Source organism: Hibiscus syriacus, unplaced genomic scaffold (assembly GCF_006381635.1).
Source record: "Hibiscus syriacus cultivar Baekdansim isolate YM2019G1 unplaced genomic scaffold, ASM638163v2 tig00111206_pilon, whole genome shotgun sequence".
NCBI classification, from domain to species: Eukaryota; Viridiplantae; Streptophyta; class Magnoliopsida; order Malvales; family Malvaceae; genus Hibiscus; species Hibiscus syriacus.
This window is the reverse complement of record NW_024063018.1, coordinates 1456535-1600713: the sequence shown is the minus strand read 5'-3', so window position 1 is coordinate 1600713 and position 144179 is coordinate 1456535. Positions and strand designations below refer to the sequence as shown.

Sequence of the window (144179 nt, the reverse complement as noted above, 5' to 3'; positions counted from 1 at the left end):
ACCTCAATGACTTATGATTAAATAGGTGATTGGATGAGTTTGGGAACATTGTTGAACTTACATGATGAATTATCCTTATGGGTCATAAAACATGAATCAAGTACGTATGTATTTCCTGATATCGTTGAAATATAGAAATCAAATAAAGACTATTAGAAGATCTATTCAGCGATGATTACGAAGATGATTTATGGACAAGAATTGTTGGTATTAAAGAGTAAATACTCTGAAAAGGCAGTAAATTTACGGGTTGACATGCATTAGTTCTGAGAGATTGTTCAGTTTGAATTATTTAATAAACCGATCGATTAACATGGATTGTAAATGTCTTCAAGCTTCGTTTCTCCTTTATTAGCTCAAATCACTCTGTGAATTCTGGAACACTTTCCTGATGCACCCAAAAATATAGTGGGATTCTAAAGTATCAACCTTAAATGTCTGACTAGATCGGTTAGTAATCGATTCTCCTCAATAGAACCTTGTTCCTAGAATCTGATCAAATTGCTCGAGTTTCATGTGTGTCCTTATTGATAACGATAAATGCCTCTGAAAAATATACGTGGATACTCTAGTGTGTTCCAAATGAATTACATGACGATTTTATATGTTTTGAAATGAGTTTAGTACAAGTATTGATTTATTGGTTTATGAACCATGGCAACATGGTAAGTGATTTATGATTATGGTTTTATCGAAAATATAAATTGTTTCTGATTTATGGAATCATGGAAACTAATGGTTTATGAATTATAGTTTTATGTTTCACTGGTTATACTCGAACTATTTTACTGGGATATTATATGGGTAGACTGGAGGTACAACTCTGATCAAGCTGGAAATTTCTTACGGACCTAAGGGGATCTTTGGGTAAGCTTTCAGGCCCAAGGTACTCCCTTGGGTTAATCATTTGACTACTTACGGTGTACAGGTGAAAATTTGATATACGATTTATTTCATAACACGGATATGAAATATTACTAGATCACGATCCAAGTATTACGACTTACGGATAAAACTGATTTCTACTGGATTTTTATATGGATAGGAATCTGGAGTATGGAGGCACAGCCCTGATCCGACTGTAAGTCATTACGGACCTAAGGATATCTTAGGGAGGCCCCAAGGCATATCCTTAGGTTGGTTCCGTTTGCTGTGTGCATAAGGTAACCTTACGGACCTAAGGATATCTTGGGTAGGTACCAAGGTATATCCTTAGGTTGGTTCCCTTTGCTGTGTGCATAAGGTAACCCTACGGACCTAAGGATATCTTGGGTAGGCCCCAAGGTATATCCTTAGGTTGGTTCCCTTAGCTGTGTGCTTAAGGTTACCCTACGGATCTAAGGATGTCCTTGGGTAGATCCAAGGTATATCCTTAGGTTGGCTCCCCTTTTTATTGTGTGCTGAGGGCAAGCCCTATGGATGCAGTTCTGGGGAACTGCATAATGGAGTTTGGTTGGGGGTTCAACTATGGTTTTAAAAGATTTATATCTTTTCACTGGTTTTGATTGGAACACACTAGACATCCTATTCAATCTCCTAAAAACGTGATACTATGAAATGTTTCCTATGAACTGAGATATTCATGGCTTCTATTCGATGAACTACCAGTGGAACCTCTGATTATCCCGAAAATTTGAATACGTCTGATTCAATATGGAAATTATGGCTTTCCATTTATCTGCATATTCTATAGCATCATCTGGTAGTTCTGTATTACTGAGCTTTCCGAAGATCACTCTATTACTCGCCATTGCAGGTTAAAAGAATTGTACCAGTACAGTTATCAACATCAATAAGGGAGTTATTCTGGCGTTGCTTTCGGAGGATGCTACATGTGATTAGGGGGCATGCAATTGTATTCTATTTTATATATGAGTCTGAAAAGTTGTTTTATTTCTGCATACTGATAAATGATTTTATAAGTTTACATGTTCTAATAAAAAGTTTTAAATTTTCCGCTATTTTTACAATGGGTCGCTCCGGTGGCCCTAATATGACACTCCAGATCGGATCGGGTTATCCGCATCAGTCTAAGGTGTTACAAATAAGGATGTAAAATTGCGTAATCGTTCAGGTTTCAGTTGGATGCTGTCAAGTCAGGTAAAATCGGATACATGTCAAGTCAGGTAAATTTGATGCTTCGACTCAGATCAGGTTAGGTCTAAGTCAAATCAGGCTAGATCATTTTCAAGTTGATTTAACACCAGATACAGTTCGAGTTCAGGTCGGGTTACTTTCAGTTCGGATCGATGTCAGTTCAGGTCAAAACAGTTCTGGTCCGGAGCATATAAAGACCAAGTTAATTCATGTTCGGATGGACTTCAGGCAGATCTCGATCAGATCGGGTGGCATGATTTGCAGATAAAATTCAGGTCGGATCTTTATCATATACGGATTGAGTTTAAATCGGGTCAATTTTTATTTTTTGATTAATTATTTTCGACTTTCGCGAACGTTGAATTGTAATTTGTAATTGTATATGATTTAGAGTAAATTACTAAGAATATAAATAATCATGGATCAATTTTATGAAAAATATAAAATTAAGGACTAAATTGAACAAATATGAAATTACAAGTAAAAGTTTAAATAAATTAAACAACACACATTGATGAGGGATCAAATCAAAATAATTTTAAAATGTGAGGTTGAAATTAATATAAAAAGTACTAAATTATGCCCATTTAAAAAGTTATGGGCCAATTAAAAAAATAAATAAGTAATAAGTATGGGTCAATTTCAGATGCAAATATAATTTAAGGACTAAATTGAACAAATATGAAATTACAAATAAAAATTTTAAATAAATTAAACAACATAAAGGGATCAAATCGAAATAATTGTAAAATTTTAAGAAAAATTTGTATAATGAACTAAATTGCATTCATTTCAAAAGTTGAGAAATTTTTTTAAACAATTATAATATATATACTATATATAAACTACATATAAATTATATAAAGTATATATAAAGTATATATTATATTATATTATATTATATAAATAAACTATATAGTTTATATTTATATTATTATAAACTATATATATATATATATATATATATTATGTATAAACTATATATACCATGAACTATAGACTTTATATATGAACTATTAAACTATATATAAATTATATAGTTTATTAATATGAATTATATATGAATTATATTTAAATATATACAACTTATATTTATATATTATGTATAATTATAAATTATATAGTTTAAATATAAAGTATATGAGTATATATATAAACTATAAATTATATATATATATACATACTTTTACTTTATAGTTTACATACATACACACGCATATATAATTATAGAGACAAAAGTATATAAGTATATAATATAAAATATATATGTATACAATATATATGTGTGTGTGTAAACTATAAAGTAAAAGTATGTATATATATATGTATATAAAGTTTTAGTATAAAGTATATATACATATATAATAATATAAAGTATAAATATATATATATATAGTATAATTATAAAGATAAAGTATATAATCATATAATATAAAGTATCTAAGTATATAATATAAAATATATAAGTATTAAATATACAAGTATATAAGAATATAAAGTATATATATATACTATAAAGTATATATATATATATACTATAAAGTATATATACATATATAATAATATATAATATAAGTATATTATACATATAAATAGAGTATAATTATAAAGAATAAAGTATATATATAAAGAATAGAGTATATATATATATATATATAATATACTTATAGTTTATATTATTATATATGTATATATAATTTATACTAGAACTATATATATATATATATATATATATATAGTATATATTTATGTTATACTTTTACTTTATATGTATATATACTTATATACTTTATATATATACTTATATATTTTTGTCTTTATAATTATACTTTATATATATAAGTTTATAATATATATAAAGTTTTAGTAAAAAGTATATATACTTTATAATTTATATATATACTTATAATATACTTATACTTTATACTTTATAGTTTATATATATATATATATATACACTTTATACTTTAAAGTATATATACTTTATAGTTTACACTTTATATATATACTTATATTTTACATTATATATACATGCATCATATTATTATAACATTCATTATATATATATATATATATATATATATATATATATATTATAATTGTTTTAATTTTCCCCAATTTTTGAAATTAATGCAATTCAATCCATTTTATAATTTTCCCTCACATTTTACATTTTTTTATTTGATCCTTTTATGTTATTTATTTTATTTAAATTTAAATTTGTAATTTCAGATTTGTTCAATTTAGTTCTTCAAATTATATTCATATCTGAAATTGACCCATCCTTATTTATATTTTAGTAATTTACTTAAAACAAACCCTATAAAATATAAATCACACAATAAATTTCTTTTCAAATTATGTTCACCAACTTTTTAAATATATCCAATTTATTCCATTTTTATATTAATATTAGTTTCACATTTTATAATTAATTCAATTTCATCCCTCATCAATGTGTGTTGCTTAATTTATTCAATTTTTTATTTCCAATTTCATGTTTGTTCAATTTGGTACTTTATATACATATATAAACTATAAACTATAAAGTATAAGTATATATGTATATGTATATGTATATATATATACATAAAGTATAATGTACATTATATATACATGCATCATATTATCATAACATTCATTATACATATTATACATACATACATATATATATATATATTATAATTGTTTCAATTTTTTCTTAACTTTTGAAATTAATGCAATTTAGTTAATTTTACACATTTTCTTAACATTTTACAATTATTTCGATTTAATCCATTTGTGTTCTTTAATTTATTTAAAATTTTATTTTTAATTTCATATTTGTTCAATTTATTCCTTCAAATTATATTTGTATCCGAAATTGACCCATACTTATTTATATTTTTGTAATTTACTTAAAACAAACCCTATAAAATGTGAATCACATAATAAATTTCTTTTCAAATTATGTTCATCAACTTTTTAAGTGTATGCAATTTAGTCCATTTTTATATTAATATATGGTTCACATTTTATAATTAATTCAATTTCATCCCTCATCAATGTGTGTTGCTTAATTTATTCAATTTTTTATTTCCAATTTCATGTTTGCTCAATTTGGTACTTTATATACATATATGAACTATAAAGTATAAGTATATATGCATATGTGTATATCTATATATATAAAGTATAATGTACATTAGATATACATGCATCATATTATCATAACATTCATTAAACATAAATATATATTATAATTTTTTTAATTTTCTCCAACTTTTGAAATTAATGCAATTCAGTTCTTTTACAATTTTCCTCACATTTTACACTTTTTTTTATTTGATCCTTTTATGTTGTTTATTGTATTTAAATTTTAATTTGTAATTTCATATTTGTTCAATTTAGTCCTTCAAAGTATATTTGTATATGAAATTGACCCATACTTATTTATATTTTTGTAATTTACTTAAAACCCTATAAAATGTAAATCACATAATAAATTTATTTTCAAATTATGTTCACCAACTTTTTAAATGTATGCAATTTCGTCCATTTTTATATTAATATCAACTTCAAATTTTATAATTAATTCAATTTCATCCCTCATCAATGTGTTTTGTGTAATTTATTCAATTTTTTATTTTCAATTTCATGTTTGTTCAATTTGTATACATATATAATCTATATATATATATATAAAGTATATAATGTAAAGTAATAAAGTGTTTGGATATAAGTATTCAAGTATATAAATATAAGTATTAAATATAAAGTATATTAATTATCATGATTAATAATTATGTATATTTATTAATTTAATTATCATAATTAATTTTTTATTATAACATTTAAAAATTAATCATATTAATTAGTATGATTTATCATAAACTCAAAATATCATAATTTTGTTAAAATCTTATATTTCAATGGTAATATATAAGTTAGGTAAATGTCAAGTAAGGTAAAAATCAAATCAAGTCAATAACAAGTCGGATCATTTATAGGTCAGGTTGAAAACAGGTCGGGTAATACCAATTATTTCCCATGTCAATCTCGGGTTCGAGTTCAAAAGTCGAATGCAGGTCAGGTTCGGGTATCATATTTTCGATTCAATTCGGGTTCATATCCACAATTTTCAGATCAAACTCAGGTTCAGGTTAACACCAGTTCCAACTCGAGTCGGCTTCGATTCGCCACAACGCAGGTAAAAACAGTTTTGACTTGAGTCAGTTTCAGTCAGCTTTACAGGTCGAGTCAACTTTTTACACCCCTATATACATACAAAGATGGGGAAGCTTTCACTGACTTTCATTATTTGTGTTGTCATCATCTTCTTTGTATCTAGTTAGTTCTTTTTCATATTCAACTCTTTTTTTATATATAATCTTACCACGTTTTTTTAATCTAATACAGTAAAATTTTGGTTGTAGATACAAAGATGGTGGTAGAGAGAAGGGGACCTATCGGTCATTGGCCTTGCGATAGTGATGTGCCTTGTCAAAATAATTGTGCAACTTATTTTGGCTGCCCCAAGTGTGGTAGTGGTCCTGATCACTATTTTCAATGCCTTTCTTCCCCAAAATTTCCATTATCTTAAAATCTAAATATTTTCAACTAATAAATCACTATCATATCCTTTGTAAGTGCAATAAATATTCTCGCAATGTAGTGAATAATAATAAATAATAATAATAATAATAATAATAATAATAATAATAATTGCCATTAATTAGTATTTTCTTCTTTTCCTTATGATTTTCATGTAGCTTTGCCAATCTCTTTCTCTTTTCTATCGAGGTTTTTTTTTAAGGATGAGATTTTTGAAGACGTAGGGATTATTTTAGATAATGTGTCTCCCTTGCGTGATCGAAATGCGATCACTCAAATTCATTAGTGTTAGTCAGATTCAGCTTGTGTTTTGTCCGAGTAAAGCAAATATTCTTTGCGTGATCAAATGCTAAATTTCATAGTCCATTTGAAATCTTTTAATGTTATATATATAATTTAATTTATATTATATTAAATTAAGTTAAAAGAATTCATTTTTATTTTTTACTTTTAGGATAAATTTTGAATATAAAACATCTTACTTACGTGGTGTCACACATTAATTAGACATTTGAAAAAATTACTTAAATAGGATAAATAATGAAAAATAATTAAAATTATCGTTTTTTGTAATTTCAAAATACAATTTAGTAAAAAAAAAGGATAATTATTTGTTATATTATATCACCATGAATATTATGTACAACTCAATCTTGATTCCTACGAACTTGAAATCTTCTTTGTTTCTCCATACCTTTACGCCAATGTTGACCTTGTTCAACACGAAACCTTATTTTTGCTTCATTCAATCAAGACGTTTTCATCAATAGCATCGTTATTTGACACGAAGGTAAAAGAATACGCTTTTATTTTTATTTTGTACTCTTGGGTTAAGTTGAGTGCAAACGTCTTACTTACGTGGCGTCGCACATTAATTAGACATTTGGAAAAATTATTAAAATAACAATAATTAATAAAAAAATATTAAGTACGATATATTTAAGTAAAAAGGGATTATTTTTTGGTATATTGTATCATCATTAGTAATACATGCACAATTCAATCTTAATTTCAATGGTAATTATATCTTTTTAGTCATTTATCCTTGTGGTGAATCATACTCTCTTTTTATTTTCAAATTCGTTATGCTCGTGAACTTAAACTCTTCATTGTTTGTCCCGTAGACTCGACCTATGCGTTACGACCAGATCTAGTGGTTTATGATAATTTTTTCCAAAAACATTATTCGATAACTTAAAATCTGAATTAAATTAAACATATTTAAAAATATAATTAATAGCATCAAAGTTTAAATTCAGTAAATTAAAGTCATAAAAACTAAATAAAATATTTCAAAATTAGTATCGAAGAAAATCTAACATCAGTAACAAAAGAAGTATTTTCAAAATATAGGGACATGTCATCCAAAATAAAGGCAAATCGGAAGATAAAACATTGCAACAAAAGGTACAGTACGAAAGTGGCGATCCTCCAAGTGTCAGGTATGGGTCGCCTATCAAAAAGTATCCGAAAGAGAGAAATTTAGGGTAGTGAGCTAAGGAGCTCAGTGTGTTCCAGCAAGACATAAATAAAACATACAATTTAGATTTCAAAACCAGTTCATCAATAAAGTCATGAAATGTCGGTAGGGGTTTCAAAATTAGTTCAATTCCAAATTATGAAAATTTCAGTAGTGCTTTTAGTTTAAAATTTTAGAATTGCCCTCCAACCGAACACCATATGTAGTTCCCCAGAACTGCATCCATAAGGACTTACCCTAGGCCTGAAGAGCATAGGTGCCAACCAAAGGGAGCACATTGGGTCCATAAGGTCTTACCCTAGTTGAAACGTAGGTGCCAACCTGAGGGAAGTGCCCTCAGGCCCATAAGGACTTACCCAATGCACATAACAGAGGTGCCACCCTATGAAAGTACCTTAGGGTCCATAATGTCTTACAAATAGGTCCATAAGGTCTTACAACTAGGCCCATTAGGGCCATGAGTCCACCCAAGAGTTGCTGATGTGATCCAATTCAGCATCATATTTAACCTTGCATCTCCAACCTTTCATAATAATCAAAGGGGATTTTCTCTAACTTATTCTTTCTTTATACAATATTTGTGATAATAGTTTACATACATTACATTTATAGTTATGATGATAATAGTTGTGATAATATTATGTGATGTATGAAAATATTATTATGAACCACATATTTATATGTTTATTTATTATAATACTTAGCTTATATTATGCTTTCTCTTGTAGGTACATAGGCGGTCACATGATGGGAGCTAACTTAAGCTAGCATTGGAGTCCAAGAGCTATGGAAACATGACTAGGACAACTCTTGGGCAGCTAAAGAACATTTTGGGACAAAGTTATCAGCTACCCTTTGAGCTCATAACTGACTTGAGTTGAACTTTTGAGCTAGCTAGACATCTCATTTCAGCTGGAGAGTTGCTCCATCAACACCACCACACAGAGTACTTCAAATATGGCATAGGTCAATTTTTATGGAATCATACCTTTTCGTGAATAGTTGCCATTCCAAGAGGTGCTTTTTCACAAGGAGCTGTTCAATGACTCATCTTCATATAATTCATCTATGGCCAGCTAATCTTCATCACATATACTTGGGAAGTAGCTCAATTGATGAAAGGTTACCTTACACACAATGTGACCTTTCATGACAAGTTGCTACCCATTGGATGCTATGTCACATAGGTACATGATAGTGAGCTTGTTGTAGCCAAATGAAGCTTAATTTGCAAGAAGACATGAGGTAGCCCTCACCACCATTTGACCACACCCTTAGTACACGCCTAACACATACCCAAGTCTTGGCGCCAAAGTGAAGAAGCACCTAATCATTTGTCCAAGGCAGTTGTCTTTAACTAAATGGTCATGCTCCTACATAAATAGTTAGCAGAACCAACAACGAACATCTACATTCATCCAAGCAATATTTATTTTCATTAAAGTTATGTACTTAGCTAAATAAACATGTAGTTATTCGGTCAGCCCTTCCAAATCCTATAAATAGGAAGGCTTATTCATTTGTAAACTCAACCCTTTGAATATATTAAACTCTTTGTGATAATTCTCTCTTGCAAGTTTTTTAAGAACGTTATCAATTAAGCAAACTTTCTAAGCTTGTGGCGTCAATCCCTTTCCTTGATACTTCGAGTTCCTAGTTTTTATAACTAGAGGGTTCAAGTCTTATCCTACCATCCCTTATTTAAGTTTATAAAGAACGGGGTTAAACTTTCTATAGTTTTTTCTTCCTTTTTAACTTATTTAAGATACGACCTCCATATTCCATCATCTTCACGCCTACACCATCTCCATTTCCATTACCATTTCAACACTATTGAAACATCCTTCATTATTCATCAAGGTCAATATCCATCATCATCATTGGAGGCCGAATCAACTTCCATTTGAAGGATCTTTCTATATAACTTCTGCAGCCTACCTTTGATAACAACTCTACCCCTTTCATTTATTATCATTTCATTTATTTCTTAATTTCTTATTCCATTTTAATCATTTCTTTTGTTTATTTGTGTAGATTACTTATTAATTCAAGTGTGGCATTTGGTGTCTCTCCTAGATCGGGAAACAACAAGGCTACCAACTTCTCCATCATTGAAAAAACTTGGATAGCCTTACATCAAGTGGTATTTAGAGCTTAGTTGGATGTACATTCAAAGTGCTACAACAAAGTAAAAAGAAATAAGAAAAAAACAAAAAGAAAAGAAAAGAAAAGAAAAGAAATCCTACATCACTTTTGGAGTACAAAAAAAAAAGAAATTCAAAAGCAAAGAAAAATTGAAGAAAAATTGCAATTACACTAAAAATGAAACACATTACAATTTGCCCAACATCAAACTTGAAGGAGGTATCATTGTTGTTTCTTGTGAAGGAAGATAGTAAGTGTTACATCTTGGGTTGTAAGTTATCCTCATTACCTTTTTCTTTCATCATTTCTATTCATTACCTTATCTCTTTTTACCAATTATGTCTTACCTTTACCATATCCATTTCTATACCAAAACCATTTCTTTTAGCCGACGCACAAACAAATAAACTTGCTCAATCTTGAGTTAGTTCTATAAAGGACCCAACAAGAGAGAATTGAGAGGAAAAAGCCAATAGAGAGGGTGAGATCAGAAGGGGGATCAGAAAAAGCTAAGAACATATCCCCGAGAGCAAACACGAGTGTGAGTGGAGTGACATCTAAATTTTCTTTGGAGTGACCAAGTGAGGCTTTGTGAGCATGCTGGTAAGGTTTTCAATTTATTTTTATTTCACTAACCATGTCTCAAAGTCCCAGAGAAAATGCATGACAACCAAACTTGCAAATGCAAACACTCATTGGCGAAATGATGCGAATGTTTCGTGAAGAGTTCGATGCTCTTCATGAAAAGATAGATCAATGTCAGGATCTACCACCAGCCTGGAAAAATGGTGTTCCTAGGAGACAACAACAACCACTCCCAGAAAAAATGTTCAAGATAATATTGAAGACGGAGAACAAGCAGCGTTCCAAGGATCCAGACGTGCTATTGTTGATGACAACCTGAGTAATATCAAGATTAAAATTCCTCAATTCCAACGAAAAATTGATCCTGAAGCCTATCTCGAATGGGAAAGCAAGGTGGAACATGTTTTGGTTGCCACAACTACTCTGAGATAAAGAAAGTGAGATTGACAGCCATGGAGTTCATAGATTATGCCTTAATATGGTGGGATCAACTTACCCTTAGCAGAAGGAGGAATAGAGAAAAACCGGTTTCAACTTGGCATGAAATGAAAGGTATAATGCGGAAACGTTTTATTCCTGTCCATTATCACCGAGACTTGTTTCAGAAATTAAAGAATCTCAAACAAGGCCAAATGAGTGTGGAGGACTATTATAAAGAGATGGAAGTGGCAATGATCCGAGTCAACATTGAGGAGGATCATGAAGCAACCATGGCTAGATTCCTTGCTAGACTTAATCCATAAATTTCCAACACCTTGGAGTTGTATCATTACATTGAAATAGATGAGCTGGTGCAAATGAAAATGAAGATAGAAAGACAACTGGGGAGAAGGCATACATCTCACAATGTTACGCTCACACCCTCAAAATGGAGTCTAAACAACATAAAGAAGTCTAATCCATCTCCTATCAAAGAAAATGTTGAATCTTCAAAGGCCCAGTAAGTAAACAAAGACCCTAACAGAGGAAAACAAACCATTGAATGTTCGAGAGACATTAGGTGCTTTAAATGTCTTGGGAAGTACATGTATCTACACAATGTCCCAACTGGAACACAATGCTTTTACTTGGAAATGGTGATATTGAATCTGAGTCTGAAGAAGAAGAAGAAGCACCAACAGAAGTCAATAAAGAAATGACAATTGTGGATCCCGTTGAAGGAGAAGCTCTGGTGGTAAAAAGAAGCCTAAGTACACAAGTGACGGAAGACAATGCATAGCGAGAAAACATCTTTCATACTCGATGTCATGTGAATGAAAAGGTATGTTTTGTTATCATAGATGGTGGGAGTTATACTAACGTGGCCAGAACAATCATGGTGGAAAAACGTGGCTTGAAAACAATGAAGCACTTGAGTCCCTATAAGCTACAATGGCTTAATGAACGAGGGGAACACAATGTTATCAAATAGGTTATAGTTCATTTCTCAATTGGAAAATATAAGGACGAGGTTATGCGTGATGTTGTTCCTATGCATGCTAGCCATCTACTTCTTGGAAGGCCATGGTAATATGACAAAAGAACTATCCATGATTGTTTCACCAATCAATACTCGTTTAACCATAGAGGGAAGAAGATTATCCTTACTCATTTAACGCCGAAACAAGTTCAGAATGATCAAGTCAAAATGAAACAAAGTGTTGAGGCTATGAGGAAAGGAAAAGCATCAACAAGCATGGAGGAAACTGATCTGAAAACAAGTGTTTATTCTTGAAAGTGCTTGATACAAGAATAACTATTGACACAACGCAAGGTTGAAGATGATTATTCTAACTTTGATAATGTAGAAATTTTCTTTGACTTACAGGATATACCAAGCAACACCATTCATCAAATCAAAAGATTAGGAGACGTGAACTTTGAAAATCCAAAATATGTGTCTAATGATCAGTAAAAGGACTCAATTATTCATTCAAAGGATATGATCTTAGGAGGAGAAATGGACGTGACTCATGAGGATTCAATGAACATGTCAATTGGAAAGTTATGAGACATTACTTTTGGGATGTCAAGGAACCTAACCATTCAAAACAAAATGTCATGGACATATTTTGAACAAGTGCCTATTGAAGATATCCCCATTGCTGACAAAACAACAACTATTGGATGGAGGGCGTTGGAGAAAAACCACCATTTGATTTGAGGAAAAATCACTTTAAAGAAGGGGATGATGTGATCCAATTCAACATCATATTTAACCTTGCATCTTCAACCTTTCATAATAATCAAAGGGGGATTTTCTCTAACTTATTCTTTCTTTATACAATAGTTGTGATAATAGTTTATATACATTACATTTATAGTCCAAGAGCTATGGAAACATGACTAGGACAACCCCAGGATAACTAAAGAACATTTTGGGACAAAGTTGTCAGCTACCCTTTGAGCTCATAACTGATTTGAGCTGAACTTTTGAGCTAGCTATGCATCTCATTTTAGCTGGAGAGTTGCACCATCATCACCACCACACAGAGTACTTCAAATATGGCCTAGGCCAATTTTTGTGGAATAGTACCTTTTCGCGAATAGTTACCATTACAAGATGTGTCTTTTCACAAGGAGCTGCTCAATGACACATCTTCATGTAATTTATCTATGACCAGCTCATCTTCAGCTCATACATATGGGAAATAGCTCAATTGATGAAAGGTTAACTTACACACAATGTGACCTTTCATGACAAGTTGCTACCCATTGGATGCTATGTCACATTGGTGCACGTTGGTTAGCTTGTTGTAGCGAAATGAAGCTTAATTTGCAAGGAGACATGAGGCAACCCTCACCACCATTCGGCCACACCCTAGCACATGCCCAACACATGCCCAAGGCTTGGCTCTTAAGTGAAGAAGCACCTAATCATTCAACCAAGGGAGATATAACCGAATGGTCATGCTCCTACATGAAGAGTTAGTCGAACCAACACCAAGGCCAAGGGACATCTATATTCATCGAAGCATCATACATTTTTATTAAAGTTATTTACTTAGCCGAATAAGCATGTAGTTATTCGGCCAGCCCTTCCAAATCCTATAAATAGGAAGGCTTATTCATTTGTAAACTCAACCATTTGAATATATTAAACTTTTTGTTTGCAAGTTCTTTAAGAACTTTATCGATTAAGAAAACTTTCTAAGTTTGTGTAGATTACTTATCATTTTATTTCTTTCTTAATTTCTTATTCCATTTTAATCATTTTTTTCTTTAATTTGTGCATATTACTTATTAATTCAAGTGTGGCATTTGGTGTCTCTCCTAGATCGGGAAACAACAAGGCTGCCAACTTCTCCATCATTGAAGAAGCTTGGATAGACTTACATTAGTCGCCTTAGGTCAATCAAGAATTACCAATTCGATCAGTATGAAACTATATAAGGAATTACCAGTTTGACTGAGCTGAACCTGTAGAGACTTCATACTAAATCCTAGAGTACATCGGAGAAAAATATGTTTTAGACAAGAATAAGTGGTAGCTGGAAATCAGAGTTAACATATTTATTTCTCAGTAAAAAAATAACCATAGAATAGGAATCAGACAATCATGCTTACTTTAGTAAATAAGAAATCAAACTTTAAATCAAATAAATCATATAGAATCATGTCGAATAGATAAACACATTGCAAATTAGATAAAACAATCATGTGCACATGCCATTTCAAACATATATTTAAAACATGTATATGGCACAGAAGGAACACACCTCGAAAAAAGAATTAGTCCGATAGATCTATCGAGCACCAGCTTCACTACGCTTTTTGGCTGTATGTGAACCTAGGTTATATCAAAATAGGGTTATATTCGGATTAATGTTCTAAATAAATTATTTATAAGGGTTACAAAATCATACGACTTATCACGGCTTACGCATACGGATGGATCAGGAGGTATTTGGTTGAGCTTCCAATTTTTCTCTCATGTATCCGCACCATCAAATATGCGAACTTGATTCCCAACATAATTTCCATTGTCATCAAATTAACTCTAAATAATAATTCGAGGACCCAATTGATAAAACTAGAAACTGATGGTGTTGCTATAACATTTAATTGCTAAAATCAGGTCTAAAACAAACTAATCTAAACTATCAAAGCTTGGGAATAACTATACTAAAGCATGATGACAAAATCAGAATCTTACCTAAAATGGAGGACTGAAACTGTGATTTGACCATCTCCTTTTCCAAAACCACAAGACCTACGAAATAAATTTTGAAACAATTATGACAAAATCATAATAATTTGGAAGTTATAAAAATTGTTTAAGCTTTTACCAAACTTGGATGACATACTTTGCAATTTTCCCATTCTTACTTTATTAACAATCTCCAAAGCCGCGTGCGCCTATCATTCTTTTATTTTCTTTTCATTTCTTCTACATTCTCTATCGTGGTGCTCTGGAGAACCAAGAAAGTTGCTTCATCGGTCGGTTATGAACGTTAATAAGTGTCGTATTGACCGCCGGTCAGAACCCTAATTACACTGTTCCATTCATTTTATTTTTCTTTGTCACAAATCTAGTGATAGATTCCACAAAAACTCTCTCTGTTATAATTACATTGATACTTTAAACCCATATTTAACTTTAAAAAAAAATCTAACCCCCAAATATGAGTGTGACATAGTTTCTCTAAACCTTTGTGAGAATATGTGCCTTATTTAACATGAAATCTTCTTTTTCTTGATTTAATAAAGATGTTTTCATCAATAGCATCGTAATTTTCCAAGAAGGTGGAGATACCAACGATATCGCTTAAAATTGTTAAACTTGTAGAACATAAAATTAGCAGCCTTTCTCTGTCCTTTCATCAAAATGTTAGCGTTCTTGAAAATGTTCATACCTTCACTTTCACTACATTATTTGTACCCTTTTTAATCCTAAGTACCTATATAAATCAGATTTCTTCTCAAATTTGAAACATGTCTCACATCACCAAATTTTTTAACAATCTCATCTAATATATTAACATTTAAGATTATGTGATCTTTTTTATTCAAAATAAACTTAATTTCTTATTCAAAATTATCGTTCTTATTTTTTAAGTTAAATCTAAAAAATAGCCCTGGGTATGCGTGTGAACTATAAATGTCGAGAATCCCTCCAATATACCCAACTAATTCTAGTCATACCCTTTCAACATGGGATGCTCTAGATATGTACCCAAGTTGAACACGTCACGTACCCATCTCGGGATGTAATAGGTACTTGAAACAGCATTGGATTGCCATACTCGTGCAACATAAGTTTGAACAATTCCATCTAATGTTTTGTTTGATCATTCCCAAAGAACAATCATGAGATGATTGTAATGACATACTTATCAAAATGTTAGTGTTCTTGCAAATTTTCATACCTTAACTTTCACCAGATTATTTTTCCCTTTTTTAATCCAAATTGCCTATTGAAATTAGATTTTTTTCTCAAATTTGAAACATATCTCACATCTCCTAACTTTTTAACAATATCATCTAATATATTAATTGTAGACACTCATTTCTGTCCCGGTATTAATTGTTTATTATTAATTATTATTGTTGTTTATTATTGTTATTGTTTTATTAATAATATCCTAATTACATTTTGTAGGGTTCAGAGCAAAAAAGAGAGAAAGAAAGAAACCAATTTCAGGTAGAAAAACAACAAAAAACAAAGAGGAAACAAAGGGAAAACTAAACAAAAGAAAAGAAAAGAAAAGAAAAGAGAGAAACCCCTTACCTTTGATCAAAAAAACGTTGGAAAACTTGAGGGTCACCGGATCTTTGAATCTTCGAAAGGTAAACCCTAGATCTAGGTCTCTAGGGAGAGTTGAAGGTTAAATAGGCTAGAGATTCAGGATAAGGAGGATGAGATGGTTGTTTGGGGGGTTTGTTTTCTCCAGCCACTATGAGCGGCCGTGAAATGGTGTCGGCGAACGACGACCTCCTCTTTTCGACGAAGGGAAGTTATGAGAGTTTGGGAAACTCTCTCTCTCCCTTTCTGAGACAAAAGTGAGAAATGGGGAGAGGATGAGGGAAAAGCCTTAAATCGGGATTATATATGTATATTGAAATGACGTAGTTTCAACCCCCATTCCCGTGTTTTCATAAGTTTTTGGAAAAATTATGATTTTAGGCCCCTAAGTTTTGTAATCTAGTATCCATGTTTGAAATGAAATGGGATATTTATGTATTCGAGCCTTTCATGTTTCCATTTTTATGTTTTAGTCATCGTACATATTCTTTAATGTTTTGGTTAAATACTTTGCTTGATCTAGTAATTTGTTTTTTTATTTCATGTTAATCCTTTTGTCTAATATTTCTCTCATTTTGGTTTATTTGTGTTATCAGTCCCTATATATTGTAGTATTTGTAAATTAATCACCGTTCTAGCCTAAAAATGTACGGATTATTACATGTTTAGCCCCATGTTCTTGTTTTATTTTGTTGATTTGATCTCTATTTTATTTATTTACTACAAATTAATACTTTAGAATTAGTGTTTGTATCTTTGTTGTAAATATCACTATGCACGGGTTGTCATATTAAATATTTTTATGTCTGAGTGTTTATATATGTTCATTTGTTTTATGTATGTATGTATTTATATTTTCGTTAGATGTTTTATTAAGTAATAATTTTTTAAATGTCACTTGTTCGAACATGTTCGAGAACACTGGTCGTAGAATGGGCGTAGAAAGCATCGCTTGATCGAAGAAGTGTGATCTATTAGGACATTCAAACGAAGGGTGAACTTGAATTAAATCGTTTTTTTAAGAAATGATCATGTAAATTTCGATATTTTTTCTAAATAATTTAAATTTTTTGGAGAGAATATTCTTTTACAAATAAGAAATAGGCGATACATCTTTCCCGATGGAGGATTACAAATCTCGAGATTTATTTTCAAGTTAAATAATTTTCTCTAATAATTAATTCGGAATAAATTATTTATTGTCCAATGAATGGATCATACTTTAATTATTGATACGAATTCACGATGTCCACTATTTACGACAACATGTAGACGATTAAGTACCAATTTTGGGTGCTATGGGGGTGCTTATCATTCCCCACGCGTAATCGACTTTCGAACCCTTAAAAAAGAATTTTTTGGAAAACGAAGACCAATTTTTGTCTTAAAAGTGATTTTTTAAAATTATTTTAAAATACGTTTTTAGGCATTCGACCTACCTGACCCACAGGTTGATGGCTACTCCTAATCAATTTAATTCAAATTAATTCAAAATCTCCAAATTTTCAAATAAAGTCACAATTATTTTTAAACTTAATTGTTTAAAAAAATGATTATTACATTAATCTTTATTAATCCACTACAAAATCGTTAACCTATTATTTTTAAACCTATTATTGGAAAAGATTATCCAATGGTATTTTTAATTACCATAAAAAATAACACCCGAAAAATGTCCATTGCAAAGTACAACAAAAAAGAAGCAGGAAAAACAAAGAAATCCTACAAAAAGCCTTGAGACAGGCAACACCATGCACAAAACCAGCAAAGATGTCACTTGGATGATGCAATTGAGAGCACCCGATTAGAACAAAAGGAATACTCGACACCTGTAACCAGAGAAGCTCCAACACTATATACAAAAAACGGTTGACGAGAAACAAACAGAGCAATCCATTAAAAATGAGCAGATTTACGAGAGGGAGTTTTAAGAATTTGAACATCTTGAGGGTTTCGAGTGAAATCTAACACAGAAAGGCATGAATGGGGCCATTTACTTTTTACCCAAAAATCGATCCGCACAAGAGCAAGGTCGAAAACCTGATCATCTATGAACTTTTTATCATTAAAAATTGTTTCCTTCCTGCACAGCTAAATTGTCTAGAGGAAACCAAAAAGAGCTAGAGACCAAACCGGTTTCGAAGAAGGGTTGACAGGAAAATTCATCCAAACATATATGAAGGAATTGAAATTCTTTGGCATCACTAAAAAGAAATCCCATACCTGCACCACTTAGACCAAATGTTCCATGAAAAAAGGCAGTGCAAGGGAAGTTGACTTATTGATTCGGCCTCTTTGGAGCAGAAAACGCAAAGGGAGTTTACATGCAACACCACGCTTTGCGAGTTCAACAGAGGTAGGGATTCGGCCATGGACCGATTTCCATATGAAGGATTTGACTTTGGGTGGGGCAAGGTTAACCAAAATAAGCTTCCATCTTGGGTCTTCCTGTATACCAAACGATGGGTGTTGGAAGTCAAAAGTTGGGGCTATAAATCAAGTCAAATTTGGTGGCTGGAAATCAAAGCTGGAAATTAAACAAAGAGGGGCACCGCACAACCTAATGTTTTTCATAATAAGGGGGTTGAAAATAAGAAAAAAGGGGATCATATTTTTAACAAAGGGGGTACTGTTTAGTGCCCCAATTTTTTAATTAAATTGTAATAGGGTTAATTACACATTTAGCCACTGCACACTTTTGGGTATTTATAAGATTAGTCCTTAAGCTTCAACTATAAATACCCTAGCCCATTTAGCTTCAATATCATACCAAAATCATTTCTTTCTCCCAATACTAGAGAGCTTTCTTGTGAGTAGTGAGTGTTTTGTAAACACCTGTAAATTTTTTCTTTTAGTAAAAGATCTGCAGTAGTCCTGAGACGTAGGCACAATTGGCTTAACTCCGTTACCAATTTCGGGTATTATTTTTCCGCTTTTATTTCGCATTCTCACTAATTTGGTTATAGGTAAATTACTCGTTCTCGGTTTATTTCCCAACAACTGGTAATCAGAGCTTTTGGTGGTGAATTTTGTCAATTTTTGCGAGGATGCTATTCACATGAATAGTGAATGTTGTGAATAGTGAAATTTTGTCGGCGATACGAATTTGTCGACAGAGGTGTTCCTATACATAGTGGTTCGCAAGAATTATCAGAAACGATCCAAACGAATCCAGATTCGAGTGGGAGCGATGGCTGCAGACGAAGGGAAGGTGAAAATTGAAAAGTTCGATGGTGCGGACTTTGGCTTTTGGAAGTTTCAGATCGAAGATTTTCTGTACCAGAAAAATCTATATCAACCTCTCTTAGGAAAACAACCAGAGGGCATGAAGAATGAAGAGTGGGCTCTTCTCGAAAGACAAGCCCTCAGAGTTATCCAACTGACGTTATCCCACAATGTTGCTTTCGACACAGCAAAGGAAAAGACCACGGCGGCTCTTCCAGTATGTACGAGAAACCATCGGCCTCAAACAAAGTTCATTTGATGAGGCGATTATTCAATTTGCAGATAGCGGAAGGGGCATCAATGGCTCAACACCTAAATGAACTCAACACAATCATAACCCAGTTGAGTTCAGTGGAAATTGAATTCGATGATGAAGTTCGAGCTTTAATTCTCTTATCATCTCTACCAGACAGTTGGAATTCTACTATTATAGCAGTCAGCAGCTCATCGGGAAACAACGAATTAAAATTCGACGATGTTCAGGATCTGGTATTGAGTGAAGAAATTCGACAGAGAGAATCAGGTGAAGCATCAACCTTTTCAGCCTTGCACACGGAGTCCATAGGGAGAACTTCAGAAAGAAATTCAAATCGTGGCAGATCAAAATCCAGAAGGGGCAAATCAAGAACTGTTATAATTATGGCAAGAAGGGTCACTTTTAAAGAGATTGTCGAGCACTGAAGAAAGATACTGGCGCACAGAAATCTGCCAACATGACAGAGGAGACAGGTGATGCCATGATTCTAAGCGTCAACAGTCCGATTGAATCATGGATCTTAGATTCAGGGGCATCTTTCCACTCCACCCCATGTCGAGAAATCATGGAGAACTATATCAGTGGTAATTTTAGGAAGGTTCATCTAGCTGATGATGAAAGCTTGAAGATCGTCGAAAAAGGAGACATCTGATTAAAGTTGCCAAACCAGACCACTTGGACGCTGAAAGGAGTGAGACATATTCCTGGCCTCAAAATAAATTTGATTTATGTAGGACAGCTTGATAGAGAAGGATATATCACAACCTTTTCAGGCTGTGAATGGAAGATTACCAAAGGAGTACTCGTCATAGCTCGTGGTAAGAAGATTGGTACTCTCTATTTAACCTCAAATTTAGAGAATATCATTGCAGTAGCAGATGATGATGGAAAATCAAACGTATGGTACCAAAGGCTTGGCCATATGAGCGAGAAAGGGATGAAGCCACTTTTATCAAAAGGGAAATTGCCGGATCTAAAGAGTGTAGATGTCGGACTATGCGAGGATTGCATCTTTGGCAAAAAAAAGAAAGTCAGCTTTGTAAAGATTGGTAAGACACCCAAGGCTGAAAAGTTAGAGTTGATTCATACTTATGTATGGGGACCATCTCCAGTTACATCTCTTGTAGCCTTATTATATTATGTCACCTTCATCAATGATTCAACAAGGAAGGTTTGGGTTTATTTTCTTAAGAAGAAATCAGAAGTCTTTGATACCTTCAGAAAATGGAAGGCCATGGTGGAAAACGAGACTTGTTTGAAAGTCAAGCGGTTGAGGTCTGATAATGGAGGAGATTATAGAAAAAGTAGATTCAGAGAATTTTGCACAAACAATGGGATCCAGATGGAGAGAACAGTTCCCATGACACCACAACAGAATGGCGTAGCAGAGTGCATGAACAGAACTTTGAATGAACGTGCCAGAAGTATGAGGATACACGCCGGCTTGCCCAAATTGCTATGGGTTGAAGCTATCAACACTGCAGCTTACCTAATCAACCGTGGGCCCTAAGTTCCCTTAGATGGCGGAATACCAGAGGAAGTTTGGAGCAAGAAAGAAATAAACCTTTCACACTTAAGAGTGTTTGGTTGTATTTCTTATGTACACATAGACTCTACTGAAAGAAGTAAATTTGATGCTATGTCCAACAAATGTTCCTTTGTTGGTTATGGCTGTTATGAGTTCGGTTACCAATTTTGGAACTATGAAAATCGGAAGATCATCAGAAGCAGAGATGTTATTTTCAATTAGAATGTGATGTACAAAGACAGGGAAACCATAGAATCAAGTAGCTCCAATACCGAAGCTGAAACAAAGGAATTTGTTGAGTTCGAGGAGATTCTGGAAATGATGTTCAAATCAGTCTTGAAGCAATTCAAGAAGAACCATGAACACTGGAACTAAGACGTTCCTCCAGAATTCCTAAACCAACCCATCGTTATTCGCCTTCTTTGCACTACTTGTTGTTGACTGACAATGGTGAACCAGAGTGCTATGAAGCAATGCAAGTAGAGTATTTAGTCAAGTGGGAGTCTTCCATGAATGATGAGATGGACTCTCTTATGTCAAATCAGACGTAGGAATTAGCTGAATTATCACTAGGCAAGAAAGCACTCCATAACAAGTGGATTTACAGGATCAAAGAAGAGCACGATGGGAGCAAACGCTACAAAGCAAGATTGGTTGTCAAAGGCTTTTAGCAAAAAGAAGGTATTGACTATAATGAAATTTTCTCTCCAGTCGTGAAGTTATCTACAATTAGACTAGTGTTGAAAATTGTAGCTGCAGAGAATTTACATCTTGAGCAGTTAGATGTAAAGACAACTTTCCTTCATGGTGATTTGGAGGAAGAAATCTATATGAGGCAACCAGAAGGCTTCATAGAGGCAGGCAAGAAAAACCTGGTATGCAGGTTGAAGAAGAGGTTGTATGGTTTAAAACAAGCTCCTAGACAATGGTACAAGAAGTTCGATAGCTTCATGGGTAGCAGTGGTTTTACCAGATGCCAAGCAGATCATTGTTGCTACATCAATAGGTTCGATAATAGCTTCATTATTTTATTGTTGTACGTTGATGACATGCTCGTTGCAGGCTCAAACATGCAAGAGATTATACACTTGAAGCAAAAATTGTCGAAGCAGTTTGCTATGAAGGGTATGGGTGCTGTAAAGCAGATTTTTGGGATGAGGATCAAGAGAGACATAAAGTTGGGGACTTTGATGTTATCACATCTGTGTACATCAACAAAGTACTCTACAGGTTCAAAATGTAAGATGCTAAACCAGTAAGTACACCTTTAGGTGTTCATTTTAGACTCTCCAAAGAACAGTCACCAAAGACGGAGGAAGAACGTGCACACATGGTGAAGGTGTCGTATGCCTCATCAATTGGAAGTCTAATGTATGTCATGGTTTGTACCAGACCAGATATTTCTCAAGCAGTGGGAGCTATTAGCAGGTACATGAATAATCCATGCAAGGTACACTGGGAAGTAGTCAAATGGATCCTCAGATATCTGTGGGGTACCACAAACAAAGCACTTTGTTTCAAAGGTGGAGATACGATACTGACAGACTATGTAGATGCTGACTTAGCCGGACAGGGTATGTCTATACTCTAGGAGGAACCGCAACGAGTTGGGTTTCTCAACTACAGAAGATAGTTGCTCTCTCCACAACTGAAGCAGAATATGTCAATGTTACGGAAGCCAGCAAGGAGATGGTTTGGCTCCAAAGTTTCTTGGAAGAGTTAGGCAAGAAACAAGAAAATAATTTCTTGTATTACAACAATCAAAATGCTATCCATCTAGCAAAGAATTCGTCTTTTCATTCCAGAATGAAGCATATACAACTACGATATCATTTTTTTTTGTCTCTTCTGGAAGATGGGGTTTTGAAACTTAAAAATATTAGTGAAGCTCAAAATCCGGCAGACATGTTAACAAAGATGGTGACCACGGACAAACTGAATTTGTGTTCAGCTTCAGTTGGAATGCTATAGTAACAAGACCAGAAATGTTGTTGCATTGATCAAGGTGTGAAGACAGATTAAAATCAGTCTTCAAGTGGGAGATTGTTAAAAGTTAAAAGTTGGGGCTGTAAATCAAGTCAAATTTGGAGGCTGGAGGCTGGAAATCAAAGCTAGAAATTAAACAAAGGGGAGCAACGCACATCCTAATGTTTTTCAACATAAGGGGGTTAAAAATAAAAAAAAGGATCATATTTTCAACAAAGGGGGGCACCGTTCGCTGCCCTAATTTTTTAATTAAATTATAATAGGGTTAATTACATATTTAGCCACTACACGTTTTAGGGTATTTACAAGATTAGTCCTCAAGCTTCAACTATAAATACCCTAGCCCATTTAGCTTCAATATCATCCCAAAATCATTTCTTTCTCCCAATACTAGAGAGCTTTCTTGTGAGTAGTGAGTGTTTTGTAAACACCTATAAATTTTCTCTCTTAGTAAAAGATCTGCAACAGTCCGGAGACGTAGGCATAATTGGCTGAACTCCGTTATCAATTTCGGGTATTATTTTTCCACTTTTATTTCGCATTCTCACTAAGTTGGTTATAGGGAAATTACTCGTTCTTGGTTTATTTCCCAACAATGGGGATAGATCACAAAAGAGCTTTGGATAGTACAACCCTACAGACGAGGCTTTCCACACGGTTTTATCGATTTGTTTGCCAAAAAGAGGCCAAGTTTAAAGTTCCAAAAAAGTTCTTCCATAAAGAAAATTCCCACTGAAAGAGCGGCCTTCAAATCTCTATATTCAATTGCCAAAACCCGTTTGACTTGATCCCAAATTCATGGACATTACCAGATTTTTTTAGAGCTAAACAAAAAAAGTGGGGAAACGAAACTCTGAGGGAATCAACATCAGTCGAGGACGTGATCGATGTTTTTCACAGAGATATCCTCCGGATTGGAAAGAGGGCGGGTTATGTTTCGCCAAATCCACGAGTACTTCCTGCCAAGAGGGGCATAGGGAAGTAAAGCGTGATGATTGTACCCATATTCTCATCGATTACCTTTCTCCAAAGACAATTCGATTCTCTGCCGAATCTCCACACTCATTTGTTTAGTAGGGACCTATTTATTACCTTAAGATCAAAGAATATTAACCCACACTACTTCTTTCATTTACATAGTTGTTCACACTTTATCCAATGAATACCTCTTCCATTACATGAACCCCAACTGAATTTGGAGATGATATTGTTAAGGGCGTTAGCCACCCCTTTAAGCAATTAGAAGAGAGAAATGAAGCAAACCGACAAGTTTTGCAGAACAAACTTGAAATGATCCCATCTAATATATTAATCTTATTCAAAATTATAGTTATTGTTTTATAAGTTAAATCTTCAAAATAATATGGCTACGTGTGTGAACTTTACTCCTTGTCCCTGGAAATCCCTCAGATGTACCCAACTAATTATAGTCATATCCTTTCAACATGGGACATTCCAGATACGTACCTATAATGCTGAAAATATCAGTGGATTAATTAGTTTGTACAGAATGAAAATTTTGAAAGAAATATTTTATGATATTTTTTAATAAAAAAATGTAGTTTACGATAATTAAAGAAGAATGTGGATGAACCCAAGGTCTGGGTAAGTGGGGGTAGTCATCCTCTTGAAAATTTCAAGTTCTCATATATTTTAGATATTTTCTTTGTATTTTTAATGATAATTTATTTTCTCCCTCTAAATTCTTATAAGTCAGCTCTGTTGGTGAAACCAAGTTATTTCCCACATGAATGTAGTTTCAAAATTGACCTAAAATGTCAAGATCAAAACCACCAAAGGTTGCACAGCGGATAAACCTGGCAACCTATTGAATTATGAAACACAATGGAAAAATTGAATAAAGAACAATAAAGGAGAGAACACACCAAATTTATGAGGTTCGACGAGAATATCGTCTACTCCTCGGGCACCACACCGGATGATAACTTCACTATAAAAAATATTACAACAAATGGAATTCTTTAGAATTCCTAAAGTAAGAGAATTAAGAAAACAAGAGGAAGACAGAAATTGTTTTTGGGATGATTTCAATGAAATACTTAGGCCTATTTATAGTTGAGTTTTAAGGACTAAACTTATAAATAACCTAATATTTTAGGGACCAAATATGAAATTACCATGTGCAAAGTTGGCCACCTACCAAAGATGAATTTTTATATAAGTTGGCCACCAACCAAGATGACATTTCAAATAAGTTGGCCACCAACCAAGATGAATTTTCCAACTTGTCAAATTTGACAATTTGCAAGCCAAATCTAACAAATCTCCACCTTGGCTTGAAATTACCAAGCCTACTCAACTTCTTCAACTCCCCAAATTTGCTGTTGTGCCTCTAATTACGCTCATAAGAGCCATATACCCGAAGGTGCTCAAACTTTCAGGATGTTAATCAAGTTCAAACAATTATTGAACTTGATTACTGTTATTACCTTGGTCGTCATATCTACAGAATTTTTTGCTGTCGTAATTTTCTGAAGTAGAATAATTCTTCTTCAAAGATCTCCCATACAAAGTGATACCTCACATCGATATGCTTAGTCCTTGAATGGTAGACTTGATTTTTTTCTAAGTGAATAGCACTCTGACTGTCACAATAGAGACTAATGTAACTTTGAACAACTTCCAAGTCTTTCACCAACCCGTTAACCCAAATTGCTTCTTTCACAGCCTCAGAAACTGCCATGTATTCCGCCTCTGTAGTAGACAAAGCCACCGTAGATTGCAAAGTAGACTTCCAACTTACTAGGGCTTTAGCAAGAGTAAATAAATACCAGTAGTTGATTGATGCTTATCCAAATCACCATCATAGTTAGAATCAACATATCCAACCACACACTGACCAAGTGATTCATCATGTTCAAAAACTAAACCACCATCCAAAGTTTGTTAGAGATACCGTAGAATCCATTTCACAGCTTGCCAATGTCCTTTTCTAGGATTATACATGTACCTGCTCACAACTCCAATTGCTTGTGACATATCAGGACTCATACGCACCATTGCATACATCAAGCTCCCAACTGCATTAACATATGGAACTTTTCCATATACTCTCGTTCTTCGTTAGTTTTAGGAGATAACTAAGAACTAAGTTTCAAATGAGAAGCTAGCGGGATACTTACATGTTTGGCATTTTCATTCATGCGAAAACATTGTAATACCTTTCTCAGATACTGCTTCTGAGTTAAACAAAGCTTCCCTCTCTGTCTATCTCTATTTATCTCCATACTAAGAATCTTCTTGGCCTCACCTAGATCTTTCATCTCAAAATCATGATTCAACTGAGCCTTTAATTTGTCTATCTCCTTTTGACTCTTCAAAGTGATCAACATATCGTCAACGTACAAGAGAAGATAAATGAAAGATCTATCTTTGAGATTTTGCAAATACACACAATGTTCATATTTGCTTCTAGTGTACTTTTGTCTCCTCATAAAGCTATCAAATTGCTTGTACCACTTCCTCGGAGATTGCTTCAATCCATATAGCGATTTGTTCAGCTTACAAACCCATTTCTCATAATCTCCATCTTTGTATCCTTCTGGCTGAGTCATATAGATCTCCTTTTTTAAATCACCGTGCAAGAAAGCCGTCTTTACATCAAGTTGAGCTAGCTCCAAATTCAATTGTGCTACAAAGGCCAACAATATTCTAATGGAGGAATTCTTCACAACAGGGGAAAATACTTCATTGTAGTCGATTCCCTCCTTTTGAGCGTAGCTTTTAGCTACAAACCTTTTCTTGCAGCGAACATCTTTCTTGCTATGAGATCTATCTTTCTTTGAAAATACCCACTTGCATCCAATTCCTCTTTTACCTTTCGGTAATTGTGTCAGTTTCGAAGTGTTGTTCTTTTGTAGAGATTGCATTTCTTCATCTATGACACTTTTCCACTTATCACTTTCCAAGCTTTGTATTGCTTCTTGGTAAGTGATAGGGATATCATCACCAACAACTGGAAGAGCATAGGCCACCATATCAACAAATCGAGCAGGTCTACAAATTTATCTCATTGGCCTTATAACTGTAAGTGGTTCTAGTGTCTCCAATGGTTCTTGGGTTTGAACCTCTTCATCTTCTGATTCTTCTATTGGATTTGAAGAATCAGTTGCATCAACTTCTGGATCATCGTATGCTGAAACTCCACCTGTTTTGGAGTATGCTCCACCTGTTGCGGATTACTACTTGTCTGGACCACTTCATTTGTTACCTTCTTTACTAGGGAAGATTTATCAATGGTAACATCTCTACTACAAATTATCTTCTAGGTGTCTAAACACCAAAGGAAAAATCCCTTCACTCCAAGGGTGATTCCTATATAGAGAGCAATCTTTTCTCTCGGATCAAGATTGGATTCCTTCACATGATAATAAGCAGTGGATCCAAATACATGTAAGAAATCATAATCAGTAGCAGGTTTTCCAGACCATACCTCTAATAGTGTTTTTCCTCCTATCACTGATTATGGCAGACGATTGATGAGATGGCCAACATATGTCATAACCTCAGTCCAAAATGCCTTGTCTAACCCAACATTAGACAACATACATCGAACTTTCTCCAATAGTGTTCGATTCATACGCTCTGCCACCCCATTCTGTTGTGGTGTATTTCTAACAGTGAAGTGTCAAACAATACCATACTCATGACAAACGTCAAAGAATGGGTCACTTTTATATTATTCTCCATTGTCCGTCCTAAGACGTTTGATCTTTTTATCAGTCTAGTTCTCGATCATAGTTTTCCATTTAAGGAAAATTCGAAGCACTTCATCTTTAGACTTTATCGGATACACCCAAACTCTTCTGGAAAAAGCATCTACAAAAGTTACAAAATAATGGTTTCCTCCCAAAGATGATGTCTTTGAAGGACCCCATACATATGAGTGAATATAATCCACAATACCTTTTATATTATGATAGTGGTGCCAAACTTCACTCTCTTCTTCTTTCCCATAACACAATGCTCGCAAAAGTTCAATTTGCAAGCCTTTGCACCTTTCAACAATCTTTTCTTTGCCAGAATTTGTAAGGATTTCTCTCCAGCATGTCCCAACCGCATATGCCACAACTGGGTTGTGTCCAAATCATTTCCTCCGGAAGCTGCTGCAACTTCTCCAATAATTGGTCTACCTTGTTATTAACACAAATTATTTTTCCTGATGCCCTTCATCATCACAAGTGCGCCAGATGTGACTTTTAAAACTCCATCTCTCATAGTAACTACTGGGCCTTTGGATTCCAAGGCTCCCAACGAGATGAGATTTTTCTTCAAATTGGGCACGTACCAGACATCAGTTAGAACTCTGGTTGATACATCTTGATTCTTCAATCGAATTGAATCTATCCCAACAGTTTTACAAGCATTCTCGTTGCCCATATAAACAACTCCTGCATTTAGTTCTACTAAATCAAAGAACCACTCCCGATTAGGGGACATATGATAGGTGCAACCCGAATCTAATATCCATTCATCTGAATGGAGTGTTGTTGATGAAATAACCAATGATATGTCAGAATCATTTGCATTATGCTCTACAACACATGCATTTGAAGCAGCTTTTCCTTTATTCTTCATCTTTGGATAATCTTTCTTCCAATGGCCTTTCTCATGAGAAAAGGCACATTTATCTTTTCTCAGTCTGGACTTCGACTTTGATCTCCCTCTCCACTTTGGCATTTGACTTTTAGAGCAACCTCTTGCCAACATGGCCTCCACTGCTTCGTACTTACTCTCCTTCTTGGTTTTCTTCCTAAGCTCATAACTATACAAAGCAGCAGTTACATCTTTAAGGTTAATATTATCCTTACCATGAAGTAACGTTGTTTCAAGGTGCTCAAATTCATCTGGAAGATATGACAACAACATCAAAGTCAAATCATCATCTTTGAAGGTTTCATCCATGCCCAATAAGTCTACCACTAGCTCATTGAACGCAATGATGTGTTCATTCATACTGGTGTCTGGTTGATAATCAAATCTGAACAATCTTTTCTTCATGTGTAGACAATTCTGAGATCTTTTCTTTATGAATTTTTCCTCCAATGCTTTTCACATCTTATTTGCAGAAGTCTCATTCTTGTAGCCATACTTCTGCTCCCTGGAAAGTCAAGATTGAATCGTGTTGTGCGTCAAACGATTGATTGTTCTACATTCTTTCTCCTCCATATCTACGGGTTTTTCTTCCTCAATGGAGATGTCTAGACCTTGTTTGAATAAAGCATCTAACACCTCGCCTTGACATATACCAAAATAACCGGATCCATCAAACAACTCCACCAGAAATTTGCATTTGACATCATCCTCCTCACCAGTCCAGATGAAGAGCTTGATGTCTCAACTGATCCGTATTTTGGCATTTTAATTCTAACGAACAATATTCAATGGCACGAACTGTATCTTTCCAGCAACAAGACCACGAGGATAACCTCAACCGAAGCTCTGATGCCAATTATTGGGGAAACCGGGTTATTTTCCACACGAACGTAGTTTCAAAATTAACCTAAAATGTCAATATCAAAACCACGAAAGGTTGCACAGCGGATAAACCCGTCAAACTGTTGAATATTGAAACACAATGGAAAAACTGAATAAAGAACAATAAAGGAGATAACACACCAAATTTATGAGGCTCAACGAGAATATCGTCTACTCCTCGGGAACCACGCCCGATAATAACTTCACTATCAACAAATATTACAACAAATGGAATTCTTTAGAATTCCCAAATTGAGAGAATGAAGAAAATAAGAGGAAGAGTGAACTTGTTTTTGGGATGATTTCTAATGAAATACTTAGGCCTATTTATAATTGAGTTTTAAGGACTAAACTTATAAATAACCTAATATTTTAGGGACCAAATATGAAATTCCCATATACAAAGTTGGCCACCTACCAAAGATGAATTTTCCAATAAGTTGGCCACCAACCAAGATGAAATTTCAAATAAGTTGGCCACCAACCAAGATGAATTTTCCAACTTTCCAATTTTGACAATTTGCAAGCCAAATCTAACACGCTCACTCGCATAAAATCTTGCATTCGTCCCTAGATGAACTATTGCATTTGGTTTAGTGGTTGGCACATTCTGAGGTACCTGGAATTCCGATTGAGTGTCGAATATGAAGTATGTTATGCCCCAAATATTTCTTTCAAGTTTTTACAGATTTTTGGATGATCATGATCCCATATTCAGGTCCAAATATGTTTCTGATGAAAGTGTCCAACTCGAATATGATAATCAACAAGAACGTTTGCTAACCTTGAAGAATATAGCTCGATTCATTAGTGAACACACCATCATCTCAACACAATTTCAAAGCATTAGATAATCGTCGATTGTAAAACTCACATTAATATACATATCTTCTTGATATTTGAATCAATCTCAATTACCACAACAACACTCCAACTTCAACGCTACAATCAAAATCGCTAAAGACTCCCCACAGCCTGGTGTACCATTATTGAGCTTGTTTATATTCTCATAGAATGCTTTTAGCACAAATCTTCATGATATAGATTAGACCCTCTATGCACATCATTTTCCCTCCAAAAATTTCTAATTTTCGAGCAGGTCATAAAAATCATATTGTTTCTTCAATAAAGATTATCCATAGACTTTTAACTAACTTGTCAAAGGTACTACAAAATTGTTACCAAAAGCCTATCACATTAGATACCAAACCTATTATTGGAGCCATGAAAGAAAATTTTCCTATGAAAACAGCTCACATAACCGTAAGATACAAAAGAATGATTCAAGTTTTCAGAGCAACAAGAACATTAGATTAGAGGCATACCATCATTTTCGTGTTTAAAAGAGCAAAGTTCAAACTCGGTTTAACAAATCAAGCAAAAAATCAAAAAGGAAAGTGGAGTGTAGATCTGTTTAGTTTGCTATTTCTGTCGTTATTGTCTGGAATGGTAATTAGATGAAAATTTGGATTTATACTGTATTTGGGATTCTGTATAGGGAGCATACAAAGGTGTTTGTTCACAACAGAACGTGCCTAGTTACACGAAGAACATTGATAAGTTCAAGGCTAAAGGAATCGACTCTGTCATTTGTGTTTTCGTTAATGATCCTTATGCTATGAATTCTTGGGCAAGGAAATTGAGAGCTAAAGATGTGGTAAGTCATTCCAAGTTAACAATGTATTGTATTATTTCTTCCTTATTTTGTTCAGTTTATCATTGAAAGGTCTATATTAATCTTGGGATTTATCAAAAAAAAATCGTACTACAGATTATTAGATATCTTTCAGTGGTGATGTAGTGATTCTCTCTGTGCACTAAAAGGATACTCAGTTTTAGAATCACAAACTTTGTCAATTCTTTAACATTATGGAGCCATATAATTGTGTAATTCATACGTACATGCATACATAAATCAAATATGAATATGAAATTTTGAATTGAAGAATAAAAATAAGTTATAGTTCTTCTGTTTTGTAACTAGCAAGAATTGAAAGAAAGACTGTGACAAAGCAGTGGTTTTGGGCCTTTGGCAGGCAAAATAACAAGTAGCGAACCCAATAAGAAGCAATTCAACATTTTCCATGAAATTGTTACTGTAATCTTGTACATTACACCGAGATTAACACGATTTGAACTGGATGCTATGTTGCTAAGATTTCAGCATCTCCCCTTATCTTTTTCTGTTGAAATGCATTATTGTGTTTGTAAGCTAAACTTTAAACTCTTTATTATTCATGTTAAATTAAATATAATATAATATAATACAAACTCCAATAGAAAATGGTTTACACCCTCAATTTATAGGTAAAAAAATCAATTAAGACGATATTTTTTGTACTAAATTAAGCCGTTAAATCATGTTTTATAAAACCAATTTCCAACATTTATTAGCATCTTGCATTATATCTTTGTAGTACATGCTTTCCATATATATAGAAAACAAAATAAGAGAAAATCAATATAAATCTTATCATTCTTCTTCAGCCAAAGTCACTTTCCTTTTTTGCAATACTCCTTTTTAGCACTAAGGTTGTATATCAAAAGAGATAAGGTAAACAAAGCTCCACGGAGGGAGATGGTAGTATCGATTACGGAAGATGGTACGGTGCTTGGACGGAGTCAAGCTGAATGTAACCATGTTGAACGGAGACTAAAGATGGTAGTAGCTGATGGAGAGAATGAGGGGGACAAGGATGCTAAGGATAAGGTAGTAACCTTTTTCATAGATAACTTACCAATGGAATTGCATTGGAAGGGCTTGTGGCAGGTTTTTGGAAGACAGGGCAGAGTTCTAAATGTTTACATTGCAAGTAAGAAAAGCAGAAGGGGAACCAGGTTTGCTTTTGTAAGAATAGATAGCATGCCTGAAGCAGGAAGAATGATTGGGAATCTAGATGAGAAAATTATTAACAATTGTAGAATATCGATGTCTTTAGCGAAAAATAGAAGATTAGCATCGGAAGGGAAGAAAGCCTCATCAAAAAAGAATAGGCCACAAGTATTTGTAAGTAGCGAGGTGATGTCTGATCAACTACTAAATAGCAAGAAAATGATGACTAGCCATGTTGAAGAGGAGATATAGAATTTGAGAATGTGTCTGGTTGGGGATATGATGTCGGTATATTGAATCTGAATTACAAAAGTGGGGTTTAGGAGAGATAAAGGTCCAGAGGTTGGGAGGAAAATCATTTCTATTAACTTTTGAGGATGAAGACATTTATCTGCTGCCGGAGGATCTACAATGGTCATATTTGAGAGAAATTTTCTCAGAGATCAAACCCTGGTCGGAGTCACTAAACCAAGTGGGAAGGGCGATATGGTTGGAGGTGTTTGGACTTCCCCTCCATTGTTGGAATGAAAAAAGTTCAAGAATCTGGAAACTTTATGGGGAACGTTTGAATCATTGGGGGATAACTGGGACCATAGTGAGGATTGTGAAAAGACTATAATTTTAATCCCAACAAAACAACGTAACATAATTTTTTAGTAGTAGAGGTGATGGCTGGTGAGTTTAAGTATGAAGTGGGGGTGGTAGAGTTTGGTTTCAAGGATGAGTCAAACATTAAACCCAAGTTTGATGCAAAGACAAAGAAGACGGATTAAGAATTAGAGTAAAACCTTGATAATGAATCGTCGTCTCAGCTCCCGGTTGACTCGTCATCGGAGAAGCTAAAGTCGCAAAGAAAGGAGAGAGAGAATGAGATTATCCAAAAAATGGCGATGGAGGACGAGAAAGCATTTAATGACGCGAGTATTGGAAATGAACCTGTCGAGGAAAATAATGATGAGGGTGTCTCAAAAGAAGTTGGGGGCATAGACTTAGGTTCTCTTATTAAATACCCTATGATTGTTGGCCAGGAAACTCCTACAAAACCTGAATAGGCGGGAGTGAATATTGAGATGGCTGATCAGGAGAAGTTATGTGGGGAGTTGGTATTTCAATCTGGGACAATTAAATCTAAGGATTGGGCATATAAGGCTGAGCGCATTGTAGGTCGGGCAAGCCTTGGTTCAAAAGTTGTGGAGAATTTCATAGGAAATTAGAGGATCCAGCGGATGAGCATCCCATAACTATTTCCTCCTGGGATGAAGACTTCAATGGGTTGATGAATAATTAGTTTTGTGATGATATGTGCATGGACTAAAGTCAACATTTTGACGGGGATGACCCACAAGGTTTCTTTAGAGAACTGAAGTATGGGTGGGGGAAAACAGGAGAATAGAAAAGTATGGATCGATGCTAAACATGCAAGATTGTGTTCTGTCAAAATCTGATCGAGAAAAGAGGGATAAGGTGCTGAAAAGACAGAAGGTACAGGAAAAAGATATAGAGTCATCGGAGTTCTTGGGTCGGTCTCTGTCTAACTTGGATATTGGAAAAAATGGCAAATATAAAAGAAAGGAGCAGAAAGAACAATCAGCTTGGGAAAAAATTGGGTATCCAGATTATTGGAGAAGAATCTGCGATATTAAAAGAACTGGCAGCATTAGAGGCTGTTTAAACTTGTTTTTTCTTTATCAATCGTGAACGGAGGTAGATGCTTGAATATGGGTACGTGTCGAGCTTAAAGGGATTTGAGTATGAGTGTTTTTCAGAAGGGATTTGGATAGAATGAGGATCATCAGTTTGAACATTAGAGGCTTAGGTGCTGAAACTAAGTCATTGGCACTTGGTTACTGTTGACAAATTACATAGTGGATATATTTCTGGTTCAAGAAATGAAGATGGAGGCGGTGTTGGAGGTTGATATTCAAAGATTCTGGTTAGATGATGATTTTTAGTTTTAAAGAGGTAAATGCGATTGAACGATTAGGTGGGCTAGCGGTTGTGTGTAACAATATGTTGTTTGTGGTGGAAAAATCACAAACAAATCATAGGTTTATATATGTATTGGGTAAGTGGATCAACCTAGCTCTAAATATGTCAATCGTTTGTTTTTGCTCCGAACGGTGTTTCAGAACAAATCGAATTATGGAATGAACTATGCATTTTGAGAAGTATGGATCCAAATGTGTGGATAGTTGCTGGAGATTTTAATGTTGTTCGGAGTAGGAGCGAGAGACGTAGAGGTATGGGGTCGATTGTCGGGTGTAAGGAGTTTAATGAGGTCATTGCCAATTGCAAGTTAGTCGATCTTACGATGAGAGATAAGAAATTTACATGGTATGGTCCAGCGAACAGGAGTTGTAGTCTGGATCGATTTCTATTAGACGAGAAATGGTTCTTCGGAGGTGGCAATTTTGAACAATTTGGTCTAAAATGGATTGTGTCAGACCATGCGTCGCTAATGCTTGTATCCGACAATGTGGACTGGGGCCCTAAACCATTTAAAATTTTCAATGGGTTGCTCAACAAAACGGACTGAAAAAGTTGATAAAGGAAACTCTTAGGAAACATAGGGAACATGTCGGATTTGATGTTGAAAATGAGATGAGTGAAATGTGCGATGAAAAGTTGGAATGTGAAGTCTTGTGAAGATTTTATTTCGAAGGTAAAGAATTTAGAGATTAAAGTGAACTAGTTAGAAGAAAAGGACAATGTCTCCGGATTAAGCGCCCAAGATCAATTGAAGCTGGAAATTTTCAAGGAGTTATGGGAAGCGTTGAGAGTCCAAGAAGTGATGTCGAGAAAAAAATCACGTATTAGATGGTTAGCTCTTGGTGACTCGAATACTTTATTTTTTCAGAAAGCAGTGAAGTTTTGCTCCTGTAAAAACAAGATGGTCGGCTTGCGAATTAAAAATAAGTGGATTAACGAGTGGAACAAATTAAATTGGGTCTTGTTCGAACATTTCAAGAGACACTCTGATTCCCAAAGCCGAGACTGGGGAGCTAATTTTCAGTTGGATTTCAAAACCTATCTCATTCAAAGGCAAAATTACTGGAAGTACCTTTCTCAATGGAGGAAATAAAAACTGCAGTTTGGTCATGTGAAGGATCAAAAGCTCTGGGCCTGATGGATTTAAGTTACATTTTTTAAGAAATGTTGGGAAGAATTGAAAGCAAATCTTATGGGGTTGATGTTCACGTTTCTTAAACACATGCAAGCTACCGGAGAAACTTAATGCATTTTTATTATGTTGATTCCAAAGATTCAGAACCCGACTTTGGTGTCCGGTTATAGATCGATAAGCCTAATAGGCTCGATTTATAAAATTATGGCGGAAGTGTTAGCGAGATGGCTAAAGATCGTATTGGATGTGTTGATCGGTGACACTCAGTGTGTATTCATTGCGGGAAGACAAATAACAGATGGAATACTGGCAGAAAATGAGATTATTTACTCTATGTTTGAGGTTAGTTCGGAGAGTGTGGTAGTTGTGCTGATGCTAGACTTCTCTAAGGCATATGACTGCGTGAGGTGGGAAATTCTAATGATGGTTTTGGAAAAGCTAGGATTCAGTAGGTTGTCGAGAAGATGGATTTGGGCTTGTGTATCCTCAGCTAGCATCTCAGTGTTAGTTAACGGATCCCCTACAACGGAGTTTCGAATAAGGAGAGGGCTCTAGCAAGGAGTCCCGTTGTCACCGTTCCTGTTTATCATTATGAAAAAGGTTCTACATCACTTTTTTTATCAAGGCAGAGATGTTGGGTGAGATTAAAGGCATTGAAAATGTTATTCCCCACCAGTCATTTACTCATTTACAATTTGTGAACGACACAATTATTTTCATGAAACCAAAAATGTAGTTTTTAGTGATTATTAGACGAATATTGAGGTTTTGAGGTTTGCTCGGGCTTAGTATAAACTTTAGTAAATCATGCATTGTAGGAATAAAGTTGGATTCTACTTTGGTTACCGATTTTTCCAAATGTTGTCGATGTAAGGTGGGTTTATTACCTTTCTCATATATGGGTCTTCCTTTAGGAGCAGACCCATGGAAAATTAAAACATGGGATCCAATCATTGAATGGTTCCAGGTGAAGTTGGCTGGGTAGAAGATAAACCCACTCTCGTTTGATAGGAAAGTAACACTAATTAATTTTATGTCCCTTTTCGAAGTCCCAAAGCTGGTGATATAGAAGTTAGAAAACATTAGAAGGAATTTTTTATGGGATAGCTCACCGGGGAAGAAAAAGCTAGTACTGGTAAGTTGGAGTAAGATGTGTCTTTCCCGTTCTAAAGGGGGAGCAGGGGTGATAAATCTTAGAGCAAAGAATGAAGCTCTATTGACCAAATGGGATGGAGGTTTAATGTGGAGAAACAAGCATTATGCCACAGAGTAATCTCCTCAAAGTATGGTAATCCCTCTGATAATGAGCTGTTAAATTCTTCCATTGTAAAAAATATGTCTATTGTATGGAAAGGCATTGTTAGGAATTGGTCAAAGGAGAGCATGAGTAGGTGAATGAGATCAGATGCTTTTCGATGGGTTGTAGGTGATGGTAAACTTATTCTTCTTTAGATTGACGTTTGATGTGGTGATGAACAGTTGAGATGTACTTTTCCTAGACTTTTCAGGCTAACAAGAGAGAAACAGGTTGTTGTGGGATAGGTGATTGGTGGTGAGGATGCAGGTGGTTTTGGTTGCTCATCGGCTTTTAGTAGAGCACTACTTGACCGTGAATGAGACATGGTAGATGCTTTGAAGGCGTTATTCCAGGATTGTAAGATGGTGGAGGGAAAAAGTGATAGGATTGTTTGGAAACATGACGAAGATTGATATTTTTAGGTGAAGAAATTATCACAACTAATTATTGATGCAGATATGGAGGATCCGCAATTTGACTTTGACAAGGTATAGAAATTTCTCATCCCTCCAAAGGTAAAAAATTTCCTTTGGATGTTGATAATTGGTAGAGTGCCAACAAAAGTTTTCATCAAGAATCGGGGTATTGAAGTAGAAGGAATGAACGCCACTTGCGGATGGTGTGATGTTTGATTGGAGGATGTTGATCACCTTTTTGTGGGCAACAATCTCTCAAGATGTTAAGGTGGGATTGAGTGAGTGTGGTGGGGTTCTCAAATCTCCATCCAGTGCGATACGGGAGTTTTTCTCTTTCCCTGGACTGGCCATGTTGCTGGTGGTTCCAATGTCCTTGCAATAAATTTAGCATTGTCCATCGTTGAAGAAGCCAGTTTTGGGGAGATGAAGTGCTTGGTGGTGAACTCTACTTCTAAAGTTATTTTTTTGGATTACTAACCCCTTCTCTTGTTCAGAGGCTTTTTGGTTCATGTTTAGGGATATTGATGTTAGATTAAGCGGTTTGAATTATGTCTTGACTGGTTAACTTTCTCGGGTTTGTTTAGGTTTGAATCGTGTAAAGCTTGATGGTGATTGATAAGTTATTTTTTCCTTGTTCAAGAGTGTGATTAATGGTAGGTTCGGGGAGAAGTGGTGGGGGTTATATTACATATAATTTTGAGGTGGGTCCAATGTAAGTTGAGTGACAACTGTCATTTTCGATGTCAAAATAAATTTCATTCTTCTCGGATAATAAATAAAGGAAAATTCGTAGCATAGAGAAGAAAGGGTCGATTCCACAGGGACTTGGAAAATTATAAGTTTCTCCTCGATTTATTTATGTCTGGCATGATATAGTGAATGAAGGGGGTTTTGGTTAAATGAGAAATAGTAAAAATAAATAAAAACAATTTGAGTAAAAATAAGAGAATAAAGTTTGTGAATAAATACGGTAAAAATAGCCTCAAGCCTTGCTTTAACTCAATTTCCTCTTGATCATCGAATTAGATTTTCCCTTCAGGATTCACGTCGGTTACTTTGTCTACAAGGGCAATCCCCGTGACTCTACCTTGTATACCGAATACCCAAGGCAATCTTTGATTTCGGCTTCGGAAATTGATTCTAACAACATCAATTTTTGTAGATCAATTACCGTTTGAGTTCATGGCGACCGACTCGGATTGTTTCTTCAATAACCGTCAATTCTGATCTCAATTATTTCTTGGCGAAGCCATCTTGCCAATTGTGTTCCCAGGAAGTCAAATTGCTTTCTATAAGTCGAATCTTCCTCCCACACATTTAATCGCAACAACCTCTTGGCCAAAGTCAATCTTTGATTTTGAAAACTGTTTTGATTTTGAAAAATAAGCGCAGAGATTGAGAGAGATATTCCGAATATATTAAGGGTCTGTTTCAATTCTCCTATTGGAATTGAGTCATTGCATCAGCTCTCGGGTTATAAAAAATTTAGCTAAGCATGACAAAAGTCATACTTAGCATATTAAAAACAAAACTTGAAAATAAAAGAAAAATGGAAAGAACTTGAAAAGTAAAAAGAGAAAGCTTTTATAAAACTAGAGAGAAAAGAAGAATGTAATTTGAGTGATGAGTTTAGGCTTACCCCAAGTGGGTATTTATAGTCTCTCAAAGCCTAAGGATAAAAAAAGAAAAGAAAATAAAATAATCGTAAATATAATTGTTTAATTTAAATTCAAACTTAAAACTAGTCTCCTAATGCAACTCTACTCATCCATCTTCTAGAAGGTGTGCGGAGGAAGTCTTCTAGAAACCGTGACTGATTGGACCTTCTAAAAATCGCCACGTTAGACTGCGTCGTGCCCAGAGTCGTGCCCATGTCTCCAGCCGTGACCAAATAATAAAAAAAAGCAGAATGCGCCCATTTTATCACTAATTCTGGAAAGTAAGGACCTGCACGAAAATAGACATAACACAACCAAATCAACAGCAATAAATCCACAAAATCGAAGAAATAACGAGCAAAGATTAACGATTTTGAACACTCATCAAATTCCCCCTCACTTGTCTCATGCTTGTTCTCAAATATGATTAATCAAATCAATAAAAAATTTCATTTACCATTCTTTGTCAAGTTTCACATTCGAGGAAGCAAGGTAAAGACCAAAATAACTATTCAAGTCAAGAAATCAATCAATTGAACATCATCAATTGGAACAAATCAAGTGTGATTGTAATATCCATTCATTCATTAATCTCAATGCTTATAACTCAACACCTATCGGGATTCACTCAAATCACTCAATGTGTTTGGGGGTAAAGAAATGCTCAATGTCAGAACCGACACGATATTACCATAGGCCTGCAAGTAAATCAAATCTCCACTACTAATAAGAACAAGATGAATAAATCATAGGATCTTTTATTTGTTGTAACGGGGCTTAAGTAAAGGTGGGGAAAAGGCAAAATATATGGTTAATTATTCAAGTCAATGAACTAACAAATAATAATTTCAACTCCATCAAAACATTGAGCATAACAAGATAAAAAGACGACATATCAAACAACAAATTTCCTTTCGAACTGCATTTTTCTCATAATGCCTCTCAAAGCCTAAGGATAAACAAAGAAAATAAAATAAAATAATCATAAAGATAATTGTTTAATTTAAATTCAAACTAGTCTCCTAATGCAACTCTGCTCGTCCATCTTCCAGAAGGCATGCGGAGGAAGTCTTCTAGAAACCGTCGCTGACTGGACCTTATAGAAACCGCCACGTCAGACTGCGTCGTGCCCATGTCTCCAGCCATGACCAAATAATAAAAAAATACAGAATAGGCCTTTTTATATCTAATTCTGAAAAGTAAGGACCTGCACGAAAATAGACATAACACAACCAAATCAGCAACAATAAGTCCACAAAATCGAAGAAATAATGAGCACAGATTAACGATTTTGAACACTCATCATTGAGTCTATTATACTGTTGTTTATGGCTATGGTGTTGCTTATTTGGTTGCAAAGTACTCAGTTTTGGAGGTACTACTTTCAATGTATTGTTTTGTTGAAGAGGTAATCGCTTTGTTTTGCTTTTTTGTAACTGTTTTTGTCTTGTTCAAGTTTGGTTACCCTGCTCTGCGTAAGTTTGGTGCTATATGGGTGGCCTCATATTGTATGTCTGGTTTGGTACAGCGTTTTCGGTTGTTCGATTATTGTATTGGGTCTTTTATGTTTTCTCTTTGTTTTTACTCTCTTCGAAGTGTATTTTTCGTGACTTGGTGTTTTGTACTCTTTCCCTCATTTGGCTTAGGAGGATTTTTAATGAGGCATTACACCAAGTAAATTCATATTCATATTAATAAAACCATTTTTTCGATAAAAAAAATATTATTCCATACAAGGCCAAATTGAATATTATATATACAATACAGAGCTATATGTTACGCATTTGAACCAAAGTAGTAGGTTAGATATACATAGATGGGGAAGTTTTCATTGACTTTGATTATTTTGATTGTAGATTCAAAGATGGTGGCACAGGGAAGGGGACCTATCGCTCATTGGCCTTGCGATAGTGATGTGCCTTGTCAAACTAATTGTGCAGCTTATTTCGGCTGCCCCAAGTGTGGTTGCGGTCCTGATCACTATTGTCAATGCCTTCTTTCCCCAAAATTTTCATTATCTTAAAATCTAAATATTTTCAGCTAATAAATCACTATAATATCCTTTGTAAGTGCAATAAATATTCTCGCAATGTAGTTAATTATTATTATTATTTTTATTATTATTGAGATTAATTAGACTTTTCTTCTTTTCCTTATGATTTTAATGTAGCCTTGCCAATCTCTTTTTCTTTTCTATCTAGTTTTTTTTTATGGATGTGATTTTGAAGACGTAGGGATAATTTTAGATACTGTGTCTCCCTGACTGATCGATATACGATCACTCAAATTCCTTAGTGTTAGTCAGATTCAGCTTGTGTTTTGTCCGACTAAAGCAAATATTCTTTTCGTGGTGCCAGAACTGGAGGGAAGCAAAGCATCTGTTCTACATCGAATGAAGAACACAATCAGAGTTTGAGTAACCAATTAGTCGTGGATTAATCTATTCATGAAACCATTATGATTAGGTGTGTTTTCAATTCGTGCAAAGATTTGAATGCTAAATTTCATAGTCCATTTTAGATCTTGTAATGTTATATATATAATTTAATAGTCCATTTTATGATTAATTTATATTGTATCATCATTAGTAATATCATGCACAATTCAATCTTATTTAGTGCTGTGCAATGAAACCGAGAAAACTGAAAAATCGACATGAATCGAGTATAACAGTTCGGTTCGGGTTTACCTTTAAATGGTTCGGTTTCGGGTTGATTTAAAGAATCAATTTGGTTCGGTTCAGTTCGGTTTAGGTTTTCCATATGGAACCCACTTGTTCCATATTGAACCGAATAGACAATTTTTTTTTTGAATTTATAGTTTCAAGTGAATTTTTCATTGAAAAACCGACGAACTGAACCAAACCGAAAAAATTGAATTACTGAACCAAATCGAACCAAAAAAATCAGTTTCACATAATTCGGTTTTTTAACCATTCGGTTTAGGTTTAAAATTTAAAAACTGTTTCTTTCGGTTCGGTTCAAGTGTTAGTAAAAAAACGGAACCAAACCGAACCGAATACACCCCTTATTTTATTATCAATCGTAATTATATCTTTTTGGTCATTTATCATTGTGGTGAATCATACTCTCTTTTTATTTTCAAATTCGTTATGCTCGCGAACATAAACTCTGCTTTGTTTCTCTGAACCTTTGTGACAATACGTGCCTTATTTAACATGAAATCTTTATTTTTCTTGATTCAATAAAGATGTTTTTGTTGGTAGCATCGTAATTTTGCCAAGAAGGTGGAGATACTAACGGTATCGCCTGAAATTGTTAAACATGTAGAACATAAAATTAGCAGCCTTTCTCTGTCCTTTCATCAAAATGTTAGTGCTCTTGCAAATTTTCATACTTCTGATAAATACTTTATTTGGTTAATAGTTTCCTTTTAAATTGAACCTTAATTGTTGGTTTTTGTGGCTTATTTGTTCGTTTTGATTCATTTTCTGTGCATGACACTAAATTCTGGAAATTGCACTAAAAGGACAAACTTTTGTAGGTTTTTTTATTTTCGGAATCAAAGTTGGATTAGTGAACATGACTTTGGGCATGACGTATCTGACATGGCGATGAAGTTAGCACATTCTAGAAGGTCCAGTCACGCTTGTAAAATAATGAATGGATCAACCGCACGTTTCTACAATTCGGATTTGAATTAAACTCATGTTTTAGGACATTATTTTAAATATTATATTTTATCTTATCTTTGCTTTAGGTATTTTAGTTTAAATAGTTTTAAGTATTTTCATTAGGATTTATTTCTATATTTTAGGAATTATCTTTACCTTGTTTTTAGGATTTTGAAGGCTATAAATACCCTCTCAGGGTAAGCCTACAAACATATCTCTATACAATTGAGAATTTACTATTATTTTTCTTTCTAGTTTTATAAAGTTTTCTCTTCATTTTTCAAGTTTTCATTTTTTTAATTTAAGTTTTATTTTCAAATATGCTAAGTATGACTTTGTTCATGCTTAGCTAATTTTCTTTTAAGCCGAAAGCTAAAGCGATGAATCATTTCCAAACGTGAGAATTGTAAGGCACTTAAATTGCTTCAGATATCTTTATATTTTCTGGGCTTATTTTCAAATCAAAACAATTTTCAAAACCAAAAAGTCGACGTTGGTCTGGATGTTGTTATGGTTAACGTGTGAGGAATGATGGGCTTATTGAAGCACATTCGACTTCCTGGGAACACACTTAGAAAAATTGTTTGCTAAGAGGAAACTGAGATCGAAACCAGTTATTGTTGAAACAACATAATCCGAGTCAGCAGTTTTTTGAGCCCCAACGTTTTTTAGATCTACACCATTGTTGTTTCTTATATTCACAAACCTATATTAAAGATTGCACTTGGGTATTCGGTATATAAATCATAGTCACAAGGATTTGTCCTCGTAGACAAGTAACCGGCGTGAATCCTAAAGTAATGATCTATTTCAATGATCCGAGAAAACTGAGTCAAAGCTGAAAGCCTGAGGCTATTTTTTATAATAAGTCTTCTTTTTAAACTCTAATTACTATTTTATTCTTTTTATATTATTTGTCTTTATCTTATTTTTAAACAGTCTTTCAAAATCCCCTATTTTATCTTATTCTTATTTCACCTTTATTTATTTTTTAATCTTGAATTTCATCCATATCCAAACTCTTTTGTTCAAAAACAAAAAGATAAGTAAATCAGAAACTGAATAGTCTCTGTGGGATCGACCCTTACTTTCCACTTGCTATATTTGCTTTATATTTCTTTTGTGATTAAGGAATTATTTTGACGCGAAAATGACACAAGTCAAATTGGCACCGTTTCCATGGACTAACGACAAGTACTGATTTATTTTTCTTTGTTTTTGATTTATGACGATAAAAAACCCATGATAATTAGTATATCTTGACCCGGAGATCGAAGCACGAGCACGAAGAATCCACGCAAAAAAGCTTCGAGAAAAAAAGAAAAAGATAAGAAGCATAAGATCAAAGTTCAGAAATGGAATCAAATCGGAAGACAAACTCTGAAGCAGACGCTTATAACAAATATCAAATCCTGATGGTAAAAGAAGGAAAACAAATGATCCGAGAGCTAGCCTCAACTTCTGTCACTCAGACGCCATTATGCATCACTTTTCCTAATGCCATGACTCCATTTCAATTAAAGACGAGACTTATTCATCTTCTTCCCACTTTCCACGACCTTCCCAATGAAAATCCACACAAACACTTAATGGAATTCCACATGGTTTGCACTACCATGAAACCACAACGAGTTACCAAAGATAAAATTAAATTGAGAGCTTTCCCTTTCTCTTTAGCTGGCTTGGCTAAAGATTGGTTATTTTATTTACCTCCAAATTCAATCATGGGCTGAAATGAGTCAAAATTTTCTTGACAGGTTCTTCCCAACGGCTAAAGCAAGTGAGCTACGAAGGAGCATTCTATTCATTAAGCAAAAGACCGAAGAAAGTCTTTATGATTATCGGGAATGATTTAAAAAGCTTTTTGCAAGTTGTCTGCAACACGGATTAAATGAGCAAACGTTACTTTAATACTTTCCAGGTCCTACATAGAGACCATACAACCCATATAGCAACACTTATAATCCGGGATGGCGAGACCACCCAAATTTCAGCTATGCGCCAAATCAAAGGCCAACTTATCAACCAAGACCTCCTCCTCAACATCAAACGCGAAAGTCATCATTGGAGGAAATTACAGAAAAGTTCACAATTTCACAAGAAAAGTGGGTTACATCTCAGGAAAAGCTAGTTGCATCACAGGAAAAATTCCAAAGCCGAACCAAAACACGTTTTCAAGAGTTGGATAAACAAGTGAGCTGACTGGCTCAAATTGTGGGGAAATTGGAATCACAAGGAAGACTACCTTCTCAAACGAAGTTAAATCCGAGAGAGAAGTTAGTGCCATCACACTCTGAAGTGGAACAATCATCTCACCCAAATTTCCAGAAGAAAAAGTTGCACATTTTGGAGAACAAGAAGAAACGCCACCTTCATGAAAACAAGGTACATCTAACACACACCCTCCTTCTTCTTCTCATGAAATCGCACCACCCTTCCCATAAAGATTATTAAAGCGTGATAAAAGAACTGAAAAAAAGAGAGATCTTATATGTGTTCCAAAAAGTTCAAGTTAACATACCTCTTCTTGAAGTAATTCTACAAGTACCAAGGTATGCTCAATTTTTAAAGGAGCTTTTCACTACAAAGAGGAAATTAATGGAGCATGAAAAGGTAAATTTGGGAGAACATGCTTCTGCAAATTTTCAATGAAAGCTTCCACCAAAGATGAAGGACCAAGGTATATTCGCTATCCCTTATAAAATAGGTAATTTTAAAATTAAACGTGCAATGTGTGACTTAGGAGCTTCAATTAACATTATGACATTTTCTATTTATAAAATGATTACTAATGAGCCTTTGAATAAGACGGGACTAACAATACAGTTGGTTGATCGGTCTGTGATATATCCATTGGGAATGATGGAAAATGTCTTAGTGAAGGTCGATGTAATATTTTTGCATGTAGATTTCTATGTCATTGACATGAAACATGACAGGTCGGATACTTATTCCGAAGTACTCTTAGGCCGACCCTTCCTAAGCACCGCACATACAAAGATCGATGTTAGAAGTGGTATACTAACAATGAATTTGATGTTGAGATCATTGAATTTGATGTTTACAAAGCAATGAAATACCTGGATCGAGTTGAAATAATTAATTTTGTTGATATTTTAGATCATTTAATTGATGAATATATTGAATATAATTTTTCTTATAATCTTTCCAGGGATCTTGAACTTTGTCACAAAGAGGAAAAATGAGTTTGAAAATATTTATTCAATCAATTCTTATTTATTTTTACTTTCATCTAAAACTAAAATTTTACATATTTTGTAGGCACCTGAGGTAGAATTAAAGCAGTTACCGGAACACTTGAAGTATGCCTTTTTAGGCGAAAATGGAACCTTACCAGTGATCATCTCAAATAAATTATCCGAGGGAGAAGAGGAAGTTTTGGTAACAGTGTTACATTCACACAAAGAAGCCATAGTATGGACCATTACCGAAATTAAAGGATTAAGTACCTTGACTTGCATTCACAAGATCAAAATCGAAGGAGTAAAGCCGTCACGAGAAGGACAACGTCGATTAAATCCACCAATGATGGAAATAGTAAAGAAGAAAATTCAAAAACTTCTTGATGTTGACGTAGTCTATCCGATATCAGATAGTAATTAGGTAAGTCCAATTCATGCGGTTCCCGTTCCCAAGAAAACGGGTGTCACAGTGGTCGAAAATCAAGAAGTGGAGTTAGTGCTAACAAGAGTTCAAAATGGTTGGCAAGTTTGTATTGATCACAGGAAGTTGAACTTTCTTACTAAAAAAGATCATTTCCCTCTTCCCTTTATAGACCAAATGATTGAAAGATTAGCTGGGAAAACTCATTATTGTTTCCTTGATGGTTTTTCAGTTTTTTCCCAAATTCCAGTAGCGCTAAAAGATTAAGAAAAAATAACTTTTACTTGTCTCTTCAGTACATTTTCATATAGACGAATGCCCTTTGGCCTTTGTAATGCACCTTCCAAATATGCATGTTGAGTATATTTTCTAACTTTGTGGAAAAAGGCATCGAAGTTTTTATGGATGATTTCACGGTTTACGGTAATTCTTTTCGAGAATATCTTGATAATTTAACTAATTTGCTTAAAAGATGCATAGAATATAACCTTGTTTAAACTATGAAAAATGCCATTTAATGGTTGATAAAGGGTTAATTTTAGGTCATATTGTTTCCTTAAAAGGGATTACGGTTGATAAAGCTAAAAAAAATATTATATGCACACTTCCTTACCCCACAACTATGAGGGAAATTCATTCTTTTATTGGCCATGCATGATTTTACCATAGGATTATTAAATACTTTTCGAAGATAGCACAACCTTTTTGCAATCTTCTCCAAAAGGATCAAGACTTTTATTTTGATTCAAAATGCAAGGTTTGTTTCGATTCATTAAAGGAAAAAAGCATATTTCAGTGCCAATTGTTCACCCGCCATATTGGAATTACCCCTTTGAACTTATAAGTGACGCATCAGATACTAGCGTTGGAACCTTTCTCGGCCAAAAAATAGGGAAAGAGCCTCATGTCATAGCCTATGCATCTCGAACTTTAGACTTGTCTCATAAAAATTATTCAACTAAAGAAAAATAACATTTTGCTATAATTTTTGCTTTAGAAAAATTTAGATCTTATTTGTTTGACGCTAAAATTATTGTTTTTTCTGATCATACAGCTTTAAGGTATTTGATGAGCAAAAAGGAAGCAAAACCGAAGCTTATTCGATGGATCATACTTTTACAAAAGTTTAACTTGGAAATAAAAGACAAAAGGGATGCGAAAATCAGGTAGCGGATCACTTGAGTCGAATTCCCCTTTCCACATCTGACCCACCACTTAGATAATAATTTCCTGAAGAAAAACTAATGGTGGTGAAAAGCATAACTCCATGGTTTACGGATATGGTCAATTATTTGGCCATAGGTAAGTTACCATTAGATTTAGTGAGAGATAAAATCATTGGAATTAAATGAGAATCCCGATATTATATTTAGGATGATCCTTATTTATTGGAAGCACTTCTCGGATCAGGTAATTCGACGATGTATTGCCAAAAATGAGGTAAATTAAATTTTACAATTTTGTCATTCTTACTCTTGTGGTGGTCATTTTAGGCCCAAACGTACAACCCATAAAATTCTTGAGTGTGGTTTCTTTTGGCCTCACATATTTTGGGATTCTTATTTGTTTTGTAAAACTTGTGATAAATGTAAATGTACAAGTAATTTAAGCCGTAAGAATGAAATGCCTCTAAATCCTGTACAAGTTTGTGAAAGTTTTTATGTTTGGGGAATAAATTATATGGGTCCTTTTATTTCGTCATTTGAAAATACTTATATTATTTTAGATGTAGATTATGTTTCTAAATGGGTCGAAGCTAAGGCCAGTCAGAATAATGATGCTAAAACTACAGTTAATTTTTTGAAAAATTCTATTTTTTCCAGGTTTGGCACGCCACGGGCTATAATAAGTGACAAAGGAACTCATTTCATAAACCGAGTGATCAAATCACTGATGAATAAATTTGGAATGACTCAAAGAATTGCCAAATCCTACCATCCACAAACAAATGGACATGCATAAGTATCAAATCAGGAAATTAAAATAATTCTTGAAAAAAATGTTAAACCGGACCGAAATGATTGGAGTTTAAAATTAATTGATGCACTTTGCACATATTGAACCACTTATAAATGTTCCATTGGGATGTCACCATACCAGCTTGTTTTTCGGTTAACCATGCTATTTACCGGTTGATTTAGAACATCGGGCTTACTGGGCTATTAAACAGTGTAACATGGACATGGATGTGGTTAGTGAAGCTCGGAAATTACATATTTAAGAACTTGAGGAAATCTAAAAAATGCCTATGACAATGCTCAAATATTTAAAGAAAAAACAAAAGAATTTCATGATATTGAATTTCTTTTAAAACCTTTCCTGCCTATTTTCTTCCCCAACCCGATTTCTCACCCCTGAAAAACAGTCCACCGCATCTTTCCTCCACCATGCTTGCTATCACTGGCCTTACCACACCATTCCATTCGATTCAATGTGCTTTTACCCGTCTGCTGCTGCTCATAATAGTTCGTACTAGGAATCAACAACACCATGACGTCACGCCACCAACCGTCCTCGGTATGCATCACTGGCTTAACTCTCTGGTTTTCGTTGAAGTGCCCAACAATTCTGAGCCACAAAATACTCCTCGCCCGGCACAAGCCCAAGGCCGCGCACCTAACTCTCCACCCATGCCGTATCATTCGACCTTCATACCCACCGCCTCTCTTCACCCCAGACTGAACACTGTTCGTCATCCAACTCCATCGCGCTCACCATCTCCATCATACCAATCAATGCCAACTATGGCCTCTCCTTCTGAAAGCTGTTCTTCCCCCATGTCCAATCATTTAACGACATCAAATAATACACCTAAGGTAAACTTCAATCCTATTTTCGTTCAACCATTACTAATGGACTATACTATTTATGGTTTTACAGGGGATTTAGTTACTGGTTTTCCACCTACCACACATATGATGATGTTTTTAGTTTATGACATAAACCCGAGCCACCCACTTCTTCGTTCCAATGCCTCCCATCGTGGCCACGGTCGTGGCCGACAATAAATTCAGGGAGTACTCTATTTTTTCTCTTGAACTTTAATTTTATGTTTTGGGACAAAACACTTTAAGTGAGGGGGAGTAGAGTCTAGGTTGAATTTCCCTTGGCTTATCTTTATGTTTTGATGCTAGTATGTGTTGATTGGATTTGCGAAAAATTTCTTTGAATTCCTTTATCTTTTTGGATGTTTTTGGTCTGACGTGCTTGTTTGGGAAACCATAATTGTTTAGGTTAATATACTCTTGATAACGGATAGCATGAATTATGATCAAATTAGATTTCTTGTGATATTCCATGATTTTGTTGGTTGAAATGTGCTTAGCTCAATGCATGAAAATAATTTGGTGAGATTTGAGCCTTTACGAGCATATCATTTTGCTCTCATTTTGTTGGATTGAGTATGTCAAATTTGACATTGGTATTCTAAAACTTACATTTTAAATACTGTCAAGATTACACACAAACATGATGCTTAAAAATGATTTGGGCACCTTATGATTAACCATTCCGTTTTCTCCACTAAATGGCCTACCCATGCATTTTCCCCTAGTTAACCACTCTTGAGCCTATTCTCATTTCTTTTTTTTCACCACATTTATAAACCCGAGACTATTTATTTTATCTCTCTTTTCTACCCTTTTTATGGACAAGTGACCAATTTATCCGGTGTATGCTCCATGAACAGAAGAATTTCTTGTATGGTGTGATTTTCCAAAAAAAATTATTCTTTCATTTTTGGACAAAAAAGAAAAAGAAAAACAACAAAAAAAAAGAAAAGAAAGAAGAAAAATACATGAGAAAAAGTGAAAAACAAAACCACAAGAAAAGTGTGGAACAATCAAATTCAATTCGAAAGGAAAAGGTGTTGTTTGATGGTTATTGCCTTCTTATCTTTTTACTTAGTCTATTGATGGAGTATTACTTATTATTTGTAGTTCCTTGTCTTGAATTTTTAGCCATATATTTAGCCTTTTTCCCCACCTTTACCTAAACCCCGTTACAACCAATTAAAGACCCTTTGATTTATGAATCTTGTTCTTATTAGTAGTGGAGATTAGATTTACTTGCAGGACTACGGTAATATCGTGTCAGTTCTGACATTGAGCGTTTCTATACCCAAAACATATTGAGTGCTTTGAGTGAATCTTGGTAAGGTGTTGAGTTATGGGCATTGAGATTGATGAATGAATGGATGTTAAAATTATATTAAACTTGTTCCAATTTGTGATGTTTAATTGATTGTTGTCTTGACTTGGATGATTATTGTGGTATGTACCTTGTTTCCTCGAATGTGAGACTTGACAAAGAAATGTAAATGTAATTTTTGGCTGATTTGATTATATTATACTTGAGGACAAGCATGAGATAAATGAGGGAAAATTGATGAGTGTTCTAAATCGATATGATTTGCTTGTTAAATCTTTGATCTTATGGATTTATTGCTGCTGATTTGGTTGCATTTTACTTATTTTCTTGCAGGATCCAGAATTAGTAGTGAAACAGGTGCATTATGCGTTTTTTATTATTTTGTCATGACTGGAGACATGGGCACGACTTTGGCATGACACGGTCTGACGTGATAGTTTCTAGAAGGTCCAGTCAGCAGTAGTTTTCTAAAAGATCTAGTCAGCGCCTTCTAGAACGTAGACGAGCAGAGATATCTTAGGAGATTTATTTTTTAATTTTAAAGTTTGAATTTAGAAAACATTTGGAATTATCTTTATAATTATTTTTATTTTAATTTCTATGTTTATCGCTAGGTTTTTAGAGGCTATAAATACCCTTTTGGGGTAAGCCTAAACAAACAACTCATAATTTACTTTTCTTCTTCTTTCTAGTTTTATTAAGTTATTTTTTTTTCAATTTTTTGTTTTTATTTTATTTTAAGTTTTATTTTTAAACATGCTAAGTATGACTTTCATCATGCTTAGCTAATTTTCTCATAAGTCGAGAGTTTAAGCGATGACTCAATTCCAACGTCAGAATTGAAAAGCACTTGAATAACTTCGGAATATCTCTCTCAATATCTACGTTTACTTTCAAAATCAAAACAATTTTCAATTTACTTTGGTCAAAATGTTGTTGTGATTAAATGTATGGGAGGAAGGATCAGCTTATTGAAAGCACATTCGACTTTATGGGAACACACTTGGCGAGATTGCCTTGCCAAGAGGGAATTGAGATCGAAATTAGTAGTTATTGAAACAACAATCCAAGTCGGTATTCACAAACATAAACAATTATTGATCTACGAAAATTGATATTGATCAGATCAATTTTCGAAGCCATAATCAAAGATTACCTTGGGGTATTATGTATACAAATAGAGTCACCAGGATTGCCCTTGTAGACAAAGTAATCGACTTGAATCCCGAAGGGAAAATCTAATTCGATGATCCAAAGGAAATTGAGTCAATATGAGGCTTGAAGTTGTTTTTACCATATTCATTTTCAACTTTACATTCTTTATTTTCTTTATTTTTATTTAAATCGATTTTTATTATTTAATCATTTTTACCAAAACCCCCTTTTTTACTACTTATTGCCTGGTTTAAACCATTCAAACAAAAATTTTGATTTTTTTATGTCCCTGAGGATCGACCCTTACTTCTCTTTACTATATATTTCCTTTATTTATTAATTGAGAAGAAGGAATTTATTTTGAGATCAAAATGACAAGTTTTCAGTTGACCTTTGACACTGTGAATTTTACTTATGCTTTTACTATATATCCACTTGATGATAGGTGTTTGGACTCAATGGGACTTCTCGTAGGCACTCCCGTTGCCCCTCACATTGTACCTCCCGACACCATTACACCTCGTAATGGGCGTTTTTACATGAGGAGGACTAAACCACCTATAGTAGCTAGCTCCCAACCGGATATGTGAGCCGATATGCAAGGTGTGTCTGATCACCTTTACACTAATGAAGCCAACCTTGTTGAGGTTCTTTCTTACCTTCGCCCGGGCTTATCTCAACATGGTCATGGCTGTGGTCGGCACTAGATCAGGGAGTATTCTTTTTCCCTCTCTTTGTTTTTAAATTGGATATACGCTTTGGGATAAAACAGATTAAGCGAGGGGGAAGGATAAACATGTTAAATTTTTTTCCTTGACTTGTTTGATTGTTTTAATTTTAGTTATTCTGATATTGATGTGATGGGCTTGTTGGTTGCTATTCTTGAACTTCACTTTATACTCTTGCTCTTTTTGGATTGTAACCATGTTTTGATCGAATTTAATTTGCATGATGGTGATTGGTATAGCTGGTGAATTTTTTTTGTTGAGTATAGTTATTTCATGCTTTTTTGATAGAGATGAACTTGACACGATGCATATAAACTTTTCTTGTGAGATTCGAGCCTAAACTAGCATACATTTTCTTTCTTGCTCATTGTTTTATTTTAGTGTGCCGGACTAATTAGGATATTCTAGAACTTGTAATCACAATGCATATCGAGACTACATGCCGAACGTAATGTTTTAATGTGATAGGGGCACCTAGAATAAACCCACTTTTCCCAAAAACCTACACATTTATATATCCAATAGTGAACCACATTTGAGTCTATTTCCTTTTTACACCTCATAATTAAACCCAAAGCCTTTATTTTTATTTGTCCTCTCTTTTCACACCCTTGCCAAGACTTAAGTTATTGCATCACTTTTGTTCCACGAAAAAAAGGAAATGAAAAAAAAATCGAAAAAATTGTTCACTGTTTCAAACAGTAGAAAAAAAAAGATACACTTTGTTCAAATGAAAAAGAAGAAGAAGGAAAAAATGATCATTTCAATTTCCTTTTATATATTTTTTTTTCTTTGTTTTATTTTTCATTGTGCTTCAGGTTAGTTCATTGATTCTTTTTAATTATTTTGATCTCTTGTTTTGGAAATTTTGAACCTTTCTTTTCGGCCTTTTTCCTACCCATACCTTAGCCATGTTACCCATATTAAAGACCCATTGATTATTACATTACATTTATTTTTAGTAGTGGATACTTGATTGGATTCCAAGCAAATGGTAATATCTTAGTTAGTTTAAGTTTGAGCAATTTCATTTACCCCAAACACTTTGAGCGGATATGTGTGAATCTTTGTGAGGCATTAAATCATGTTTTATTGATGTTAACAATTAATTGGGATATCTTGCTTTCTTTAAATTTTATTAGTTGTGTCTTAGCTTGATTGTACATTGAATTCGACAATTGTCATGGACTTAGTTCGATTGAATGTTTGAGGAATAACATGGGATTGAAGATGACAACTTATGATTTTGATGTATTAAATGATGAATGCTTGAGGACAAGCATTGAATAAGTGAGGGGGAATTTGATAAGTGTTTTATTTGGTTAATATTTTGCTTAAATTGCTCCTTAATTCTTGGTTTTTGTGGCTTATTTGTTTGTTTTGATTCATTTTTTGTGCAGAACACTAGATTGTGGAAATTGTACTAAAAGGATAGAATTCTACAGTTGTTTTTTATTTTCGGAATCAAAGTTGGATTAGTGGGCATGACTTTGTGCATGACGTATCTGACAGGACGATGATGTCAGCACCTTTTAGAAGGTCCAGTAAGCTCTTCTAGAAGAACGAATGGATCAACCACATGTTTCTGTAATTCAGATTTGAATTAAACTAATGTTTTTGGATATTATTTTAAATATTATATTTTATCTTATCTTTGCTTTAGGTATTTTAGTTTAAATAGTTTTAAGTATTTTCATTAGGATTTATTTCTATATTTTAGGAATTATTTTTACCTTGTTTTTAGGATTTTGAAGGCTATAAATACCCTCTCAGGGTAAGCCTAAAAACATATCTCTCTACAACTGAGAATTTACTCTTCTTTTTCTTTCTAGTTTTATAAAGTTTTCTCTTTTCTTTTCAAGTTTTCAGTTTTTTTATTTTAAGTTTTATTTTCAAATATGCTAAGTATGACTTTTGTCATGCTTAGCTAATTTTGTTTTAAGCCAAAGGGTAAAGTGATGGCTCAATTCCAAACGTTAGAATTGTAAGGCATTTAAATCACTTCAGATATCTCTCTCTGTTTTATGGGCTTATTTTCAAGTCAAAATAATTTTCAAAACCAAAGATTGACGTTGGTCTGAATGTTGTTATGGTTAATATGGGAGGAAGGATCATCTTATTGAAGCACATTCGACTTTTGGGAACACACTTAGCAAAATTGTTTGCTAAGAGGAAACTGAGATCAGAACCAGTTATTGTTGAAACAACATAATTCGAGTCGGCAACTTTTCGAGCCTCAACATTTTTTAGATCTACAACGTTGTTGTTGCTTAGATCAATTCACAAACTGATATTAAAGATTGCACTTGGGTATTCGGTATACAAAGCATACTCACAATGATTTGTCCTTATAGACAAGTAACTGAGTCAAAGCTAAAAGCCTGAGGCTACATTTTACAATAAGTCTTCTTTTCAAACTCTGCTCAAGGTTTTTGCTATTTTGGTGGCCTTATGTTGTATGTCTGGTTTGGTGCAGCGTTTTGAGATGGTCGTCTGTTGTATGGATTTTTTCTGTTTGACTTCCCTTGGTCTTTGTACTCTTCGCTGTGTATTTGTAGTGACTTGGTGTTTTATACTCTTTTCCCTATTAGGCTTAAAAAGGTTTTTAGTGAGACATTACACTAAGTAAATTCATTTTATTAAAGTTCTTTTTTGACGATCAAAAAATAAAAGATATGAACCCAATTTGTACACTTCACGTACCCATCTCGACGACATATTAGGTGCTTGAAATGACATTGGGTTGCCATACTCATGCTACATAGGTTTGAACAATCCCATCTAAAATATTATTTTTTATTATAACAATATTTATTACTTTATAAGAGGGTTTATATTCCACATAAAACTAATCATGCATACACAGATTTGTACAGTCCAAACAAGTTCTGATTGTTACTTAATCAAAAATTGTCAAAAAAATCAAGAATCCATTCATCACTTGCCATAGAGTATTCACCTTAAGGACCCTGAAGTTCACAATTTGAACTTCATGCTATGTGTCTAAGATTTCAGCATTGACCCTCTCTTTTTCTCTATCGAAATACATTCTTATGTTTGTAAGCATTTCACCTTTTTATCATATTTTATCCGATAGGTTAATGTTTAACTTAGATGATTGTCAATTTTTCAAACATTTTGTTTTTCCTTTTACATTTTGATTTTCTCTATATGTGCAAATTGAGAAATAGAATTTGATTTTATGAGATTGTATTTAAAAAATCAGAGCTTAAAAATGTATATTAAGAAATTTCAGAGGATTTCTCTCTAAGATTATTATTTCTTATAATGCTGAAAATATCAATGGATTAATTAGTTTGTTTACAGAATGAAAATTTTGAAAGGAATGTTTTCCGATATATTTTAATAAAAAAAATCAATTTACTAGAATCTAAAGAATAATGTGGATGAACCCAAAGTCGAGGCGGGTGAGGACAGTCGTCCTTTTGAAAATTTCAAATTCTCATATATTTTAAATATTTTTTTTGTATTTTTATTGATAATTTGTTTTCTCCTTCTAAAATCTTATAAGTCCTCTCTCGCATAAATCCTGCATTAGTCCCTAGATGAACCCTTGCATTTGGATTAGTGGTCGGCACATTATGAGTTACCTGAAATTCGAATTGAGTGTCTGATATGAAGTATGTTATTCCCGAAATATTTCTTTCAAGTTTTTACATATGTTTAGATGATCATGATCCCATATTACTGTTCAAATATGTGTCTGATGAAAGTGTCCAACTCGATTATGATAATCAAAAGTCTACATTATTGATATTATAATGAAGCCAAACAATGGCATATAAAGCTAAAATGGAAATACATGAGAAAAGCATCACGCTGAGTTCAAACTCCTTTAACAAAACAAACAGCAAGCATAACTAAAAGAACACCTTGAAAAATCTGACCATACGTAGAAATCACTATATAAGAATCATTAAAATAAGAGTCATCTGTCCTCCGAATACTATCACACAATGATACATGCCAAACTCCTTATGAATCAACAAGAACATTTGCTAACCTTGAAGAATATAGCTCGATTCATCAGTCAACACACCATCATCTCAACACGATTTCAAAGCATTAGATAACCGTCGATTGCAAAAACTCTCAGTAACATACACATCTTCTTGATAATTAAATCAATCTCAATAACCACAACACCACTCCAACTCCAACGCTGCAATCGAAATCGCTAAGACTTCCCATAGCCTGGTGTACCATTATTGAGCTTGCTTCACCCACCAAGAGTTCTACCAAGTGTTTATATTCTTATAGAATGCTTTTAACACACATCTTCATGATATAGATTAGACCCTCCATGCACATCATTTTACCTCCAAAAACTTTTAATTTTCGAACAAGTCATAAAAATAATATTGCAGCTTCAATAAAGACTATCCATAGACTTTTAAATAACTTGTCAAAGGTACTACAAAATTGTTACCGAATATCTATCACAGTAGATACCAAGCCTATTAATGGACCCATGAAAGAAAATTTTCCTATGAAAACAGCTCACATAACCGTAAGATACAAAATAATGATTCAAGTTTTCACAGCAACAAGAACATTAGATTAGAGGCATACCATCAGATTAGGGTCAAAGTCTGGATTATATAAGTTGCATGATTTTCGTATTTTAAAGAGAAAAGTTCAAACTCAATTTAACAATTCAAGCAAAAAATCAAAAAGGAAAGTGGAGTGTAGATCTGTTTAGTTTGCTATTTTTGACGTTATTGTCTGGAATGGGAATTCGATGAAAACTTGGATTTATACTGTATTTGGGATTCTGTATAGGGAGCAGACGAAGGTGTTTTTTCACAACAGCACGTGCCTAGTTACACGAAGAACATTGATAAGTTCTAGGCTAAAGGAATCGACTCTGTCATTTCTTTTTTCGTTAATGATCCTTATGCTATGAATGCTTGGGCAAGGAAACTGAGAGCTAAAGATGTGGTAAGTCATTCCATGTTAACAATGTACTGTATGATTTCTTCCGTATGTTGTTCAGTTTATCGCTGAAAGGTCTATATTGTTCTTGGGATTTATCAAAAAAAAATCGTACTACAGATTATTAGATATCTTTCAGTGGTGATGTAGTGATTCTCTCTGTGCACTAGAAGGATACTCAGTCATTACAATCACAAACTTTGTCAAATCTTAACATTATGGAGCCATAGAATTGTGTAATTCATACGTACATGCATACATAAATCAAATATGAATAAGAAATTTTGAATTGAAGAATATAAATAAGTTATATTTCTTCTGTTTTTTAACTAGCAATAATTGAAAGAAAGCATATGACAAAGCAATGGCTTTGGGACTTTTGTAACACTCATCTCTCGTATACTTGTCCGTACACGAGATACAGATGTCACATCATCTTTAAAACAGTTCCTCATTTGAAAACTTATAAAATTTTTGTTTTTCGATTTCTAAAAACATAACATTTTAATATAAAGCAAAACATTGATTGTAAACTATTATAAGTTCTACTTAATTAAAGATATTTTTCATGCCTTGATGCATCCTTTCATGCATTTTAGTTATGACATCCTTTCATGCCTTAATGCATCATTTCATGCAATTTAATTATGGCATCCTTTCATGCCTTAATGCATCCATTCATGCATTTTAGTTACGTCATCCTTTCATGCCTTAACTCATCCTTTCATGCATTTTAGTTATGGCATCCTTTCATGCCTTAATGCATCCTTTCATGCATTTTAGTTATGGCATCCTTTCATGCCTTAATGCATCTGTTCATGCATTTTAATTATGGCATCCTTTCGTACCTTAATGCATCATTTCATGTATTTTAGTTATGGAATCCTTTCATACCTTAATGCATCCGTTCATGCATTTTAGTTATGGCATCCTTTCTTACCGTAATGCATCCATTCATGCATTTTAATTATGGCATCCTTTCATGCCTTAATGCATCCTTTCATTCATTTTAGTTATGGATTCTATTTAGAGTAATTAATACTCTAAAACTCGTTCATAATTCTTTTTCCATGCATATAAACATAACATAATCAATATTATAAAACATATGTAAATTTAAACAATATAATTTGAATGTTCTCTATCTCAAATATTTATAATAAGATACTCACCTGGTAATCCCCGCTAATAAGGTGTAGAGATGTCTGGCTAATCAGCAAGTTTATATTTCCCTGTTTTCTTGCTATATTCAGGATCTTGGTAACTATCTACACAAGTATCCATTAAGTACACATAACATACCAATGTTAGTATACTCCTTAGCATTATAATTTAAGAATATTCAAAATATCAATATTTCAATTTCTATAACAATTTCAACCTATTTTGTCGTTCCAAGCTCAATAGTATCGGTACTACTACTCTGGTACTGATAAATCTATACTATGGTACCGATACCATTTCTATATTCTTTGTTGCCTGGTATCAATACCCTTCTCTCAATATCGATACCACTATACTATGGTACCGATACTCCTTTTCAGTATCGGTACCATTTTGACATTCTGGATCCATGGTATCGATACTTCCCTTTGTTAGTATCGATACCCCTTGTATCGGTACTGATATTATTCTTCCCAGTTCTACCTATTTACACCTATAGTATCGGTACTATTCTATTAGTACCGATACCATTGTCCAGAATTACCATTTTTAGCTCGAAATTCACTTAATTTTCCCCTCTAATCTTATACTTTTACCTCCAACAATACTATTTAACTCCTCTTTACTTCACCCAACTAACTTTACTTCATTTTGCCACGTTTAACATCTAACATCTTCATAAAACAATTCAACTCAAGAATCATACCATTTTTCTAAACATGTTTTTAATCATATCTCATGCTTCTAATCTCTTTTTCAATCCTTTAACAAGTCAATTTTACAAATAAACCTCAATAAAAACACGTATATCAAAATATCATTTAAAAACCCATTTCTTTAAATCTCCTATAAAACATCCTCCACTTAGTTGTAATCTTCTTTAATCCTTCCTTAAGCTCACATATCACTTAATGTTACCAAAGCAACCCATAATTTAAAGAAAGAACTAGCTAATGGAAGTTTACCTTATACCATTGAGGAGAGCACTACTCACGTGAAGGAGAAGGAGAAGAAGAATAATAGAAATGCTTTACTTTTCTTTTTCTCCTATTTAAAATCCCAAATAAGGATATAATTTTAAATTCATTCACCCTCTTAAAAGACCAAAGTGTCCTCTTAATTTATCTATTGATACAAATTAGTCTAAATGCCATTCTAAATCATTTTCTCATCTTTTATCCTTATTCAAATAAATCTTAAATTTTTAAATCTTTTGAATATTGTTACTAATCTGATGTTTGGGGTATTACAATTCTCCCCTTTAATAAAATTCATCATCGAATTTATATAAATACCTGGAACTAAGAGGTATGGAAACTGCATTCTCATGTCTTCCTCTCTTTCCCAAGTAACTTCTTCAACCTTATGATTTTGCCAGAGTACTTTAACTAAAGGAATCTTTTTGTTGCGCAATTTCTTGATTTCTCTAGCCATGATCCGTAATGGTTCTTATTAATAAGTTAAATTTGATCAGATCTTTATCTTCTCTGGTGTGATAATGTGAGATGGATCTGATCAGTATCTTCTGAGCATCGATACGTGAAAAACATTGTGGATCTTATCTATATCCGGAGGCAAAGCTAATTGATATGCTACTGGTCCGATCCTTTTCAAGATCTCATAAAGTCCAATGAATCTCGGACTCAACTTTCATTTGCGCCTAAATCTCAAAACTTTCTTCCAACTTCAGAAATACTTTATGTCCCACTTGAAATTCGATTTCTTTTCTTTTCAAATCAGTATAAGATTTCTACCAATCGGAGGCTATCTTTAAATTACCCTGAATAATCTTTACTTTTTCCTCCATTTCTTTAATCAATTATGGCCCAACTAGGTCTCGGTCTTTTAATTAAAACCAATTTAATGGTGTTCGTCACTTTCTCCCATACGGGGCTATCTTAATACTCGATTGGTAACTGTTATTATACGTAAATTCGGCTAAAGGAAAATATCTTTCCCATGATCCTTTAAACTCGATCACACATGCCCTTAGCATTCCTCAAGTATCTGGATAGCTTGTTCTGATTGCCCATCTGTCTGTGGATGAAAAGGTGTGCTAAAGTTTAATCGAGTCCCCAATACATCGTGTAATGACTTCCAGAATCTTGAAGTAAACTTTGGGTCCCGATCAGATACTATTGATATAGGCACTCCATGCAGTTTGACTATTTCTTTAATATACAACTCTGCATACTTATACATTAAGTAATCTACTCGAACGGGAATAAAATGAGTTGTCTTAGTCAATCAATCTATAATTACCCATATGTAGTCCTTTTTAAATGGCGATAAAGGTAGCCCCAAAACAAAATCCATAGTAACTCGCTCCCACTTCCATTCATGAATGGATATCGATTGAAGCAGTCCAGAGTGTACTTGAAGTTCAACTTTCACTTGCTGACACGTCAAACATTTTGTCACAAACTCCAATACAACTCTCTTAATACCAGGCCACCAATAATGACTTTTTAAATCCTAATTCAACTTTTTCCCACCTAGATGCATCGTCAAGGGGCTATAATGTGCTTTATAAATAACATCTTCCTTCAATTCTTCATTATTGGGTATGCAAAGTTTTCCCCAATAATATAAACATACATCGTTTCTTATTTCGAAATCTTTGGTCTCTTTCTTTTCAACTTTTTCCATTCTCGACAAGCATTTCTAATCTTGACCTTGTAGCTCTTTTATTAGATCCAAAAACATTAGCTTTAACTTAAGCTCAACCATCAAGGCACCATCTTCCTTTAATGAAATATGCAATCCAAAGCCTGTAGAGAGGCAAAAATCTTTCAGCTCAGAGCATCCGCTACTACATTCGCTTTCTCGGGATGATAATAAATAATTATATCATAATCCTTTAAAAGCTTGATCCATATTCTTTGCCTCAAGTTCAGTTCTTTCTGAGTCAACAAGTACTTTAGACTATTGTGATCCACATAAATATGGCACCGTTCCCTATACAGATAATGACGCAAGATTTTCAATGAAAACACAACGGCTGCCAATTCTAAATCGTGAATCGAATAATTTTTCTCATGATTCTTCAACTGTCTTGAGGCATAAGCCACAACTTTTCCATCTTGCATCAGCACAGACCCTAGTCCGTTATGAGATGCATCACTGAAAACAACATAGTCTTTACCTGCCTCAGGTTGTACCAACACTAGGGCCTCTGTTACTATCCTCTTGAGCCTTTCAAAAATTTCTTGACATTTCTCCATCCAAACAAATGGAAAATCCTTTCGTAACAATTTAGTTAACGACAAAGCTAACATTAAGAAGTTCTTCACAAACTGTCTATAACAACCAGCAAGTCCCAAGAAACTATGAACCTCAGAAATATTCCTTGGAGGTTGTCAATCCACTATAGCTTGAATCTTGATTGGATCTACTCTTATGCCTTCTGTAGATACTACGTGACCAAGGAAAGCAACTTCAGCTAACCAAAATTCGTACTTTGACAATTTGGCATACAACTTCTTCTCGCAGAGTGTCTGAAAAACTACTCGAAGATGAGCATCATGTTCCTCTCTTGACTTTAAAAATACCAAGATATCATCTATTAATATTACCACGAATTGATCCATGTATAGTTGGAATACTCAGTTCATCAAGTCCATTAATGCCATATGTGTATTAGTCAAACCAAATGGCATCACTACAAATTCATAGTGCCCATACCGAGTCCAAAAAGTTGTCATTGAAATATCATCCTCTTCAATCTTGAGTTAATGGTACCTAACATTACATGTATCTTAGAAAACATCGTTTCTCCTTTCAATTGATCAAACATATCATCAATCCTCGGAAGAGGATACTTGTTCTTTATTGTGACTTTATTTAATTGACGGTAATCGATACATAATCACAAAGACTCGTCCTTCTTTTTCACAAACAGCATATGTGCTATCCAAGTAGAAACACTAGGTCTTACAAACCCCTTATCAAGTAATTCTTTCAATTGAGCTTTTAATTGTATCAATTCAATCGGAGCCATTCTATATAGAGCCATAGAAATAGGTTCAGTACCCGGTTAAACCTCAATTCTGAATTCTACCTCACGATCTGGAGGCAATCCCGGTAACTCCTCAGGAAAACGTCCGAAAATTCTCTAACCGTGGAAATATCATTTACTCTAACCTCTAGAATTCGAATATCTATCACATTGGCTAGAAAAGCTATACATCCTCTCGACATCATTTTCCTTGTAGTCATGGCTGATATCACATTTGACGGTGATTTCGCTCTTTCATCGATCATTACAATTTTTGAACCTCCGACATCCTTTAGAAACAAGCATTTCTTACAAAAATAGACCCATCCATAATGTGAATACAACCAATCCATGCGTAAAATAATTTCAAATTCATAGAAGGGAAACTCCAACATATTTGCAGGAAACACTATCTCTTGGATCTTTATAGAGCATTTTCTACATACTCTAGTTACTCTTGCACTATGACCCATGGGGTTTACCGCTATCATCTCACTCACAATTGGTTCTAAATAAATTCCTCTAATTTTAGCCAATTTGGTACTGATGTATGAGTGTGTAGAACCAGGATCAACTAAAACAAATATAGGCTCATCCAAAAGATGGAAAATACCTGTTATAATTTAAGGGTCATCTCGACCCTCATTAGTCTTAATATTGTAAATTCTAGTGACTCCCCGAGTCTTTTATCTTTGTATTGAATCTGTTTGTCCCTGGATCTACCCCCTTCCTCTACTTCTATTTGAGGTTACCATGGATCTTTCAGATTGAGCCGAATTATCCCCAGATTTCTTAGGACAGTTTCGAGCAAAGTGATCAGTCTCTCCACATTAGAAACAAGCTCCACTGAGAAGTTTGCATGCTCCACTGTGCAATTTGCAACATGTTTGACATGGAATTCTCTCCCCAGATGCTCTAGAAAGACTGAAATTGTCTATTTTTTTTTGTGAAGCTGTTGTAAAACTATCTCTATCAGTATATCTGGAACTCGAGCCCTTGCCACTTTTAACATGATGGGGAGTGGAAGGCATTCCCACTCTTTTCCCCATCTGTACACTCTGCTCTGCAGCTAACGTCTCCTCCTGAGCTCTTTCAATAGCTTTGGCTATGTTTATGACTTCTTGTATACTCGAAAAGTTCAAGGCCAACATCATCTCTTTCAATTTTGGGCTCAAACTCTCTATGAACTAATCAAGTCTTGCCTTGTCATTTGGAACAACTTCAGTAGAAAAATGACTCAACTTGTTGTACTCAACCTTGAATTCATGTACGACTCGATCACCTTGCTTCAGATTAAGGAACTTTAACAGCATTTTTTGTCTGAACTGTTCACCCACATACTTGTTCTTAAATTCTTCCAGGAAGAAATGCCAGTTCACTTGCTCCGGTGGTGCATACATTATAGTATTTGACCAACATATTCGAGCTAATCCTCTAAGTAAAGATACAACTCCTCCTAAATTTTTCAGATTTGTGAATTGAAGACTCTCGAGAATTAATATAACATCATTTAACCATAAGTCGGCCTCCATGGGATCCTCCCTCTCTTCTCCCCAAAACTCTAGAGTTCCCAAGCTCATCAGCTCCTTTGGGATTAGCATTCTCTATGCTGGATGACCAGGGGGAGGTTGAAATCGAGTCAGTATGGCTTCAAGGGCTTGCATGAAAGTTCCAAACTCAGGCACCGAAATCCCCTGAGGTGTAGGTGCACTAGCATTTTCAGAGTGGAGAGGTTGTTCACTATTTACCTCTAACTCTCACTATCAGTTCCTTATTGCATCTCATGTTCAACATTTCTTCATGAATTTGAAGATTCCGACTTCTATTATAACATAAATAATAATAACATTGTAATTAGTAAGGAGTGTCATCAATTTCGCTATAATGACACCATACCAGTAACATTGACAATCTTTATGCCATGTAATCTCTTTTTCTATTTTAAAAATTAAAATCGATTTTGACCAAGAATAAGCTAAACATGTAGCTCTGATACCAATAAATGTAATACCATCTCTCGTATATTTGTCCGTACACGAGATACATATGTCACATCACCTTTAAAATAGTTCATCATTTGAAAACCCATAAAATTTTGTTTTCGATTTCTGAATATATAACATTTTAATATAAAACAAAACATTGATTGTAAATTGTTATATGAAGTTAGGAGCATTTTTAATACTCTGATTACATGTCAAATAAGTTTTTCCAAAATAAACTAGATTGTCTTGGAGTCACTGATGAGTCCACCTTAATTGATTATCACTGCTGCTACAGATGCACTCCTTACTTAGTTAATCTCTACTTTTACCTACGCGTGGAAAACAACACACGTTAATCATTTACTTAGTGAGACATAATATTGTAAAGAACATTAAGGTATACATAAGTATCTCATGGTTATTTGACTTCAAACTAATTTGTATTATCCATAAGGATTAGTTAAGTTACTCTTATTGAAACCAAACATTTGTCATATTATCATCATAAACATGTTTAGTATGTCCAACATACTTTTCTTTCGTTCATTTTTCTTTAGTAATTATTCATTAATTTCAGTTATGGTATAGTTTCATGCATTAATGCATCCGTTCATGCATTTTAATCATGGCATCCTTTCATTCCTTAATGTATCCTCTCATGTATTTTAATTATGGAATCCTTTAATGCCTTAATGCTTCCTTTCATGCATTTTAGTTATGGCGTCCCTTCATGCCTTAATGCATCCTTTCACACATTTTAATTATGGCATCCTTTCATGCCTTAGTGCATCCGATCATGCATTTTAGTTATGTCATCTTTTCATGCCTTAATTCATTCTTTCATGCATTTTAGTTATGACATCCTTTCATGCCTTAATGCATCCGTTCATGCATTTTAATTATGACATCTTTTCATGCCTTAATGCATCCTTTCATGCATTTTAGTTATGGTATCCTTTCATGCCTTAATGCATCCTTACATGCATTTTAATTATGGCATCCTTTCATGCCTTATTGAATATGTTCATGCATTTAGTTATAGCATCCTTTCATGCCTTAATGCATCCGTTCATGCATTTTAGTTATGGCATCCTTTCATACCTTAATGCAACCATTCATGCATTTTAATTTTGGCATCCTTTCATGCATTAATGCATCTTTTCATGCATTTTAGTTATGGATTCGGTTTAGAGCAATTCATACTCTAAAACTCATTCATAATACTCTTTCCATACATATAAAGATAACATAATCAATATTATAAATCATATATAAATTAAAACATTCTAATTTGAATGTTCTTCATCTCAAATACTTACAATAAGGTACTCACCTGGTAATCCCTGCTAATAAGGTGTAGAGAGGTCTAGCTAATCAACAACTTTATCTTTCCCCCTTTTCTTGCTAGATTCAAGAGCTTGGTTATGATCTACACAAGTATCCATTAAGTACAAATAACATACCAATGTTAGTATACTCCTTAACATTATACTTTAAGAATATTCAAAATATCATTATTTCAATTTCTATAACAATTTCAACCTATTTTGTCGTTCCAAGCTCAATAGTATCGGTACTACTACCTTGGTATCGATACTTCTATTCTATGGTATTGATATTCCCTTTCAGTATCGATACCATTTCTATATTCTTTGTTACCTGGTATTGATACTCCTTTTCAATATCGATACCATATTGACATACTGGATCCAAGGTATCGATACTTCCCTTCGTTAGTATCGATACCTTATCAGTATCGATACCGATGCATCGATACCCCTTGCATCGTTACCGATTTTGTTCTTCTCATTTCTAACTATTTACACCTATAGTATCGGTATTATTCTATCAGTACTGATACCATTGCACAAAATTACCATTTTTCAGCTCGAATTTCACTTAATTTTCCCCTCTAATCTTATACTTTTACCTCTAACAATACTATTTAACTCCTTTTTACTTCACCCAACTAACTTTACTTCATTTTTCCATCTTTAACATCTAACAACTTCAAGAAACATCTCAACTTAAGAATCATACAATTTTTATAAACATGTTTTTAATTACATCTCATGCTTCTAATCTCTTGTTCAATCCTTTAACAAGTCTATTTTACTAATAAACCTCAATACAAACACATATATCAACATGTCATTTAAAAACCTATTTCTTTAAATCTCCTATAAATCATCCTCCACTTATTTGTAATATTCTTTAATCCTTGCTTAAGCTCACATATCACTTAATGTTACCAAATCAACCCATAATTTAAAGAAACAACTAGCACATAGAAGTTTACCTTATACCATGGAGGAGAGCACTACTCAAATGAATGAGAAGAAAAAGAATAGAAATGCTTTACTTTCCTTTTTTTCCCTATTTAAAATCCCTAATAAGGATATAATTTTAAATTCATTCACACTCTTAAAAGATCAAAGTGCCCTCTTAATTTATCTATTGATACAAATTAGTCTAAACACTATTCCAAATCATTTTCTCATCTTTTACCCTTATTCAAATAAATCTTAAATTTTCAAATCTTTTTAGTATAGTCCCCAATCTGATATTTGGGGTATTACACCTTTGGTAGGCAAAATAACAAGTAACGAACCCAATAGGAAGCAATTCAACATTTTCCATGAAATTGTTAGTATAATCTTGTAGATTACACCGAGATGAACACGATCTGAACTAGATGCTATGTTGCTAAGATGTAACACAATCAACTGTGTATATCACAACTCTTAATATTTAGTCAACAAAATTTTCATTAAACCATGTTTTATAAAACCAAATTCCAACATTTATTGGTGTAACACCCATAACCCGTATAATTATACCTATACAGATTATGGATGTTATCCGAATTTTCTAAAAACCATTCAATAATTTGAGAGCAATTTAAAATTTATTTTCTTAAAATGGTAAATGATATTATAAAATTATCATATCATAAAAATTACGTTTCGTTGTAACTAATTTAATTCAAAATATTTTTATTTATAAATAGTGAATAGTGAACAGTGGACAGTGGGGGAATCGATTCCCTATAGCAGGGGAATCGGTACCCCAAATGTATTCTGGAAAAATTTGCTTAAAATGTGGTTATTGTTCATGCTACAATAACTTCCGAAAATTTACATATAAATTCATAAAAATTAACCTTTCATCACTATAAAAATTTCCAAAATTAATTCAACAAATATATTGATCATTTTCAAATTACATGCCACTATATAGAATCAAATTTCACAATAGGATGTCTTACTGATATTGAAATATACCTTTCGATGCTTGATGTCGTTCTGAACTCTTTATTCTTATTCTTGGTTTTTTACCTACGCGTGAAAATCATCACACGCTAAGTATAAACTTAGTGAGGCAATTAAAACAATATATAGTGCAATATAATTCATGCATGAATTTAGATTTCAAATCCAATGCCATAAAACCATGCTAATAGCATCTTCAATATTTTACCATGATCAAAATAATATAAAATTTCTTACCTTTCATCCCATAAGCTCATAAGCTAATTTTTACCAAAATACTTACCATTTAAATTCCATAAGCTCATAAGCTTATTATTATTTTTTTCAATATACTTGCCATTATTCCGTAAGCTCATAAGCTTATTTGCATGGTTACCATTATTAACCAATAAAACATAATCCATAGTCAATAAACCGTAGACAATAGCCCAATATAACACCCTGAGGACCCTGGGTATACGAGTAAAATACCTACACCGTAGGGCTAAACCTGCACTAAGCTTACGCCATAGTGCTAATCCGGACAATACACATAAGGTCGGGCCCACCACCTACACTAAGCTTGCGCTATAGTGCTAATCCGGACATAAACCTGCACTTAGTGTCCTTACACACTATAGTGCTAATATAAACCTGCAGCTGCTATACTCTATGGCATGCCAACTATACCCTGTCCCTCAATGACTTACTTGGGCATATAGTCTATTTTATTCAATTCATCCATGGCAAAGTATATTATCAATATTTAGCATTGGGCAGTTCATACCCGAAAATATTCATGGTAAAATATCACATTTTTCATAATCAATGCATTTTGATTTCATACCGTGACATTTAAATGTCATGTCAATTTATAAAAACATGACATAATATCATGATGATATAAACAAGGTCGACTTATCGCAAGTCTTCCTTATGATGTATAAAACATCCATGTGTGATTTCATGCATGTATTGCACTCACCTTGACACCTTATGTCTTTCAAAATATATAAGCCTCACTATTGTCCACAATATACCCTTTTTATACTTGACTTGCTTCAATTGCAAATCAACCATGATCTGTATAAATCATCAATTCATAATAATCCATATGTTAGTATTTTACTAACATAAATACATTCCATCATATCTCCATACTATATTTGAAATTCATCATCTATCAAAATATTTAACTCTTAATAATTCCTTATAACATTGGAACCAACTTTTCCCATTTACTCAAAATGGTCTTCACCATTTTACCTCTTAAATTCTTAATACCAATAATTCCAACATTGAAATTATTTCCATTCAAATGCTTTTACAAAAGCATAAATACATTTAAGTACCCCAACTATGCAATTGTTGTACTTAAATCACCAATCATTTCAATCTTCCCAAAATAATCAATTTCACATTTAACACACTTTTCAATTCTCAAACAACAATTCCAGCATAGTACATCAATTATACAACATTTATACAATAACCCATCAATTTTCCAGAATTCAGACAACTCGTACTACCCTTAAAGAATCACTATTCTGTATTGATATAGGCACTGGAATTCAATTTCGTTTCTTCCGTTAAAAACTAGACTCGAATACGAATCTATCCATATAAAGAACTCCTTCTAATTCATTCCGTACAATTTATGGTGAATTTTCAAAGTTCACCAACAGAATCTGTTTTGTACAGAATTCTGCTGTCCGACTTTTCTGACATTTCCTCAGTTAAAAATTCATATATATTTGTATACAACTTGAAATTGATCCCCGATTGTTTTAAACAAAACTATATCCATATATGAACACAATATATAAAATTCACCTCCAAATTATTTTTATATATTTTCTGGTGAATTTTCGAACCTACTGAAATTCCCAAAATCTAAACTATTTTTCTTTAACCTCATCCTTATGTTCTTCATCAATTCATACAACCTCAAAATCATCAATAATCATCATCAATTTAACAACCATAGTATAAACCCAAATTTCCAGATTTGGGGATTTTGAAATCAAGCAAGATAATCATGCAATATTGGTACCAAATGATAGTGTTTTTCTCTTATATCACTTTCCTATCTCACAACATAACTCCAATTCCAAAGGAATTAGCTCAAAATTGAAAATGAAATATTTTCTTACCTTCAAGCTTTCTCACGTTCTTGTGCTGGAGAAGAAGAACACTTTGGCATGATATGTTTGATTGATATCATGCTTTTATCCTTTAGTTAATTATTTAATGAATATTAAATTCATTAAATTGGTTAAATACCAATCTAACCTTAATGAAACTTTATAATTACCAAAGAACCTAAATACTTATTCTTATCTCCTTCCAAATCAGAGAAATAACAGTTTCATCATCTTATAATAGTCAAAGATGAACAATTAGTCTTGCACTCTACTGTTTTGCCCATGAATTTTCAAAACTTGCGTTTTAGTCACTATATTTCACAGTTTCGGTTAAATCTGAAAATTTGCACATTTCCAGACCAAATTTCTCTGATATAAAATATTAAAATAATATTTCCAACCATTTTATAACATCCTTCAATTTTTTGTAAAATTCCAATTCGATCGGAATTTACCGATTTCTTACCGGCTTTAACTCTTTCTTTACTAAATTCCAAATCCAACAATATGATTTCTATAAAACTCCACTCTCAAGAGTAAACCATCTATTTATGGAATAAAATTCTTTTTAGGAAATTATCACTTAATTCCCTAAACTTTTTCCCAAATTTTATACTTTGGTCATCAAACTTCCAATATTTACATTTTGGTCATTATCTAAATTTTTGGGGTATTACAATTCTCCCCTCCTTAAGAAAATTCATCCTCGAATTTTAAAACTTCATATGAAAACTATAACTTCTCTTTTATGAGGATTGCACTTTCTATTGTAGATTCATAACCCTAATTTAGGGTTATACGAACTGGTAAGACATAATCTCGTCTCATACAAAAACATCTTCTGTCAACTTCTTGAATTCTATTTTTTTTTTCTTTACTTTGAGAATTTTGTAAAGATCATGCACATTATTATATTTTGAACTTGTTTAATCAAATTCTTCAATCTGATTTAAAAATATCTACACATTTTCATATCATCCTCTATATCCCAAGTAACGTCCTCTACATTATGATTTTTCTGAATCACTTTAACTAGAGAAATCATCTTGTTACGCAGTTCTTTGATTTCTCGAGCTAATATCCAAACTGATTTTTTAATCAAATCTGGTCGGCTCTTAATTTCCTTTGATGAAATAACATGTGAAAGATCCAATCAATACTTTCTAAGTATCGACACATGAAAAACATTGTGTACTTTGTCCAACTCTGGTTCTCCATTACCTCATAATAAATGCTAACTGATAATCTATCAGTCTAATTTTTTTTATCTCATAAGATCCAATGAATCTTAAGCTTAGTTCTTCTTTGCCTTTTTGAGCGCACAATATTTTTTCCAAAATGATACCTTGAGAACTACTTTATCACCTTCATAAAATTCAATCTCTTATCACTTCAAGTCTGCATAAGACTTTTGCCAATTACATATCATCTTGAGATTTTCTTGAATTATCTGTACTTTATCATAAACCTCTTTCAATAAATCTATGCCAACAAAATTTCAATCTTTTAATTTGAACCCATTCAATGGTGTTCGACATTTTCTCCCATATAAAACTTCACACGGAGTTATCTTGATGCTTAATTTAATAATGTCATTGTAGAAAAATTCTACTAAAAACAATTACTTTTCTTTTCCCATGATTCCTTAGAATCAATCACACATGCTCTCAGCATATCTTTTAATATCTGAATAGATTTTTTTTTATTTACCATCCGTCTGTGGATTAAAGATCATACTGAAATTAAATCAAATACCCAACACTTTATGCAAATATTTCCAAAGTCTTGAAGTGAACTTTGGATCTCTGTTGGATATAATGGATACTTGTATTCCTTGTAATCGATCTATCTCCTTGATATACAACTCTGTATATTTATCCAATGCATAGTCCATTCACATCGGAATAAAATGTGCCGATTTAATTAACCGGTCACTATCACCCAAATGGAATCCTTTTTATTTGATGTCAAAGGTTGTCCAATAACAAAATCCATAGTGACTCTTTACTATTTCCACTTTTGAATAGAAATCAGTTGCAACAATTACGAAAGCACTTTATGCTCAACTTTTACTTGTTGACATGTTAAACATATATCAACTAACTCAATATTGTTTCATTTCATACTTGACCACCAAAATGACTTTTTACATCCTGATATATTTTTTTCCCACTTGAATGCATAGTCAATGGACTATAATTTGCTTCAGAAAGAATATATTTCTTCAATTCCCCATTATGAGATGTATCACTATACACCACATACTTTTTTCAATTCCAGTTGTACCAACACTGGTGCTTTTGTTAAAATATTCTTTAAAACTGTAAAACACTCTTGACATTTCTCAGTCCAAGCAAATGAAACATCCTTTCTCAAGAGCTTGATAAAAGGAGAAGCAACCATCGAAAAGTTTTTCACAAACCTTCGATAATAACCAAGAAGAGCAACTTCTGATAGCCAAAACTCACACTTTGACATTTTGGCATAAAACTTTTTACTCTTAATTATCTCGAGCACAATACAATATGAACATCATGCTCTATCTTCGTATTCGAGTATACTCGAATGTCATCAATACAACCACCTCAAATTAATCCAAGTAAAATTGAAATACTTGATTCATCAAGTCTATGAATGCTACTTGAGCCTTTTTCAAACCAAACGGCTTTACTACGAACTCGTAGTGTCTATACCGTTTCTTGAAAACTATCTTTGGAACATCTTCCTCTTTAAAATTTAACCGGTGATATCCCATTCGAATATCAATTTTAGAAACATTATTGCTCCTTTTAAGCTGATAAAACAAGTCATCAATCCTCAAAATAGGATATTTGTTTCTGATAGTTACTTTGTTTAACTATCAATAATCTTTTCAATAATCTATGCATAGTTGCATATATATTTTTTATAACCAATACCTGTTTACCCCAAGGTATAAAATATTCAGTCTAATGCATCCTTCATCTATCAATTCTTGCATTAGTTCTTTATTCTCTTAGCTCAATCGAAATCATTCGATATGAACCCATAGATACAAGATTAATGTCTTGATAACCATCAATATTGAATTCTACCTCTCAATCTGGAGGTAACCCATAATAATAAATCTAAAAAGACTTATGGAAATTCCCAAGTTATGGAAATAACATATAATCTTACTTCAGATACTTGAGTATCTATCACCTTAGCTAGAAAAGCTATGCATCATTTTTACATCATCTTAATCGTAACCATTGTTGATCACATTAGTGATGATTTCACTTTTTCATCAATCATTAAAATTTTAATTTCTCTGCATTTTTTTTCACTTCTTGCGACCATTAACCCAACCTTATTACAGAGACCACCAACTTATGGTCAAAATGGTCTAAAACTCGATAATGATAGTCCCATCAGATTCATCAATAACATAAGCTTCTGAATCTTTATCAGACATTTACTATTTGTCCTTCTAACCCTTGTATAATGACCTTGACCGTGACCATGACCTATGAGTCTTCCGTTATAATATCACTCGATATCAAGTAGAATCGAATATTTCTACTTTAGAATTCCTTATTTCATATTAAGGAAATCTGTATAACTTATCCAGATCCATAGGAATTATTCTTGAACATTTACAACATTTTCCATCTCAAATGAAAATTTCATTGTTCACATCATTCAATAAGAAAACTTGATAAATTTGTAGCAATAACTTCATAGCAATTAACGCTAAAATCACACTAGTAAACAAATTTACTCCTTTTCTTATCATTACGAACTTGACACTTTTAAAGTTCTTGAGAATCCATCTCAATCTAAACAATAATTCATTGTAGCATGGAAAGTTAGACAATCCATTTTCACATATTTACCTTCACAAGGTAACTCTATCCAATTTTATGGACTTGATATCCATTTTCAAACCAACTCATAACCATTTGATTTACTAATAATTCAACTTTCTTTAAACATTTAGCGTAAATCATATTACCGCTTATATATTTCCTCTTGCTCAAATCAACAATGCTTTTAACAATTTATTGCCTAGCTTAAATATTTCTCACTTATTTAAGCTTACCTGGAGAACCTCAGAATCATCACTAGATTCAGAAATCTACTCTGGATCCTCATCCGATTCGACTTTTCTTGTAAGTCATTCAAACTTTTTAATCGATTCTTTCCACAAAAATGGAGAAAAATCCTTTATAACATCCACCCTTCTAAGGTGTTTTAAATAAGTCATATATGTTCCCTTTTTGTCGATTTCAATCTGGACATTCTTTTCAACCATTTCGACTTTATTATCTTTGTCTTTAATTTCAACATCTGAATATAGTCAGAATCATCATACATTATTAAAAGTAACTTTACTCCCAATAAACTTCATCACAGTATATATACAAATATCAGCAACGTTTGACATCCTAGTGGCATGTATACACTTTTTAACTTAAAAACAACCTCGGTTTAGTCCTAGAATCGACTAAACCTGTAGCTCTGATGCCAATAAATGTAACACCCATAACCCGTATAATTATACCTATACAGATTATGACTGTTATCCGAATTTTCTAAAAACCATTCCATAATTTGAGAGCAATTTAAAATTTATTTTCTTAAAATGGTAAATGATATTATAAAAATATCATATCATAAAAATTACGTTTCGTTGTAACTAATTTAATTCAAAATATTTTTATTTATAAATAGTGAACAGTGGACAGTGGGGGAATCGATTCCCTGTAGCAGGGGAATCGGTACCCCAAATGTATTCTGGAAAAATTTACTTAAAACGTGGTTATTGTTCATGCTACAGTAACTTCCGAAAATTTACATATAAATTCATAAAAATTAACCTTTCATCACTATAAAAATTTCCAAAATTAATTCAACAAATATATTGATCATTTTCAAATTACATGCCACTATCTAGAATCAAATTTCACAATAGGATGTCTTACTGATATTGAAATATACCTCTCGATGCTTGATGTCGTTCTGAACTCTTTATTCTTATTCTTTGCTTTTTACCTACGCGTGAAAATCATCACACGCTAAGTATAAATTTAGTGAGGCAATTAAAACAATATATAGTGCAATACAATTCATGCATGAATTTAGATTTCAAATCCAATGCCATAAAACCATGCTAATAGCATCTTCAATATTTTACCATGATCAAAATAATATAAAATTTCTTACCTTTCATCCCATAAGCTCATAAGCTTATTTTTACCAAAATACTTACCATTTAAATTCCATAAGCTTATTATTATTTTTTTCAATATACTTGCCATTATTCGATAAGCTCATAAGCTTATTTGCATGGTTACCATTATTAACCAATAAAACATAATCCATAGTCAATAAACTGTAGACAATAGCCCAATATAACACCCTGAGGACCCTGGGTATACGAGTAAAATACCTGCACCGTAGTGCTAAACCTGCACTAAGCTTACGCCATAGTGCTAATCCGGACAATACACATAAGGTCGTGCCCACCACCTACACTAAGCTCACGCTATAGTGCTAATCCGGACATAAACCTGCACTTAGTGTCCTTACACACTATAGTGCTAATATAAACCTGCAGCTGCTATACTCTATGGCATGCCAATATACCTTGTCCCTCAATGACTTACTTGGGCATATAGTCTATTTTATTCAATTCATCCATGGCAAAGTATATTATCAATATTTAGCATTGGGCAGTTCATACCCGAAAACATTCATGGTAAAATATCACATTTTTCATAATCAATGCATTTTGATTTCATACCGTGACATTTAAATGTCATGTCAATTTATAAAAACATGACATAATATCATGCTGATATAAACAAGGTCGACTATCGCAAGTCTTCCTTATGATGTATAAAACATCCATGTGTAATTTCATGCATGTATTGCACTCACCTTGACACTTTATGTCTTTCAAAATATATAAGCCTCACTATTGTCCACAATATACCCTTTTTATACTTGACTTGCTTCAATTGCAAATCAACCATGATCTGTATAAATCATCAATTCATAATAATCCATATGTTAGTATTTTACTAACATAAATACATTCCGCCATATCTCCATACTATATTTGAAATTCATCATCTATCAAAATATTTAACTCTTAATAATTCCTTATAACATTGGAACCAACTTTTCCCATTTACTCAAAATGGTCTTCACCATTTTACCTCTTAAATTCTTAATACCAATAATTCCAACATTGAAATTATTTCCATTCAAATGCTTTTACAAAAGCATAAATACATTTAAGTACCCCAACTATGCAATTGTTGTACTTAAATCACCAATCATTTCAATCTTCCCAAAATAATCAATTTCACATTTAACACACTTTTCAATTCTCAAACAACAATTCCAGCATAGTACATCAATTATACAACACTTATACAATAACCCATCAATTTTCCAGAATTCAGACAACTCGTACTACCCTTAAAGAATCATTAATCTGTATTGATATAGGCACTGGAATTCAATTTCGTTTCTTCCGTTAAAAACTAGACTCGAATACGAATCTATCATATAAAAAACTTCTAATTCATTCTGTACAATATATGGTGAATTTTCAAAGTTCACCAACAGAATCTGTTTTGTACAGAATTCTGCTGTCCGACTTTTCTGACATTTCCTCAGTTAAAAATTCATATATTTGTATACAACTTGAAATTGATCCCGTTTGTTTTAAAAAAAACTAGATCCATATATGAACACAATATATAAAATTCACCTCCAAATTATTTTTATATATTTTCTGGTGAATTTTCGAACCTACTGAAATTCCCAAAATCTAAACTATTTTTCTTTAACCTCATCCTTATGTTCTTCATCAATTCATACAACCTCAAAATCATCAATAATCATCATCAATTTAACAACCATAGTATAAACCCAAATTTCCAGATTTGGGGATTTTGAAATCAAGCAAGATAATCATGCAATATTGGTACCAAATGATAGTGTTTTTCTCTTATATCACTTTCCTATCTCACAACATAACTCCAATTCCAAAGGAATTAGCTCAAAATTGAAAATGAAATATTTTCTTACCTTCAAGCTTTCTCACGTTCTTGTGCTGGAGAAGAAGAACACTTTGGCATGATATGTTTGATTGATATCATGCTTTTATCCTTTAGTTAATTATTTAATGAATATTAAATTCATTAAATTGGTTAAATACCAATCTAACCTTAATGAAACTTTATAATTACCAAAGAACCTAAATACTTATTCTTATCTCCTTCCAAATCAGAGAAATATCAGTTTTATCATCTTATAATAGTCAAAGATGAACAATTAGTCTTGCACTCTACCGTTTTGCCCATGAATTTTCAAAACTTGCGTTTTAGTCACTATATTTCACATTTCGGTTAAATCTGAAAATTTGCACATTTCCAGACCAATTTCTCTGATATAAAATATTAAAATAATATTTCCAACCTTTTTATAACATCCTTCAAATTTTTGTAAAATTCCAATTCGATCGGAATTTACCGATTTCTTACCGGCTTTAACTCTTTCTTTACTAAATTCCAAATCCAACAATATGATTTCTATAAAACTCCACTCTCAAGAGCAAACCATCTATTTATGGAATAAAATTCTTTTAGGAAATTATCACTTAATTCCCTAAACTTTTTCCCAAATTTTATACTTTGGCCATCAAACTTCCAAAATTTACATTTTGGTCATTATCTAAATTTTTGGGGCATTACAATTGGCATCTTGCATTATATCTTTGTAGCACATTCTTTCCATATATATAGTAAACAAAATAAGAGAAAATCAACATAAATCTTATCATTCTTTTTCAGCCAAAGTCACTTTCATTTTTTATAATACTCATTTTAGCACTAAGGTTGTATATCAAGAGAGATAAGGTAAACAAGGCTCCACGGGGGAGATGGTAGCAGCGGTTACGGGAGATGGTACGGTGCTTGGACGAAATCCAGCTGAATGTAACCATGTTGAACGGATACTAAAGATGGTAGTAGCTATCGGCAAAAATGAGGAGAACAATGATGCTAAGGATAAGGCAATAACCTTTTCATAGATAACTTACTAGTAGAATTGCATTGGAAGGGCTTGTGGCAGGTTTTTGGAAGACAGGGCAGAGTTCTGAATGTTTACATTGCATGAAAAGCAGAAGGGGAACCATGTTTGCATTTGTAAGAACATATAGCATGTCTGACACAAGAAGAATAATTGGGAAAAGGATTAACCATTGTAGAATATCGGTGTCTTTAGCGAAAAATGGGAGATCAACATCAAAAGGGAAGAAAGCCTCATCAGAAAACAATAGGCCACAAGTATTTGTAAGGAGCGGGGTGACGTCTGATCAACTACTTCATAGCAAGAAAAGGATCACTGGCCATGTTGAAGATGAGGAGGTATGGAAGTTGAAAATATGTCTAGTTGGGGATATGATGTCGGTATGTATTGTTTCAAGTATTGAATCCATATTGCAAAAGAAGGGTTTATGAGAGATAAAGGTCCAAAGGTTGGGAGAATATCATTTCTATTAACCATTGAGGATGAAGACCTTTATCTGCTGTTGGAGGACATACAATGGTCATATTTGAGAGAAAGTTTCTCAGAGATCAAACCCTGGTCAGAGTCACTAAACCAAGTGGGAATGACGACATGGTTGGAGGTGTCCAAACGTCCCTTCCATCATTGGAATGACAAAACATTCAAGAATTTTGCATCTTTATGGGGAACTTTTGAATCGTTGGGGGATAACTGGGATCATAGTGATATTGTGAAAAGACTACAATGTTAATCTCAACAAATCAACGTAACAGAATATTTAAGTAGTAAAGGTGATGGTTGGTGAGTTTAAGTATGAAGTGGGGGTGGAAGAGTTGGGTTTCAAGGATGAGTCAAACATTAAATCCAAGTTTGATGCAAAGCCAAAGAATATGAATTAAAAATTGGAGGAAAACCTTGACTGTGAACGATCGTCTCAGCTCTCGGTTGACCCGTCTCGGAGAAGCTGATGTCGTAGGGAAATGAGACGCTGTTTGTGGTGGAAAATCACAAACAAATCAGAGGTTTATATGTGTATCGAGTAAGTGGATCAACCTATCTCTAAATATGTCAATTGTTTATGCTCGAACAATGTTTCCGAACAAATCAAATTGTGGTACGAACTATGCATTTTGAAAAGTATTGATCCAAATGTGTGGGTAGTTGCTTAAGATTTTAATGTTGTTCGGAGCAGGAGCGAGAGACGTGGAGGTGTGGAGACTATTATCGTGTGTAAGGAGTTCAATGAATTCATCGCCAATTGCAAGTTAGTCGATCTTCCGATGAGAGATAAGAAGTTTACATGGTATGGTCCGGCAAACAGGAGTTGTAGGATGGATCGATTTCTATTAGACGAGAAGTGGTTCTTTGGAGGTGGTAATTTTGAACAATTTGTTCTAAAACGGATTGTGTCAGACCATGCGTCGGTAATGCTTGTATCCGACGATGTGGATTGGGACCCCAAACCGTTTAAATTTTTCAATGGTGGCTCAACAAAACGGACTTAAAAATTTTTATAAAGGAGATTCTCGGGAAAAATATAGGTAATAAGTCGGATTTGATGGTGAAGATTTTGTTGGGACCGTCGGCTCACCCCATGGAACATCGGAAACAAAACTCGACGGTCTCACCAGCGGTCCAAGTACGTAAAACCAAAATCGGTAGTAAAGGATGCGAATACTTACAATGGGTTTCTTGAAAAACAGCAAAGGAAGCAACGAGAAGTGGTGATTACAAACGGTTCTAATAATTACATTCTTTTAATGCTTACTTACTATATTCGAAATAATTAAAATCATATGTATAAATATCATATATTAACTCTAGATATATTTTAGTAACATATAACAAATTGTACATCTTTGCTCATTTCAATCCTAGGGTGTGACCCTGTAGGTTCTTGTAACATTAGTAATAATTATTAGAACAATTCTAATAATACATACAATGAGTGACATCTAGAAATATATCATTGTCACCTAAGTTACAATAAATTATGATTCGAATATCATCTTCGTGATTAACTCTTTTATGTATTACATCCTTTTGTCCTTTATTTCTAGAATAGGCACAAGTCTTAGAATAGTCTCACTTATATAGCCCATCTATTGTTTCATGATATCTAGAGTAGACTATAATTAACGAAAAATTTGTGATGTCACATATTAACTTATTCGGGCGTGGCCATGCATTTCTAGTCTCACTCAATGAAGTGGCATGTGATATATTTCCTATTATGTAGGAAGGACAAATTTTATCTTAACCATATACACCCCACTACATATATCTAGATATATTCAATAACAGTCTTTATAGTGCAACTAGTTACGGATATGTTTAATAGTATCAAAACATACAACAATATATGTTGGGATGACATTGATCTCAAGTCTGAGGATCATACATATAGTCATCACCATGAGCAATGTTATGACTGTTACATAATAATCCAAGACATATGCTCATGATGGGTCAATACAATACATTGTTCTCTAACAATATAATCATGTATGAATTCTGACATCTCTATGTCAATGACAACTCCTTGTCATCAATCAATAACATGTTAGTCTTAAGCGTATTGTTATTGTCCATGCCCATAATAATACTTGACTATGGATCTTTTAATAATGTTATTATATGGACTTTATTATCTTTCAGTTTATGTTAAACACAGACATATAACTGAAAATAATATTGGCAATGTATTTATTCAATAAAATCGATAAATAAATGTATTATTACAATCATCATATGATTGGTCTTTGGGTATACTCTAACAAATTTTAATTCAAAGGTAAAGAATTTAGATGGGAAAGTGAACGAGTTAGAAGAAAAGGGTAATGTCTCTGGATTAAGTGCCCAGGATCAACTGAAGCTAAAAATATTGAAGGAGTTGTGGGAAGCGTTGAGAGTCCAAGAAGATATGTGGAGACAAAAATCATGTATTAGATGGTTAGCTCTTGGTAACTTGGATACATCATTTTTTCAGAAAGTAGTGAAGTTTTGCTCCGTAAAAATAGGTTGGTTTGCTTGCGAATTAAAAATTAGTGGATTAGAGAGTCGAAGAAATTAAAATGAGTCGTGTTCGAACATTTCTAGAAAAACTTTGATTCCCAAAGCTAAGACTAGGGAGCCATTTTTCAGTTGGATTTCAAAACCTTATCTCATTCAGAGACAGAATTACTGGAAGTACCATTCTCAAGGGAGGAAATCAAAATTTCGGTTTGGTCATGTGACGGATCAAAAGCTCCGGGGCCTAATGGATTTAAGTTACATTTTTTCAAGAAATGTTGGGAAGAATTGAAAGCAAATCTTATGGGGTTGATGATCACGTTTCATAAAATAGGCAAGCCACCGAATAAATTTAATGTGTTTTTTATTATGTTGATTCCAAAGATTCAGAACCCGACTTTGGTGTTAGATTATAGATCGATAAGCCTAATAGGCTCGATTTATAAAATTGTAGTGAAAGTGTTAGCGAGAAGGCTAAATATAGTATTGGATGGGTTGATCGGTGACACTCAGTGAGTATTCATTGCGGGAAGACAAATAACGGATGGAATATTGGTAGCAAATGAGATTATTCACTCTATGTTTGAGGCTGGTTCAGAGATTGGGGGAGTTGTGATGAAGCTAGACTTCTCTAAGGCATATGACTGCGTGAGGTGGGAATTCTTGATGATGATTTTGGAAAAGTTAGGATTCGACAGGTTATGGAGAAGTTGTATATGAGCTTGTGTATCCTCAGCTAGCGTCTCAGTGTTAGTTAATAGATCCCCTATGAAGGAGTTTCGAATAAGGAGAGGACTCCGACAAGGAGACTCGTTGTCCTCATTATAATTTATCATTGTGACATAGGTTCTACATCGCTTATTTATCAAGGAAGAGATGTCGGGTGAGATCGAAGGCATTGAAAATGTTATTCCCCTCCTTGTCATTTACTTATTTAAAGTTTGTGGACGACACAATTATTTTCGTGAAACCAAAAATGTAGTTTTTAGTGAACATTAAACGAATATTGAGGTGTTTTGAGTTTTGCTTGGGCTTTGTATAAACTTTAGTATATAATAAATTGTAGGAATAAATGTGGATTCTATTTAGGTTAGCGATCTTGCCAAATGTTGTCGATGTAAGGTGGGTTTGTTACCTTTCTAATATCTGGGTATTCCTTTAGTAGCAGACCCACGAAAAATTAAAACGTGGGATCCGATCATTGAAAAGTTCCAGGCGAAGCTGGCTGGGTGGATGAGAAACTCACTCTCTTTTGCTGGGAGAGTGACTCTAATTAATGTTATCTTTTCTTCTCTTCCCATGTATTTTATGTACCTTTTTGAAGTCCCAAAGCTGATGGTACATAAGTTGGACAAGATCAGAGGGAATTTTCTGTGGGTCAGCTCACCAAGAAAGAAAATGCTAGTATGAGTAAGTTGGAGTAAGGTGTGTCTTTCCTGTTCTAAAGGGGGAGCGGGGTGATAAATCTTAGAGCAAAGAATTAAGCTCTATTGTCTAAATGGGGATGGAGGTTTGGTGTGGAGAAACAAGCATTATGGCGTAGAGTAATTTCCTCAAAGTATGGTAATCCCTCTGATAATGAGCTGCTAAATTCTTCCAATTTAAAAAATATGTCTATTGTATGGGAGGGTATTGTTAGGAATTGGTCAAATGAGAGCGTGAGTAGGTGGATAAGTTAAAATACTTTTCGTTGTGTTGTAGGTAATGGTAAACTTATTCTATTTTGTATTGACGTTTGGTGTGGTGATGAACCGTTGAGATGTACTTTTCCTACACTTTTCAGGCTAGCAAGAGAGAAACGGGTTGTTATGGCGGAGGTGATTGGTGGTGAGGATGCATATGGTTTTGGTTGGTCATCTGCTTTTAGTAGAGCGCTACTTGACCATGAATGGGCCATGGTTGATACTTTGTGGTTGCGTTGTGCAGTATTTGGTTAGGACATAATGAATTTGTATTTGAGGGAAAATTATACTCTGTAGAGGATTTGTTGTTTTTTTTTACAGAGGTTCATGCTTTGTTTCAATTGAAGGTGATCAAAGGTAACCTTCTCATTAACGATGAGGTGTGGTGGACTAATTCGAGTTTCTACATTATTCCTCCTTCTGTATCTTCTTGTTGCATGCATTCTTCAGGGGGAGACGTATGGATCTTTGCAGTGTCTAGCATGGTTAAGATGGGATTGAGTGGGGGTGGTGGGGTTCTCAAATCTCCTTCCAATGCGATAAGGGCAGTTTTCTCTTTCCCGGTACTGGCCAATGTTGCTGGTGGTTCCAATGTCGTTGCAATAAAGTTAGCAGTGTCCATTGTCAAAGAGGCCGATTTTGGGCAGATGAAGTGCTTGGTTGTGGACTCTACCTCTAAAGTTGATTTGTTTTTGATTAGTATGTCCCTCTCTCACCCAATGAATTTATGGTTCATGTTTAAGGAGATTGATGTTAGATTAAGTGGTTTGAATTATGTCTTATTGGTTGGCTTTCTCAGGTTTTTTAGGTCTAAATCGTTTAAATCTTGGTGGTGATTGATAAGTTATTTGCCTTTTCCTTGTTCAAGCGTCAATTGGTGGTTGGTTCAAGGAGAAGTGGTGGGTTATATTACAGATAAGTTTGAGGTGAGTCCAGGTTTAAGTGAGTCTATTGTGCTGTTGTTTCTGGCTATGGTCTTGCTTATTTTGTTGCAAAGTACTCAGTTTTGAAGGTACAACTTTCGGTGGTATTTTTTTTGAAGAGGAAATCGCTTTGTTTTGTATTTTTGTAACTACTTATGTCCTGTTCAAGTTTGGTTACCCTGCTCTACATAAGTTTGGTGCTATATAGGTGGCATCATGTTGTATGTTTGGTTTGGTATAGCGTTTTCAGTTGGTCGATTGTTGTATCTGGTGTTTTTGTTTTCTCTTGGCCTTTGCTCTCTTCGAAGTGTATTTGTCGTGACTTGGTGTTTTGTACTCTTTTACCTCATTAGGCTTAGGAGGGTTTTTAAAGAGGCATTACACCAAGTAAATTCATGTTCATATTAATAAAATCCTTTTTTCCAATCAAAAAATATTATTCCATACAAGGCCAAATTGCTTTGATTATTTTGTTGTTATTATCTTCTTTGTAACTAGTTAGTTCTTTTTCCTATTCAACTCTTTTATATATATATATATATATTATTACCTCGTAGAACGAGGCAAGTGAAAGAACATAGAACACAATCTTAGTTTGAGCAACCATTATGATTGGATGTGTTTTGAATATAAAACGTTGTGGTTGTCACATATTAATTAGACAGTTGACAAAATTACTTAAATAGGGTAAATAATGAAAATAAATAAAAGTATCATTTTTTGTAATTTCAAAATACATTTTAGTAAAAAGAAAAGGATTATTATTTGTTATATTATATCACCATAAATATTACGTACAACTCAATCTTGATTCCTACGAACTTGAACTATTCTTTGTTTCTCCGAACCTTTATGCCAATGTTTGCCTTGTTCAACACAAAACCTTATTTTGCTTCATTCAATCAAGACGTTTTCATCAATAGCATCATTATATGACAAGAAGGAGGAAGTACTAGCCACATTGTCTAAATTTCTAAATCTCTTAAGTTTTGAGTGTAAATGTCTTACTTACGTGGTGTTGCACATTAATTAGACATTTGGAAATTTTATTAAAATAGAAATAATTAATAAAAATAATAATAAGCACAAAATATTTTAGTAAAAAGGGATTATTATTGGGTATATTGTATCATCATTATTAATATCATGCACAATTCAATCTTATTATCAATCGTAATTATATCATTTTGGTCATTTATCATTATGGTGAATCGTACTCTCTTTTTATTTTCAAATTTGTTATGCTCGCAAACTTAAACTTTTTTTTGTTTCTCTGAACCTTTGTGACAATACTTTCCTTATTTAACATGAAATCTTATTTTTCTTGATTCAATAAAGATGTTTTCATTGGTAGCATCGTAATTTGCCAAGAACGTGGAGATACCAACGATATCGCCTAAAATTGTTAAACCTGTAGAAAATAAAATTAGCATCCTTTCTCTGTTCTTTCACCAAAATGTTAGAGCTCTTGCAAATTTTCATACCTTCACTTTCACTAGATTATTTGTACCATTTTTAATCCTAAATACCTATCGAAATCAGATTTCTTCTCAAATTTGAAACATGTCTCTCATCACCTAATTTTTTAACAATCCCATCTAATATATTAATCTTTAAATTCAAGACAATTTCTTTAAAGACAATTTCTTTAAAGATATTTATGTGATCTTTTTTTATTCAAAATCAACTTCCATTTCTTATTCAAAATTATCGCTATTATTTTTTTAAGTTAAATCTCAAAAATAACCCTGGATATGTGTGTGAACTTTAAGAGTCGTCCCCTAAAATTTCTCCAATGTACCCAACTAATTCTAGTCGTACCCTTTCAACCTGGGATGTTCCAGCTATGTACCCAAATGGTACATGTCACGTACCCATCTCAGGGACGTAGTAGGTACTTGAAACGACATTGGGTTGTCATATCCGTACAATATAAGTTTGAACAATTCCATCTAATATTTTGTTTGTGCATGCCCAAAGAACAATCGTGAGATGATTGTAATGGCATACTCATCAAAATGTTAGTACTCTTGCAAATTTTCATACCTTCACTTTCACTATATTGTTTTTCCTTTTTTAATCCAAAGTGCCTATAAAAATCAGATTTCTTCTCAAATTTGAAACATATCTCACACTACCTAACTTTTTAACAATCCCATCTAATATATAAATGTCGAAACGATTTTTTCGGATTTTAAAAAACACATTTTTAAATTATCTTTGCATTGATTAATTTTTAATTAAAAATATTGTGATTTAAAAAACCACTCGTTTCGAAAAATTTGGGATTCATTTTTCAAATAAAACATACGGTTCGAGGAGTCGTCACCAATCTCTGATTAGGGTGAGATTGGACACCCAAAATCATTTTGTCATTTTAAATAAAAAATAATTTTAATTAAAATGACAATTGGTGGTTTGTGTTACCAAAATCCGAGTTCGAGAGTCGGATACGCGTGGGGAATGATTAGCACCCCCACAGCGCCCTAAATCGGTACCTAGTCGATTAATTAATGTCTTTGTAATGAAATTTACATATTCAAATTTAATTTGATTTTTGATCACATAAAACAATAAAAAAAAGAATTTTACAATGAAATATAATAATATTAAATTATTTCACATAAGAAGAAATAAATTTCTTATAACTTGTGATAATTAATTCTTACTCCAATTGAAATAAAACAATATTAAAAATTTAATTATAATATTCAGATGCACCAAAACATATTAAATTAAAATTATCAAGCCTTTTTAGAAAGATAAAGAATATTTGATTATTTAAAAGTATCGAGACAAGATCTTAGATAAGTTCTAACAACCTTTTCTCGAAAAATTTAAATAATCGAATATTTCCTTTTCTTTCATTCCCAAATTTTAATGCGGTGAATCGATTTTATTTCAAAATCTTCGAAAACGGCCCTCTAATGAGTTAAGAGAAACCATTTAAAACAATTTTAAATTAAAAGGGTATTACCCTTAGTCAAATTATTTGGATCGAATCAAGTTATGCTCATGGGGATATCTATCTTTGAAATTAAAAGATTCATGCAATTTACTCCATGTATCAGCAACCAAATATATTCATGTGATTTAGTACGCATTTGAATTATAATTTAAAAGCAAAAATACATTATATATGAACTACCCCTAAAATAAAATAAAAATACTTATATAATACGTACATATATAAATATATAATATCATGAGCAACATGTGAGTTAGAAAATATGGAGCTTTAATCATGCATGACATATATAATTATTCATTATGCATGTGTTCATGAGATGCGAAATACCTATTTATATGCCACCATTTATATGACCAACACGTATATATATATACAGGTTATACAACACGCACATGTATATAAGATATAGGAAGCTACCCTTTATACATCACGCATTTACATACAACATGAATGTGAATACATAATTTGAACTCATATGTACATAATATTAGGCAACCTACACGCCCTTTTTTAATATCTAGCCGTTTTTAAATTTAATACAAATATTATAGGAGACCAAACTGACAGTATAAAGCATAAATCCGCAAAAAGGAAATAATATTAATGACTTGCACACAAATCAATCAAATTTAATGTGGCCACTATGTAAAAACACAATAAGAGTGAAGGGGTTCTAACGATAATTTACTCATAAATTTCAAAGAATCACGGGGCCTCAGTTTGTCTTTGAAATCCATTTCTTTTGTTTTTTTTCATAAACAAAAATGAGAAATAGCTCCCCAAATTTCTCTCCTCTCCCTCGTCGGCTATGGAGCAGAAGAAAAGCAAAGGTGATCGACCACCGCTCGTCGATGACAAAGGGATAAAGAAAATTAGTTAAAAAGTGAGTTCTTACCCTCCTAAGTGTAGATCCGAGGCTCTTATGCTCGAATGGAGACTGTATTGGCGTAGATCTACAGGCAAGGATTTGAATCTCCTTACTCCGACATTTGTGGGTTCCTTCGAAGTTAAAGGGAGTATATTTCTCTTCCTCTCTTCTTTCTTTCGTTTTTGGGTTTCTTTGGTTGATAAGTTCAGAAGAAAAATAAGGATCCTCTATTTTTTCTCTGCTCTTCATTATAATGCTCTCTGTTGATGGAAAAAAGACTGAGGATTTTTCTCTAGATTTCTGATGCCCTTTTTTTCTTCTCTCCAAAATATTTTTTATGAATGCTCTCCATTTTTTGTTGTTTTAATGTTGCTAATATATCACTCCTCATTTACTTCTGCCAATACAACTTGGTGCAACGGTTTTCACGAATGGGAAAGGATAAATTCTCAAACGCTTCATCTTCTGGAATATTGATTGATGTTGGGGAGATGAGCTTGTAACTAATACAACGTATATTGGAGATACAAAGGGGAACCACAGGCTGTTGACTTGCTGTAGTTCTACTGGCATGTGTTGAGGCCAATGTTCTGCCATGATTGTTAACCTGGGCAAAATTAGGGTGTTATAGTTGCCCCTCTTTGCTTTTTATTATGAAACAATAACAAAGCAAAGACAAAAGATAGCCTAATTTTGTCAGGTTCAGTTGTAAATAATTTGCAAGGTTAGTCCACTCCACTGTAACTTCAAGGTAGGTTAGATTTGATCTGCTTCACTTTTTCAGGTAATTAGATCTCAAAAATTTTGATTCACTTCGCTGCTTTTGAGGGAAGGTTGAATTGAACTTGATTTGCTTCACTACTCTTCAGGAAGACCAAATCTGAAAGAAGAAGAACTTGCTCTGCTACTCTTTAGGGGAGGTTAGACTCGATAAAACTTTTGATCCACTTCACTACTCTTCAGGGAAGATTGAATCAAACTTGATTTGCTTTGCTCCTCTTCAGGGAAGACCAAATCTGAAAGGAGAATAATATGCTCCGCTACTCTTTAGGGGAGGTCAGACTCGATAATAATTTGTTTTGATGATCGAACCTGAAAATCAAACAATACCAATCATTAGTGTATGATTGAAAAATTGAAAATAATGTACTCAAAACTTTAGAATTTGAGAGAATCTTTGTGATCCATTTATCTTGTGGGAACTTGTCTCGCATCCATCAGATATGGGAATCTGCCTTGATTTGAGTACCATTTGAACCTCTCCCTTCTTGGGACTTTGGATTGATTGATGACTCCTGTTTGTCATAAATCTTTAGTTTTCTTAAAATAACCTATAAAATATTAATCTTGAAAGTACAACATATCTAAATATACTGAAAAGTTGTCTCCTCTCTACGAGAAAGTCAAGCAAGACAACACTAAAGATTAACTCCTCTATCAATTTGTTCCATCATCTTTCAACAGAATGATTTGCTTTCTGAATCTGAACTTTACTCATTTTATTTACCCCAATATCACGTGTGCATATCATTTTAATCGATTGATCCACTTCTCCGTACCCAAGAATCTTTATTTTCTTCCTACATCTGATGGTCCTTCCACTGGTTTGGATTTTGACATCGTGAATCTTCTCTTTTCACTTGAAGATCTGTAAAAACCATGGGTTTATGTACGAAACATGAATGCAATTAAATGTATCAATGTAATGCATTTTCTTTTGTGCACATGATGTACTCATGAATGTATAAATGGTGATTAAATTTTCTTTGATTCCAAAGTGGGGAACTCGGTCTTCTTCCACTTGATCACTTCTCTCCAGCGTTTACTCATATATCAGTTTAGAAACTAATGATTTTAAGCTTGCAACTTCTAAATATATGCCCAATCATCTAGTGGTCTTTGTTTTCTTCATTTTGAAGGAAATGTTTTCTCTATCGAATTCCTGTTGCGGTCAGAAATATGACATTGATGCCCCTTTCTGTCCTTGACTCACTTGCGCTATCATAGTTGTTTTTCCAAGTCTCTACAATTAATTGATGCTCAACTGGTTTACTCTACAAGGTAAGCTTAACTCAAATTCATGGTCTTCCCCTAACACTCCAATCTGTGAGGCCCATTTTCAACGTCTCTTCAGTTAGAACCTTGTTATCTCAACATGATCTGGTTTTGTTCATACCCCATAGTGGGTATTCTCATGACCCATCCCTAATTGAGTGCCAAAATTTCATCTTTGATTGGTCTCAATCTAGTGTCACTAAACAACAGTGATGTCGAGTAGCTTGAGGGATTCTCTTTATGTTGCCACGGACACTTAAGAAGTGATCAATTCTTCTAACAAAATGTCTTGCATTTTTTCTATGAGCTGGGACATGTGCCTCTCTCGAATAACTAGATCATCGTCTTCTTGATGTGTTACTGACAACGTCACAAAGAAATGTTACAAGCTCTATCCTTCAGTCTTTATGATCTCTCAGACTATTTATTTTCAATATTGTGGAATGTTTCATTATTCTGACATCGTTCATTCTTTCTCCACAACAGCGACAGAAAGGGCCTCACATATTCCAATGACTTTTCACATTTGAGACTGTCTTGTTTGAAAATGTTTTTCTCCTTTCTTTTATTTTAGAAATCAAAGAATATAAGAATTTTGTAAAGTATTTCCCCTTAACTCAGGCTCACAATCGAATCAAATCATAAACATGAGTTCACATAATATTAAAAAGATCAAAAACTCTTTAATGTTTTCAGAGTTATAGCTCTTTGACAAGTACAAAATTGATGGGTTGGCTTCAGGTTGGCTTTCTTATTTTCTAAGGTTTCAGCCATTAAAACATCCTTATTTGTTTATATGCCTATGTGAACCTTGTGACATGTCCTTTTTTCTTGGTCCTTGTGAACATTACGACATACCCCTCTTTCTTAGCTTGGTATTTTAATCGGATATGGATAAATGACGCAACTAACATAATCAATTACTACTTTCTAGAACACCTTTATTTTAGTTCTCTAAAATCTTCCATTTTTCAAGCTTCGTAGACTCCTCTAACAAAGGTAATGCAGAAATATCGATCTAAAAATGAAATTTTTGAGTGCTCGTGTGAAATTGACTATAACAGGTTTTGAGTGCTCGTGTGAAATTGACTATAAGAGGTGTTCCTTAACTCCCTTAGTCCATCTTTACCGAAACTCCTTATTTAGATAATTTTGTTTTAATTTTCCATTATTTGGCTAGCTGAATGCAGCTTTATAATATATATATATATATATAATATCCTTTATCGAGCTAGCTGAAGGGTTCATCTCATCACAAAGTCTTCGACCTGACAATTACAGTGGAGAAAACACTGAACTTCCAAATATCTGAGCAATGTCAAGTTTTGAATACATTCTATTCAAAAAGTCAGGGCTTTTGAGTTTCCTCTATAACCAATTGCTTTAGTGGAATAGCTCAGCTTTATTGAATACATATAATTACATTCTGGGTATACGGATTCAATTTCTTAAGTTTGTCAAGAAGAACCTATTATAGTCTAGATGTTGTTGAAAGTCAAGAAAATCTCATATTTAGAGTTCAATTTCCAAGTAACTGACCTAAACTAGATTTATCTACTCGACTATTCCATTTATAAAGATCATGATCAATAATGAATGTCATCAACAGAAGTGTGGTCTAATTAGTTTTGTAATGTCATACACAAGAGATGCTCCGTGTTATCCGCTCCTATGTATACCTGAATACCAAGCCTCTTGTTCATTCTCTTATTAGAGGATAAGGATATATTGGTCCCTACAAGAGAAGGGTATGGTGTTCGAGCCTATCTTCTGGGGGTAAGGTCTAGGGTCCTTGTTTTATCAGTTTTCAATCATGTCACTTTGTCAAAGATTTATAACTCTAATCATTTAAAGAGTTTTTAATTCAGTTGATATTCAAAGAATTGCATGTTGCAAATTTGATTCAATGCTTACCATCTTTAAAGTAGTATCAATTCATTTAAATATCATTACAAAAAAACTGAGAAATGATGAAAAAGTTCAAAAACCAAGTTCAAACAAGATGTTGCAAATGAAATAAAGCCTCATTAAGATGCCCCACTATTCTTAGAATGTTGAGTGTCCAATTGGATTAGGTTCTTCATCCGCATTCGCTCCCTACTTCTCGATCATTTCTCGTTTCAAGACTCCTTTATCGTCGTCGAGCTTTTCTATCTCTTCTATTAACGGTACGAACTTGTCAGTGGGATGGCCTAATACCCCCAGATAAAAATCATAAGCAATATTTGGGTTATAGCCATAGACAGATGTGCTAGTCTTCATTCTCAATGGCCTTGAGGTGAGGTACTGATTATTGATTAAAGGAGATAACAAATCAGAAATAGGTACTTGATAAACCTTGAGGGTAGTATTTTTCCAGGACATCTTTTGCGGCCAGTCTCGGATTACTTCTCTTTTAATTTCTCCCTCGCCACTTTCTATTTTATTCTCCTTTTTCAGCATCAGAGAAGTCTCGAGAATTGAATCCTTTAACTATGTCTCACATACTTTGTTGTTCTTGATTTCATCTTTCTCCATATGCGATTCATTTGTTTTACCCCCTATCTACTCCACTCTGGGGGTTGGCTCCCAACTGTTCAACTAAAACTGACTGATTGTTAGCATCCATATCTATAACTCAATGAGCCAAAAGATCTTGGACTTGTCGTTTGAAGTTACCACAATTCTCGATTGAGTGACCTTGATTCCGGCGTGATATTCATAAGAAACTTTCTCATTATACCACCTCGGATAAGGGGTAACAGAGGCTTAGCCAGATGTGGAGTAATCAGCTAGGCTTCGAGAAACTTAGGATATAATTTTCTATATGAAGATGAAGAAAAATTGAGTTGAACCTCTTTTGACTTCATCTTCTCTTTTCCCCCAATATGACCATCTTGAAGACCTTGTGAATGATCATTGAGATATTCATTTTGAAGGTTCAAATTTTGACTAACGTCTTGTGGAAGACATTGACTTGTAGATCTTCCCTTATTGACAAGTTCTGAGCTTCTGGGGAGCTTAGGATTTCCATATTCAAAGCATAATTACCTTTTCACGATGAGGTTTTTAACCTTTAATTTTATAATCTCTCATCTTTCCGTAGAGTGGCTAAAATCTCCAGAATGATAGCCGTATGAATTTTTGACACCTTGCCAATCTGGAAGCAAATAAGTATAAGGCCTTGGAGGAATTGGGGTTAGAAGGCCACTTTCGAAGAGAAAGGGTAACAAGTCTGATTATAATCTTTAAATTTGAACGAGAGGTATCCTCTTCTTTTGTTTCTTATTCCTTCTAGCCTTCTTCACTGGCATTTGAACTTCCTCTATGTTTCTCTTCTTTGAGTCAGAATCAACTCTCACAGGGGAAACTTTATCTCTCGTTACCTCTTTATTCAGTGTTGGTCCAGTGGAACCCTCTACGACCACCTTTGATTTTTGGAGCTAGCTTGACCTATCCTGCTCCTTAACAGGTCCTCGATCATTTGTCACTGTCATTTCGGCTCTAACACTAACATTCATAACCCATCCAAATCCTTTACATTAGGATCCTTTAGTGGCTTCTCTCTATGGATCACAACATTCACCATGTCCATTAATTTGGTCATTTGTTCTCTTGATTCATTCTGGAACCTTTTTTCTTGATCAATCATCTCCTGTTGGGTCTTTACGAGTTACCCCTGAATTCTCTCGATTCTACCAACACGTACTAATACCTCATTCATTGTTTTCTATCTTTTCAGAAACACATCCCAGGTAGCATCAATTTACTTTCAGAGCTTCTGTCACAGTATTCTTCACGAGTTACTCTCACATTTTCATGATTGATACATGTAAAAATGCTTAAATTAAAATAGTGTGAATGCATATGTGGATTCCAAATGAAAATACAAAAGGTGTTAATTCCAAAAGTGATCACCATAGGACAACCTTCATTTAGACAACAAGATTTCATTACACCATGTAGTCAAAATAAAATTTTGATTATTTGTTTCTTCATTTCTTATTTTCCTTGAGTCGTACTCTTCATGTAATCTAACATTGCACCCAAAGTTGTCAGCGTATTTTATCACCTTTGATGAAGCCAGATGTCCTTAAATTAAATCTTGAGATTCCCATTTTTAATTTCAATACGAAGTGGTCTTCATGCCTTTGTGAAGGGTCTTCTCGTCCTTGGTATGATTGTATCTATCTTCTGAGAGAACGTCTTGGCCGTTGCTTCTTTAAAGGAAATCAACCAGCTTCAGATTTCTTCATTCATCGGATGTCCTTCTTTATTGATCATTTGAACATCTTTGGATCTCCCGATTTTGACTACATGGTTAAGAATTTCTTGTCTCATTATAACCAGCCATCATATTAGTCAATCATTTGTGAATTAACACATTTGGATGACATGAAGATGCAAATGCAATAAAATCAAAATAAAATAAAATAGACACAAAACCAATATGGGTTAGTACACATAATATAAACAACAAAATAATAAGTAGCGTAATCATTAAATAAAACCTACCTTCACATGTTGGATACCCAATCATGCTTTAGTAGACTCTACCCAACATGATATCTACCCCTATGCTTTGTCATTCACAAAAAATCCTAACCGCACAATATCTAATTCGCATGCCTGTTCGAGAAAAATAAACCTAACCGCATGATTTCTAGTTCGCATACATGTATTCAAAAAGCGAATTTAAATGACTCAAAAAGATTTTCTTTGTGTACCCTCCTCACAAGATTCTTAAGGTTTGGGTTAGGCTCAACCTAGATTCAAGCTCTATGTTCACTATATGCTAGGTTCGGTTCTAAAGAAATAGGTTCTTGAATTTTCCTTGTCAGTGCCCCTTGGGCTACCAAACCCTTAATCTTGGCCCATCATAGGCTTTCGAGGATCGAGTTCAATTCGAGGGAACACATCTCCTTATGTCCGTGCAGAGGTGAATACCATCACAAGGACCATAAGGTGTGAGCTCTAGAAGCGATCCATTATCCTATGTGGAGGTGAAAAGCACACGATGGAATAGTCTCTCACTCCTACTTAAATAGGACAGAGAAGGGTTTTAGCTCATGTTATGATAATGCAACTGTGCAGTGTGTGAGGAAAAGCGAAACACACACACACACACACAAAACACGCAAATCAAATCCTTAAATTCCTTTTAAAACACATAATTAATCTGAAACCATTAACAAACAAGTTAATACAACTATTTAATGGTTAATCAAATTACAAATCAAAATACAAACAAAACCTATTTAAAACTAAACAAGGATCAAAAATCAAATTAGAACAAACTTGTAATTTTCATTTGCACAGACAATTAATTAATCGAATATCGGTCTAACTCTAAAAAAAAGTCCCCAGTGGAGTCACCAAGCTGTCGAAACGATTTTTTCAGATTTAAAAAAAACTCATTTTTAAATTATCTTTTAATTGATTAATTTAATTAAAAAATATTGTGATTTAAAAACCTCTTTTTTTAAAATTTTTGGGATTCCTTTTTTAAATAAAACGTACGGTTCGAGGAGTCGCCATCAATCTTTGATTAGGGTGTGATTGGACACCCAAAAACATTTTTCCATTTTAAATAAAAATAATTTTAATTAAAACGATAATTTGTGGTATGTTTTACCAAAATTCGAGTTCTGGAGTCGGTTACACGTGAGGAAAGATTAGCACCCCACAGTACCCTAAATCGGTACCTAGTCGATTAATTAATGTCTTTGCAATGAAATTTACAAATTCGAATTTAATTTCATTTTTGATCCCATAAAATAATAAAAAAAAATGAATTTTACAATGAAATATAATAATATTAAATTATTTCATATCGAGAAGAAATAAATTTCTCATAACTTGTGATAATTAATTATTACTCCAATTGAAATAAAGCAATATTAAAAATTTCATTATAATATTCAGATGCACCAAAACATATTAAATTAAAATTACCAAGCCTTTTTAGAAATATAAAGAATATTGGATTATTTAAAAATATCGAGACAAGATCTTAGATAAGTTTTAACGACATTTTCTCGAAAAATTTAAATAATCGAATATTTCATTTTCTTTCGTTCCCAAATTTTAAAGCAATGAATCATTTTTTATTAGGTTTCACTGTTGGGATACATTTTTAATTTAAAAACGTCGAAAGCGGCTCTCTAATGAGTTAAGACAAACCACTTAAACCAATTTTAAATTAAAAGGGTATTATTCTTAGTCAAATTATTTGGATCGCATCAAGTTATGCTCATGGGGATATCCTATCTTTGAAATTAAAAGATATGCAATTTAATCCGTGTGTCAGCAACCAAATATATTCATGTGATTTAATATGATTTAGAATTATAATTTAAAGACAATAACACATTATATATGAACTACCCTTAAAATAAATAAAAAACACTTATATAATGCGTACATATATATAAATATATAATATCATGAGCAACATGTGATTTAGAAAATATGGAGCTTAAATCATGCATGACATATATAATTATTCATTTTGCATGTGTTCATGAGATGCGAAATACCCATTTATATACCACCATTTATATGACCAACACGTATATATATATATATATATAGGTTATACAGCACGCACCTGTATATAAGATACAGGAAGCCACCATTTATACAGCACGCATTTACATACAACATGAATGTGAATACATAATATTAGGTAACATACACGTGCAAGTTAAATGCAAAGAATGATCCAGACCAATAAACAGTATTCTTGCCCTTTTTTAATATCTAGCCATTTTTAAATTTAATACAAATATTATACGAGACCAAACTGACAGTATAAAGCATAAATCCGCAAAAAAGAAATAATATTAATGACTTGCACACAAATCAACCAAAATTAACGTAACCTGATAACTGACATTTTGCTATCAAAATAATTCCTAGCTTCGTAATAAATAAAAAGGAAAATGTAGTATAGAGAAGCATGGTCGATCCACAGGGACTGTGGTATTTCTAATTTAATAAAACTATTTCTTTATTTTAGAAGAAGATGAAAATTCCAGATGAAGTTGAAAAGATATATTAAAATAAAATAAATAATAAAAAAAGGAAAAATAAGTATTAATAGTAATAAATATAAAAGGGGATTTTTAAAAGTTGTTTTTAAAATAAAAAATAAGAATTAAATAAAAGAAAAATAATTAAATAAGCAAATTAAAAAGATTGAGATAAAGAGAAACTTATTGTGAAAACAGCCTCAGGCTTCAGCTTTTCTCAAATTCCTCGGATCATCAAAACAGATTTTTACTTCAAGATTCACGTCATCTTACAAGAATAATTCTTTCCTGCCAACTCGTATTGTGTCGTTTCAATAACAACTGATGTCGATCTCAGTTTCCTCTTAGCAAACAATTTTGCTAAGTGTGTTATCGGGAAGTTGAATATGCTTCAATAAGCAAATCATTCTTCAAACATTAAACATAACAATATCGGGACCAATGTCGAAATCATTTTGATTTGAAAAGTAAGCATAGAAAACAGAGAGAAAATCCGAAACGATTTAAGTACCTTACAATTATCACGATTGGAATTGAGCCTTCTCTTTAGCCTTCGGCTTGATAGAAAATTAGCTAAGCATAACCAAAGTCATACTTAGAATAATAGAAAAGTATGTGAAAAATAAAGAGAAAACTAAAAAGAAAAGGAAGATTTTATTCTCAAATGAGAGAGATATGTTTCTAGGCTCACCCTTAGAGGGTATTTATATCCTTCAAATTCCTAAAAGCAAGCTAAAACATCTTAAATCCCAATTAAAACACTTAAAACTATTTAAACTAAAATACCTAAAAAATAATATAATATTCTAAATCCTAATTAAAATACTATAACCTATTTAAACTAAAATGCCTAAAACAAAGATAAAATATAAAAATAATATCCTAAACTTGAGTTTAATTCAAATCCGAATTCCAGCCAGCTTTGATTCCGAAAATAAAAAATCTGTAGAATTGTGTCATTTTTGTGCAATTTACAGAATCTTACCTCCTGTACAGAAAATGAATTAAAATAAACAAATAAGCCACAAAAATCAATGATTAAAGTGTAATTTAAAAGTAAAATATTAACTAAAATAAGCAATTATCAAATTCCTCTCACTTATTCAATGCTTGTCCTCAAGCATTTCTCAATTAACATATCGAAATCATAAGTTGTCATCTTCAATTTTAATTTATTCCTCAAACTTTCAATCGAATTAAGTCCATGACATTTGCCGAATTCAAGTTACAATCAAGCAAAGATACAACCAAGAAAATTTAAACTAAGCAAGATGTCACAATTAATTGCCGACTTCAATGAAACATGACTCAATACCTCATAAACATCCACACATATCCGCTCAAAGTGTTTGGGGTAAATGAAATCACTCAAACCTAAACTAACTTAAATATTACCATAGACTTGGAATCCAATCAAGTCTTCACTACGAAAAATGAACATAATGCAATAATCAAGAGGTCTTTAAACAAGGTGCAACGGGGCTAAGATTAGGGTAGGGAAAAAGTCAAAAAGAAAGGTTTAAAATACCAAAACAAGATATCAAAATAATTAAGAACAATACACGAATTAACATGAAGCTCAATGAAGAACAAAATAAGTAAAAAAAGAATAGATGAAAGACAATTGAAGCGATCGATTTTTCCTTCCCTTTTTTTCAAACAAAGGGTCTTTTTTTTATTTTTTTTTGTTGTTGTTCGAAACAGTGAACAACTTGTTTTTATGTTTTTTGTTTTTTTCGTGGAACAACAATGATACAAGATCTCAAGTCTCGGCAAGGGTGTGAAAAGAGAGAAAAAATAAAAAGAAAGGCTTCGGTTTAATTATGAGGTGTACAACAAAGAAAGGGAAATAGGCTCAAATATGGTTCACTAGTGGATGTATAAATGGGTAGGCTTTTTGGGAAGAGTGGGTTTATCCTAGGTGCCCCTATCACATTAAAATATTACGTTCAACATGTAGTCTCGATATGCATTGTGATTACAAGTTCTAGAATATATCCTAATTAGTTCGGCGCACACAAGTCAAACAATGAGCAAGAAAGAAAATGTATGCTTGTTAGGCTAAAATCTCACAATAAAAGTTTATATGCATTGAGTCAAGTTCATCTTTATTGACAAAAGCATTAAATATCAATACTTAACAAAACATTCACCAGCTATATCAATCACGAATCATGCAAATTAAATTCGATCAAAAACATGGTCATAATCCAAAAGGAATCAAGAGTATAAAGCGAAATTCAACACTAGCAACTAACGATCCCAAGATATCAACATCAGAATAACTCAATTTCAAACAATTAAACAAGTCAAGGAAAATTTTGACACATGCTTATAATTTTCCCCCTTACTTATTTCGTTTTGTCCCAAAACATATATCAAATTTAAAAACAAAGAGAGGGAAAAAGAATACTCCCCAGTCTAGTGGCGACCGCAGCCATGGTCATGTTTGAGATGAGCCCGGGCGAAGGTAAGAAATATTCGATCGGAATTCGAATCTGTTAAGAGAAAAGTAAAATAAAATTAAGAATCTGATAAAATAAAATAAAATAAAATAAATGTAATGGAATGAAATGAAATAAATAAAATGAAAATAAAACGAAATGGGTTACCTCCCATCAAGCGCTTTTGTTTAACGTCGTTAGCTTAACGACCTGATTTTTCAAAGCATGGGTTCCTCTAAATTTATTTTTTTGATTAGACCAACCGGAGCATTTTCATAATATGGCTTCAATCTTTGACCATTAACTTTAAATCGTACTCCTAAGTTATCTTCAATTTCAACAGCACCGTGAGGAAATACTTGAGTAACTGTAAACGGTCCGAGCCATTTTGATTTGAGTTTTTATGTAAAAAGTTTAAATTTGGAGTTAAATAATAAAACCTTTTGACCGACATAAAAAGTTTTAAAAGAAATTCTACTATCGTGAAATTCTTTTGTTTTTTCTTTAAATATATGAGCATTATCATAGGCATTTCTTTGGATTTCCTCAAGTTCTTGAATGTGTAATTTATGAGCTTCACTAATTGCATCCATGTCCATGTTACATTGTTTAACGGCCCAATAAGCCCGATGTTCTAACTCGGCCGATAAATGGCATAGTTTACCGAAAACAAGCCGATATGGTGACATCCCAATGGGACCTTTATAAGCAGTTCGATATGCCCAAAGTGCATCAGTTAGTTTTAAACTCCAATCCTTTCGGTCCAGTTTAAAAATTTTCTCAAGAATTATTTTAATTTCTCAATTTGATACTTCTGCCTATCCATTTGTTTGTGGATGGTAAGTGGTAGCAATTCTTTGAGTTACTCCAAATTTCTTCCTTAGCGACTCGATTACTCGGTTGATGAAATGTGTTCCTTTTGTCGCTTATTATAGCCCGTGGCGTGCCAAACCTGGAAAAATATTTTTCAAAAAATTAACTGTAGTTTTAGCATCATTATTCCAAGTGACTTTAGCTTAGAAATGTAATCCACAACTAAAATAATATAAGTATTTCCAAATGACGAAGTAAAAGGACCAATATAGTCGATTCTGCAAACATAAAAAATCTCATAAACTTGTATAAAATTAAGTGGTATTTCATTCCTACGGCTTAAATTACATGTACGTTGACATATTTCACAAGTTTTACAAAATAGATAAGAATCCCGAAAGATGTTAGGCCAATAGAAACCACATTCAAGAATTTTATGAGCTATAGGTTCTGGTCCAAAATGACCACCGCAAGAGTAAGAATGACAAAATTATAAAATTGAGTTTACCTTACCTTCGACAATACATCGTCGAATTACCTAATCCGAGCAGTGCTTCCATAAATAAGGATCGTCCCAAATATAATATCGGGATTCTCTCTTAATTCGATTGATTTCAGGTCTCGGCAAATCTAATGGTAACTTACATGTGGCTAAATAATTAATCATGTCTGTAAACCATGGGATTATACTTTGCGCCACCATCAATTTTTCTTCAGGAAATTCTTCTCTAAGTGGTGGGTCAGATGTGGAAAGGGGAATTCAACTCAAGTGATCCGCAACCAGATTTTCGCATCCCTTTCTGCCTTTAATTTCTAAGTTAAACTCTTGTAAAAGTAGGATTCATCGGATAAGCCTCGGTTTTGCCTCCTTTTTTCTCATCAAATGCTTATAGCTGCATGATCAGAAAAAACAGTAATTTTAGTGCCAAGCAAATAAGATCTAAATTTTTCTAAAGGAACAATTATAGCAAAAAGTTCTTTTTCTGTAGTCGAATAATTTTTCTAAACCGGGTCCAAAGTTCAGGACGCATAGGCTATGACATGTGGTTCTTTCCCTATTTTTGGCCGAGAACGGCTCCAACGCTAGTGTCTGATGCGTCACACATAAGTTCAAAGACATGATTCCAATCTGGCAGTTGAACAATTGGAGCTGAAATAAGCTTTTCCTTTAATGAATTGAAAGACTCCTTGTATTTTGAATTAAAGTCGAAGTCTTGATCCTTTTGAAGTAGATTGTTTAAAGGTTGTGCTATCTTCGAAAGGTCCTTAATAAACCTACGGTAAAATCCTGTATGGCCAAGAAAAGAACGAATTTCCCTCACAGTTTTGGGGTAAGGAAGTGAGCGTATAACATTTATTTTAGCTTTATCAACCGCAATCCCTTTTGAGGAAACAATATGACCTAAAATTAACCTTTATCAACCATAAAATTACATTTTTCATAGTTCAAAATTAGGTTATATTCTAAGCATCTTTTAAGCACATTAGTTAAATTATAAAGACATTCATTAAAAGAGTTACCATAAATCGTGAAGAAATCCGTAAATATTTCAATGCCCTTCTCCACATAGTCGGAAAATATACTTAATAATCATCTTTGGAAGGTGGCCGGTGCGTTACAAAGACCAAAGGGCATTCGTCTATATGAAAATGTACCAAAGAGACAAGTAAAAGTCATTTTTTTATCCTCTAGCGCCACTAGGATTTGGAAAAAACCTGAACAACCATCAAGGCAACAATAATGAGTTTTCCTAACTAATCTTTCAATCATTTGATCTATAAAGGAAGAGGAAAATGATCTTTTCAAATAAGAGAGTTCAACATCTTGTAATCAATACAAACTCGCCATCCATTTTGAACTCTTGTTGGCACTAACTCCCCTTCTTGATTTTTGACCACTATGACTCCCATTTTTTTGGGAACCCCATAAATCAGACTTACCCAATTACTATCCGAAATTGGATAGATTACGTCAACATCAAGGAGTTTTTGGATTTTTTTCTTTACGACTTCCATCATTAGTGGATTTAATCGGCGTTGTCCTTCACGTGATGACTTTGCTCCTTCTTCGACTTTGATCTTGTGCATGCAAGTCGAGGGACTTAATCCTTTAATGTCGGCAATGGTTCATCCTATGGCTTCTTTGTGAGAGCTCAATACCGCTACCAAAGCTTCCTATTCTCCTTCGAATAATTTACTTGAGATGATAACTAGTAATGTTTCATTTTTGTCCAAAAAGGCATATTTCAAATGCTCCGTCATATGCCTGCAAAACAGATGGTAAAATTTTAGTTTTAGAGGAAGATAAAGATAAATCAGAATTGATTGAATTAATATTTTCAAACCCTCTTTCTTCCTCATCGTGGTAAAGTTCAGGATCCTTGAAATGATCCTAAGAAAAATTAGATTCAATATATTCATCAATTAAAGGATCTATAACATCAACATAATTAATTCTTTCAACATGATTAGGGCATTTCATTGCTTTGTAAACATCAAATTCAATGATCTCACCTCAAATTCCATTGTTAGTATACCACTTCTAACATCGATCTTTGTATGTGTTGTGCTTAGGAAGGGTCGGTTTAAGAGTACCTCGGAATAAGAATCTGACCTATCATGTTCCATGTCAATGACATAGAAATCTGCAGGAAAGAATAATACATCGACCTTTACCAAGACGTTTTCCATTACTATCACTGGATAGATCACAGATCGATCAACCAATTGTATGGTTATTCCTATTTCCTTCAAAGGCTCGTTAGTAATCATTTTATATATAGAAAATGGCATAACATTAATTGAAGCTCCTAAGTCACACATTGCACGTTTAATTTTAAAATCACCTATTTTGCACGGTATAGCGAACATACATTGATCCTTCATCTTTGATGGCATCTTTCGTTGAAAAATTGCAGAGACATGTTCTCCCAAATTTACCTTTTCGTGCCCCATTAATTTTCTCTTTGTAGTGCAAAGTTCTTTTAAGAATCGAGCATACTTGTCGAATTACTTCAAGAAGAGGTATGTTGACTTGAAATTTTTGGAACACCTCTAAGATCTCATTTTATTCAGCTCTTTTATCACGCTTCATCAACTTTGATGGGAAGGGTGGAGGCATGATTTCATGAGAAAAAAGAGAATGATGTGATTCAGATATACCTTGTATTTTTGAAGGTGGCGTGTCCTCTTGTTCTTCTTAATGCGCAACTTTTTTTGCTGGAACTTCATCAACATTTTTTTTGGATTTAACTCTGTTTGAGAAGGTAGTCTTCCTTGTGATTCCAATTTTCCCATAGTTTGAGCTAGTCGGCTAACTTGGTTATCTAACTCTTGAAGATGTGTTTCGGTTTGGCTTTGGGATTTTTCTTGTGATACAATGGACTTTTCTTGTGAAATTTCTAACTTCCCTATGAGTTCCTCCAATGATGGTTTTTGTGTTTGTTGTTGAGGAGTATAAGTTGGTATTTGATTTGCCGCATAGCTAAAGTTTGGATGGTCTCGCCATCCACCTTCTTGTATCAGCAGGCAACAATCCGTCAGATTGTCTAGCTTTGTGCATATCCCACATGCTCTTGTTGCTCCAAATTTTCCTGCAACAAGTGAATTAACTACTTTAGTTAATTTATCTAACTTATTTTCAAGGGAAAATATACTTATCTCGTGAACCCGTCGGCTGGGTTCACTTGAAAACTATTGAGAGTTGGCTGTCATGGTTGAAATGAATTCCCTTGTTGTTGTTGGGGTCATGTTGACTAATGCTCCTCCATTGGCAGCATCCACCATTTTCATCTCAATTGGTAAAAGGCCTTCATAAAAGGATTGAAGTAACATTTTCTCACTTAATTTGTGTTGCGGACAACGTGTGAAAAGCTTTTTTAAATCGCTCCCAATAGTCATAAAGACTTTCTTCGTTCTTTTACTGAATGGAAAGAATTCTCCTTTGCAACTCGCTTGCTTTAGCCGCTGGAAAGAACCTGTCAAGAAAATTTTGATTTATGTCAGCCCATGAATTAACTGAATTTGGAGGTAAATAAAATAACCAATCTTTAGCCAAGTCGGCTAAAGAGAAAGGAAAGTTCTCAATTTAATTTGATCATCGGTAACTCCCTGTGGTTTCATGCTAGTACAAACCATGTTGAATTCCAACAAGTGTTTGTGAGGATCTTCAGTGGGAAAGCTGGGGAAGGTGGGAAGAAGATGAATGAGTTCCATCTTTAATTGAAACGAAATTCTGCCACTAGGAAAATTAATGCATAATGGTGTCTGGGTGACAGGTGTTGTGACTAGTTCTCGGATCTTTTGTTCTTCTTCTGCCATCGGAATGTTGTATATGTCTGCTTCAGAGTCCGGATTTCATTCTGTTTCTGATTTCTTCTCTTGTTCATCTTGTCTTTTTCTCTTTTCTCAAAGCGTTTGTGCGTGGGTTCTTCGTGTTTGTGCTTTGATCTCCGGATTTAGATCTACTAATTCACCTGGGTTTCTTCTGGTCTTAAATAAAAATCTAAAAAAATAAATCAATACTAGCCGTTAGTCCCCGGCAATAGCGCAAATTTGATAACCGTCGTTTCGCTATCAAAATAATTCTTAGCTTCTTAATAAATAAAAAGGGAAAGGTAGTGTAGAAAAGCAGGGTCGATCCATAGGGACTGTGGTGTTTCTGATTTAATAAAGCTCTTTCTTGATTTTAGAAGAAGATGGAATTCCAGATGAAGTTGAAAAGATATATTAAAAAAATAAATAATAAAAAAAGGAAAATAATATAATAATAAATATTAATAGTAATAAATATAAATTAGGATTTTTAAAAGTTGTTTTTAAAATAAAAAATAAGAATTAAATAAAAGAAAAATAATTAAATAAACAAATTAAAGAGATTGAGATAAAGAGAAACTTATTGTGAAAGCAGCCTCAGACTTCAGCTTTGTCTCAAATTCCTCGAATCATCGAAACATATTTTTACTTCAAGATTCACGTCAGCTTACAAGAACAATTCTTCGTTGCCAACTCGGATTGTGTCGTTTCAATAACAAATGATTTCAATCTCAATTTCCTCTTAGCAAATAATTTTGCTAAGTGTGTTCTCAGGAAGTTGAATATGCTTCAATAAGCAAATCCTTCTTCAAATATTAAACATAACAATATCCGGACCAATGTCAAAATCATTTTGATTTGAAAAGTAAGCTCAGAAAACAGAGAGAAAATCCGAAGCGATTTAAGTACCTTACAATTCTCACGTTTGGAATTGAGCCTTCGTTTTAGCCTTCGGCTTGAAAGAAAATTAGCTAAGCATAACCAAAGTCATACTTAGCATAATAGAAAAGTATGCGGAAAATAAAGAGAAAGCTAAAAAGATAAAGATGGTTTTATTATCAAATGAGAGAGATATGTTTCTAGGCTCACCCTTAGAGGGTATTTATATCCTTCAAATTCCTAAAAGCAAGCTAAAACATCTTAAATCCTAATTAAAACACTTAAAACTATTTAAACAAAATTACCTAAAAAATAATATAATATTCTAAATCCTAATTAAAATACTAAAACCTGTTTAAACTAAAATACCTAAAACAAAGATAAAATATAAAAATAATATCCTAAAACTTAATTAAAATACTAAAACCTATTTAAACTAAAATAAAAAGATAACATAATGTTTAAAATATTATCCTAAACTTAAATTTAATTCAAATCTGAATTCCAGCCAGCTTTGATATTGAAAATAAAAAATCTGCAGAACTGTGTCCTTTTTGTGCAATTTCCAAAATCTTACATCCTATATAGAAAATGAATTAAAATAAACAAATAAGCCAAAAAATCAATGATTAAAGAGTAATTTAAAAGTAAAATATTAACTAAAATAAGCACTTATCATGACCACTATGGAAAAACACGATAAGAGTGAAGGGGCTCTAACGATAATTTGCCCATAAATTTTTAAAAAAGTACGGGCCTCTTTTTGGCTTTGAAATCCATTTCTTTTGTTTTTTTCATAAACAAAAATGAGAAATAACTCCCCAAATTTCTCTCCTCTCCCTCGTCATCTATTGAGCAGAAGAAATGAAAAGGTGATCGACCACCGCTCGTCGATGACAAAAGGTTAAAGAAAATTAGTTAAATAGTGAGCTTTTACCCTCTTAAGTGTAGATCTGAGGCTCGTATGCTCGAATGGAGATTGTATTGGCGTAGATCTACAAGTGACGATTTGAATCTCTTTACTCCGACATTCGTGGGTTCCTCCGAAGCTAAAGGGAGTATCTTTCTCTTCCTCTCTTCTTTCTTTCATTTTTTGGTTTCTTTGGTTGCTACGTTCGGAAAAAAATAAGGATCCTCACTTTTTTCTCTGCTCTTTGTTATAATGCTCTCTGTTGATGGAAAAAAAGACTGAGGATTTTTCTCTAGATTTTTTGATGTCCTTTTTTTTCTTCTCGCCAAAATGTTTTTTTTTATGAATGCTCTCCCTTTGTTTTGTTTTACTGTTGCTGATATATTACTCCTCATTTACTTCTACCAATACAGCTTGGTGCAACAGTTTGCACGAATGAGAAAGGACAAATTCTCAAACGCTTCATCTTCTTGAATATTGATTGATGTTGGGGAGATGAGCTTGTAACTGATACAACGTATATTGGAGATACAAAGGGGAATAATGGGCTTTTGACTTCATGTAGTGCTACTAGCATGTGTTGAGGCCAATGTTCTGTCAGGATTATTAACCCGGGCGAAATTAGGGTATTACAATTAATCTTTATTAATCCACTACAAAATCGTTAACCTATTATTTTTAAACCTATTAGGGGAAAAAGAGTATCCAATATTAAACAAAAAATAATAATGCCCGAAAACGTTCACTGCAAAGTAAACAAAGATGTCACTTGAGACCAAACAGTTGAAAGCACCCGATTAGAACAAAAAGTTTGACAAACTCTTTTTCTTTTCTTACCTTAAAAAAAAGAATACTCGACACCTGCAACCAGGGAAGCTGATGCAAGGGGATCTGAGATAGATGATGCTGAGCTATCAGATTGCACCTTGATGGCGTTGAGATACCATGAGTTGGCAGATCAGCGCAAAGGCGGGAGTTGATTGTGATATGTTCCTCATTGGGGCCGTTTTGAGTACGTTTCAGTTTTTTTGCCATAACTTTGGCTACGAGTGTCGGAATTGCGCATAAGACCCCAATTAAGAAAGGCCCTTTATACGCGCACGCTGTCCACATGAGCATAGCTCTATGTGGCCTTTTTCAACCTCAAATTATGTCGTTTTCCCCTCCGAATCACTAGTTTTTTTTACTATTTATGGTAATATTTCGCTTGTCAATTAGGAAGTTAATTTAAATCCAATTTGGGCCGGATTTTTTTTGCAGATTGTTTATTTTATTTCAAATTTCAGTTTAGAGTGATTTTCGGGATTTTGCTATTTTTGGTAAAATTCGGATAAACATGATTTTTGGCTATAACAGTCCGGCTTGTGGACTGATTTTTGCATTGTTTAATTTTATAATATTTCGTTAAACCCTAGAGACATGTTTTTTCTGGTTTTGGGTGAATTTTCTCTTGTGACTCATCTGTTGGAACCAACCTATAGGATAATCGCTATCCTGTCTTGCGTCAGAAGCTGCAACACCATATACAAAAAACGCTTGGCGAGAAACAAACATAGCAATCCATTAAAAATGAGCAGATTTACGAGAGGGAGTTTTAAGAATTCGAACATCTTGAGGGTTTCGAGTGAAATCTAATACAGAAAGGCATGAACGGGCCATTTACTTTTTACCCAAAAACCGATCCGCATAAGAGCGAGGTCGAAAACCTGATCAGCTGTGAACTTTTTACTATTAAAAATTGTTTCGTTCCTGCACAACTAAATTATCCAGAGGAAACCAACAAAATCTAGAGACCAAACCGGTTTCCAAGAAGGCTTGACAGGAAAATTCATCCAAATTGTTATGATGGAATATAAATTCCTTGTCACCACTAAAAGAAATCCCATATCTGCACCACTTTGACCAAATGTTCCATGGGAAAAGGCAGTGCAAGATAAGGTGACTAATTGATTCGGCCTCTTTGGAGCAGAAAACGCAGAGGGAGTTTACACGCAATAACACCACGCTTTGCGAGTTCAACAGAGGTAGGGATTCAGCCATGGACCGCTTTCCATACGAAGGATTCGACTTTAGTAGCTTCCAGCTTGGGTCTTCCTGTATACCAAACGATGGGGACAGATCACAAAAGAGCTTTGGATAGTACAGCCCTACAGATGAGGCTTTCCACACGGTTTTATCGATTTGTTTGCCAAAAAGAGGCCATGTTTAAGGTTCCAAAAAAGTTCTTCCATAAAAAAAAATTCCACTGAAAGAGCGACCTTCGAATCTCTATATTCCACTGCCAAAACCCGTTTGACTTGATCCCAAATTCAAGGACATTACCAGATTTTTTTAGAGCTAAACAAAAAAAGCGGGGAAACGAAACTCTGAGGGAATCAACATCAGTCGAGGGGTCATTCTAGAAATCAATATGTTTTCTATCACCAAGGACATGACCGATGTTTTTCACAGAGATATCCTCCGGATTAGAAAGAGGGCGGGTTATGTTTCGCCAAATCCACGAGTACTTCCTGCCAAGAGGGGCATAGGGAAGTAAAGCGTGATGATTGTACCCATATTTCTCACCGATTACCTTTCTCCAAAGACAATTCTATTCTCTGCCGAATCTCCACACTCATTTGTTTAGTAGGGACCTATTTCTTACCTTAAGATCAAAGAATATCAACCCACCATACTTCTTTGATTTACATAGTTATTCACACTTTATCCAATGAATACCTCTTCCATTACATGAACCCCAACAGAATTTGGCGATGAGATTGTTAAGGGCGTTAGCCACCCCTTTAGGCAATTGGAAGAGAGACATGAAGCCAACCGGCAAGTTTTGCAGAACATACTTGAAACGATCCCATCTAATATATTAATCTTATTCAAAATTATCGTTATTATTTTATAAGTTAAATCTTGAAAATAATATGGGTACGTGTGTGAACTTTACTCCTCGTCCCTGGAAATCCCTCCGATGTACCCAACTAATTATAGTCATATCCTTTCAACATGGGACATCCCAGATACGTACCTATAATGCTGAAAATATCAGTGGATTAAATAGTTTGTTTACAGAATGAAATTTTGAAAGAAATATTTTACGATATTTTTTAATAAAAAATATAGTTTACTAGAATCTAAAGAAGAATGTGGATGAACCCAAGGTCGGGGTAAGTGGAGGTAGTCGTCCTCTTGAAAATTTCAAGTTCTCATGTAATTTAGATATTCTCTTTGTATTTTTTAATGATAATTTATTTTCTCCCTCTAAAATCTTTTAAGTCCACTCACTCACGTAAAATCCTGCATTCGTCCCTATATGAACTCTTGCATTTGGATTAGTGGTTGGCACATTCTAAGTTACCTGAAATTCTGATTGAGTGTCGAATATGAAGTATGCTATTCCCCAAATATTTCTTTCAAGTTTTTACATATGATTGGATGATCATGATCCCATATTCATGTCCAAATATGTGTCTGATGAAAGTGTCCAACTCGAATATGATAATCAACAAGAACGTTTGCTAACCTTGAAGAATATAGCTCGATTCATCAGTAAACACACCATCATCTCAACACGATTTCAAAGCATTAGATAACTGTTGATTGTAAAAACTCACATTAACATACACATCTTGATATTTGAATCAATCTCAATTACCACAACACCACTCCAACTCCAACGCTGCAATCAAAATCGCTAAAGACTCCCCACAGCCTAGTGTACCATTATTGAGCTTGTTTATATTCTCATAGAATGCTTTTAACACACATCCTCCCTGCACATCATTTTTCCTCCAAAAACATCTAATTTTTGAGCAAGTCATAAAAATCATATTGCAGCTTCAATAAAGATTATCCATAGACTTTTAACTAACTTGTCAAAGGCACTACAAAATTGTTACCAAAAATCTATCACAGTAGATACCAAACCTATTATTGGAGCCATGAAAGAAATTTACCTATGAAAACAGCTCACATAACCGTAAGATACAAAAGAATGATACAAGTTTTCAGAACAACAAGAACATTAGATTCAAGGCATACCATCAGATTAGGGTCAAAGTCTGGATTATATAATACGCATGATTTTCTTATTTTAAAGAGCAAAGTTCAAACCCAATTTAACAAATCAAGCAAAAAATCAAAAAGGAAAGTGGAGTGTAGATCTGTTTAGTTTTCTATTTCTGACGTTATTATTTGGAATGGGAATTCGATGAAAACTTGGATTTATACTGTATTTGGGATTCTGTATAGGGAGCATACAAATGTGTTTGTTCACAACAGCACATGCCTAGTTACACGATGAACATTGATAAGTTCAAGGCTAAAGGAATCGACTCTGTCATTTGTGTTATCGTTAATGATCGTTATGCTATGAATGCTTGGGCAAGGAAATTGAGAGCTAAAGATGTGGTAAGTCATTCCAAGTTAACAATGTATTGTATGATTTCTTCCTTATGTTGTTCAGTTTATCATTGAAAGGTCTATATTATTCTTGGGATTTATCAAAAAAAATTCTATTACAGATTATTAGATATCTTTCAGTGGTGATGTAGTGATTCTCTCTGTGCACTAAAATGATACTCAGTTTTGGAATCACAAACTTTGTCAAATATTTAACATTATGGATCCATAGAATTGTGTAATTCATACATACATGCATACATAAATCAAATATGAATATGAAATTTTGAATTGAAGAATAAAAATAAGTTATATTTCTTCTGTTTTGTAACTAGCAAGAATTGAAAGAAAGACTGTGACAAAGCAGTGGTTTTGGGCCTTTGGCAGGAAAAATAACAAGTAACGAACCCAATAGGAAGCAATTCAACATTTTCCACGAAATTGTTAGTGTAATCTTGTACATTACACCGAGATTAACACGATCTGAACTGGATGCTATGTTGCTAAGATTTCAGCATCTCCCCTTATCTTTTTCTGTTGAAGTGCATTATTGTGTTTGTAAGCTAAACTTTAAACACTTTATTATTCATGTTAAATTAAATATAATATAATATAATATAATACAAACTCCAATAGCAAATGGTTTAAGCTCTCAATCTGTAGGTAAAAAAATCAATTAAGACGCTATTTTTTGTACTAAATTAAGCCATTAATATATTATATTTAATCGATTAAGTCATTTGATTTACAGTTTATGTCATTGATCGCTATTATATTTATGCGGTCGTTAATTTTACAAATGTGACAGTTAACTTAAAAATGCTAGATGTAACACAGTCAACCGTGTATATCACAACTCTTAATTTTTAGTCAACAAAATTTCCATTAAAAAATGTTTTATAAAACCAATTTCCAACATTTATTGGCATCTTGCATTATATCTTTGTAGCAAATGCTTTCCATATATACAGTAAACAAAATAAGAGAAAATCAACATAAATCTTATCATTCTTCTTCAGCCAAAGTCACTTTCCTTTTTTACAATACTCCTTTTTAGCACTAAGGTTGTATATCAAGAGAGATAAGGGAAACAAGGCTCCATGGAGGGAGATGGTAGCAGCGGTTACGAGAGATGGTAAGGTGCTTGGACGGAGTCAAGCTGAATGTAACCATGTTGAACGGAGACTAAAGATGGTAGTAGCTGACGGCGAGAATGAGGGGAACAAGGATGCTAAGGATAAGGTAGTAACCTTTTTCATAGATAACTTACCAATGGAATTGCATTGGAAGGGCTTGTGGCAGGTTTTTGGAAGACAGGGCAGAGTTCTAAATGTTTGCATTGCAAGTAAGAAAAGCAGAAGGGGAACCAGGTTTGCTTTTGTAAGAATATATAGCATGCCTGAAGCAGGAAGAATGATTGGGAATCTAGATGAGAAAATGATTAACAACTGTAGAATATCGATGTCTTTAGCGAAAAATGGAAGATTAACATCGGAAGGGAAGAAAGCCTCATCAGAAAACAATAGGCCACAAGTATTTGCAAGTAGCGAGGTGATGTCTGATCAACTACTTATTGGAAAGAAAAGGATGACTAGCCATGTTGAAGATGATGAGGTATAGAAGTTGAGAATGTGTCTGGTTGGGGATATGATGTCGATATGTATTGTTTCAATATTGAATCTGAATTGCAAAAGTGGGGTTTAGGAGAGATAAAGTTCCAGAGGTTGGGAGAAAAATCATTTGTATTAACTTTTGAGGATGAAGACATTTTTATATGCTGCCGGAGGATCTTCAATGGTCATTTTTGAGGGAAATTTTCTCAGAGATCAAACCCTGGTCGGAGTAACTAAACCAAGTGGGAAGGGCGACATGGTTGGAGGTGTCTGGACTTCCCCTCCATTGATGGAATTAAAAAAGTTCAAGAATCTCGAAGCTTTATGGGGAACGTTTGAATCATTGGGGGATAACTGGGATCATAGTGAGGATTACGAAAAGACTACAATTTTAATCCCAACAAATCAACGTAACATAACTTTTAAGTAGTAGAGGTGATGGCTGGTGAGTTTAAGTATGAAGGGGGTGGTAGAGTTTGGTTTCAAAGATGAGTCACACCAAGCTGAAGTCGAAAAGAAAGGAGAGAGAGAATGAGATTATCCAAAAAATGGCGATGGAGGACGAGAAAGCATTTAATGACGCGAGTATTGGAAATGAACCTGTCGAGGAAAATAATGATGAGGGTGTCTCAAAAGAAGTTGGGGGCATAGACTTAGGTTCTCTTGTTAAAGGCCCTATGATTGTTGGCCAGGAAACTCCTACAAAACCTGAATAGGCGGGAGTGAATATTTAGATGGCTGATCAGGAGAAGTCACGTGGGGAGTTGGTATTTCATTCTGGAGCCCATTGTAGGTCGGGCAAGCCTTGGTTCAAAAGTTGTGGAGGATTTAATAAGAATGGGATTAGTTAGAATCAATATATCAAACCACACACTGACCAAGTGATTCATCATGTTCAAAAACTAAATCAGCATCCAGAGTTTATTGGAGATACCGTAGAATCCATTTCACAGCTTGCCAATGTCCTTTTCCAGGATCATGCATGTACCTACTCACAACTCTAACTGCTTGTGACATATCAGGACTCATACGCACCATTGCATACATCAAGCTCCCAACTGCATTAACATATGGAACTTTTTCCATATACTCTCGTTCTTCATTAGTTTTAGGAGATAAATGAGAACTAAGTTTCAAATGAGATTATTAAAGCGTGATAAAAGAACTGAAAAAAAGGGAGATCTTATAGGTGTTCCAAAAAGTTCAAGTTAACATACCTCTTCTTGAAGTAATTCGACAAGTACCAAGGTATGCTCAATTTTTAAAGGAGCTTTTCACTACAAAGAGGAAATTAATGGAGCATGAAAAGGTAAATTTGGGAGAACATGCTTCCGCAATTTTTCAATGAAAGCTTCCACCAAAGATGAAGGACCAAGGTATATTCGATATCCCTTATAAAATAGGTAATTTTAAAATTAAACGTGCAATGTGTGACTTAGGAGCTTCAATTAACATTATGACATTTTCTATTTATAAAATGATTACTAACAAGCCTTTGAATAAGACGGGACTAACCATACAGTTGGTTGATCGGTCTGTGATATATCAATTGGGAATGATGGAAAATGTCTTAGTGAAGGTCGATGTAATATTTTTGCATGTAGATTTCTATGTCATTGACATGAAACATGAAAGGTCGGATACTTATTCCGAAGTACTCTTAGGCCGACCCTTCCTAAGCACCGCACATACAAAGATCGATGTTAGAAGTGGTATACTGACAATGGAATTTGATGGTGAGATCATTGAATTTGATGTTTACAAAACAATGAAATACTCGGATCGAGTTGAAATAATTAATTTTTTTGATATTTTAGATCATTTCATTGATGAATATAATTTTTCTTATAATCTTTCTAGGGATCTTTAACTTTGTCACAAAGAGGAAAAATGAGTTTGAAAATATTTATTCAATCAATTCTTATTTATTTTTACTTTCATCTAAAACTAAAATTTTACATTTTTTTGTAGGAACCTGAGGTAGAATTAAACTAGTAACAGGAACACTTGAAGTATGCCTTTTTAGGCGAAAATTGAACCTTACTAGTGATCATCTCAAATAAATTATCCGAGGGAGAAGAGGAAGCTTTGGTAACAGTGTTACATTCACACAAAGAAGCCATAGGATGGACCATTACCGACATTAAAGGATTAAGTACCTTGACTTGCATTCACAAGATCAAAATCGAAGAAGGAGTAAAGCCGTCACGAGAAGGACAACGTCGATTAAATCCACCAATGATGGAAATAGTAAAGAAGGAAATTCAAAAACTTCTTGATGTTGACGTAGTCTATCCGATATCAGATAGTAATTAGGTAAGTCCAATTCATACGATTCCTGTTCCCAAGAAAACGGGTGTCACAGTGGTCGAAAATCAAGAAGGGGAGTTAGTGCTAACAAGAGTTCAAAATGGTTGGCAAGTTTGTATTGATTACAGGAAGTTGAACTTTCTTACTAAAAAAGATCATTTCCCTCTTCCCTTTATAGACCAAATGATTGAAAGAGTAGTTGGGAAAACTCATTATTGTTTCCTTGATGGTTTTTTAGTTTTTTCCCAAATTCCAGTAGCGCTAAAAGATTAAGAAAAAATAATTTTTACTTGTCCCTTCAGTACATTTTCATATAGACGAATGCCCTTTGGCCTTTGTAACGCACCTTCCAAATATGCATGTTGAGTATATTTTCTAACTTTATGGAAAAAGACATCGAAGTTTTTATGGTTGATTTCACGGTTTACGGTAATTCTTTTAGAGAATATCTTGATAATTTAACTAATTTGCTTAAAAGATGCATAGAATATAACCTTGTTTAAACTATGAAAAATGCCATTTTATGGTTGATAAAAGGTTAATTTTAGGTCATATTGTTTCCTTAAAAGGGATTACGGTTGATAAAGCTAAAACAAATATTATACGCACACTTCCTTACCCCACAACTATGAGGGAAATTCGTTCTTTTATTGGCCATGCATGATTTTACCATAGGATTATTAAATACTTTTCGAAGATAGCACAACCTTTATGCAATCTTCTCCAAAAGGATCAAGACTTTTATTTTGATTCAAAATGCAAGGTTTATTTCGATTCATTAAAGGAAAAGCATATTTCAGTGCCAATTGCTCACCCACCATATTGGAATTACCCCTTTGAACTTATGTGTGACGCATCAGATACTATCGTTGGAACCTTTCTCGGCCAAAAAATAGGGAAAGAGCATTATGTCATAGCCTATGCATCTCGAAGTTTAGACTTGTCTCATAAAAATTATTCAACTACAGAAAAATAAAATTTTGCTATAATTTTTGCTTTAGAAAAAATTAGATCTTATTTGTTTGACACTAAAATTACTATTTTTTCTGATCATACAGCTTTAAGGTATTTGATGAGCAAAAAGGAAGCAAAACCGAGGCTTATTCGATGGATCATACTTTTATAAAAGTTTAACTTGGAAATAAAAGACAAAAGGGATGCGAAAATCAGGTAGCGGATCACTTGAGTCGAATTCCCCTTTCCACATCTGACCCACCACTTAGATAAGAATTTCCTGAAGAAAAACTAATGGTGGTGAAAAGCATAACTCCATGGTTTACGGATATGGTCAATTATTTGGCCATAGGTAAGTTACCATTAGATTTAGTGAGAGATAAAATCATTGGAATTAAATGAGAATCCCGATATTATATTTAGGACGATCCTTATTTATTGGAAGGACTTCTCGGATCAGGTAATTCGACGATGTATTACCAAAAATGAGGTAAATTCAATTTTACAATTTTGTCATTCTTACTCTTGTGGTGGTCATTTTAGGCCCAAACGTACAACCCATAAAATTATTGAGTGTGGTTTCTTTTGGCCTCACATATTTCGGGATTCTTATTTGTTTTGTAAAACTTGTGATAAATGTAAATGTACAAGTAATTTAAGCCGTATGAATGAAATGCCTCTAAATCCTGTACAAGTTTGTGAAAGTTTTTATGTTTGGGGAATCAATTATATGGATCCTTTTATTTCGTCATTTGAAAATACTTATATTTTTTTCGATGTAGATTATGTTTCTAAATGGGTCAAAGCTAAGGCCAGTTAGAATAATGATGCTAAAACTACAGTTAATTTTTTGAAAAATTCTATTTTTTCTAGGTTTGGCAAGCCACGGGCTATAATAAGTGACAAAGGAACTCATTTCATAAACCGAGCGATCAAATCACTGATGAATAAATTTGGAATGACTCAAAGAATTGCCAAATCCTACCATCCACAAACAAATGGACATGCATAAGTATCAAATCAGGAAATTAAAATAATTATTGAAACAAATGTTAAACCGGACCGAAATGATTGGAGTTTAAAATTAATTGATGCACTTTGCGCATATTTAACCACTTATAAAGGTTCCATTGGGATGTCACCATACCAGCTTGTTTTTCGGTTAACCATGCTATTTACCGGTTGATTTAGAACATCGGGCTTACTGGGCTATTAAACAGTGCAACATGGACATGGATGTGGTTGGTGAAGCTCGGAAATTACGTATTTAAGAACTTGAGGAAATCTGAAAAATACCTATGACTCAATACCAACGTGAGAATTGAAAAACACTTGAATAACTTTGGAACATCTCTCTCAATCACTGCGCTTATTTTTAAAATCAAATCAGTTTTCAAAATCAAAGAGTGACTTTCATCAAGATGTTGTTGCAATTAAATGTATGGGAGGAAGGATCAGTTTATTGAAAGCACATTCGACTTCCTAGGAACACACTTGGCGAGATTGGCTTGCCAAGAGGAAATTGAGATCAAAATTAGTTGTTATTGAAACAACAATCCTAGTCGGTCTTCACGAACTTAAACGTTTTTTGATATATGACAATTGATGTTGATCAGATCAATTTTTGAAGTCGGAATCAAATATTTCCTTGGGCATTCGGTATACAAATAGAGCCACGAGGATTGTCCTTGTAGACAAACTAACCGACATGAATCCCGAAGGGAAAATCTAATTCAATGATCCGAAAGAAATTGAGTCAATGCAAGGCTTGAAGTTGTTTTTACCATATTCATTTTCAACTTTACATTCTCTATTTTTCATTATTTTTCTTTAAATCGCTTTTTATTATTTAATCCAAAACCCCTTTTTACTACTATCATCTGGTTTAAACCATTCAAATAGAAATTTGGAATTTTCTAAGTCCTTGAGGATCGACCCTTACTTCTCTTTACTAAATATTTCCTTTACATCAAAATGAAAAGTTGTCAAATAGACGCCGTTGCCAGTGACTTCGCCAAAGTTACTAATTTTTGTTTGGTTTTGATTTATGACAAGGATAAATCTGGGTGAATTAGTGGTGTATGACCCTGAAATCAAAACCAGAGCTACTTCTTGCACAGATGCTTCGAGAGAGAAGGAGATAATAATCAGATCTAGAATTTAATATAAAATCAAATTCAGGTGAATCTGTTAATACATAACCAAATCCAATGGCTGATCCTACTATCAGAGAGTTAGTCGTAATACCTACTGAACAAGAGCCTTTGTGCATTGATTTCCCCCAAGGCGAAACTCCATACCAGTTAAAAAATTCCCTTATTCATCTCCTCCCTACATTCTGCGAATTACCGAATGAGAATCTACATAAACATCTCATGGAATTTCACATGGTCTTTTCCTGCATGAGACAATAGGGAGAAACTGAGGACCAAATCAAACTTAGAGATTTTCCTTTTTCCTTAGCCGAATCGACTAAGGAATGGTTATTTTATTTACCCCCAAATTCTATTACTATATGGGTTCAAAAGACTCACCTTTTTCTTGACAGGTTTTTCCTACTGCGAAAGCAAGTGAGTTACGAAGAAGAATACTTGTAATCAAGAAACTTGATGGAGAGTCACTCTATGACTACTGGAAGAGATTTAAAAAATTATGTGGTAGTTGCCCACAACATGGGTTAACCGAACAAACACTCCTTTAATATTTTTATGAAGGATTAACTCCCCTAGAAATAAAGATGATTGATGCTTCCAGCGGAGGAGCTTTGGTGAATATGACTCCTACTGAGACTATGTATTTAATTTCCACAATGGCCGCAAATTCTCAATAACTGTGCCCAACTAATTATCCTCCTCGAAGGGTTCATGAGATAACATCATCTTCCTTAGAAAGTAAGATAGATAAATTAACTAACGTAATCAACTCTCTTATTGCAAGAAAGATAGGACCCGGTAGAATATGTGTCTTACATGATCATCAAACAACATTTGTCCACTGATTCAAGATGACACAATAGCTCAAGTCAATGTAGTAGGGAACTTTCCAAGACCTCCCCAAAGGGCTTATAATCCCTTCAGCAATACTTACAACCTAGGATGGAGGGATCATCCAAATTTCAGTTACACTCAAAATTCAAGGCCGAATCAAGCTTATCAACCAAGGCCACCTCCACCACGCCCACAGCCGTATAAGACATCGTTAGAGTCAATTGTGGAAAGATTAACTCTTTCCCAGGAAAAATTATAGATTTGTACAAAAGCCCACTTCCAAGAGCTAGAAAAACAGATAAGCCAACTGGTTCAAACCGTAGGACGCTTAGAATCAAAATGTAAATTTTTATCTTAAACCGAGGTAAATCTATAGGAGAATGTCAGTGCCATCACTCTTCATAGTGGTACAGTAGTTGCGCCACCTGTTCCAAAAGATGAAGCAATCCAAAAATGAAAGAAGATTATTGATTCAGGATCCCAGAAGAAGAGTGACAAAGTACAAACAGATCTAACGCCATCTCCCTACGACGTGCTACCACCTTTTCCATCGAGGTTAGTAAAAAAGGATGAACAAACTGAGGAAAAGGAAAAACTAGAAGTATTTTAGAAGGTGTAAATCAATATACCTCTCCTTGAGGTTATCCAGAAGGTTCCAAGATATGCCCAGTTTTTTAAGGATCTTTGTACAACAAAGAGGAAGTTTTCTGGGGTCGAGAAGGTAAATTTGGGAGAACATGTCTCAGCTATCTTCCAACAAAAGTTACCACCGAAACTGAAAGATCAAAGTATGTTCGCAATACCCTGTAAAATTGGTAAAGTTTGGATAAAACGAGCTATGTGTGATCTTGGCACTTCTATTAATGTTATGACTCTCTCTGTTTACAATATGATGACTAACGAGCCTTTGAAAGATACAAAAATATCAATTTAGCTTGCTGAAAGATCTGTGATCTACCTAGAAGGACTCTTGGAAAATGTTCTCGTGGAGGTAAACACCTTAATATTTCTTGTTGACTTTTATATAACTGACATGGAGAATGATCGTACAAGAACATATTTGATATCCTATTGGGGTGTCCTTTCCTAAGTACTACACACACAAAGATTGACATAAGAAGCAAGATTTTAACCATGGAATTTAATGGGGAGATCGTTAAGTTTGATGTATATAAGGCAATGAGATATCCTGACAAATTGGAGAGTATAAATTTTGTTTATATAATTGATCCTTTGGCTGATGAATTTTTAAGGACTAATTTTTCATTTTGTCTATGCAGAGAGTTAGAAGATCATGATGAGGAAATCAGGAAGTTGAAAAATATATATTCATATTGTACCGAATTAAAAGTGATTTCTTCTAAGCCTAAGGTTCTGCCTTCTATTTTGCAGGCGCTTGAAGTTGAACTAAAACCGTTGTCGGATCACTTGAAGTACGCTTTCCTTGGGGTAAATAACACTTTGCTAGTGATCATATCAAAAGAATTAGCTAAAGAAAAAGAAAAAGATTTAATAATGGTTTTATGCGTACACAATGAGGCTATAGGATGGACCATCGCCGATGTAAAATGATTAAGTCTATCCACATGTATGCACAAAATTAAAACCGAAGAAGGCACAAAACTGACCCGCGAAGGACAACGCAAATCCACCAATGATAGAAGTGGTAAAAAAGGTGATACAAAAACTCCTTGATGTAGATATTATATATCTAATTTTGGATATTAAATGGGTAAGTACGATACATCTAGTTCCTAAAAAAATAGGAGTTACTATGACCGAAAATTCTGAAGGAGAATTAGTATCGACACGAGTTCAGAATGGATGAAGGGTATGTATCAATTACAGGAAGTTGAATTCGTTAACCCGAAAAGATGATTTTCCTCTTCTATTTTCCATATTGTTTCTTCAGAAGGAATTGCAATAGACAAAGTGAAAACCGATATAATATGCTCACTTCCATACCCCACTACTATGAGGGAAATTCATAATTTTCTTGGTCATGCAGGATTTTACCACAGGTTCAAAAAAGAATTTTTCAAAGTGGCATAACCATTATGCTAATTTATGTAGAAAGATAAAACCTTCGATTTCGATCAAGAATGTAGAGAATCGTTTGATGTTTTAAAAGAGAAGTTGGCTTCGGCACACATAGTCCAGCCACCAAATTGGGACTTCCCCTTCAAAGTCATGTGTGATGCTTCAGATTGAAGTGTTGGAGACATACTCGGACATAGGATTAGAAAAGAACCTCACGTTATCACTTATGCGTCACACACCTTAGATTCCATACAGCAGAATTATTCAACAACAGAAAAAGATTATTCACTATCATTTGTGCATTAGATAAATTTAGATCGTATCTTCTTGGAACTAAAGTTATTATTTTCTCTGATCATCCAGCTTTGAAGTATTTGCTTAGCAAAAAGAGGCGAAACCACAACTAATTTATTGGATCTTACTCCTCAAAGAATTTGATTTGAAAATCAAGGATAAGAAAGGATGTGAGAATTTGGTGGCCAATCACTTAAGTCGGCTTCCAATCACTACAATTGATCCTCCAATTCGTGAGGAATTCCTGGAAGAATGCTTGATGATGGCGCAGAAGTCAATGCCTTGGTTGTAGATAGAGTTAATTATTTAGCTACTGTTAAGTTACGATCCTATTTGAAGAGAGTCGAAGTAAACCTTATTAAAAGAGAATCTCGTTTTCTCATTTGGGATAATTCATATCTTTGGAAGCATTGTTCCAACCAAGTAATTCGGTGATGTGTTGCTGAAGCTGAGGTAAGTTTCATTTTAAATTTTTGTCATTCTTATTTGTGTGGTGGTTAATTCAGACTAAAGCAGACTGCTCAAAAAATTCTTGAATGTGGGTTCTTTTAGCCTTATATTTTTCGTGATGCTTACTTATTTTGCAAATCATGTGATAAGTGCCATTGTGTAGGTAATTTGACCTGAAGAAATAAAATGCCCCTTAATCATATTCATATTTATGAATTTTTTTATGTTTGGGGACTCGATTATATGGGTCCTTTTGTTTCTTCCATTGCCAATTGTTATATAATTCTTGCCATTGACCATGTTTCAAAGTGGGTAGAAGCTAAAGCCACTCAAAACAATGATGCCAAAACTATTATTCAGTTTCTAAAAAAATTGCATTTTTCCAGGTTTGGCACACCGAGAGCGATAATAAGCGACCGCGACAGAACTTCAACAATCGGGTAATTGATGCTCTTATGAAAAAGAATGGAGTAAATAACATAATTATCACGACTTATCATCCGCAAGCGAACGTACAAGCAGAAATATCAAATCCTAAAGTGAAGACAATTCTTGAAAAGATAGTCAAGTCGAATCGCAAGGTTTTGAGCTTAAAATTAATTGATGCTTTATGGGCTTATCGAACTGCATATAAAGGACCTATCGACATGTCGCCATATCGCCTTGTATTCTGTAAGCCATGTCATTTGCCAGTCGAGCTGGAACACAATGCATATTGGTATGTAAAGCAATACAAAATGGAATTGGAAGTGGTTGGCGAAGCACGAAACTTAATACAGGAACTTGAGGAAATCCAGAGAGATGCTTACGACAATGCAGGGATATATAAAGACAAAACAAAAAAATTTAATGATAAAATTTTTTTTTTAAATCTTTTTCTGTCAGACAAAAAGTTCTTTTTAATTCAAAGTTAAAACTTTTTACAGGTAAACTTCGATCGAAGTGGAGTGGACCTTATACGGTAACTGAAATTTTTTCTCATGGTGCAGTCAAACTTGAAGATGATTCGAGCACTCGACTTATAATAACTTGTAGTCTGAATCAGGTCGTCAAGCTAATAACGTTAAACAAAAGTGTTTCGTGGGAGGCAACCCATTGTTTCTAAATTTCGTTGCATTTATATTATTTTTATTTTATTTTGGCTAAGAAATTGAATTTATCTTTTATTTTTTATTTTTCAGGAACCAAATGTTTTTAAATCGAGCTTAAACGAGGCAGGGTTACGTTCGAAAAGTGAAAAAAATTCTATCATAGGAGTACCAGTCGCGCAACGCAATGGAACAATTTATTTCAGGCCCGTGCACACCGTTTAATTAAACATTGCACGTTAGCAAATCCCTTTGGAGGCTGACGTATTTTAGCAAAACCCAAATCACCTTCTGTCCCCTATTTTTAGCATGTATGCCGCCGCTCACCACACCTCTTCCTTTCTATCTCTTTTTTCATATGGGCCCCCATCTCTTCCTTATCTTGAATTTTTTGAATTTAAAACCATTTTTCTTTTCAATTAATTAAAACACCTACACCCATTCTGAAACATTTACTTGCTGCTGCCCATTCACCCTATCCATTTCTTTCTTTCTTTTTCATTGACCACAAACCTCACCTATCCTATCTCTCCTTATATTTTTTTGAAATTTTAAACCCAATTTCACTTAAATTAAACCACCCCCAATTTCTTTTAAACCTAAAAAAAAGAAAATAAACCTGAAAAACAGTCCACCGCATCTTTCCTCCACCACGCTTGCTATCACTGGCCTTACCACACCATTCCATTCGATCCAATGTGCTTTTACCCATCTGCTGCTGCTCATAATAGTTCGTACTAGGAATCAACAACACCATGGCGTCACACCACCAACCATCCTCGGTGTGCATCGCTGGCTCAACGCTCTGGCTTTCGTTGAAGTGCCCAACAATTCTGAGCCACTACCTACTCCTCACCCGGCACAAGCCCAAGGCTGCGCACCTAACTCTCCACCCATGCCGTATCATTCGACCTTCATACCCACCGCCTCTCTTCACCCCGGACTGAGCACTGTTCGTCATCCAACTCCATCACGCTAACCATCTCCATCATACCAATCAATGCCAACTATGGCCTCTCCTTCTGAAAACCGGTCTTCCCCCATGTCCAATCATTTAACGACATCGAATAATACACCTAAGGTAAACTTCAATCCTATTTTCGTTCAACCATTACTAATAGACTATATTGTTTATGGTTTTACAGGGGATTTAGTTACTGGTTTTCCACCTACCGCACATATGATGATGTTTTTAGTTTATGACATAAACCTGAGCTGCCCACTTCTTCGTTTCAATGCCTCCCGTCGTGGCCACTGTCGTGGCCGTGGCTGTGGTCGACAATAAATTTGGGGAGTACTCTATTTTTTCTCTTGCACTTTAATTTTATGTTTTGGGACAAAACACTTTAAGTGAGGGGGAGTAGAGTCTAGGTTGAATTTCCCTTGGCTTATCTTTATGTTTTGATGCTAGTATGTGTTGATTGGATTTGCGGAAAATTTCTTTGAATTCCTTTGTGTTTTTGGATGTTTTTGGTCTGACGTGCTTGTTTGGGAAACCATAATTGTTTAGGTTAATATACTCTTGATAGTGGATAGCATGAATTGTGATCAAATTAGATTTCTTATGATATTCCATGATTTTGTTGGTTGAAATGTGCTTAGCTCAATGGATGAAAATAATTTGGTGAGATTTGAGCCTTTACGAGCATATAATTTTGCTCTCATTTTGTTGGATTGAGTATGTCGAATTTGACATTGGTATTCTAAAACCTACATTTTAAATACTGTCAAGATTACACACAAACATGATGCTTAAAAATGATTTGGGCACCTTATGATTAACCATTCCGTTTTCCCCACTAAATGGCCTACCCATGCATTTTCCCCTAGTTAACCACTCTTGAGCCTATTCTCATTTCTTTTTTTTCACCACATTTATAAACCCGAGACTTTTTATTTTATCTCTCTTTTCTACCCTTTTTATCGACAAGTGACCAATTTATCCGGTGTATGCTCCATGAACAGAAGAATTTCTTGTATGGTGTGATTTTCCAAAAAATTTATTCTTTCATTTTTGGACAAAAAAGACAAAGAAAAACAACAAAAAAAAAAGAAAAGAAAGAAGAAAAATACATGAGAAAAAGTGAAAAACAAAACTACAAGAAAAGTGTGGAACAATCAAATTCAATTCGAAAGGAAAAGGTGTTGTTTGATGGTTATTGCCTTCTTATCTTTTTACTTAGTCTATTGATGGAGTATTACTTATTATTTGTAGTTCCTTGTCTTGAATTTTTAGCCATATATTTAGCTGTTTTCCCCACCTTTACCTAAACCCCGTTACAACCATTTAAAGACCCTTTGATTTATGAATCTTTTTCTTATTAGTAGTGGAGATTAGATTTACTTGCAGGACTACGTTAATATCGTTTCAATTCTGACATTGAGCGTTTCTATACCCAAAACATATTGAGTGCTTTGAGTGAATCCTGGTAAGGTGTTAAGTTATGGGCATTGAGATTGATGAATGAATGGATGTTAAAATTATATTAAACTTGTTCCAATTTGTGATGTTTAATTGATTGTTGTCTTGACTTGGATGATTATTGTGGTATGTACCTTGTTTCCTCGAATGTGAGACTTGAAAAAGAAATGTAAATGTAATTTTTGGCTGATTTGATTATATTATACTTGAGGACAAGCATGAGATAAATGAGGGGAAATTGATGAGTGTTCTAAATCGATATTATTTGCTTGTTAAATCTTTGATCTTATGGATTTATTGCTACTGATTTAGTTGTATTATACTTATTTTCTTGCAGGATCCAGAATTAGTAGTGAAACGGGTGCATTATGCATTTTTTATTATTTTGTCACGACTGGAGACATGGGAACGACTTTGGCATGACACGGTCTGATGTGACAGTTTCTAGAAGGTCCAGTCAGTAGTAGTTTTCTATAAGATCTTGTCAGCGCCTTCAAGAACGTAGACGAGCAAAGATATCTTAGGAGATTTATTTTTTAATTTTAAAGTTTGAATTTAGAAAACATTTGGAATTATCTTTATAATTATTTTTATTTTTATTTCTATGTTTATCGCTGGGTTTTTAGAGGCTATAAATACCCTCTTGGGGTAAGCCTAAACAAACAACTCATAATTTACTTTTCTTTTTCTTTCTAGTTTTATTAAGTTATTTCTTTTTTTTCAATTTGTTGTTTTTATTTTATTTTTAAGTTTTATTTTTAAACATGCTAAGTATGACTTTCATCATGCTTAGCTAATTTTCTCATAAGTCGAGAGTTTAAGCGATGACTCAATTCCAACGTCAGAATTGAAAAGCACTTGAATAACTTCGGAATATCTCTCTCAATCTCTACGTTTATTTTCAAAATCAAAACAATTTTCAATTGACTTTGGTCAAGATGTTGTTGTGATTAAATGTATGGGAGGAAGGATCAGCTTATTGAAAGCACATTCGACTTCCTGGGAACACACTTGGCGAGATTGCCTTGCCAAGAGGGAATTGAGATCGAAATTAGTAGTTATTGAAACAACAATCCAAGTCGGTCTTCACAAACATAAACAGTTATTGATCTACGAAAATTGATGTTGATCAGATCAATGTTCGAAGCCAGAATCAAAGATTACCTTGGGGTATTATGTATACAAATAGAGTCACCAGGATTGCCCTTGTAGACAAAGTAATCGACTTGAATCCCGAAGGGAAAATCTAATTCGATGATCCAAAGGAAATTGAGTCAATATGAGGCTTGAAGTTGTTTTTACCATATTCATTTTCAACTTTACATTCTTTATTTTCTTTATTTTATTTAAATCGATTTTTATTATTTAATCCTTTTTACCAAAACCCCCTTTTTTACTACTTATTGCCTGGTTTAAACCATTCAAACAAAAATTTTGATTTTTCTAAGTCCCTGAGGATCGACCCTTACTACTCCTTACTATATATTTCCTTTATTTATTAATTGAGAAGAAGGAATTTATTTTGACATCAAAATGACAAGTTGTCAGTTGACCTTTGACACTGTGAATTTTACTTATGCTTTTACTATATATCCACTTGATGATAGGTGTTTGGACTCAATGGGACTTCTCGTAGGCACTCTCGCTGCCCTTCACATTGTACCTCCCGGCACCATTACACCTCGTAATGGGTGTTTTTACATGAGGAGGACTAAACCACCTCTAGTAGCTAGCTCCCAACCGGATATGTGAGCCGATATGCAAGGTGTGTGTGATCACCTTGACACTAATGAAGCCAACCTTGTTGAGGTTCTTTCTTACCTTCGCCCGAGCTTATCTCAACATGGTCATGGCCGTGGTCGGCACTATATTAGGGAGTATTCTTTTTCCCTCTCTTTGTTTTTAAATTGGATATACGTTTTGGGATAAAACTGATTAAGCGAGGGGGAAGGATAAACATGTCAAATATTTTTCCTTGTCTTGTTTGATTGTTTTAATTTTAGTTATTCTGATATTGATGTGATGGGCTCGTTGGTTGCTATTCTTGAACTTCACTTTATACTCTTGCCTCCTTTTAGATTGTAACCATGTTTTGATCGAATTTAATTTGCATGATGGTGATTGGTATAGCTAGTGAATTTTTTTTGTTGAGTATAGTTATTTCATGCTTTTTTTATAGAGATGAACTTGACACGATGCATATAAACGTTTCTTGTGAGATTCGAGCCTAAACTAGCATACATTTTCTTTCTTGCTCATTGTTTTATTTTAGTGTGCCAGACTAATTAGGATATTCTAGAACTTGTAATCACAATGCATATCGAGACTACATGCCGAATGTAATGTTTTAATGTGATAGGGGCACCTATAATAAACATATTTTTCCCAAAAACCTACCCATTTATATATCCAATAGTGAACCACATTTGAGTCTATTTCCTTTTTACACCTCATAATTAAACCCAAAGCCTTTATTTTTATTTGTCCTCTCTTTTCACACCCTTGCCAAGACTTGAGATATTGTATCACTTTTGTTCCACGAAAAAAAAGAAATGAAAAAAATTGAAAAAATTGTTCACTGTTTCAAACAGTAGAAAAAATATATACTTTGTTCAAATGAAAAAAGAAGAAGGAAAAATCGATCGTTTCAATTTCCTTTTATATATTCTTTTTCTTTGTTTTATTTTTCATTGTGCTTCAGGTTAGTTCATTGATTCTTTTTAATTATTTTAATCTCTTGTTTTGGCAATTTTGAACCTTTCTTTTCGGCCTTTTTCCTACCCATACCTTAGCCATGTTACCCATATTAAAGACCCATTGATTATTACATTACATTTATTTTTAGTAGTTGAGACTTGATTGGATTCCAAGCATATGGTAATATCTTAGTTAGTTTCAGTTTGAGCAATTTCATTTACCCCAAACACTTTGAGCGGATATGTATGAATCTTTGTGAGGTATTGAGTCATATTTTATTGAAGTTAACAATTAATTGGGGTATCTTGCTTTCTTTAAATTTTATTAGTTGTGTCTTAGCTTGATTGTACATTGAATTCGACAATTGTCATGACTTAGTTCGATTGAATGTTTGAGGAATAACATGGGATTGAAGATGACAACTTATGATTTTGATGTATTAATTGATGAATGCTTGAGGACAAGCATTCAATAAGTGAGGGGGAATTTGATAAGTGTTTTATTTGGTTATTAAATTGCTCCTTAATTCTTGGTTTTTGTGGCTTATTTGTTTGTTTTGATTCATTTTTTGTGCAGAACACTAGATTGTGGAAATTGTACTAAAAGGATAGAATTCTACAGTTTTTTTTATTTTCGGAATCAAAGTTGGATTAGTGGGCATGACTTTGTGCATGACTTTGTGCATGACGTATCTGACATGACGATGATGTCAGCACCTTTTAGAAGGTCCAGTAAGCTCTTCTAGAAGAACGAATGGATAAACCACATGTTTCTGTAATTCAGATTTGAATTAAACTAATGTTTTTGGATATTATTTTAAATATTATATTTTATCTTATCTTTGCTTTAGGTTTTTTAGTTTAAATAATTTTAAGTATTTTCATTAGGATTTATTTCTATATTTTAGGAATTATTTTTACCTTATTTTTAGGATTTTGAAGGCTATAAATACCCTCTCAAGGTAAGCCTAAAAACATATCTCTCTACAACTGAGAATTTACTCTTCTTCTTCTTTCTAGTTTTATAATGTTTTCTCTTTTCTATTCAAGTTTTCAGTTGTTTTATTTTAAGTTTTATTTTCAAATATGCTAAGTATGACTTTGGTCATGCTTAGCTAATTTTCTTTTAAGCCAAAGGGTAAAGTGATGGCTCAATTCCAAACGTTAGAATTGTAAGGAATTTAAATCACTTCGGATATCTCTCTCTGTTTTCTGGGCTTATTTTCAAGTCAAAATAATTTTCAAAACCAAAGATTGACGTTGGTATGAATGTTGTTATGGTTAATATGGGAGGAAGGATCGGCTTATTGAAGCACATTCGACTCCTGGGAACACACTTAGCAAAATTGTTTGCTAAGAGGAAACTGAAATCAGAACCAGTTATTGTTGAAACAACATAATTCGAGTCGGTAACTTTTTGAGCCTCAACATTTTTTAGATCTACAACGTTGTTGTTGCTTAGATCAATTCACAAAATGATATTAAAGATTGCACTTGGGTATTCGGTATACAAAGCATACTCACAATGATTTGTCCTTATAGACAAGTAACTGAGTCAAAGCTAAAAGCCTGAGCCTACATTTTACAATAAGTCTTCTTTTAAAACTCTGCTCAAGGTTTGTCCTATTTCGATGGCCTTATGTTCTATGTCTGGTTTGGTGCAGCGTTTTGAGATGGTCGACTGTTGTATCATTTTTTTCTGTTTGACTTCCCTTGGTCTTTGTTCTCTTCGCTGTGTATTTGTAGTGACTTGGTGTTTTATACTCTTTTCCCTATTAGGCTTAAAAAGGTTTTTAGTGAGACATTACACCAAGTAAATTCATTTTATTAAAGTTCTTTTTTGACGATCTAAAAATAAAAGATATGAACCCATTTTGTACACTTCACGTACCCATCTCGAGGACATATTAGGTGCTTGAAATGACATTGGGTTGCCCTACTCATGCTACATAGGTTCGAACAATCCCATCTAAAATATTATTTTTTATTATAATAATATTTCTTACTTTACAAGAGGGTTTATATTCCACGTAAAACTAATCATGCATACACAGATTTGTACAGTCCAAACAAGTTCTGATTGTTACTTAATCAAAAATTGTCAAAAAAATCAAGAATCCATTCATCACTTGCCATAGAGTATTCACCTTAAGGACCCTGAAGTTCACAATTTAAACTTCATGCTATGTATCTAAGATTTCAGCATTTACCCTCACCTTTTCTCTATCGAAATACATTCTTATGTTTGTAAGCATTTCACTTTTTTATCATATTTTATCCGATAGGTTAATGTTTAACTTAGATGATTGTTAATTTTTCAAACATTTTGTTTTTCTTTTTATATTTTGATTTTCTCTATATGTGCAAATTGAGAAATAGAATTTGATTTTATGAGATTGTATTTGAAAAATCAGAGCTTAAAAATGTATATTAAGAAATTCCGGAGGATTTCTCTCTAAGATTATTATTTCTTATAATGCTGAAAATATCAATGGATTAATTAGTTTGTTTACAGAATGAAAATTTTGAAAGGAATGTTTTCTGATATATTTTAATAAAAAAAATTAGTTTACTAGAATCTAAAGAATAATGTGGATGAACCCAAGGTCGAGGCGGGTGGGGACAGTCATCCTCTTGAAAATTTCAAATTCTCATATATTTTAGATATTTTCTTTGTATTCTTATTGATAATTCGTTTTCTCCTTCTAAAATCTTATAAGTCCTCTCTCGCATAAATCCTACATTAGTCCCTAGATGAACCCTTGCATATGGATTAGTGGTCGGCACATTATGAGTTACCTGAAATTCGAATTGAGTGTCTGATATGAAGTATGTTATTCCCGAAATATTTCTTTCAAGTTTTTACATATGTTTAGATGATCATGATCCCATATTACTGTTCAAATATGTGTCTGATGAAAGTGTCCAACTCGATTATCATAATCAAAAGTCTACATTATTGATATTATAATGAAACCAAACAATGGCATAATAAAGCTAAAATGGCAATACATGAGAAAAGCATCACGCTGAGTTCAAACTCCTTTAACAAAACAAATAGCAAGCATAACTAAAAGAACACCTTGAAAAATCTGACCATACGCAGAAATCACTATATAAGATTTATTAAAATAAGAGTCATCTGCCCTCCGAATACTATCACACAACGATACATGCCAAACTCCTTATGAATCAACAAGAACATTTGCTAACCTTGAAGAATATAGCTCGATTCATCAGTCAACACACCATCATCTCAACACGATTTCAAAGTATTAGATAACCTTCGATTGCAAAAACTCTTATTAACATACACATATTCTTGATATTTGAGTCAATCTCAATAACCACAACACCACTCCAACTCCAACGCTGCAATTGAAATCACTAAGACTTCCCACACCGTGGTGTACCATTATTGAGCTTGCTTCACCCACCAAGAGTTCTACCAAGTGTTTATATTCTTATAGAATGCTTTTAACACACATCTTCATGATATAGATTAGACCCTCCATGCACATCATTTTACCTCCAAAAACTTTTAATTTTCGAACAAGTCATAAAAATAATATTGCAACTTCAATAAAGACTATCCATAGACTTTTAACTAACTTGTCAAAGGTACTACAAAATTGTTACCGAAAATCTATCACAGTAGATACCAAACCTATTATTGGACCCATGAAAGAAAATTTTCCTATGAAAACAGCTCACATAACCGTAAGATACAAAATAATGATTCAAGTTTTCAGAGCAACAAGAACATTAGATTAGAGGCATACCATCAGATTAGGGTCAAAGTATGGATTATATAAGTTGCATGATTTTCGTATTTTAAAGAGAAAAGTTCAAACTCAATTTATCAATTCAAGCAAAAAATCAAAAAGGAAAGTGGAGTGTAGATCTGTTTAGTTTGCTTGACGTTATTGTCTGGAATGGGAATTCGATGAAAACTTGGATTTAAACTATATTTGGGATTCTGTATAGGGAGCAGACGAAGGTGTTTATTCACAACAGCACGTGCCTAGTTACACGAAGAACATTGATAAGTTCTAGGCTAAAGGAATCGACTCTGTCATTTTTTTTTGTTAATGATCCTTATGCTATGAATGCTTGGGCAAGGAAACTGAGAGCTAAAGATGTGGTAAGTCATTCCAAGTTAACAATGTACTGTATGATTTCTTCCGTATGTTGTTCAGTTTATCGCTGAAAGGTCTATATTATTCTTGGGATTTATAAAAAAAATCGTTCTACAGATTATTAGATATCTTTCAGTGGTGATGTAGTGATTCTCTCTGTGCACTAGAAGGATACTCAGTCTTTATAATCACAAACTTTGTCAAATCTTAACATTATGGAGCCATAGAATTTTGTAATTCATACATACATGCATACATAAATCAAATATGAATATGAAATTTTGAATTGAAGAATATAAATAAGTTATATTTCTTATATTTTTTTACTAGCAATAATTGAAAGAAAGCATGTGACAAAGCAATGGTTTTGGGCCTTTTGTAACACTTATCTCTCATATACTTATCCGTACACGAGATACAGATGTCACATCACCTTTAAAACAGTTCCTCATTTGAAAACTTATAAAATTTTTGTTTTTCGATTTCTGAAAACATAACATTTTAATATAAAGCAAAACATTGATTGTAAACTATTATAAGTTCTACTTAATTAAAGTTAAGAGCATTTTTAACACTTTGATTTCATGCCAAATAAGTTTTTTTCCAAAATAAACTAGATTGTCTTGGTGTCATTGATGAGTCCACCTTAATTGATGATCGCCGCTGCTACAGATGCACTCCTTACTCATTTTATCTCTTCTTTTACCTACGCGTGGTAAACAACACACATTAAGCATTTACATAATAAGACATAATATTGTAAAGAACATTAAGGTATACAGAAGTATCTTATGGTTATTTGACTTCAAACTAATTTGTATCATCCATAAGGATTAGTTAAGTCACTCTCATTGAAACCAAACTTCTTTCATATTATCATCATAAACATTTTTAGTATGTCCAAAATACTTTTCTTTCGTTCATTTTTCTTTAGTAGTTATTCATTAATTTTAGTTATGGTCTCTTTTCATGCATTAATACATCCGTTCATGCATTTTAATCATGGCATCCTTTCATCCCTTAATGCATCCTTTCACGCATTTTAATTATGGAATCCTTTCATGCCCTGATGCATCCTTTCATGCATTTTAGTTATGACATCCTTTCATGCCTTAATGCATCCTTTCATGCAAATTAATTATGGTATCATTTCATGCCTTAATGCATCCATTCATGCATTTTAGTTATGACATCCTTTCATGCCTTAATTCATCCTTTCATGCATTTTAGTTATGGCATCCTTTCATGCCTTAATGCATCCTTTCATGCATTTTAGTTATGGCATCCTTTCATGCCTTAATGCATCTGTTCATGCATTTTAATTATGGAATCCTTTCATACCTTAATGCATCATTTCATGCATTTTAGTTATGGCATCCTTTAATGCCTTAATGCATCCGTTCATGCATTTTAGTTATGGCATCATTTCATGCCTTAATGCATCCGAGTCTCTTATCTTTGTATTGAATCTGTTTGTCCCTGGATCTACCCCTTCCTCTACTTCTATTTGAGGCTACCATGGATCTTTCAGATTGAGCCGAATTATCCCTAGATTTCTTAGGACAGTTTCGAGCAAAGTGACCAGTCTCTCCACATTAGAAACAAGCTTCACTGAGAAGTTTGCATGCTCCACTGTGCAATTTGCCACATGTTTGACATGGAATTCTCTCCCCAGATGCTCTACCCAAGCTAACAACGAAAGACTGAAATTGTCTATTTTTTTTGTGAAGCTGTTGTAAAACTATCTCTATCAGTATATTTGGAACTAGAGCCCTTGCCTCTTTTAACATGATGGGGAGTGGAAAGTAATCCCACTCTTTTCCCCATCTGTACACTCTGCTCTGCAGCTAACGTCTCCTCCTGAGCTCTTTCAATAGCTTTGGCTATGTTTATGACTTCTTGTATACTCAAAAAGTTAAAGGCCGACATCATTTCTTTTAATTTTGGCCTCAAACTCTCTATGAACCAATCACGTCTTGCCTTGTTATTTGGAACGACTTCAGTAAAAAAATGACTCAACTTGTTGTACTCAACCTTGAATTCATGTACGACTCGATCACCTTGCTTCAGATTAAGGAACTTTAACAGCATTTATTGTCAGAACTGTTTACCCACATACTTGTTCTTAAATTCTTCCAAGAAGAAATGCCAGGTCACTTGCTCCGGTGGTGCATATATTGTAGTATTTGACCAACATATTCGAGCTAATCCTCTAAGTAAAGATACAACTCCTCCTAAATTTTTCAGATTTGTGCATTGAAGACTCTCGAGCATTAATATAACATCATTTAACCATAAGTCGGCCTCCATGGGATCCTCCCTCTCTTCTCCCCAAAACTCTAGAGCTCTCAAGCTCTTTAGCTCCTTTGGTATTAGCATTCTCTGTGCTGGATGACCAGGGGGAGGTTGAAATCGAGTCAGTATGGCGTCAAGGGCTTGCATGAAAGTTCCAAACTCAGGAACCAAAATCCCCTGAGGTGTAGGTGCACTAGCATTTTCAGAGTGGAGAGGTTGTTCACAATTTACCTCTAACTCTCACTATCAGTTCCTTCTTGCATCTCTTGTTCAACATTTCTTCGCGAATTTGAAGATTCCGACATCTATTATAACATACATAATAATAACATTGCAATTAGTAAGGAGTGTCTTCAATTTCGCTATAATGAGACCATACCAGTAACATTGACAATCTTTATGCCATGTAATCCCTTTTTATATTTTAAAAATTCAAACCGATTTTCGACCGAGAATAAGCTAAGCATGTAGCTCTTATACTAATAAATGTAACACCATCTCTCGTATATTTGTCCGTACACGAGATACATATGTCACATCACCTTTAAAACAGTTCCTCATTTGAAAACCCATAAAATTTTGTTTTCGATTTCTGAATACATAACATTTTAATATAAAACAAAACATTGATTATAAATTGTTATATGAAGTTAAGAGCATTTTTAATACTGTGATTACATGCCAAATAAGTTTTTCCAAAATAAACTAGATTGTCTTGGAGTCACTGATGAGTCCACCTTAATTGATGATCACTGCTGCTATAGATGCACTCCTTACTTAGTTAATCTCTGCTTTTACCTACGCGTGGAAAACAACACACGTTAATCATTTACTTAGTGAGACATAATATTGTAAAGAACATTAAGGTATACATAAGTATCTCATGGTTATTTGACTTCAAACTAATTTGTATTATCCATAAGGATTAGTTAAGTCACTCTTATTGAAACCAAACATCTGTCATATTATCATCATAAACATGTTTAGTATGTCCAACATACTTTTCTTTCGTTCATTTTCTTTAGTAATTATTCATTAATTTCAGTTATGGTATATTTTCATGCATTAATACATCCGTTCATGCATTTTAATCATGGCATCCTTTCATTCCTTAATGTATCTTCTCATGTATTTTAATTATGGAATCCTTTAATGCCTTAATGCTTCCTTTCATGCATTTTAGTTATGGCGTCTTTTCATGCCTTAATGCATCCTATCATGCATTTTAATTATGGCATCCTTTCATGCCTTAATGCATCCGTTCATGCATTTTAGTTATGTCATCTTTTCATGCCTTAATTCATTCTTTCAAGCATTTTAGTTATGACATCCTTTCATGCCTTAATGCATCCGTTCATGCATTTTAATTATGGCATCTTTTCATGCCTTAATGCATCCTTTCATGCATTTTAGTTATGGTATCCTTTCATGCCTTAATGCATCCTTACATGCATTTTAATTATGGCATCTTTTCATGCCTTATTGAGTATGTTCATGCATTTAGTTATAGCATCCTTTCATGCCTTAATGCATCCGTTCATGCATTTTAGTTATGGCATCCTTTAATGCCTTAATGCATCCGTTCATGCATTTTAGTTATGGCATCATTTCATGCCTTAATGCATCCGAGTCTCTTATCTTTGTATTGAATCTGTTTGTCCCTGGATCTACCCCTTCCTCTTCTTCTATTTGAGGCTACCATGGATCTTTCAGATTGAGCCGAATTATCCCTAGATTTCTTAGGACAGTTTCGAGCAAAGTGACCAGTCTCTCCACATTAGAAACAAGCTCCACTGAGAAGTTTGCATGCTCCACTGTGCAATTTGCCACATGTTTGACATGGAATTCTCTCCCCAGATGCTCTACCCAAGCTAACAACGAAAGACTGAAATTGTCTATTTTTTTTTGTGAAGCTGTTGTAAAACTATCTCTATCAGTATATCTGGAACTAGAGCCCTTGCCTCTTTTAACATGATGGGGAGTGGAAAGTAATCCCACTCTTTTCCCCATCTGTACACTCTGCTCTGCAGCTAACGTCTCCTCCTGAGCTCTTTCAATAGCTTTGGCTATGTTTATGACTTCTTGTATACTCAAAAAGTTAAAGGCCGACATCATTTCTTTTAATTTTGGCCTCAAACTCTCTATGAACCAATCACGTCTTGCCTTGTTATTTGGAACGACTTCAGTAGAAAAATGACTCAACTTGTTGTACTCAACCTTGAATTCATGTACGACTCGATCACCTTGCTTCAGATTAAGGAACTTTAACAGCATTTATTGTCAGAACTGTTTACCCACATACTTGTTCTTAAATTCTTCCAAGAAGAAATGCCAGGTCACTTGCTCCGGTGGTGCATATATTGTAGTATTTGACCAACATATTCGAGCTAATCCTCTAAGTAAAGATACAACTCCTCCTAAATTTTTCAGATTTGTGCATTGAAGACTCTCGAGCATTAATATAACATCATTTAACCATAAGTCGGCCTCCATGGGATCCTCCCTATCTTCTCCCCAAAACTCTAGAGCTCTCAAGCTCTTTAGCTCCTTTGGTATTAGCATTCTCTGTGCTGAATGACCAGGGGGAGGTTGGAATCGAGTCAGTATGGCGTCAAGGGCTTGCATGAAAGTTCCAAACTTAGGAACCAAAATCCCCTGAGGTGTAGGTGCACTAGCATTTTCAGAGTGGAGAGGTTGTTCACTATTTACCTCTAACTCTCACTATCAGTTCCTTCTTGCATCTCTTGTTCAACATTTCTTCGCGAATTTGAAGATTTCGACATCTATTATAACATACATAATAATAACATTGCAATTAGTAAGGAGTGTCTTCAATTTCGCTATAATGACACCATACCAGTAACATTGACAATCTTTATGCCATGTAATCCCTTTTTATATTTTAAAAATTCAAACCGATTTTCGACCGAGAATAAGCTAAACATGTAGCTCTTATACTAATAAATGTAACACCATCTCTCGTATATTTTTCCGTACACGAGATACATATGTCACATCACCTTTAAAACAGTTCCTCATTTGAAAACCCATAAAATTTTGTTTTCGATTTCTGAATACATAACATTTTAATATAAAACAAAACATTGATTATAAATTGTTATATGAAGTTAAGAGCATTTTTAATACTGTGATTACATGCCAAATAAGTTTTTCCAAAATAAACTAGATTGTCTTGGAGTCACTGATGAGTCCACCTTAATTGATGATCACTGCTGCTATAGATGCACTCCTTACTTAGTTAATCTCTGCTTTTACCTACGCGTGGAAAACAACACACGTTAATCATTTACTTAGTGAGACATAATATTGTAAAGAACATTAAGGTATACATAAGTATCTCATGGTTATTTGACTTCAAACTAATTTGTATTATCCATAAGGATTAGTTAAGTCACTCTTATTGAAACCAAACATCTGTCATATTATCATCATAAACATGTTTAGTATGTCCAACATACTTTTCTTTCGTTCATTTTCTTTAGTAATTATTCATTAATTTCAGTTATGGTATATTTTCATGCATTAATACATCCGTTCATGCATTTTAATCATGGCATCCTTTCATTCCTTAATGTATCTTCTCATGTATTTTAATTATGGAATCCTTTAATGCCTTAATGCTTCCTTTCATGCATTTTAGTTATGGCGTCTTTTCATGCCTTAATGCATCCTTTCATGCATTTTAATTATGGCATCCTTTCATGCCTTAATGCATCCGTTCATGCATTTTAGTTATGTCATCTTTTCATGCCTTAATTCATTCTTTCAAGCATTTTAGTTATGACATCCTTTCATGCCTTAATGCATCCGTTCATGCATTTTAATTATGGCATCTTTTCATGCCTTAATGCATCCTTTCATGCATTTTAGTTATGGTATCCTTTCATGCCTTAATGCATCCTTACATGCATTTTAATTATGGCATCCTTTCATGCCTTATTGAGTATGTTCATGCATTTAGTTATAGCATCCTTTCATGCCTTAATGCATCCGTTCATGCATTTTAGTTATAGCATCCTTTAATGCCTTAATGCATCCGTTCATGCATTTTAATTTTGGAATCCTTTCATGCATTAATGCATATTTTCATGCATTTTAGTTATGGATTCAGTTTAGAGCAATTCATACTCAAAAACTCATTCATAATACTCTTTCCATACATATAAAGATAACATAATCAATATTATAAATCATATATAAATTTAAACATTCTAATTTGAATGTTCTTCATCTCAAATACTTACAATAAGGTATTCACATGGTAATCCCTGCTAATAAGGTGTAGAGAGGTCTGGCTAATCAACAACTTTATCTTTCCCCCTTTTCTTGCTAGATTCAAGAGCTTGGTTATGATCTACACAAGTATCCATTAAGTACAAATAACATATCAATGTTAGTATACTCCTTAACATTATACTTTAAGAATATTCAAAATATCATTATTTCAATTTCTATAATAATTTCAACCTATTTTGTCGTTCCAAGCTCAATAGTATCGGTACTACTACCTTGGTACCGATACTTCTATACTATGGTATTGATATTCCCTTTCAGTATCGATACCATTTCTATATTCTTTGTTACCTGGTATTGATACCCTTCTCTCTGTATCGATACCACTATATTATGGTACCGATACTCCTTTTCAATATCGATACCATTTTGACATACTGGATCCAAGGTATCGATATTTCCCTTCATTAGTATCGATACCTTATCAGTATCGATACCGATGCATCGATACCCCTTGCATCGTTACTGATATTGTTCTTCTCATTTCTAACTATTTACACCTATAGTATCGATATTATTCTATCAGTACTGATACCATTGCACAGAATTACCATTCTTCAGCTCGAATTTCACTTAATTTTCCCCTCTAATCTTATACTTTTACCTCCAACAATACTATTTAACTCCTTTTTACTTCACCAAACTAACTTTACTTCATTTTGCCACCTTTAACATCTAACATCTTCAAGAAACATCTCAACTTAAGAATCATACAATTTTTCTAAACATGTTTTTAATTACATCTCATGCTTCTAATCTCTTGTTCAATCCTTTAACAAGTTAATTTTACTAATAAACCTCAATACAAACACATATATCAACATGTCATTTAAAAACCTATTTCTTTAAATCTCCTATAAATCATCCTCCACTTAGTTGTAATATTCTTTAATCATTGATTAAGCTCACATATCACTTAATGTTACCAAATCAACCCATATTTTAAAGAAATAACTAGCAAATAGAAGTTTACCTTATACCATGGAGGAGAGCACTACTCAAATGAAGGAGAAGAAAAAGAATAGAAATTCTTTACTTTCCTTTTTTTCCCTATTTAAAATCCCTAATAAGAATATAATTTTAAATTCATTCACACTCTTAAAAGATCAAAGTGCCCTCTTAATTTATCTATTGATACAAATTAGTCTAAACACTATTCCAAATCATTTTCTCATCTTTTACCCTTATTCAAATCAATCTTAGATTTTCAAATCTTTTTAATATAGTCCCTAATCTGATATTTGGGGTATTACACCTTTGGCAGGAAAAATAACAAGTAACGAACCCAATAGGAAGTAATTCAACATTTGCCATGAAATTGTTAGTGTAATCTTGTAGATTACACCGAGATGAACACGATCTGAACTAGATGCTATGTTGCTAAGATGTAACACAATCAACTGTGTATATCACAACTCTTAATATTTAGTCAACAAAATTTTCATTAAACCATGTTTTATAAAACCAAATTCCAACATTTATTAGCATCTTGCATTATATCTTTGTAGCACATTCTTTCCATATATATAGTAAACAAAATAAGAGAAAATCAACATAAATCTTATCATTCTTTTTCAGCCAAAGTCACTTTCCTTTTTTATAATACTCATTTGTAGCACTAAGGTTGTATATCAAGAGAGATAAGGTAAACAAGGCTCCACGGGGGGAGATGGTAGCAGCGGTTACGGGAGATGGTACGGTGCTTGGACGGAATTCAGCTGAATGCAACCATGTTGAACGGATACTAAAGATGGTAGTAGCTATCGGCAAAAATGAGGAGAACAATGATGCTAAGGATAAGGCAGTAACCTTTTTCAAAGATAACTTACTAGTAGAATTGCATTGGAAGGGCTTGTGGAAGGTTTTTGGAAGACAGGGCAGAGTTCTGAATGTTTACTTTGCAAGAAAAGCAGAAGGGGAACCATGTTTGCATTTGTAAGAACAGATAGCATGTCTGACACAAGAAGAACAATTGGGAAAATGATTAACCATTGTAGAATATCGGTGTCTTTAGCAAAAAATGGGAGATCGACATCAAAAGGGAAGAAAGCCTCATCAGAAAACAATAGGCCACAAGTATTTGTAAGGAGCGGGGTGACGTCTGATTAACTACTTCATAGCAAGAAAAGGATCACTGGCCATGTTGAAGATGAGGAGGTATGGAAGTTAAAAATGTGTCTAGTTGGGGATATGATGTCGGTATATATTGTTTCAAGTATTGAATCCATATTGCAAAAGAAGGGTTTATGAGAGATAAAGGTCCAGAGGTTGGGAAGAATATCATTTCTATTAACCATTGAGGATGAAGACCTTTATCTGCTGTTGGAGGACATACAATGGTCATATTTGAGAGAAATTTTCTCAGAGATCAAACCCTGGTCAGAGTCACTAAACCAAGTGGGAAGGGCGACATGGTTGGAGGTGTCCAAACTTCCCTTCCATCATTGGAATGACAAAACATTCAAGAATTTTGCATCTTTATGGGGAACTTTTGAATCGTTAGGGGATAACTGGGATCATAGTGAGGATTGTGAAAAGACTACAATGTTAATCTCATCAAATCAACGTAACAGAATATTTAAGTAGTAAAGGTGATGGTTGGTGAGTTTAAGTATTAAGTGGGGGTGGAAGAGTTGGGTTTCAAGGATGAGTCAAACATTAAACCCAAGTTTGATGCAAAGCCAAAGAATATGGATTAAGAATTGGAGGAAAACCTTAACTGTGAACGATCGTCTCAGCTCTCGGTTGACCCGTCGTCAGAGAAGCTGATGTCGCAGGGAAATGAGAGAGAGAATGAGAGTATCCAAAAAAAATATCAATGGGAGATGAGAAAGCATTTAATGTCACAGGTAATGGAAATGAATCTGTTGAGGAAAATAAAGATGAGGGTGTCTCAAAATAAGTTGGGGGCATAGACTTAGGTTCTCTTATTAAATACCCTATGATTGTTAGCCAGGAAACTCCTACAAAACCTGAACAGGCGAGAGTGAATATTGAGATAGTTGATAAGGAGAAGTCACATGGGGTGTTGGTATTTCATTATGGGCAAATTAAATCTAAGGAAATGGCAGATAAGGTTGAGCCCATTATAGTTCGGGCAAGCTTGGGTTCAAAAGTTATGGAGGATTTAATAGGAATGGGCTTTGTAGAGGCTCTAGCGGATGAGCATCCCGCAACTATTTCCTCTTGGGATGAATACTTCAATGGGTTCATGAATAATCTGTTTTGTGCTGGTAGGTGTGCGGACTATAGTCAACATTCTTAAGAGGATGACCCACAAGGTTTCTTTAGAGAACTGAATTATGGGTGGGGGAAAAATAGGAGAATAGGGAAGTATGGGTTGATGCTAAACATGCAAGATAATGTGCTGTCAAAATGTGATCGGAAAAAGAGGGATAAGGCACTTAAAAGACACAAGGTAAATGAAAAAGATATAGAGTCCTCAGAACTTTTGGGTCGGTCCCTGTATGACTTGGATATTGGAAAAAAGTGGTGGATAACAAAGAAGGATGCATAAAAGCACTAAACTTGGGGGAAAAAATTGGGTATCCAAGTTATTGGGGAATAATCTGTGATATTAAAAGAACTAGTAGCCTTAGACAATGTTTAAACCTATTTTTTCTTTATCAATCGTGGAGGGAGGCAGACGCTTGAGTATGGGTATGTGTCGAGCGTAAAGGGATTTGAGTGCGGGTGTTTTTCAGAAGGGATTTGGATAGAATGAGGATAATTAGTTGGAACATTAGAAGCTTAGGTTCTGAAACTAAGCCATTGGCACTTGGTTGCTGCAGAGAAATTACAAAGCGGATATATTACTAGTTCAAGAAATGAAGAAGGAGGTGCTATTGGAGGTTGATATTCAAAAATTCTGGTTAGATGATGATTTTGAGTTTTAAAAAGGTAAGTGTGATTGGAAGATCAGGTGGGCTAGCATATGTTTGCAACAAGACGCTATTTGTGGTGGAAAATCACAAACAAATCAGAAGTTTATATGTGTATCGAGTAAGTGGATCAACTTATCTTTAAATATGTCAATTGTTTATGCTCCGAACAGTGTTTCTGAACAAATCAAATTGTGGAACGAACTATGCATTTTGAAAAGTATGGATCCAAATGTGTGGGTAGTTGCTTAAGATTTTAATGTTGTTCGGAGCAGGAGCGAGAGACGTGGATGTGTGGGGACGATTGTCGTGTGTAAGGAGTTCAATGAATTCATTGCCAATTGCAAGTTAGTCGATCTTCCGATGAGAGATAAGAAGTTTACATGGTATGGTCCGGCAAACAGGAGTTGTAGGCTGGATCGATTTCTATTAGACGAGAAGTGGTTCTTTGGAGGTGGTAATTTTGAACAATTTGTTCTAAAACGGATTGTGTCAGACCATGCGTCGGTAATGCTTGTATCCGACGATGTGGATTGGGACCCAAACCATTTAAATTTTTCATTGGGTGGCTCAACAAAACGGACTTAAAAAATTTTATAAAGGAAACTCTCGGGAAAAATATAGGTAATAAGTCGGATTTGATGGTGAAGATTTTGTTGGAACCGTCGGCTCACCCCATGGGATATCGGAAACAAAACTCGACGGTCTCACCAGCGATCCAAGTATGTAAAACCAAAATCGGTAGTAAAGGATGCGAATACTTACAATGGGTTTCTTGAAAAACAGCAAATGAAGCAACGAGAAGTGGTGATTACAAACGGTTATAATAATTACATTCTTTTAATGCTTACTTACTATATTCGAAATAATTAAAATCATATGTATATCAAATATACATATCTTAACTCTAGATATATTTTAGTAACATATAACAAATTGTACATCTTTTCTCATTTCAATCCTAGGGTGTGACCCTGTAGGTTCTTGCAACATTAGTAGTAATTATTAGAACAATTCTAATAATACATACAATGAGTGACATCTAGAAATATATCATTGTCACCTAAGTTACAATAAATTATGATTCGACATATCATCTTCGTGATTAACTCTTTTATGTATTACATCATTTTATCCTTTATTTCTAGAATAGACACAAGTCTTAGAATAGTCACACTTATATAGCCCATCTATTGTTTCATGATATCTAGAGTAGACTATAATTAACGAAAATTTTGTGATGTCACATATTAACTTATTCGGGCATGGCCATGCATTTCTAGTCTCACTCAATCAAGTGGCCTGTGATATATTTCCTATTATGTAGGAAGGACAAATTCTATCTTAACCATATACACCCCACTACATATATCTAGATATATTCAATAACAGTCTTTATAGTGCAACTAGTTACGGATATGTTTAATAGTATCAAAACATACAACAATATATGTTGGGATGACATTGATCTCAAGTCTGAGGATCATACATATAGTCATCACCATGAGCAATGTTATGACTGTTACATAATAATCCAAGACATATGCTCATGATGGGTCAATACAATACATTGTTCTCTAACAATATAATCATGTATCAATTCTGACATCTCTATGTCAATGACAACTCCTTGTCATCAATCAATAACATGTTAGTCTTAAGCGTATTGTTATTGTCCATGCCCATAATAATAATTGACTATGGATCTTTTAATAATGTTATTATATGGACTTTATTATCTTTCAGTTTATGTTAAACACAGACATATAACTGAAAATAATATTGGCAATGTATTTATTCAATAAAATCGGTAAATAAATGTATTATTACAATCATCATATGATTGGTCTTTGGGTATACTCTAACAAATTTTAATTCAAAGGTAAAGAATTTAGATGGGAAAGTGAACGAGTTAGAAGGAAAGGGTAACGTCTATGGATTAAGCGCCCAGGATCAACTGAAGCTAAAAATTTTGAAGGAGTTGTGGGAAGCGTTGAGTGTCCAAGAAGAGATGTGGAGACAAAAATCATGTATTAGATGGTTAGCTCTTGGTAACTTGGATACTTCATTTTTTCAGAAAGTAGTGAAGTTTTGCTCCTTAAAAATAGGTTGGTTTGCTTGCGAATTAAAAATAAGTGGAT

General features: G+C 33.8%; 1 protein-coding gene across 1 annotated transcript; it reads left to right on the top strand.

Moving 5' to 3' along the window:
* The first annotated feature begins 36279 nt into the window (after positions 1-36279).
* LOC120155723 lies at positions 36280-36630 on the top strand. Its single transcript, XM_039167208.1, has one exon. The coding sequence runs from the start codon at positions 36280-36282 to the stop codon at positions 36628-36630; it is 351 nt and encodes a 116-aa protein (XP_039023139.1).
* The last annotated feature ends 107549 nt before the right edge of the window (positions 36631-144179 follow it).

What these genes read in the sequence shown, in the direction of transcription:
- LOC120155723 (XM_039167208.1), top strand. Translation starts at nt 36,280, where the DNA reads ATGGCGGAAGTGTTAGCGAGATGGCTAAAGATCGTATTGGATGTGTTG.